The sequence below is a fragment of the Amblyomma maculatum genome, chromosome 1, assembly GCF_055883805.1.
Source record: "Amblyomma maculatum isolate TAMU_Amacu chromosome 1, ASM5588380v1, whole genome shotgun sequence".
Classification (NCBI taxonomy): domain Eukaryota; kingdom Metazoa; phylum Arthropoda; class Arachnida; order Ixodida; family Ixodidae; genus Amblyomma; species Amblyomma maculatum.
The window spans coordinates 118,438,034-118,582,212 of record NC_139344.1 but is presented as its reverse complement, the minus strand read 5'-3'; the positions used below and the strand labels follow the sequence as shown (position 1 = coordinate 118,582,212).

Here is a 144,179-nt window from a genome sequence, read left to right as displayed (position 1 = left end):
GTGACGCGTCCACCACGGGCCACCAGTTATCTCCAAGAAGTTGCAGTAGGGCCGATCCCAAACCATTCTGTGACGCGTCTGACGCTACTTTTGTTTCTTTGCTAGGGTCGAAGATTGCAGTGGCTCGGGCATTTGCAGATTTCTTGAGCGTGGTTGGGAGTCCATTCAAAAACTGCGTCATGCTTAATCAAACTGCGGCGTCTTTAGTGCCAGAGAAGGAATATATTTCGAAAGATAATTTGCCACGCCGAGTAGATGTACTCTTCTTATCTGATGGAACAGGTATTTCAGTTATGGGTTTGACGTGTGCTTGGTTAGGCGTTATAACTTTTTTCGAAGTTATGTCGCCTAAAAATTCGATTTCCTCGACTCCAACCTTGCACTTCTCTGCATTTAGTGCGAGGCCGGCCCGCCTCGATGATTCAAATATAGATTTTAAGCGTTGATCGTTCTCCTCCCTTGATGTTCCCCATACCAAAATGTCATCCACGTAAACGTGCACACCCGGCAGAGACTCGAAGATTTCGCTCAATATCTTCTGAAAGACTTCAGGCGCGGAAGAGATGCCAAATGGTAGCCTTAAAGGTCCACTGAAAGGGGTCACCAAGAAGGGTAAACAACGCCATAGCACTGATAGCTATTGAACCACCCATCATTCTCCCGCAAAAATATTCGGTCTAGCTTCTGCAACACCAGAGATATCAGCGATTAAAAATGACCCTTCCAATTTTCCCTCTGAACTCGTACGCCGAAGGGAGCCATAAAAAAATAAAGAATACAAGCAAGTTCAAAGCTCCGCCCAGACATACGTCACTTCGACGAACTTCAGTTGCCGCGCGCTCGCTCGCTGGCGTACTCGCGCCAACCAGTCCTCGCTCGCACACGCCTGAGGAGTTCGCCAGTTCGCGCAGCGACGGTTAGTGCAACCGCGAACCCGTGGTTACCCTATGTTACACGGCGGACCAAACCATGGTTACACCACTAACCGCGGTTACCGCAAACCGAGCTTGACGACCTCGGTTTGCGTCGTTAACCTAGGTTATGACGGTGTCTATTGACGGAAGCTACTCGTCGGCGCCCGAGTGCGCGAAACGTACGAGCGGGTCTGCTTCACAAAGTTATTCATTTGCCCACTGTATCACGTTTAAAGATCGATGTATAGATTATGGTGCCGCCCGACGTCTTCGATTACGGCCGACAGCGCAACGACTGCGTACTGAAGCCTTGTCGTGCCTGCAGTATCGTTTGAACGACTTGTTACTGAGCAGAACGCCAAAAAATACGCGGCCTTAGCTATGAAAGTACACGAGTTTGCAACGCTTGCAGCACGGGATGCCGCGAGCAGGCTGAGGTACGTTACACAATTACCGCGGGGGTGGGGCGCGCGAGCGCGGCGAACGACGGCGCCGTGACCGTCCCTAGTCGTCGCTAGGCCTAAATTGTTTCGCCAGTTTCGCTTCGAAGCCGCGGCGGTCGACACTTTGGAACATGATCAACGCTGTCGTAAATCGTCTACTTATGAAACTGCCTTATAGTGAATCCTATCCTGCCATAGTAAAATAATTATAGGATTAACTCTGCCGGCGCATTAATCGCAGAGCTAGTACGAGCAGATCGGATCAGCCGAAGTGCACCAGGCAGCTGGCTTGAGCAGAAACTAGCTTGTATCACGGCTATCGCTCTTACCAGCAATTTGCTGCTGGTCAGCGACCCTCACGAGGGCTTCATACTTGATATTCGGCTCAGTATTCCAGACGCCAACAAATTTTAGCACGCTTTATTTCGGACATCGGTGCTAACGATCCGCCGTGTCGTTCGCGAACGGTATACGGTAGGTAGGTAGGGGTCTTTGGGTTATTCTCGGGGGGGATACCGGACACGGGTTATGCCGGCCTTAATTCGCGGCGGTACTCTTGGTGTCCGGGGGAAGGGGAGATGGGATGTTGGGAGGGGAGGGGGAGTCATCATCGTGGAGTCGCTCTCGTCGTCGTCCTCGTCATCGGCTCCGTCGCCAACGCCGTGGCCAGCAGGTCAGCAGGCCCGGTGGTAGGCTACAGTTGTGCAGCCAGGCCGGACTCCTCCAGGAGGGGCCACAGCGGCGGTGTTTACGGCGGTCGAGGCGGTCGAGGAGGTGCTGCCATCGTGCGGTGCTTGACCGTGCTGATGACGCCTTGTCGGACGACACTCCGGTACTCCTGAAACCACGTTATATAAATAAGATATTTGTAAATGCAGCTTCGTTCTGCCGATCCCTGCGTCGCTTCGGTTGTTGCACTTAATGGGCAATGGCCACCTAACCGATAAGGGCGGCGAGCTGGGTAACAGCCCGCACAGAGTTCGAGCAGCGCACGAGCAGACGACTTTCGCAGCTACCGGAAGTGTGTCCGTGACGTCATAGTTGCAGTGGCCGCAGCGGATGGCAGCTTCTAGCAAGCCTTGCCAGTCAACTCACCCGTGACGTCACGGATTAAGGAAATAGTTCCATGCGCCAAGAGACATTCTCTCGGCCCGCGAATTTCAAAAAACGCCGTTTTTAAAAATTAACAATAAATCGCTGGCTTTGTTCCAAGGAGTTATACTTTGCGTTAATGCTCAAAAGGATGTGTTCTACACATTGAACACGTTTATCAGTGGCTTCTTGGGGGCCGTTTCCGTGGACCTTTAAGAAACGGTACCTCCCAAATGGTGTTGCGAAAGTACAAATGAGCGAAGTCTTATGGTCAAGAGGGATTTGAAGGAAGCCAGCTTTTGCGTCTAGACGGCTGAAAACTTTCGCGCCGGCCAATTCTGCTTTTATGTCTTCCCTCCGCGGCATCTCGTAGTGCCCTCTCTTTATGCACGCATTAATCTTTCTCGGATCCATGCATATCCTTAGCTTTCAGTCTTTTTAACAATGACTAAAGGGCTCACCCAGTACGTTGGCTCATTGACCTTTGTTATGATGTCAGCCTCTTCCATTCATTGCAGCTCGTGGCGCAGGGGCACCCGCAGTGCCAAGGGTACAAGCCGAGCGGTTTGAACGGAACCTTCACGGAGCACCATCTTGTATTGGCGTTGGACGCACCCGGTGCCTTGAAAAATGTCGCTGTACTCTTCAAGAAGCTGTTCTTTATCACCGAATCCACTTTTCGGGAAATCAACCCCAGCCGTTCCGCTGCCTGAAGACCAAGAAGCGCCCGACATCCTTTCTTGACCACGAAAAATTTCAAGCTGCAATTTTGTTCGCCGATAGCCACGCGTTGGTTGATAACGCCCAAGTGCTTGATTGTGCATCCACTGTAGGATCGCAGGGTGGAACTGCTTTGCTTGAGCGGTGGCGTAGGCTTGATGTTCTTGTAGACAGAGTAAGGCAATAGGTTCGCTTGCGATCCCGTGTCAACTTTCAACAAAACGGCTGCATTACCAACGTTTGCCTTAACCATCCAGTCCCGTCGACTTGCCACGCTGTCCCCGCACACGTCTAAGATGTCGAAGTCTTCATCATTGTCATCTCTCAATTCACTTACTTGTGCTGGTTTTCGGCAGCGTACGGCGAAGTGATTCTTTCCCCGGCATTTTCTACATGTCTTCCCATAAGCAGGACAGTTGAGTGGCTTGTATTCTCTGCCACACTTCGAGCACCTTACTTTGAGTCTCCTTCACAGGATCGATCTGTTTTTCTTTTTGTCCTCATGATTCGTTCTGAAGAGCTGCTGCTTCGAATGCTTTGCAGGTGTGTTCCGCTTTGGGCAACGTCAGCTGATTGTCCTGAAGAAGTTTTGCCCTGTGGGTCTCATTATTGATTCCAATTACTATCTGGTCGCGGATCATGGAATCAGTTAGCCCTTCAAAATTGCAGTGTCGTGCCTGTTTTTTCACGTCCCGTGAAAACTGCTCAAAGGTTTCTCCAGCATCCTGGAATCTTGTCCAGAACAAGTAACGTTCGTACACCTCATTCGTCTGTGCTACCCAGTAGCTGTCATACTTCTTTACGACGGTCTTATAGTCCTCTTTGCTTTCGCCGTCATTGAATAAAATTATTAAAGACCTCGATAGCGTCGTCACCGGCTAAAGTCAACAGCATCGCAGTCTTTGCTGAATCGATCAACGGACTGTCATGTGGCTTCTCTACGGTAAAGTATAGTTCCAGCTTCTGTCTAAAGAGCTGCCAATTCTTGGAAACGTCACCTATGATGCGAAGTGGGTCTGGAGGTTTCAGAAGCTCCATTCTTGCAGTCTGGCGTCGAAGTCTTATGTCTGTTCAGGGCGCTGTCGAGGAAGGGGGTCCACTTCTGACACCTTGTAAGGTTCCGTGAACGGTGAAGTGACAGGCAGACATCAGGAAGGCGAATGACCAGCCTTTATTCCGTGCTCTGTTATATAGGCCCCGGCCAGCCCGATTGGCGAGAACAATGATAAGAGGCGCGCCTTGTGCCGAGTGGCACGAGTGACGCAGCTTAGGCTGGCCCACGTCTTATCGTAACGCGATACAAGAATTAGAACCAGCAGTCCTTTAATGGGGCTGAGAGATTCCCACGCTCCTAAGTGCGCCCCCTAGCGGTAGCCCCTGGCAGAATGCCCAGTATTACTATCTATTCCACATGTTACTGGGGATGAACAAAGGGCGATTCCTAGTAGCTCCAGGACGAATGAAGCGGCTGGGCTAAAGCCGAAAGGACGCTCAGTTGTGGATGTGTCGGGAAGCGACCGGAAAGTCCGATGTTGCAAGGAGATATATCACATAGCAACATGAAATGTAAGATCCATGACGCAAGGTAAACTGGATATCGTCAAGCGAGAAATGGACAGATTGAACATTGATATTTTGGGTATCAGCGAGCTCAAGTGGACCGGAATGGGAGAATTTAACTCCGGCCACCATTATGTCTTTTATTGTGGGCACGAATCCAAGAGAAGGAATGGGGTCGCTCTCATAGTAAACAGAAGAATGGGCAAAGCAGTGCTAGGGTACAACCCCAAAAACGACCGAATGATTTCACTTCGGATCCAAGGTCACCCTTTCAACATAACAGTTATCCAAGTCTATGCACCGACCACTACTGCTGAAGAAGCTGACGTTGAGAGATTTTATGCGGACCTACAATGCCTTTTAGACCGCACCCCATCATCAGACGTCGTTTTTCTCATAGGAGATTGGAATGCTAAGGTAGGGAGTGAAGAAATATCCGGAATTAAAGGCAAGTTCGGTCTTGGTGAGCCAAATGAAGCTGGGCAGAGGCTAGTAGAGTTTTGTCAAGAAAACAACCTGACCATAGCGAATACTCATTTTCAACAGCACAAGAGGCGCCTGTACACATGGACTTCACCGGACGGTCTGTACAGGAATCAGATCGATTATATTATTTGCCGGCAGAGATGGAGAAGCGCTATACAAGCAGTAAAAACAAGGCCTGGGGCCGATTGTGGCACCGATCATCAGCTTCTTTTTGCCAAGATTAAGCTTCGATTGAGGAAAACGCAGAAAATTAGAAGGCCTTTCAGGTGTAATCTGGATCAAGTTCCATTAGAATATGCTGTGGAAGTGAGGAATCGATTTCAAGAATTAGATCTAGAAGACAAAGAGCCCGAAGAGATGTGGTCTGATGTTCGTGATATAATACAAGAAGTTGCTACTAAGGTAGTTCCAAAGCAAAAGAAATGCAAGAAAGCAAACTGGTTATCTGAAGAGGCTTTGCAAATAGCTGAGGAAAGGAGGATGGCAAAAGTTATGGAGGAAAGAGAAAGATACAAGGTTCTCAATGCGGATTTTCAGAAAATAGCAAGGAGAGATAAGAATGCCTTCCTGAACATACAGTGCCAAGCAGTTGAGGACAACAGCCAATTAAGGAACACAAGAGCTCTGTATAAGACAATCAAAGATATCAAAGGAAGCTTCTGTGCTAAGATGGGCGTGATAAAGGACAAACGAGGCAAGGACCTCACTGAAGCCGCAGAGATAAAGAAGAGGTGGCAGGAATACACAGAAGAACTGTACAAGAAGGACCCGAATGTGCAAACCCAACATAAGACGGTTGTGATAACTGATCTCGAGCCGGGCATCCTGAAGAGTGAAGTTGAATGGGCCTTAGCCAGCCTTCCTAAGAACAAAGCTAGCGGAATTGATAGCATTCCAGCTGAGTTGCTTCAAAACCTCAACCATGACGCTGTTAACATTCTGCATACATTATGTCAGAAGATTTGGACAACCCTGCAGTGGCCACAGGATTGGAGGAGGTCAGTTTACATCTCCATTCCAAAGAAAGGCAGTGCCAAGGATTGTTCCAACTACCGCACGATCGCGCTTATTTCGCATGCTAGCAAGGTGATGTTGAAAATCCTCCAAGGTAGGCTGCAGCACTATGTGGATCGGGAGCTTCCGGACGTGCAAGCTGGGTTTCGCAAGGGCAGAGGAACTAGAGACCAAGTTGCCAACCTTCGCTGGATCATGGAAAAAGCAAGAGAGTTCCAGAAACCCATCTACTTCTGCTTTATTGATTATGCGAAAGCGTTTGACTGCGTAGATCACAGCAGATTGTGGCAAGCTCTCCAAGAGATGGGAGTTCCAATTCACCTCATCTGTCTCCTCAGGAACCTGTATGAAGGGCAAGAGGCCACAGTCAGAACTGGGCATGGTCTTACTGATTGGTTTCCGATTGAGAAAGGAGTGAGACAAGGCTGCATACTGTCGCCCTGCCTATTTAACCTATATGCAGAGTGCATCATGAGGAAGGCCGGTCTGGACGAGTCTTCAGCTGGAGTGAAGATTGCTGGAAAACGTATCAACAACCTTAGATATGCGGATGATACCACTTTAATCGCAGAAAGTGAAGCGGAACTCAAGAGACTTCTGATGCGCGTACAAGAAGAGAGTGAGAAGTTTGGGCTTATACTGAACATTAAAAAGACAAAGATCATGGCGTCTTGCCCTATCAAGTCCTGGAGCATCAAGGGACAAGAAGTGGAAGCTGTGTCAGATTTTCTCTTCTTGGGCTCCAAGATTACCTCGGAAGGAGACTGCAGCCAAGAAATTAGGAGACGCCTGCTTCTGGGAAAAAGAGCAATGGTTAGCCTTGACCGCCTAGTAAAGAGCAGAGACATTTGTCTGCCAACCAAGATCCATATAACTCGTGCTATGGTCTTTCCAGTTGTGATGTATGGATGCAAGAGTTGGACTGTGAAAAAGGCTGACCGCCGAAGAATTAACGCGTTTGAATTGTGGTGCTGGCGAAGACTCTTGAGAGTTCCTTGGACTGCCAGAAGATCAAATCAATCAATATTGTCGACCATAAACCCTGACTGCTCATTGGAGGGTCAAATTCTAAAGTTAAAGCTCAGCTACTTTGGTCATCTGATGAGAAGAGAGGAGTCGCTGGAGAAAGATTTAATGTTGGGAAAGGTTGAGGGTTGCCGGAGAAGGGGTAGGCAGCGAACGCGATGGTTAGATGGCATCCTCGAGGCACTGCAGATGAAGTTATGTGATGTTAGGAAGATAGTGAGAGACCGGAAAGCGTGGCGTGACATGGTCAATAGGGTCACGAAGAGTCGGACACGACTGAACGACTGAACTGAACTGAACTATCTATTACCATGACCAGGCTGGCCAAGCTCGATTGTCATGTTAAGGGGCCGATCAATTAACTAATGCGGAGTGAGTGATCGGAGGATGGAATACAGATGTGCAGACATTCGAAAACTTCTCTGATAGTGTAGAGTGGTAGCGCAGAGTTACAGAGCGTATTTGTGAGTTGGCTGTGCAGCCACATGCCCACGCAAACTTCAACTGCAACCAAACGCGGCATCACACCGTGTTCGTTAAATAGTCAAGCTGGGTTAGTTGCAATTATGCATATAGAAAACGTGTACTGAAGTTGCTTATGAAACGGCTCCATGGTTGCGGCCTTCGGTCGACTCTAACAGCTCCATGCTTCAGTTAGTGCTGTAAGTACTGTTCTTCTTTATTTCGAAAAATTGATTTCTTGATGTCTGATTTCGAGCATTGGCTGCTACCACCGTTTGCATCAGTCAGTCGCTGCTATCCCTTCGCCGTGCAACGTTCCTATGGTCCCAAGTGCTGCCTCTCGCAACCTCCCGAAAGCTTAATTGCTATCTTCATTTCTCCGACCACAAAGCTACCTTCATGACAGTCAAGGACTGTTAGTGAAGTGTTTCTTAGGAATATGTGTGAAAAATAAAAAAAGTCTGTAATTGTACATACATGTCTTGCTCGAAATAAGGTGAAAGATAAAAAGATAAAAGGTGAAACAGATAAAAAATATAAAAGGTGAAACAGCTAATGAGCTGCGCCCAAATTTTGCATTGGGAAGTAACGTAATCATCGGCCATTTTTTTTAATATTTATTCTCCAACATCGGGGCTCTCCATGCCGACCTGCTTTGCACCGGGGTGCAAAAGCGGCTATCAATCTAAATGACGACTCAGAAGGCCGCGATTTCTTCGTGCCACCGAATGACCCTATCGAATTTAAAGGTTGAGAGCAAGCCCTTTACAGAAAAGACCGAAAACTGACTTTGAAATGCAAGGTTTGTGACCTGCACTTCGAAGAGGAAGACATACTTAAGCACTATCGTCATATAATTTAAGGCGAGAAAGTAATTTTGGATAGAGGGAAATGGATGTTGGCACCGGCTGCTCTACCAAGACTCTTCCCTTCATTGCCGGCACATATTTCAAAACCGAAGCCTACTAGACCGAAAAGAAAGTTCCCAAAGGATCGCGCTGCCCCATGTATTTCAACAGTGGTGTCGTAAGCGAACTTACAAGACTCCGTATAAAGGCAGCACAAAATAGAACAGCAGCACTGCACAAACGGACTCGGACTTCAATCTTGATCACCTGGAGTCTGTGATATTGCCAACAAATAAATGGAAATTTGAGTACTTTCGCCTGAGGAGACACATGAAAAATGCAGGCTGTGTTACACTCGTCGTCTAGTTCGAGGAAACTTGTTAGTTGAAAAGCCTTTTGTGATCGACGAGCGGTTGTCATGTGCAATAAACGCATGCAGCGGTAAAGTGCACAAAAAGTTCTTGTATAATGTGCAAAGTGTTGATGAAGTAGAAGATATTCATTCAGATATTCATGGACAATGAAATGAAATGGTACGATGGGGCCACAATTCAGAGCTTATGCGAAGAGAGAACGCATCATAAAAACTGCTGTGTGCTAACTTCGCGACAAGTTTGTCCTAATTGCTTAAGGCATGCGCAGACAAATTCAGCAAGCAAGAAAGTCCGAAAAAAAAAAAAGAAAACATCTTCAGCAACTGAAGACGCGGCGGCTAAGAAAAGCACTTCTGCGAGCTTTGACAGCAAACAAGAAAAAGAAAGAAGAAATAGCGCAGTTAAAAGAAAATATTGAAAAGAGCTCAGAAGTAGATTTTAGAGCGCTGTCTAGAGGACCTTCCGTAGTCGCAACGACTACAAATAAAAGCTAAATCGCCACCTGGGATGAGGTATGATGCCGAATGGCTTCTCAACTGCATGCTTGTGAGGGTGGCAAGTCCAAGGGCATATAAGCTTCTGAATGACCTCAAGATGCTACCGCTACCAAGTATGAGCCTCCTAACTGAAGTGCTGAAGGACATCCCCTGCAAATATGGTTTTAAGGATGTTGCTCTTGAAGCAATACGAGATCACATGCTAACAAAAGACGACGACTGGAAATTAGGCACGTTAATCTTGGAAGAAATTAAGTTAAAGCAATGCTACGGCTTCAACAAATGTGCACACTGAGTCAACTGCTTCATCGACTACGGAGGGTTCGTCAAGGAAAATGCTAGCTAGCAGGCCGACCATGCTTTGGCACTTATGCTCGTGCCAATGTTTGAAGGATGAGTGCAGCCGATCGCCAGCGTAACCAAAATCGCTGCCCCTGGTCGTGTCTTGGAAGAACTGGTGCTTGAGGCCGTGGTTCGGCTTCACAATAAGTACGGAGCAAGTGTTCTCAGCATCGTGAGCCATGGAGCTGGAAACAATAAATCCATGTGGCAGCACTTCGGTGTAAGCGGCAGCATGGTTGGCACCAGATACAAGGTGCCACATCCATGCCTACCAGATGGCAAGACCATATGCTTTGTCTGAGATGTTCCACACATCATCAAATGCGCGAGAAATAATCTTCTAAAGCATCAGTGAGCCCATGTAAGGATATCTGTGATGAACTACTTTTCGTTAGTTGCCTTGAGGAAAATGTTATGGGTGTCTTTTATATGTTTCTTTTTTTCAGGCTGGAACGGAACATATAATTTTAGTCACTATAAGGCCCTGTGCTAAAGGGAAAAGGAAAAGCACTTCAAAGTGGTCCCAAAGTTGACAGTAGCGCATGTGCAACCCAATAATTTGCAAAGAATGAACGAACGACTGTCTACATACGTAACCGCAAATTATTTGTTTGGGGCCTTCGTTCATCACATATGGTAGCATATGTCATCTAATTCAATTATTGTTGCAGTTGTTCAGCCGGAGCATGGTAATTGGACTGAAGCTCTACCGGGATGCTGGCATCGCCGAGCTCCGAAACTCCTCCGGCAGTGAAGCCAGCAGCAACTTTTAACGCGATAGCTTTAAGGGCCCCGTGTTGCAGAAAAGTCTTTGTCGTCGTCGGCGGACGCCGTCCCGCGTCGTCCGGCGTTGGCCGGGAGCGAAAAATCCCAGAAGCATTGATAAATAAAAAACGAGTAGGAAAAATCGCCGATCTGAGGAATCGACAAGGGCCTCCGGGGTGCGAGACGAGCACGCTAACCACTCCGCCACGCCAGCTAGATGGTTTGAAATGGACAAAGGCGCATCTATTGATTGCGATGTTGTCTCAGAAATGTCCCTTAGAGAAAAGTATTGTCGCGTATAATAATAATTATGAGCATGTAAATTACAGAATTACAGAACACGCAGTTAAGCGAGTGGCAAATTACTTTTCCGCTGTACTTCTTCGCTTGGTGTGCCCGTAGCGCCATCATGCGTGTGGCGCACGGAATAAGATAGAGGGCATGGCCTCCGAGATCTTCATCGCGCCGGCTCGGATCGGCAACTATGTTGCTGACGAACTGCGACTGCAACTTGAGGCCCGCGCATTTCGGCAAGGTGGCTGGCAGCGCTTCTACGTCCCGGAAGGATTAATAATTAAAAATGAGTATAGCAAGTTGCTCTATGTAGGAATTCAAAACAGAGCCTCCCTTCTCAGTGCACGCCTCAGTCAGAATCGCGTTTCAGAACAAGTAATTACCAAACAGTCATGCTTTGGGCAAGTTAACGAGTGTTGTATTATGTGAACTACGTCTTTGTGTCACTCAAAAGCGCGACAATCAAATGAGTAGACGGTGCGAACGGGGCGCGATAACGCTATCGCGTTCCATTCTTAAAGGCGAAGCTTACGCGTCCTCCAAATTTTGATGCCCTCAAAGCAAGGCACCCTGCTGAAGGCATAAGGAAAGATTCTCCTCGAATTAAGGTACGATCCTCTATTGTAATACTTAGACTTAATTTGTTCACTGCATCTTATTCTGAAGCCAGATAGAAAGAGGAATAGAAACACTGAAGGAAGAAAATAAAAAGATAGACGCTGAGCTCGCTAAGCTCGTTTTGACCTAGTCGAACCCCACCAATTTTTGTTGACGCTCTCGACGCTATTTGTCTGCGAGTGCGGCTATAGGAGAAACAATCTGGGCCAGGCGGCGCTGCGCTGCTCTAGAGTCACAGGAAATTTTTCAGAGTATCGCAAAGATGCTTGCGGGCGCCATTTTCCTTCCAGACCGCCAGACCCAGCCGCCGTCTGAACGGCGAGTGCCAGCATTCGAAGCCTTCTAGCATGTTTTTAAAGTAGCAAAACTGAAAAATTTTGACATGTTTATTCAGAACAGTACCACTAGTGATTATGTGGTGACTAACTTTATTACTTTAGTCCGCAATCGATGCGAAAAGATGAAGTGTGTGGGTGAACCGGCAAACACTTCAGGGCGCCTGCTCTTGTAAATCGCCGCCTATTTGGATCAACTCGTATTTTACGGGAAGTGCAGTGGTATTACATGCGTTACAACATTATAAAGTGACGAAGTGTGAAATAGCATGTCTGCGAAGATCGCAGGAACGTGTGCGTATATTGTTAAGAATGCCGTCCGCTGGCGCCGCTGTGCTGGGCGCGGTAAAGACACGGAGGGCGAGGTGCAGAGTTTATTGCGCTCTGACATGATGAATCGTTTTGTATAAGCAACACAAAGTGAAGCAGCAGGCTCACCGAGATAGTGTAAATAGACTAACATACAATTTAGTATCGCCGTCGTTGCTCCAAGAACGCCAAGCAGGCTTTGTTGAAGCATTTTGAGTGAACTTAATTCTTTTGCGGCGCCGTCATTAAGTGAAGAAAAAGTAACGCACTGGTCGCACCCATTTTCACCCTGAAAAAAAAAAAAAACATGGCCTACTACGTCATTGCTATCACCGCGCGGTTGTGAATATTGCACTTTTCATTGTGTAATGGTATCTCGTTATGTTGTTTCATTGGCATACGCCTCGTGCCGCCAATTTGCTAGAACATCGCTCATTAACTGCCGTCAAAAATTAAAATGACATCGCACATTGATGGCATCTCTGGATGACACACATTTGCCAAAACGTTTCACCTGGGAACACACAACTATGGTTGGTTGGTTTAGTTATGGGGTTTAACATCCCGAAGCGGCTCATACAATATGAGACACCGTAGTGGAGAGCTCCAGAAATTTCCAACACCTGGGTTTCTTTAATGTGCAACTAGAAATGAATAACTAATAAATCTGTGCATAGAGCTTTATGTACATTTGCATTAACAATAAAAATAAAAAAGGAAGAGCTGCGGCGGTCATCGATCCGATCCGCACACGAACATGCAGAGTGTATGTGATTTCGCAGAACTGAATATAGATGCATCTGATGCCGGCTGGCTGAATATTTAACTTAATTTGATGGTAGCTTTTGCAAACTTCCGCAAGTAAAATGGACGCTGCATATTGCTGCGCACGTGTGACACACGGCGTTGTAAGGTATAAACACATGTTGCCATTAGGCGAACCATGTTCACTTTGAATACTTCGTGCGCTTCTATCGCTGCTAAACGAACAAAATTTCAAACCAATGAACCAGCGTATTTCGCGGAAGGTGTTCCTTGATGGCACGAATTTTTCCTGGTCGGTTCTGTGAAGCCACTCCTACCACTGGTGCAGATCACTTTTTTCGTGCAGACACAGAGAAAACGTATTTCTGGCTCAGGCCTGGTGCCGCACCAGAGACATAGTAGAATTTCTCACGTGTACACTGCGAGAAACGATCGGAAAAAGAGAAACTCCCGCCAGCGCAAGACACGTAATTCCGCGCACGCGTTCGGAAGGGATATGGCGACGCGAAGTCACGTGACGCGGATCAGCCAGTAGGCGAGTGGCGGCGCGGGGAAAACGAATGCGGTACTTCGAAATTTTTCCAGTGATTGTAGTTGTTCTGTGCGTCAGCGCCCTCCATGGAGACCTCTGCAGAAACTCCGCGCAGCACGGCCGCGTCGTCAGCTCCGCCCTGCATTCCAGCGCGTGTGTACGCGCGCGCGCTGTTGTTGTTCTCCTCCGGCCGCGTTCTGCCCGCCGTCGCGTTCCAACAAAGGGGGCAAAAAAAAAAAAAAAAAAAAGAGACTAGAATGAAAAAAAAAAAAAAACGTCGGCGCGCTTTTACTTAAAACTTGTGTGGTGAACGGTAACGGGGTGATTGCTGGCTATTTTCTTTTTCTTTTTTTGAAGTATCTCGTACCGCTCGTATCTCGCACCTATGTCCTTGGCGGTGCCGCAGCGGCCATCGCGGAACCGAGTCGGTCTCAAACAACAGATAGTCAGTCGTTGTATCCTCATATGCGATCCTGCCTCGGGAGCTCAAAACTGCGCACTCGCTAGAGGAGATAACTGAACTAGGAATTACACAGCATAGCTGTGGAATTAACAAGACAAAGGTTTACGTAGAGAGATGTCCCCGTCTGCATGAAAAGTTGTCAGGCATTCCTTCGCTCTTCGTTTCGTGTAGAGAGGAAACTGCCGCAGGTATGGCATGTCTCGGCTCCTGGTGAATGACCCAGGTTGTTCAACCAGGGATCATTGAAGGTAGATAGGTCACTGATTTCGAACAGCAGAGCCACAGCAGCGAACTTTGCTGTGGGCAAACACCAAAAGGTTGTTTTTGTGTTGTGTGTTGTGCCATTGTAAGGAAAACGTCAAAAACGCTCCGAAGACAGGCACCGCGGCACAGGTAGCATCTTGTGTAGTCGTCACCCTGCTGAAGCGAATGTGTCATCGTAGATGGCAACGTTCAGTTTCGTTGACTTTGTCGGGGGGTCGACTAAAATGTCTGTTCCAAAACAGTTCAATGGGCCCCTTTCAAGTGAGCGTTCACAAAAGGAAAGGAAAGGAAGCTCCCCAACCGGCGGCCGGAGCACTCGTCGCTGTGTACACACGTATCAATGATTCTCCGCGAGTAGGCTGGACCCTTCATTCTCTGAACAACATGGACAGAGGCATCTGGGCTCCCGCATTACTTTCCCCCGCCGGGGTGGCGCAGTGGATTATCATCGACGACATAGAACCTTTGATGGATCTAAAGGAATTTTAGAACGACGAAGCCAGCCCCTGGCAGGCTTATTATATGAATCTCTTGTGTGTGTTTGTGTTGTCTTGCAAAAGTCAGGCAATAAAGGAAAAAAAGGGGGGTGGGCAGTGGTTACGGCGCTCGACTACTGTTCTCAAGGATGCGGGATCGAATCCCGGCCTCGGCGGCCGCTTTTCGATGGAGGCGAAAGGCAAGGTGCCCGTGCGCTGTGCGATGTCAGTGCACGTTTCCGGAGTCCTCCACTACGGCGTCTCTAATAGCCTGAGTCGTTTTGGGACGTTTAAACCCACAAACCAAACCAACCTCCCGCATTATTATTTACTCTCCCACACCTTAACAACACAAGAGGGTCGCATCGGGTCGCTTAAAATACAACAGAATGGCAAAGCGGGCGAGTTGGTGATACATAGTTTAAAAATAAAACAGCGCGAAACACACAGACGAAAGAATAGAAACAGACACCACAAGCGCTGAACACTACAGCGCTTGTGGTGTTCGCTTAAAATACCTGTCGCTCATGTTTTTTTTTTTTTTTTTATGTCTCAGAGCCTGCCAACAAGCGCTCTTTGAAAAAAATTTCGCGGCGATCGTTTTTCAGGACCTGGAGTGGCGGAATGGATATTCAATGAACATCCATAAATAGATATCCGATGTCCATATGATGTTTACAGAAGTTCATATTATGTTGACATAACATCCATTGAATGTCCATTTTGACACTTGTGGACCCCCATATAATGCCCACAGCATGTCCACACACAATATTGATGAGACATTAAATGATATTGTGTGGATATTAACCAATATATTTTTCGGTGCTGTGAGTTGTGCATTAGGAGTACCCTACTTTATAATAAGCGAGTAATTGCTCAATAATGTCCACCCAAGCACCATATGGCCCCACCTGGGTGGATATTATTGAGCAATTACTGGTTTATTATAAAGTAGGGTGAATGGGCGTAACTGTGCAGCTACTACCATCCTGCAAATATACTTCTCTTCGGGGGCAATGCCCTAAATACATTTAGAGTGCACTAAGTAATTGATTTCATATTTTGCAGCAACTGCTGAAAATCACCAAGAAAAATTATTGTTGTTGTACAGTCATGTTTATTTGGTCATTTATGTTTTATTTTGCCTCTGTGATATCAGGTCCGGGGGTCACATTGACGACCTGCAAATATACAAATGCACATATATAAATACATGACAATAGTAACGGCAGCACATTTATCACAAACATGAAAAAAGTAGAATGGTGGGTATGATGCAAATGAAGCACGTTCATTGATGCAATCTGAGCTTGGTAAAATGAACTCAGCAGCAGTCGGAATGCACTGGCAGTATATCCTAAACAAGCACACTTGTGGAGACAGCATTCTATTCTTCACAAAATATTTTGAAAATCCATGGCAAAAACTCATATTGTAAGCACACTGCAAGAAGTGGTAAAGACAGCCCTCTTAATATAAACCGGAAAAAAAAGTGAAATGGTGGGTATCCTGGAAGGAAACTGTTCATTGGTGTAATTACACCAACAATATACACATACATACAACATAAACATATGCTGGGCCTCGCAAACAGTGGAAAGGACTTTGATGCAATCTTCCAGTGTTCCCGGGGCAACATTCAGCTTAAATTAAAAAGCAACATGTGTAAGAAAAAACACACAAGACCACCAGGATCTCACTAAGTATGACAACTTAAATGAAAGGAAATTTCAAGGAATCAACACAAGAAAATTTTAGATAATGTTAAAAAATGATTAAATTCAGAAAACTGCAGCTGACTCCCAAACAAGAGCAAAAACATAGCAAATTTAAAGATAAGAACTTTAATAGCTATCAAAACCCAAGCCCTTGAATGCCTATTATATATGGCTGTGGCTAAAGGTACGTCGGACGGACCCGATCAATGGTCTTAAAGGTACGTCCGACGGACCCGGTGCGTTTTTCTTCGGGATCCGTCCGACGGATCCGGGAAATATTTTTCAGAGGTACGGCGGACGGACCCGATCGGTAGGGTTCTTCCGACGGACCCAACGCATTTTTCTCCGATATGGGCCTTGGGATCCGTCGGGAAAGCCGGATTCAGATGTGGTTGTAGCAACAACATGGTAGCCATATGTAGCCAAATCGAAGTTGGTATGAGGTATACGTGCGAGGTGTAAGAAGTATGTACTACATACTGCATGCGTGAAATGTGAAATTACAAAGAATAGTACAGTGGCAAGAATAGTGCCTAGAATGGGTGATATACTACGTGATGGCATGATGATAGGTTTACGTGAGTTGGACCGCGGCAGGGTGGCAAGCACGACCAGAGCGCAAGCGCATGTAATCGCGGTGTTGATGGCCAGCCCGCGGCCCGCACGCCCGCTCATTTGGTCCTCGTTGTTATGTGGATTAACGTCTACGACGGTCGTTATGTAATTATGTAGTTTTGATTCTTCAAAGTTTCCTCACTTCCATCTGTGATGAGATGCGTCACGTAACGCATCGCTTTCTGCTCGCATTGAGGTTTGGTGCTGCAAGTTCTACGTAGTACAAGCGGCGCTGAAAAAGCTGGGCACCGCCGGCGTGTCTCTAGCCCAAGCATCGCGTCATTCGTGTTTGTTGTACAACTGGAGGTGTGGTTTGTGCTTACCGTGAGATGCTGTGATTACGGATTACGTCCTACTAGAGTGCTGAGTGCGCCGATGTCCGGACGGACATCAGTGTGTCCGTTTATGATCGGCGATGTTGCACGTGCATGTCAGTGTTTATTAGGTGCAGTGGTAATTTATTTACACGCGCTGTGCAACAATCAGACGAAAATAAGTCATCGACAATTTGTTAGCCTGTACTACAGAGCTCAAAACTCGGAAAATGGGAATGCACGATGCAGTTTTCGCATGTTGGAGTGGACCGAAAAATAAGTGCCCAGCCCACACCGCCGGGATGCGTATTACTACAGGTGAAATGGTTCAGGTTTCTGTAAAATAGCTGCCTGGCACAGCACCTTTCTAAATGTTCAGGCTTTGTACTATTGTTGAAGGCCACTTTATCATTAATAAAGGAACGAATATGCTTTATGTGTTAATGACTAATGCTTTTTCAACATATTATCTTCATTTTTTTTTTCGTTTTTCCTTAGTTTCCTTTGTTTTTCATGCTAGACAAACACAAATAGTACACTTTTAAACTTGTCAGTCCAAAGCTGAACATGAATATCTGCCATGCATGTGACAGCTTTAATGCTAGAAAGGTTGACATGTATAGCATGTACGTACACGCTGCGACATCTTAGTGGCACGTTAGGCTACTTGCCCCAAGGTCGTGATGTTTAATACCAGTGATGGCAGTCGCACTTTGGTTCAGGTGAAATGCAAATGCTTCTGTTTTCTGCAAGATGTCAATTCAAAGTACAAAGCCCAGGCAGTCAAATTAGTCTGGAGCTCTCCACTACGGTATTCTTCATAGCTACATATGTCACTTTAGGATGTAAAACCCTACATGCCACAGGTAGGCTGCATTGTTTTTTAGATTTTGTAACCTCTCATCTATGTTTTGCAACATTTGGCTAATTTTAGTTCCCAAACAGTTGCTAAAGATGAAACCGAAGCAGTTCTTGGCATGGTTTGCTGCTTAGATTAATTTGCTAATTGCAGTTCTTTGAAACTTGCATCAATGCTGGACAGTTCAAATAGCAAGCAGTTGAATTACAGAAATGATGTGGATCATGCATTTCAGTTCTGACAAGTGGAAAGTAACGGTCCCCTCCTTGCATGCATAGGTGCCTTTAGACAAATACATACTCGGGTGTGTGATTGTGACGCATATCAAGGGTCAACAGAAGGCCATGTGGAGCCAGTGTGATATTCTTCATGAAGGCTAAAGTAAAATTGTACAACAGCTGCTGTACCATGCAGAAAAAAAATTGATCATTTAGTGTATGTTTAACTGACCATGAATAGCATCTTACTCAGAGTATGATGTGATATATATCTGGTTTAGCATCCCAAAATAACTACGGCTATGAGGAACACAATAGTTGAGGGCTCCGGTATAATTTCGACCATCTGGGGTTCTTTTACATGCACTGACACCGCACGGTGCATGACGGCCTATTGTTTCGCCTCTATTAAAATGTCCCTGCTGTGGCTGGAACCAAATCTGCATCTTTGGGTTCAGCAGCCAAGCACTCTAACTACTGAGCCAGCACAACGGGGCCAAGTATCAAAATGCATGCCATTACATTTCTTTCTAGCCTGTGGTTTTCTTCACAGAACTAATGTATACAAGGAAAAGTAAACAGCAAGAAAACACTAGTTTTATTGCACATTATATTCACATTTCAGCAAACATTCTCTAGGAAAAAATTTCTCATAATGTTTTCATGGAAACCATGAACAAAACAAAACAATGCACTTACTCCACTCGAATTATTAATGGGCAAGGTTGCATCTATGCTACTACACTGCGCTTATCACAAAACCACAAGCCCCATCTGCTTTGGCCAATCACTTGATGGAACTAACGGAGACAGATGTCGCACACCACAGACTGGGGGTCTCGCAACATATCTCTGCATATGTTGCATTTCAATTTCATGCCTTTCCACTTAGTTTCAACTGTTGCCAGCATTACTAGTCACCCATCTTTTCTGAAATTCCTTTTTACGCTGTTGGGATCAGCATCCTTGTTAACGATGGTCTCTGGCATTTTAGATGCTATCATTTTCACATCTTCCTCATCTGGAAGAACGAAGGAAATGACAAGCTTTGAGCAGACAAAAAATTAGGGAGACTCCTAATCTCCACCTGTAAGGGTATGGTGTGCCAGCGTTAATGGTTCTTGTCTGCAGATCCCACTGTGGATTCTCGTTAATTTACATGCCCTTTGCTACAAACATTACTACTAATTCCTTAATTCATGTCTCTGTTATCTCAGATATACTCATTAGCATACGGTCGTAGGCTGCCCTGTTAGGTGATAGACAACCTGGCATAGACCTCTGTAAGCCTCAACCTTTCTTAATTGGAGCTGAAACGTTGAAGCTGAAATATTTCAAATATAACTTTGTAAGCTTGGCTTAACAGCTCCTGCCATGTCGTGTGGCCTCGTGACATTTGGCTCGTGGCACTTTTGGCTTGTGCACAGGGGTCATCTGTTAAACACTGGTTAACATGCATGAAAAATACATTTTCACACAAACTGGTGGCAAATGGTCAAGTGGTGCACTGCAGATTCTGAAATGTATACCTATATTCATGCAAGGATTGCATCATCACATAACATGATCAAGAGTTCTATCAGTACCTGTAGTTACATAGCATTTCAATGCCCATTAAAGGACCACCTCAGACAATGGTTGTTGTTATCTCAAGACCTGTTCTAACAGCGTACTGACGCCATTCCACTGAGCGATGGACATGTATATGCATACCCTAGATAGCTCATGATTGTGGATCTCATTTATTTCTATGACTTCCAAGGAGTTCCTGTCGTCAGAAACTTTATGAAATCGGGACAGTAGTCTTGAAAGGTGATGAAAAGAAATAACCAGGTTACCTTGACGCAATGCTAAATTACAGAGGGTGAATATGCTGCATGAAGATACCAAGAAGCTTGTACAAAGAAAAGTGAGAGTGAAATGGCAGGATTTTTGAAACATTGAAATAAACTACAAACTATACTTGTCAAACCTGTCATTAAGGAATGGAAATCATGCAGTAATCAAAAACACAACATGGAGGACATTTTAGGTCATCTTCACAAAACACATACCCAAACCTCACACACAGCTTCATACTTATGAAAGAGGACAAACCAATATGCAAGGAGTGTGGAGATGAACTAACAATAAACCATATCTTACACATGCGCCAGAGTCGAGAAAAGAGGAAACATTTTGTACAATTTCCAACAGATCCATTTCCATCCCAGCATGATCCTAGGAGAGACGTGCATATTTCCTGCATTTTTGTTTTCCTAAAATGTTCCTAAACAAGCTACATCCTAAAGAACATTTTAGTCATTACACACAAAATAAATACATTAAACCTTGTTCTTGGTGCATGGCAGCATTAGTCGCTTAGGCACCATAAAAATCAACACAATGCTGTAAGGTATACCTTGGTTAGCTATGTTATATGAGACAAGCTTTCGGCCTGGTGTGGTCCTTATTCACGTGACAGCGCTGTCATGAGGGTCTATGTCCCAGCGATCGGAAAGTGACCTATTCCAATAATTTTACAAACTGAAGGTGATTGTACAGATTTCTAAAGACTGGAGTGCTCAACTGTTTTATCAACGTCCGCCTGCTTTGACAGCCTGGAGTGAAACTGTTGAAGAGAATACATTTTTGAACATTTAACGCGTTTCTGAAGGCGTTGCTTTCAATTACGGGGCCAACAAAAAGCAGGTGAATGTCAAACGCCGCCTAGATAGGCTTTCTAGCATGACAGCGGTGTAGCGTGGAAAATCGCTCCGCCGATCCATCGCTGGCGCCGCTGACTTGAAAGGCGAACTGTTCAAACTTATATAGCTACTGACCACACCTGAAACACTGAATTGCGCATGATCAAGGCAGAATTTCTCTAACACTGAGCACTGGTAGCTATCGATTTCGCGCCCAATATTGTGAAAATCTGTCCTCTCTTCGATCATTGATACGTCCACGGTTGAACATTTATGCGCCTCGGGGTAGGCCAGCCGTGGGAACATGGATGCGTGGTTGTAGCAACGATCGCTTGCATGGCACACTCTGCAAAATTCCAAGAGTCAGCTTCTTCAACGAAATGTGCAGCGCACATTTTCTACAGCGTACCTAAGCCCGGCGATGCATGCATATCGATCCCGATCGTTTCAAAGCTGCGCGGCCGTTCAGTCGGGTCACGCTAACCTCGAGCATGCGGGGGTTTAAACTACATGTACGCAAACTTCAACGACAAGAAAAAGATGCAGCCTAAGCACTTTAGTCTAGTAATCCCCTATATACCAAAGAACATTGCTGTTCACAGGGAATTCGGATCATTCACGCTTCCGGCTTTCCGGTTGTGCACTCTTGCGGTGCGGTGCAGTAGGTCTTCGCCTCGACGAGTCGATGTGCAGGCCTCTAGTAGATTCGGCATGTCTTCTGCCACGGCTCTGAGGTAGAATTTAAACGAAGAATTTAGCTAAAAACATCCTGTTTCCTCGGTCTGCATGTGAGGAACGAGCATAATGCCATTTCACATACATACTTTGGACTGCCGAATGTTCAGCTGCACGACGAGGTGTATGTGTGTTGTGCCGGCGCTAGATCTTCAGAGGTCGATGCAGGACCTAAGACAGCGTAAATGCTAGGAATAGCTCGCTCGCATTACGGGCAGATCGAGGTGATAGTTTAGTGCGAAGCGAAAGCTGCTCGTGAATGTGCGTATCTCGATGCCAGCTGGTGGAGCTGGTGCAGTACGTAGCATATCGCCTGCAGCTATGTGCTTGACAGCGATGTTTGCCGTAGTCAACCCTAAGTGAAGACCGTGATCTATGTTAGAACGGATGCACTCTTCGTAGCACCTCATCGAGAGTCGCGGCTAGCTGATATCATAGAGGATGAGATCCATTCACGCGTAGCAAGCGGAATAGGGCCGCGTTCGACGTGCATATAGCCATGAGCCTGTATATCGACGTCCGCCGTATCTTTACGAGAATCGAATGGATCCGTCGGACGTACCTTTAGACACTTCGATTATATATTCGAGAGTAGCAATGAATGATGGGCTCTTGGTAGTCTTTCACCATCACAAGACAAGGCCGGAACTGCCTTCTAGAGCTGCGCTAGGAAGCTGTCCACTTTACTAATAAGAGGTAATGTATATGGTAGGCGGCGGGACTGCCCTGCAGAGTGTTTTATTCAAGTTCAGGCTGTTCTAAACACCCAAAATCGCATCTGATTGCCTCTAGCTTGGCTGCCATCCCTATTGAACAAGTCCAACACGCATGCTTCTTTCTAGAGGCAAAGAAGCGGCACTGTGTATTTTGCCCACATGGACGGTTCAATCATCCCAGCTCGAACTAAACGTCGTGTATTTTTAGCAATGTATGCCTTCAACCGAAATGATAACCGACTGGTAAAGTCACTGCCACTAAAATTGCACAATACCAGAAACGAACCCTAACGCTTTGTTTGCCAAACAGTAACATCAACACTCACCATTTTAGCTGTTCTCCCGCACAGTCGTCTGGTGTTTGGCCGAATTTGGGCGCGGGACTACGTGAAGCACACAACAAAAAGGCCGCCGTTGCGAGAACAACACAAACACGCGAAAGAAAAAAAAAAAAAAGAAACAAGCGAACGAACCACCACAACAACGCAGCTAACTGAGGCGGCTGCCAGCAATGCTGGCGGTGGCGCTAGCGGCGCGGCCGGTGGCGATGACCGTGGCTACTAAGCTGCCAGCTCTGTTGTTGGTTCTCGTTTCGGAACTCTGGCGTTTGTGACTGCGCTCGTTTCGGAACTCTGACGTTTGGGAATGTGAACACAACGTGAGGAGTCTCTACCAAGTTTGGCCTTCCGAACGTGTTGGCATCCATGAAAAAAAAAAAAAAGAAATGCGCCAGTCAATAGCCTAAATAATTCCTTCAGAAAAAAAAGGACCAAACATTAAGTAAACATATCTCCCCTGTATTAGACGACACATGCGCAATATGTTTGTGCTATAACCAAGTTAAATATACATCCACTCAAAGCTTTTAAGCACTTTTCCCAGATTTCTATACACTGAAAGAACATCCACGAAATGATATCTTTAGAATATCCACTAAATGATTATTTTCATCGAATAATCCTCTCAATATCCACACAATATCGACAAGTGAATTGGACATTAGGACTATTTGTGGACATCCTCTGAATATTCATGGTTATCTGGGTCGATAAAAAACACGCTTCCAACCAGCCTCTTTGTCAGCCGGGGTACCGAAAAAAGCAAAAATGAGAAACCCCACTGGCGAAGAGCGCCGGCTTTAGCGCGTGTCTGTTCCCCCTCCACCTCATTCTCCTTCTCCTGCTGCACGTGCACGCGCGGCTGCGCCCGGCACACGCTCCCGCGCGAGCGGGCTGCGCAGACTCCACAGACCACCTTGCGGTGTGCGGCCGCGGCTGCGCGTTGGGCTGGCTTCCGAGATCATCCCCGCAAACGCGCGCGCACGGAGGTGATCTCGGAGGTCATGGCGTAGGTTTTGTCATTCCTCTCCATTCCGTCGGAAACCGAGCGCTGGCGTCGCGGAGCAAACTTCAGCTTGAGTTCCCTATTTTAAAGGCTGGCGCTAATGGCCTAATTCTGTAGGATGGGATCTTGAAACGGCAGGTGACGGCGTCCCTTAGTCTGCCTCGTGAGTTGGCCTGTCTGCGAGTGTGCGTGAATACAAAAGACGCAAGAGTGTTTTAGCCATGCACCTCGAACCTGAGAGGACCTTTGAAAAGATTGAAGGTGCACTGGCACCGCGAGTAGGAAAACTGGAGATATTTCTGAACAGGAGAAACACTTAAGCCTTACTTTCCGCCAAATGTTCGTGAGTTGAGCATTTTAAGAGTTAGGCTGATGCAATTTCTCCCTAAACTTAATTCCCTGTCGCCAACTTGCCCTTTTGAACACTGAAGTTGCCCAACAAGAACGCAAAGCCCAGTATTAGAGTCCCTAGAAGTATTTGCTAGTCTGCCGTCCGAGCGGGGTTCCCTATGGAACCGGTTGGCCGCTTCCCGGATGAAAGCGCAGGGGGCGCTGTACGCAATCGGAGCGTGGTCGCGTTGTGTACGTGGTGCTGTGGCGGTTGTGCCGTACTGCGAATCTGCGCCGCGCTGATCGGTTGGTGCCGTGACAAGGCTCGTGCACCACGGGCACTTTTTTTCGCTCGCGAGCCGGAATGCGCGCAAATTAGCTAGCATGTGTGCAAGTGTGCCTTTTTTATGGATATGTGATCGCGTCATGTCCAGAAAACGCGGTAAGCGTGATAGCACGTGTTTCTTGCCCGGGTGCAAGACCGGGTAGCGCTCGTGCAAGGTGAAATGTTCTCTCTTCAGGACACCGAAAGACGTAGGGAAGAGGCAAGAGTGGGAGCGCAACATCAAGCGCGGCTGCAAAGGCAATAACATTGTTTATTGTCTCAGCTAGGGCATAAAGGAATATGCAAAACGAAAATTAAAAGGCGCAATAAATGAAAGAAAATAGACTGGTTGTGTTCTAATAAAATTCAAGAGAGAACGATGATAAGATCCTTGCGTGCAAGCAATTTACGAAGATGGGTTGCTCGGTGAAAGGCCCACTGCCGTCAGGTGCCGATATTGTCGGCTTCAGTGGGGGGCAAACCCACAAGTGGTGAATATCTTCCTCATTATTTTGTGAGTTGCAGGCAGGAAATCCTGGACGTTGATATAAATATCGGATGATCCGGATCAGCGTTGCCCTCACATTACTGTAACACGAATAAGCTATAGTGTCGACGTTTGTGAGCGACACTTCAAACCCTGCTTTATTGAGCGAAGTTTTAATACCTAAAGGTAATTGCGATTCCCCGGGATGTTACGCAACTCACGAAGGATGCCATCTCAACACTGTTTCCTGACTTTCTAAAATACTTGTTGAAACCCCTGCCTCTCAAGAGAAAGGAGCGCAACTTGTACGAGCAAAAACAGTCAGCAGGGAGACCTACAGAGAAAGAAAAAAAGTGCACTGATCCTGAAGCATCAGTGGAGCCAGTTGAAGAATACAGCGGTGGTGGATCGTGTGACGTGAGCCTGCTCCAGGAATGCAGAAAGCTGCATGCCACCGCCACTGGGGACAAATGTCGATCTTTCGGATGTTGAACAATGAACATTCGCATAGTGCCACTCAAGCGAGGACGAATCTCCGGAGGCAATTGCCATCGGCGAGTTCTGTTCCATCGCAGAGGTGAAGCTGCCATGAATGCTGCTGTGTGCATTCGAGGAAACAAAGTCGAGGAGATTGCTGTAAAGTCGACAGAAGAGGTAATTAATCTTATTCAGGACATTGCGAAACTCAGCTTGTGTCCTGGCAGCGATTGAAGCCTATTACCAAGACCTTTCCCACCTACAATGGGCGTTGCTTAATTTGCGACGAACTGTACCATTATTTCTGATGCAACATGCATATAGCCTGCAAATACTTGCGAAAGTTAACATAGAACACCCTGTCAAGAAGAAGAAAAAATTAACAAACAGACTTCTATGTCTCGAGCAGTTTGTCGTACGAAGGACAAGGTGGCAAAGCTGGTAAAAGCTCTCGGTGAAATGAAAAATGAAAATGAATTAACACCTTCAAGGACAGAGTTTGAAATAAGTGTTAGTGCCCTTCCTCTCAACTAACAGCTGGCTGTTAAAATATGTTTTAGAGGTTGCAAAACGGAAGTCAACAAAAGTGATAGCATATTCTGATGAGTGGCTACTAGGCTTCCTAAGTAGGTACCAAAGAATGCCTATCAGCAGTTTGCCTGAAGCGCGGTGCGATTTGAAGGGCTCCGGTTCCCATTTTGCGCGCTTTAATTGTGCATGCATCCGAAAGTTTCTAGTTCTACATACGTGTTATAACTTAGCTAAACGTCCGAAGAAGTTAAGATGAAACTATAGCGTGAATGAAAACGCCGGCGACAGCGCTATGTTGCTCGCACACATGGTCCTTGGAGCCTAGAATGTGCGTCTAGTATAGTTCTCCTTGCAAGCGCAATTGTTTGCACAAGTCTTCATTACAATACGGCACGGCGGTAGCTTCAGCAGGATAATAGGGTATAAAAAGCAGCTTCGTTTCTACATCGGCTCAGGGGCATGCGCGCAAAACTTCGCTCACGAAAAAAAAAAAGTCGCATCCGTGGTTATGCCAACAACTCAGCTGCGAATTCAATATTACGACTAAACTGAAATCAAAGACTAAAGAGCGGCATCGCATGTACAAGGCACCTGACAATGAGCATGCAGCGAATGCATTTCGAAGTGCACGGGCGCGCGCGTCGTCTGCTCCGTTAGCAGTGGCGCACTCCGGTTCACCACAGCGCCACCGCGGCGATCATTCAGCGGCAGCCCCCGCCGCGGCCGGCGGACGACAGACTAGCAATATTTCTAGGGACCCTACCAGTATGCCCAACACCACCGAACTCCCCTCTTTACCCCGATGACAAAGTTCTCCTGTGGGCACTAGTCCGCACTCCTGGCCTGTGTGAGAAATTCCTTCATCACTATATTGGCCCTTACAGAGTGCTACAGCAAACTTCTCCGGTGAACTATCGCGTTGTTCCCTCTCACACTGTTGCCGAATGACGTCAACGCTCCGAAAGGTCGTCCAAGTCTCGCGCTTGAAGCCTTATGCCCGCCGTCCCTCTTCCATGTAATACGCGACCAGGGTGGCCGCTTCCTTGCCGGGGGAATTTGTCTGAGCGCAGTGTGCGAACTTTCACCTCCTTCATTTGTAGGGACCCATCATCATCATCGCTCGCCGCTGGTCGGAGCATTGCGCGCTGTGTGCCAGGTGATCCTGAAAGGACAGACGTTCGTTGAAGTGCTGTCTTGCAATGTATATTTTACTGCATTTCATCTGCAGATTAGTGTTGTTGACAATTACTGCATTTTGCTCATTTTTCTCTAGTTGCATTACAAATTGAATTTTTAACAATTTTCTCTACGAGCAATAAAATTGTGTCGTTACTCATTCCTTTTTTGTCTGGGGGGGGAGGGGGGGGATTTCTCAAGACCCCTGTCCGAATAAAATCGCAACTACCTGTGATAGCTTGCTATAGATATCTTTTTTTTTAGAGAGAGACTTGTGTTTGTTCTGTAATTTATTTTTGCTATGTTTATGTCCATTCCCGTTGAATCCTTTCTCAGTCAATTCGTTAATTAACTTCACCCATCGACGTTCTTACATAAGACAAGCAACAAAACATTTTTTTTTTACGTTGCTGTACGGAGAAATGCAAATGGATCGTTATTCTACGTTGGACTTCAAAAATAAGACATTAAGAACAGACATTCTGATTAAACGACGACGTAGGCCGTTCGCTGGCATTGAATCTTTAGAGCCATTTTTTAATCTACACCAGTTACACTAGTATAGCAAAAAACCATTGGAGGTATCGGAGATTTGCTACACTGGTGTAGCTGGTGTGGGCTAAAGAACGGCCCTTTTTGTCTAATCAGTACAGGAATACGCACAGCAAAACAGAAGTCAGTGAACAAAGCAACGAACAGCTCTGGTGAGCTAGCCGACGGCGTTGTCAGATTTGTTTCATGGCATTAAAGGGACACTAAAGAGAAAAATGAAGTGGGCTTGCATCGACAGAATGCCAATTCGTGATTACAAAAAATCCGCTCTTACTGAAAACAGAGCTGTTATAGGTAGTAAAGAGGAAGAACAGAAATACAGGTATCGCCGCCACAGCCGAAAAGGCCGAAACTCGCAACTGCAAATCACGTGACGCGCAAGGGATCCCGGAGGCTGACAAATGCGAATTACGTTGCCGGTTTGAATGCGGTAGTAGGTTTTGTATCGAATATGATACATGCTTTTATCATACGTAAACGATGGCGAAAAGACGACGTAAACGTTGCAAGTCAAATAGAAAAATAAGGCGCCACAGGCGCCCACTTCAGTTGCGGTTACGTTCCGGCTCAGGCACTTCTTGCGTGCTCGGATAGTTTCGTTTTGGACCTGCAGCGCCTGAAATACGAGCTTGGAGCAGCAGATGCGCCGGGATCGTTCACATTTGAGTATTCGGAGGCGCGAGCGAGCGAAATCCGCTGCCGTCGACACGCTCCTTCGTTCACACTTCTGAACCAACATATCGCCGCCGTCGCCGCTTCAACTGCGAGCTCCCGTTAACCCTGAGCTGACCGCTCGACTGCAGCTACGTACGCCACGAAAAGCATACAGCTATGCTAAGTGCCGAAGAAAAACGCATTATCATTCAATTGTTCACTAAATCATGGCACATCTGACCAACATACTGTGGCAACAAGAGCTTCATAGTGCTATTTGCAGGCATTGTAAACAAAACGGGCATACTTGCCGCTTATACCAAGAAGAGTGTCGATCTTATTCCAAATGTCATTGTTCCCCTATTGCATGCTGGCCTATTGCGCTGGTCGCCTGGCGAAAAAAGGGCCTCGGATAAAAAGTAAAAACTAAAAAATAACGAAGCACCACAAATACATTAAAAAAAAGGTTAAAAAAATCAATTTTGAGAAGAAAAAAAAAGCTACACTACCAGCAAGGTTCGACTTCACTCACAACTGCTTGCTCTGGGACGTTCCGCGCTAACCAGTCGGCCACGCTGAGGCATATGTAGCCGGGAAATATGCCTCTTATCACAATGTAAGGCGTATGAAACAAGAAATTGGCCGTCTAAACAATGGATTTTGACGACAAGATAATTTCATTAAGATTTTCTTAAATTAACATACGCGCAAGTGCTCGCGCGCGCGATGCGCTTGCGCTGGACGGTGGTGGTAGAAAACATTTATATAGGATACAAATACAGGAGGTTATGCGTGAGCTGACCCTGAAGGGGCCAACCCTCACAAACACTAGGTGGAGGTCCCTAGTTCGGGACCCCAGTGGCGTCTGCCGCCGCTCGGGCTCGCCCGACTAAGGCCCATTGGGCCTTCAGGTCGGAGCAGCCGAGCAGGGTCGCCTCCCAGTCCTCCCGTGTTGGGTTGGAGTGAGGGGGGATAGCCGGATTTGAGGGGCAGGCCCACACCATGTGGTAGATGTCCGAAGACACCACCCCACAGTGCGGGCAGCTCCCAGAGAAAGCAGGGTCGAAGTGTTTTAGAGCTGCCGGGCACAGCAGTGTGTTGGTATAGAGGCGGAGTAAGAGCCGCTCATCCGCCTTTGAAAGGCCTTTACATGGGCGGGGGTAAAGGCTGTGGCTAGATTGGTAGTAATTTACGATATCTTTGAATGTATAAGCCGGATTAGGATCAGCGTCCTGGTCGGAGGGGGAGGAGGAGGAAACTTCCCGGAGAGAGAGCGCGCGGGCGGCGGCGTCGGCAGCCTCGTTTCCAGCCAGCCCCTGGTGAGCAGGAGCCCAAATAATATATCGGGTAGCGGGGTCCCCAATGTAGGAGCTATGTTGAAGTATTCGGTAGGTTAGATAAGGGGTCCAGCCCTGTTCGACATTCCGACAGGCCCCTCGCGAGTCGGAAATTATATATTTCGAGTCAGAGTGGGAAGCAGCCAATGCTATGGCGACCTCCTCCGCATGAGTTATGTTTCGGGCCCTGAAGCTAAGACCGTTGACTGTTTTCGCCTCGTGGACGACTGCGGCCGTGTACCACCCCCCATGGTGCGGGCCAGAGGCGTCCACATAAAAAACGCCGGGTTTAGAACCATAATGGCGTGCCAGGGCTTCCGCCCGCGCCAGGCGTCTGCCATCATGGTCTTCGCGTGCCATTTTGGCGGGAAGAGGGCGTACGCGGAGGGCGCATCTCCACGGCGCTGGAATTCGTGCCCGTTCTTCCATAAGTGTCGTATGTTTGATGTGGAGCCGGGCAAGAAGGCGGCGGCCCGACTGTGTCTGCGACAAACGCGTATATTGATTTGTGAGGTGCGCTTCCCTCAATTCCCTGAAGGTGTTCACCATTTCCAGCGCCATGAGGCGCTGGTTTGAGGTATTCACCGCAATATCGAGGGCCCGCTTAATGAGTTTGCGGATAATGACCTCGAGGGCATCCTCATCTTGCTTCCGCAGGTGGAGATATGGAGTCGAATAAAGGATTCGACTGGTTACGAAGGCGTTTGCCAGCCGCAAGGCATCCTTGCTTCATAACCCCCCGCGTTTATTGGAAACCCGGAGGACCATGCGGCCCACCTGGTCCCCCACCTTGCGGAGTTTAGCCAATGTGGTGTCTGGCTTGCGGTGTTGGTGAATGAAGAGTCCCAGTACTCGGACTTCTTGTGTTTCTGGAATTGGACCTGATTGAAGAGTAAGTTGAATTTTAGTAGTGCATTTCGGAGAGGGGCGGATGTGCACAAATTCCGATTTCTGTGGGGAGCATTGAAGGCCGCAGCGGCTAGCATAGCGGTCTACTATAGTCGCCGCCTGCTGCAGGCTGGCCTCAATGTCTCCAAGTGAGCCCTGTGTAGCCCACAGGGTGATGTCGTCGGCGTACAGAGCATGCTGCACGCCCTCGACAGCACCCAGCTGGGCCGGCAGGCGCATCATGGCCAAATTGAATAGCAGGGGAGAAAGCACTGCGCCTTGCGGCGTTCCCCTGGTACCTAGGGGGAAGGGGCCGTGTTCGTTATCCTGAATGCGGATGTAAGATTGGCGGTCTGTGAGGAATTGGCGGATATATTGGAAGGCACGGTGGCCACAGTTGGTTTGACTTAAATGAGTGAGAATAATATCATGCGTTACATTGTCGAAAGCCCCCTTAAGATCCAGGGCGAGTACGACCCTGTCGTTATGAGGGCACTCGAGGGGGTCAAGGACTTCCCGATGTAGTTGAAGTAAGACATCCTGTGCGGATCTGTGTGGGCGAAATCCGTACATGGTGTCCGCGAAGACATGTTGTGTCTCAAGGTACTCAGACAACCGGTCCCGCACCATCGTCTCCATAAGTTTGCCCACACAAGAGGTAAGAGAGATGGGGCGAAGGTTGTCCGTGTTTATTGCTTTGCCGGCCTTTGGTATGAATGTGACCACAGCGGTTTTCCGATCAATGGGGAGTGGCGTATCTCCTCGCCATATTGCATTGACGTAGTCCAATAAAGTTGTATAAGCTGAGTCGGGAAGGTTAGCTGGTAATTTAACAGTGATTTTGTCCCGGCCAGGTGCAGTACCACGTTTCATTTTGCCCAGGGCTGCCCGTAAGTCGTGGAGCTTAAACGGCTGATCAAGCTCGGCGTTCTCAGAGCCTGCATAAGAGTACGCCTGCCCACGGGTGTCCTGTATGTTGCACACATATCGGTCCCTGAGTTTGTGCGCGAGTTGTGTAGTATTACCAGAGAAGGTGTGGATTACACGCTGAAGATGTTTTTGTGTTTCTCTACGGGTCTCAGTTGGATCAACGAGGGCGCGAAAGAGGCGCCATGTGTTTCGGCATGCTTTTTGCCCCTTGCAACTAGGCCGCCTCTGGCTCAGCCGGCTTCACCCGCTCGCATTGGCGTCCATGGGGGACCGCCACCCCAGAAATTCTATATAACCTCCTTGGTCCCAAGTGGTGGTCGTGAGCAACGTTGGTCGCAAGAACTAGCGGCGCTGCAGTCAGCTCTTGCTCCTTTCCGGGCGCGTCGCCTGCTACACGCGGCGCGAAAGCATGGGGCGGCCAGCAAACACGTAGCTTTTGCGTGCCGCCGTTGCACTTTACATGGCTGCAGTATAATTACAACTACAACGCGTTTGTGTTATGCGAAATTCACTTGTTAATGCTGTGAAACAAGTGTGAGCGCCGTCGGGTTGCTCACAAGCACTGTTTCTTGCTTGGAAAGGAAAACGTAGCAGGGGGCGGCAGAAAGTTAGGTGGGCGGATGAGGTTAAGAAGTTCGCAGGGGTCAAGTGGATACAGCTAGCACAGAACCGGGTTAAGTGGAGAAATATGGGGGAGGCCTTCGCCCTGCAGTGGGTATAATCAGGCTGATGATGATGATGATGATGATGACTGTTTCTTGCTCTACTCCATGGCTTGAGTTTTGTAGTATGTTCTTTCAGGGCATAGACCCTATCATGCAAACAAATTAGTCAAATTTGCAGTGCATAGGAGCACTCTATCCTTAGAAGGTAACACAGTGGATGTCCCGTTTACTGCTGCGCTGCGCAGACAGGCAGAAACCTGCTAGCCTTGGCAGCCTGTTCATGCAGTGCATGAAGTCTGACTACTTGCGTCAAACGATATAGTGCACACAGAATACAAATAAACGGCCTCCGTCGTCGCCTAATCAGAAACGCTTTTCTTAATATGTCTCACTTTCGAGGTATGGCGTGGAACATAGCTCATAATCGGCACTCTCGCACTCCCGTATATAGCAATGTAAAAAAAAAAAAAAAAATCCTTTGTCGTCTAAAACAATGTGATATGTAAAGAGTTATTTAATGAGTTTACTAAAAGTGGAATCAGTAAGAATGGGCGTGTGAACTGCGAAAGGAAATGAGTGAACAAGCGCATGAGCCTATTAAAAAAACTTGCATTGCGAGTAATCAAGTCGCACCCCAGAGAGATTCCCCTCCCTCTTTACACACACACACACACACACACACACACACACACACACACACACACACACACACACACACACACACACACACACACACACACACACACACACACACACACACACATACACACAAATAAAAGAAAAGAAAACGACAAGTAGGGAAATTAATATAATTTCAAACTAGCACTGGACTGTAGTTTTAAAACACGATATTCAAGGTATCTACAGTGCCGGAAAGGGCATTAGAAGTGAATTGCGTGAACCTAAGTTATTAGCGCTACAACAAAAATGAGCAAAAATGCAATATTGTCCACAACACTAATGTCGAATGCTAATGAAATGCACCAAACAACCAGAGCTTGACTTCATCAACATAGACAAACATTGGAAGGTTACAAGCAATTAAGAGGAGAACATTATACTTCTTTTGGGAAATGTTTGAGTGCGCAGCATAATCCTTTTTTTGTGTGTGTGTGTGTGTCTAGTGGAAAATGGAGCTTTAGCGTTCCTGACTTCCCCTGACCGTCTTTTTTTTTTTTTTTTTTTTTTTTGCATATGTGATTTTGTATTGCTTCAACAGCAAAAACCATATTCGCAGCGAATTCACTTTAATTCATGAAGCCCATATGTTTGGTTCGTAGCATATCTTGAGCTCATTCAGAAGCTTATAAGCTTTTGTGCTTGCCCGCCTCACGAAAACCGCGGCAGCCGTTATCATACCTGAGTCCAGGCAGACGCGCGCTTGACGTACAATATATTGCAAGTCTGGAAGGCCTAGCTTGTAGATGCCGATCTAGGTCCTCTTCTGAGCTTTTTAGATGCTTATCTTTTAACTATGAGAAACAGCTTGAAGAACCGTGAAGAAGCGACAAGCTACATTCCCATCCCTTCTAACTCCCACCCAAACAGCGGCCGAGAGTGATCTCTTCAATCAAATAAAGGCTTTATTCCCTCATTATGTTTTTTTCTTTTTCTTGTTAACTGCTGCAATCGCTGCGTTTTCTACGCCGCATGCTCAGTTATTTTGAAGATATTTCAGTTTTTGTGAACATCTTGCTCGTCGAATTTCTCAGCCGTTTTTATGATGTCTCTTCTCTTCGCATTAGCTCAGAGTTGGAAACCCCCGTGCACAATTTCGCTTCACTAACACTCTTCAGAAGAGCTGTAATCAACGCTCAATTCACATGATATAAGAACTTTATGCGCAGCTTATCATTGTCGTGACAATTAACCGCTAAATGACCAAAGTCTTCTCAACAATTGCGAATTTCCTCGCCCTCATGGCTCGTCTATTTCCTGGTCGCGAAAATACTCAAATTTCCTTCGAATTGCTGGTACTGCGACGAACTCAAAATGATCGAAATCAAAATCCGTTTTGCAGCTAGCTCAGCTGGGTCGATTTGAGCTATGTGCACTGATAGGCTCAGTTCTCTACTGGCATTGCTGTCGAAACACGCGGGCAGAGCGATTATCAGGGTACTTTCTCTTAGGCATATAATGCCTTTGCGTTCGAAATATGTGCCAGCAAGAAAATAAAGATCCTTCCTACACGAACTATAGAGTACTTGAGTATAGTTCCTTTTCTAAATGCAGATCAGAAACTCTTCACTTCGGAGTAAGTTATCTCTTATGTGCAGAGCACCTTTTAATCTCGAGGAAGTCTATCAGTGACAGGAACAAATGATGGATTTCCAAGTAATTGTTTCAATAGGTTTCATTGCTCCCGGTGCAAATTTGCATGCAGGCCAGCATAAAGAGGTCTATTGTTAAAAAAAGAAAGCTTCGTCTTAAGAGAGGGAGCGATAACGCTTTAACGCCGTCTCTTCATTCCGCCAATTTTAGGCATCTATAGAGGCTGGCACGTAGTTGGCAAAGCGTACGTCTATTTGTTTTTGATTTTAGGGTACAGACGCAGCATCTTCTCTACGCACACCCTACGCTTACAGTGAACGGCATAGAATTAGAGGCTTACATGTCGGCGGCTTGAATCCCTGTCACAAATTGGACTGAAACTGGAAAAGAAGGTAGATGCTAAAGAAGAAACGAAAAATTGCATGACAGCACGCTGAACGCTGCGCAATTACCCTAGTAGCACACTTTGTTGCCTCAATGTGGCCGCAATGTTTGCTTTCAACATTGCCTTAACGTGGCTAGTGTCCTCTTTTTGCCACGTTGATGCAACATACATAAGACAACATTGAAGCAACATTGCACCAATGTTACAACAACCTTTAGTCAATGTTTAAGCCACTTCTGAAGACGATATTAATGCAACGTAGCTGCAACATTTTCTTAATATTGGTACAACTTTTTATTTGCACACATGCAACATTCCCATGACAACGTTAGCGCAATATTGCTGCAAAGCTATTGTAATGTTTCAGAAACTTTCAGGCAGCATTCCAAGCTACTGAAATATTCCGCCGCATTGATGGCCACTAGCTATCGATGCTTGCTGTTCAATAAATATATCTTGTAAAAGGCTAAACCATGTGCAATGGTATCGTCATACCACAATGGTTATGGTAGCTTAAGGTCGCAAGAATGAGCAACTAAACATTACTCGTAGCCACACAGCAGTGCGGTGCAGAGGAGTATGAATACCTAAAAGGCTGCACTGGACAACACAGCTTTTCCCCACTTTTCAAGCTGCTTGCTCTGAATGAGACCTTAAATGTAATATTCATCAGCTCTGTACCAGTGCTCATTTAGATGCTATAAGCTGCTGTGACCTGAAAATGGCACTGAAAGTGATTATTCTGGCAATTAGAATGATTTGTATATATGCATGTGCTTTACAAATAACAATCATTTGTTTTCTAGCACTATTTTATTTGTCAAGAATTTATTCAATTAGCCTAACAGCAAGCTTGATTCCAGTATACTCATTAGCTTGACATACAGCAGCTAGTTTCACAAATGTAAGACATTTACTTCAAGACAATCGTTTTATGCAGAAACTTGTAACAATCATACATAGCACACAGCCGATTTGGCTACTCAAGAACAGGAAGCACAAATAATGTCGACAGTTACTACGCACAGCAGCATAGCTTTAAAATGTGCATGTCCCTCAACTTGAGTTTTACAAACATGACACTTTAGTAAATTATTAATTGCAGAAACTTGCAACAAAATATAAAACAGCAGTACTGCCTATTCAGAAAACGGGAGCAGATATATAACATACTGAACATTTACACAGGCACATTGGCATAGATTGAGAAATGTGCCACATGGGCCTACATTTCACAGACAAGATTTATTTTATTTAATTACTTTATGAAGTAACTTGCAACAAAGCTACAAAACAACACACCGGCTACTCAGGAACAAGAACCAGAGATAATGTTTTGAACAGTTACTGGGCACAATAGCATAGCATGAAAATGCACCCACCACCCCTCAGCTTGCATTTACAAATATAAATCACTTCAGTAAACTATTTACGCAAACACTATAGCACAGTGTAGCACTATTTTGTGCAGAAACTTGACACAAATATACAAAGTAGGAGTAGAACCTAGTTCGGTATTCAGAAACGAGCAGACGTATTATGAACAGTAGAGTCATTACGACTAGTTTAATCCTTCCTTCTTTGGACATGCGCCATTGCACTGGAAAACTACAAACAAGTATTGTCAGCATTTGACTGAACAATTTAGCATGTCTAAAAATGCTTGTGCCCTGGTAGCCTCCAGCTGGTCACGATGAGGGTCTCTTCCAACTCATGATGTTGTCACAAGTGAAGCTGCATCCCTGAAAAAAAAACAAAAAAAAAAAAAAAAACGAATTGCTCAGCTAAGCATCTTGGTGGGCACATCTCTAATTACAAAATTTTTACGCTGCTCTATGAACACAGACATGGACAGCTGTCGCGACCATTATCTGCTGTCACGACCATTATCAGGACTGACATCTGCCGAACAGTTTTCTAGTTGGTCGTTAACAGCCTCTGCTATTCTCCGTCGTTGCCGGATCGACACTTCGCTTAGCGAACACTTCACTCTCTTCATGATACAATGAATGTAGCACTTTACCAAACTATCACGAAGGGCATAGGTAACACATGCATATATGCACTACTGGCTTTGTGCCAGGCAACACGTGTCACAGCTCAACAACGTAGGTTAGAAATCACTCACCACTGATGTTATTCTCTGTGCAGGCCTCCGTCATTTCAGCTGAATTCTTATGAAGCCGCAATGCAACACAGCAGCAAGAACACGGCGACCATAAGAAAACTATGCTAGAATAAGGGAAACACACGTGAGCCATGGAAGAAGGAAAATGCTCCATGCACGTGAAGAATTTGCCGCGATCGCCGCTTACACGCGGTTTGGCAGGAATGGCTCTCGGCGAGGCCGCGATTTCGACTCGATTTGGATTCGCGATGATCTTCATGACCATTAGGCTGCGGGGCATTAGAGAAAACAGAACTAAATTTCTTCAGCAGTTACAACTTTAATCCGCATGTTTAATTGAAAGATAATGCAATCTCAGCAGTCTAAATATATTGCATATAAATATATATATTTCTATTTCAGTGTAACAAAGTTCAGTACACTTGTACTGTTCATCGCATGCACATTACACACATTACATGCAAGGTTGCACTCAAACTAAACAATAAATAAACATTGTCATGCGGGGAAGTGACAAGTTCAATGGAGTGACCTAATATCGGCTTCTCTGTTTGGGCTGCAGAAATAGAAATAGTCTGAAAGAACGACAGTTAGCCAATAAAGTAAATGTTATAGCAATGTCATCGTATGTGGTTCAACATTTATACATCATTTGACAATATTGCTGCAATGTCGAAAGACAACTTTAGAGCAACATTGCCAGCATGTTACTTGTTAACATTGCAGCAACGTTATCGAATGTTGAAAGTTTTCACATTATGTTGGATAAATGTAGTGCAATGTTATCGCAACATTGTACAACATTGGCAATGTTGCTGCAATGTTACAGAAACATATTGTGCTACTAGGGTAACGGCTACGTCATAATTTAATACGAAATGACTTGCGTGTCAGGATGTCGCGCAATAAAAAGAAATGAAACCGAAGAGCAGACAACGTTACTAGAACGTTGGTTCGGGCGAGCAAGTTGACAACGCTGTCACACTTATTTCATGGCATTAAATTTCGCATCACACAAACGGGTTATCTGAGGAAATGCATGCCTTTAGAGCCAAAACTATCATAATGTAGTCATAACTGCACTGCAGCCGTGCAGAGTGCAAAGGCAGCACGTAACAGCTACGCGTATGCCGGCTGCTCCATGTTTTCGCCGCGTGTAGCAGACGACGCGCCCGGCAAGGAGCAGGAGTAAAGCCCCGCAGGAGTCAACTGCAGCGCCGACGCGACCGTCACCGGAGACACCTCTGCGGGCGATGTGAAACAGTTTGTTCTCTGGTGTAGCTGGTGTAGGTGAAACAAATGGCCCTTGCGTCACGGCCAGGCTTTGTCATATGAATTTTCACTTCTGGGTCGTTTTTGTGGTTTGGTTTCTCCTGGCATTGCTTGCGAGCGGGCGGTTGCGACCTTTATTCTCTTGATATTTGAGCCCAATTTGCTAGGAATGTGGTGTTGTGCTTGGCTTCCAACTACGGCGCTGCGGCAACTCAACTAGAGCGCGATACAAGATGTTCCGAGTGCCGTCGAGTTGTGAACGGCGAAATGACGGGCAATGACGTTTGTTTGGTTTACAATTTTCTACTTTGATATTTTTATTTTTTTTTTGGTTCCATTGCGTCAACCGCGCCAGCGTGCAGCCAGTGCTACAGTAATTTCTAACCACTGTACCAGTGCAGCGGCAACGCGTTACAAAGGGCGCCATCACCACCGCCATCACCACCATCGCCATTGGCGCCATGGATGCATCAGTGCCATTGCCGCTTTTTTAAGCGTTGCTGTTTGAATTGCCGCACCGCATTTAAACTAACGTGTACGAAATGCGGTATTTAAAAGAATGGGCAATTAAGCCATCTGGCACTTGTGATATGCAGATCGAGGGATATTGTGAGGGAAGTGGCGAGCTGCTGACTACAGCGAACGTTGAGCGCCGCATCGGTCACCATCGTGTACTGTGCATCGATGGTACCATCTACGAGCTCGTCGGAGAGTTCGACATGATATCAGGTCTCCGAGGAAGAATTCCGTCCAGAATACTCGACCAGTTTGTCCATGGAGTACCGCCGAACTGGAAAGAAGTCGTGCGGGGCTGGTCCAGACCTGCAGAGGATACGGAGGCGGGAATCTACCACGAAGCCGGAAACAACGTGAGCCGCGTACTCAACTTTGTTCAGCCAAGCTCTTCTAATAACAAGCGCCGGGTCGTAGGGCTCAAGTCCCCGCAGCTCAGACCTCGGACTGGGCGTGTTCGGGACGAAACTGCTGGAGCAATCTCCAATTCATTGGCGGCGAATACGCAGCTGGCGATCGCAAGCGGCAAAGACCAAGCTGTTGATCTTCACGTGCCCATACGAGAGAAATCTCCTGCTCCTGTGCAAGATAGAGTTTTTGTCGAGAAAATTAGCCTGCCAAGAACTTCAGGAGTGGTCCGTGCTCTTGGAGTGACGAAGCCCAGTTGCCGTGCAGAAGGTGTCGCGTCCAGGTCGGTGGCGAAAACAAGAACGGAATCACCTGAAAATAACGTTTGCGAAACAAGATCAAGACGAGCTGCATCCCTTGAAGTAAACAACAGAATGACCACAACAAGGAAGAAGACAAAAACAGTAATGGGTATGTCACTCAGAAGTGCTTCCTGTCCTGCTCATACCAATGCTAGAATTGGTACTAAGATAGAGGCATGCCTTGAAATAATGGCCGCGCCTGCACAGTCAGTTAATGCTGGGCAGAGTTTACTGGGCAGAGAACAGGGTGCACAAAACACTTGTAAAAAGGAAGTGCAGGCTGTACCCACAGTACGCAGAAACATCTCTCCTCACAGGCTTGGTTGTGTTGTAATTACACCAACACATCAAGCCAAGCATGCTGGGCAAATCACACGACTGTGGAGACCGCAAAGTAATGACCAGGTGCTGAAAAAACATGTGAAACATAAACAGGAACCGAAACCTAAGGCTACTCGAAGGGCTTCCTACAAGAACTGCAGCTGCAGTGATCTGGAGCCAGAGAAAGCTCCCAAGGGATGCCAGCCTGGTACCGGTCTTGGTATGGAAACCAGAGCATATTATAGAAGCAGTAAAATAGAACATAAAGGCAAGTTTGCACCAAAATTATTACATGTTCTGTCAGATGAGCACAAGTTAAACCAGAGCAGTCCCCTGATCTCTTCAAGTTGCAGGAAAGAAACAGGTGCTCGATTTAGAAGCTCCATGTCTTGTGACAACTTTGTTAAAAACCAGCAAGAACCAGCCAAAGCTATGAGAACAAACAGTTCTGCCACGCTTGCAGCAGACTTTGCAGGGCAAAAATCAGGCAAGATAAAATTAATAGAGAGGAGCTTGTCAGGGCATCTAGATGGGGCTACAAGCCAGAAGAACGTTTATTCTGTGTATGAAAGACAGCCAGTGACAAGAAAACGTATTGCCTCATCGTCACCTGATACACTGCCTAGGAAGAGAAGGTCTGCATGTATTTTGGCTAATGCTAAAACAGCTGGAGGTGCAGTCAAAACCCGAAGTAGTGCTACAAGTAAAAAACAAATGCAACAGGGAAGAAGACCTCAAGATAAAGGGCATGCAAACAGTAAAAGGAAAACTACTTCTGCTGGACTTGAAGAAAGAAACGAAAAAGGTGAAAATTGGAAAGAACCTGGTATAAATCCACCAGATACAGCAAAAGGGAACGGCAGTAATATAACTGAAAAGGCTGTGCCCAGGCAAGGGGTACCAGTACGAGTCACACGGAAAAGTGTGCAGCAAAGTACTGAAGAGGAGTTCAAGACAATTGACAAGCAGACCGAGAAACCTAATTCTGAAGAGGCTGTGCCCAGTCCAGTGCTATCAGGACGAGTCACACGGAAAAGTATGCAGCAAAGCACTCAGCACGAGTTCAAGAACGATAACAAGCAGAGCGACAAGCATCAATCCGAAAAGGCTGCACCCAAGCAAGTGGTACCAGCACGAGTCGTACGGAAAAGTGTGCAGCAAACTACTGAGGGTTTCAAGAACAATGGCAAGCAGACCGAGAATCCTAAATTTGAAAAGGCAGTGCCCAGTCCAGTGCTGCCAGTACGAGTCACACGGAAAAGTGTGCAGCAAGGTACTGAGGAGGAGTTCAAGACAATTGACAAGCAGGGCGAGAAACCTAAATCTGAAAAGGTTGTGCCCAATACAGTGCTACCAGTACGAGTCACACGGCGAAGTGTTCAGCAAAGCACTGAGCAGGAGTTGAAAAACGATGACAAGCAGAGCGACAATCCTAAATCTGAAAAGGCCACGCACAGGCAAGTGGTACCAGTACGAGTCACACGGAAAAGTGTGCAGCAAAGTACTGAGGAGTTCAAGAACAATGGCAAGCAGACTGAGAAACCTAAATCTGAAAAGGCTGTGCCCAGTCCAGTGCTACCAGGACGAGTCGCACGGAAAAGTGTGCAGCCAAGCACTGAGCACGAGTTTAAGAACGATGACAAGCAGACTGACAAGCCTCAGTCCGAAAAGGCTGTGTCCAGGCAAGTGGTACCAGTACGGGTCACCCGGACAAGTGTGCAGCAAACTACTGAGGAGTTCAAGAACAATGGCAAGCAGACCGAGAAACCTAAATCTGAAAAGGCTGTGCCCAGTCCAGTGCTACCAGTACGAGTCACACGGAAAATTGTGCAGCCAAGAACTGAAAACGAGTTCAAGAACGATGACAAGCAGAGCGACAAGCCTCGGTCCGAAAAGGCTGTGCGCAGGCAAGTGGTACCAGTACGGGTCACACGGAAAAGTGTGCAGCAAAGTACTGAGGAGTTCAAGAACAATGGCAAGCAGACCGAGAAACCTAAATATGAAAAGGCTGTGCCCAGTCCAGTGCTACCAGGGCGAGTCACACGGAAAAATGTGCAGCCAAGTACTGAGCACGAGTTCAAGAACGATGACAAGCAAAGCGACAAGCCTCGGTCCGAAAAGGCTGCACCCAGGCAAGTGGTATCAGTACGAGTCACACGGAAAAGTCTACAAAGTACTGAGGAGGAGTTCAAGACAATTGAAAAGCAGGGTGAGAAACTTAAATCTGAAAAGGCTGTGCCCATTCCAGTGCTACCAGGACGAGTCACACGGAAAAGTGTGCAGCAAAGCACTGAGCACGAGTTCAAGAACAATGACAAGCAGAGTGACAAGCCTCAATCTGAAAAGGCTGTGCCCAGGCAAGTGGTACCAGTACGAGTCGCACGGAAAAGTGTGCAGCAAAGTACTGAGCAGTTCAAGAACAATGGCAAGCAGACAGAGAAACCTAATTCTGAAAAGGCTGTGCCCAGCCCAGTGCTACCAGGACGGGTCACACGGAAGAGCGTGCAGCAAAGCACTGAGCAGAAGTTTAAGAATGATGACGAGCAGAGCAAGAAGCATAAATCTCGAAATAATGAAAGGCCACCTGATAAAAAAAGCACATGTAATAGTTATGTGACTGAGAGCACTGCTGAATGCAAGCAGCTTGCAAGTCATGGTGTGTTGATCCTCAATGAATGCCGTATTGAATGCAGACGCTTAGAATTTGAGGAAGGGCTTGCAGCCGAGTCAAACACGTTGTTTGTGAGGCGCAGACTGGAGCTGGATAGTCCTTATGAGGCTGCAGCTAGGGAGCGGGAGGCAAATGGCCAATGCAGTGCCCAAACATCCCAAAATTGCACTGTTGCAAAGCGGCAGAAACCAGCCGAAACTCGACAACGGAGTACTTCTGCTGTGATCAAGAGCCTGCCTACCATCTTTGGAACAGAAGACTCACAGCAGGTGTCTGACCAACAAAATTCAGGTGAGCCAAGTTTGTCGGGATGCACACGCAAGGCATGTGCAAGCTTGGAGGACATCCATTGTGAGAACCAGAAAGTACTGAAGATCAACCGTGCTGCCACATCGTCATCTGGAACGCGGCCAAGGAAGAAGAGGGCATCACGTAACACTGCTGAAGTGAAAACTGGAGACAATGCCAGCAAAAAGAAAGGCAGTGCCACAAGTAGAAAACGAAAGAAACTAGAACAGCCTGAAGTGCACGTTCACAGTAATGCAGATAATAAAACTTCAGCTGGGGGGGCTGAAGCTTTGGACTTGACTCTCCTGAAAGAAAACAAGACAGGTAAAAGCCAGGAACCATCTAAGTTAGGACCTGCCCATGCTTGTAAAATTGGCAATCGTAAAGCAGTTGAGCCCCAACCAGAATCACAACCAAGAAAAAAGCGTGCCCGCACTGCCAAAGCTCAAAGCCAGAATCAAAAGCCAAAGCCTTTGCAGGGTTCTCCACAACTGACAAAGGCACTACTTGCAGTAACAGCCAGGAAGGGGACTCTGAAACGCAAGGCCCAGATTAGGAAACTAGCTGATGCTTTGGCAGCCAAGGATGCATGCGATGATTTTTACAAAACTCATCACCAAGCTGTGGCCATACCGCACAACCTTTTTGATGAAGACTGTTGGGATAAGTTGTCTGATATCCATATCTCTGGCATGGCAACACCTACACCTAACTCTCCACTGATGATCGACCCAAGGAGCCCTATGTCAACTTCTAGTATGTGCAGTACATCAACAATGCCGTCTCCAACAGCAGCAGATGCCATTATTCTTGGCATCCAGAAGCACAGCAAAGAAATTACCTTGCCCTTCATAACACCAAGGCCTAAATTTAAGAATCAGAGTTTGAATGCAGTGCTTAGGGACCTGAAAGAGCTGGAGAGGAAGCGGGAGAAATACCTTCTCAAGGCAAACTGTGCAGACTCTGACGAAGACGCAGAGGAGTCTGACTCTGACAGTGATAATGTGTTTGCTTAGATGCTTTTGTATTTTTCTGCCATTTAGGGGAACTGAAATAAGTTCTGTGTTCTGTAGTGGAAATGTACTAGCAGCACGTTTAGACTCTTCATTGCTTGCTGCCAGGTCAGCTGTGGCATTTGAACTGCGCTTTGGTTATGACCAGGTGACCATCTTTTGCACGGTTTAGTAATAATGCTGAAATAATTTTTTTTTTTTTCATTTGACTACGCATAAATCTACTCTAAAATTCTGTGGTGATAAGTTGGTAGCATTGTACTGTGCTTTATGTGCTGCAAGGCCAGGTGCAGCATTTGAAGTGCTAGTGGTGTTCTCCCTATGCCATGTCGTGAATGGACACCACCGTGTGTTTCACTTATGCCTGGTGACCATCTTTTGAGCAGTTTCTGTTAGTGCTGCTGACAGAGCTTTTATTTTATTTGATTGCACATAGAGAAATAAGTTCTTTATTATATGCTGAAAAGTTGATATTGTTGGATATAGCTCTAGAATGAGGTGGCCAATTCATTTGAATGGAGACTCTCTAGCCAGTAGCATTGGCTAATTCTCATAATGTTGTGGATAATCACCTTGCCCATTCTAGCACAACGCAGGATGTGGCAGATAAGAGGGGGATAACCACAATGCCGTGAAAATCGGTTAATGCCATTGGCTGGAGGATCTCTTTGAGGGAGATCCACGATTTTATTTCTTTCTTGAGCTGTATCTAACTCTTGTAGTGCTTGGACTGTGGTGTGCATGCTGCAGGGTCAGCCGCAACATTTCAAAAGTATTTCGGTTTTAACAGTGCAGCGATCTTTTTCTTACAACTTGTATTGATGCTGCCGGAAGGCCTTTTATTTTCGCTGACTGTTCTTATTTGTGTACACTTTTATATACATTTTATATTTAGAGGAAGAGGTACAAGTTTTGTATTCTGTGCTGAAGAGTTGTGAGCAGTTTCCAGACTGGTAGCAGTGCTTTGTGTGCTGCAAAGCAGCTGCAGCATTTTAATTGTGTTACTTATGACCAGGTGACTGTCTTTTCAGCAGTCTGTTATTGCTGCTGAAAGGGCTTTTATTTTCTGTGGCTGCTCATGCTTTTATACACTTTTATCTTTTTTGCAGTTTAGAGGAACAGAAATGAGCTCTGTGCAGAAAAATTGCATGCTGCATTTTCTAGTTCTAACCATGTGGCCATCCTTTAAACAATTTCCATGGACAATATTATATACGCTTGATTCTTTCAACATCAAGTTTGCAAAGTTTTTTTCCAGTTGGGAACATGCACATAGCATTGACATGGTTAAGAGCAGCACACACCATGTGCTTTGTTAAATTGGCTTGTGTTCAAGGTGATATGAGACTAAAAATGGTTTTGGAAAGTTTGCTCTAAAGCAGCTGTAATAGCAGCTATGGCTAAGAAACTTGATAGCAATCTTCTAAATAGCTGTAGCTTACATCAGAGCTAAAAACAAAACATTTTCTATTAATGTGTTTTGTTTCTTGTTATACTTTTTTTTTGTTCACTGGTGTATCATCATCATTGTAGTAAGTAGTAGCAGTAAGTGATTTTGCAGTATGTTAAAATTTTGAATGTAAATAACAACTGTTAAGCTACATGCGCTTAGTAAAGAAATTAGATTTATTGTATTCTTTTCCTGTTGCAGTTTAATAAAACTGCCACCTGTAACTTTTTTCTTTAGAACATGAAGTGCAAATGAACTTAGGCTGTTGATTCTGGTACCGGTGATGTAAAAGGCATTTGCATTTGTATAAAATTTAGTTCATTTTCAACCTATAGGTTCTCAGAAAAGTCTCTGAAACCCATCTTTCTGCTTGATATGACCACAAAAAGAAAAAAATGTCTTGAGGTTGCTAACACTCAAATGTGATGTATTTTTTAAATATTAAAAAAAAGTGCTGCATTAGCACATTGCAAAATTTGAAACAATTTTTTTACAACATGAGAAAAATGCATATTAACGACACCCAGAAAATTCTGATTAATATGCATTTCTGACATTGTGAAGGCCTAAGTGGAATATATTTTCTGAAAGCTAAAGGAATTTGCTATCAGAAGGCTGCAAAATGTGCAAATCGAATTTTTTTTTACAAAAAAGAAAGTCTCCCCACCTTAACATTGTAGTGTGCTCCAAGCTAAGCTGCTGTGTCTTAGCTATATTTCATTCTTATAACCAAGAGGCCATTTTTTTACCAACTTCCTTTGGCAAGAGCACATACTTTTGATGCTTTTTGAAGCCTTTTTTTTTTTTATTCTGTGTCAGATTACAATTTTCAGGGCTGGAAGTGCTGCTCCATTCTGCTCAAGTTGCTTTCCCTGCTCCCAACTGGCTTGCTCAATGTTTTCCAATCAAATTTACCAAAACACAGTATTGCCAATAGGCCATTGATGGTATTGCCTACAAAAAAAATGTGATCTGTTGCAATCTTTATTAGGTGACTGTGAGAAGCGCTGCAGGGCAAATGTGAGTTGCGTGTATGTGGTATGGGGGGTGCCACCGTTGTCGAAACAATGGCAGCACGTCACTGGCAGAGCTATGATGCATCTCGCGCTGAGCCTACTACATATAACATTTTCACAAACTATAAAGGCATGGAGCATGATAAATGTTTGTTCACAAGTAAATTTAAAACGAGCCACAAGCGATTGAAGGGAACTGACCACAAAAAGATGCCCCCTGTATATGATATAGCACCGCCTTTTGAATTACTGGGGGTGAGGGAAGCGAGAGCAGCGAGCAAAGCAGACACCCACAAACTACCACGACACCCACAAACTACCATGATCTTTCAAGAAACTACCATGATCTTTCAAGAAACATGTCTGGCTGCAAAGAACTATGCATGTTTTTCTAATGGTTCTTCCTGTGAAAACAAGCAGGTTCTTCACCATCAAGCCTGTCATGCCTGTGCAAGACAAAAGCATGCTTGAACTATTGTGGGGCTGACAAAACTTAGGTGCCAGTTATAAAAATTGTTCTCAAGACTGTTCGAAAGCCATACAGGATCTATTGCTAGTGTGTTGAAATTTAGGGAGCCCGAGCGTAGCTGGAGCAATGATGTGTGCAGCCACTGGCAGAAGGCTGTGAAGTAAAGAATCTGAAGGAGGAAAAGACTACCCTTCAGTACTGTCTCCCCCATGAAGGCACTACTGACCAATGCCCACATATTTATCGGCACTGGCATAAGATTAAAATGATATGCATAAGAGGGCAGAAATGTGCACATCCTCAGTGTGAACTCCGAACTAGTGGCAGTGCTTGAAAGCATCAAATTGGTAGACTCTCCATTTGAATCTAAGAGATAAAGATAGTAAAAAGCTTGTAATTAAATTGATGCTCAGTTATGACGTGTAGAAGCAAGTAGTCCATTTGCTGCTAGTCTGATCCAAATTGTTGCTGAGGTCAGTCGTATTATTTTAAGGATCTGTACATTTTGGCTGCTCGTTATGTCTTCTTAAAGATGCGTGCGTAGTCGGCAAGACATTGAATATTAAATAAAGGGTAATCAAACTGGATTTATTTTAATGTTGGGAAGTGCAAATTGCCATTATTAAAAGTGTTTGAGCATAGAAATATGGTCCAAAACATAATCAGAGTGCTCCAAAACTCATTTTATTGCTCCAAAGCAACTCCAAAATGGCTTTGATGCTGCTCTCTGAGCTGCTCCAAAATGCTTGAGCCTGCTTCCACCTCTGCATGTTGCTATTTCTTAAAAGCATCACATGGACAAGTAATACACTTGTTTGTGTTTATTTATGTAGACGGAAGTTTTTTTTCTTTAGTTGGTGGAATTGGTAAAAACAAGTACCTTACCGTAACTATACAACTGTGGTGGTTTATAACTTCTGTGCCTCCTATTCAATATGTTATAATAAATTGAAAAAAAAAAAAAAAAAAGTCATTTATTGAAAGTAAGTTTATTTGCTGAGTGGACGAGGCAGCAGCACTGGAAAGTGTTTGTTTTAAATGAGAAGACAAGGTGGAGGTCAAAATCAAGTAGAACATGTGTTATCTGAGTGGGTGATGAACAGGGGATCATGCTGACTCAGTTTTTCAAGCAAAATTTAATGTGATGCTATCTATTTTCTCAGCGCAGCAGCCAAAACTTGAGGAGACACTGCTAAGTGGTAAATGCGTCACTCCTCCAGTGCATGCCATTTGTTTGTGTAAACACGCCGACAGCCCTACACACAAAATGTTTGCTGGGCTCAAATCCGATAACCATGACATGTAGCCTGGTAATCATGTTTGGTGGGATATAATTAGAAAAAGGGGCAGTACTAGTGGCCTCTGCAAGTTGTGTACAGTGTGTGTTTCCTGACTATTTACTTTCTTCTGTTTCCGCTTACCTACCACCCTCACTATCATACCGAAAGGACCCACATCCAGTGCACTCCCTGGCTCAAGACCCTGTTGTGGCTATGACATTGACTGTTCTATTAAAAGGTCACTGAGGACAAATAAACTTTAGCCTGTGCAAGAAACAAAGAACTGAAAATAAAGGTTTTGCAAGATAGAAAAAGTAAAATACAGGCGTTGTTCAACACCAGCTAATTGTGCAAGTAAGATACACGCGTTTACAATGATTTTTGGGCTGAGATTCCAGAGGCCACATGATAGCAACCCGCCCTTTTTAGTGAAGACATCAAGAGTTTGAGCAGACACTAGGAGGAATATTTTTAAATCAATTTTCTCGCTGATAAATGTGTTCTTTACCCCCAGACGCTGACATAACCAGAAAGAGACAATTATTTTTACTCGGTACAATAACTGAATGGAGTTGTCCTTAGTGTCGACACTTGCTTTATATTCTTGGCTGCAGCAAAAATTTCTCCGCCCTAACTTTACAACTCCTTCTGCACACATACTTTCTGGTGCGTTAGTAGCATGACAAATTTTCTACTTTCTAATCACTTATCTTTCAGCCATGGCAGCGTTTCAGTGGAGGCAAAAAGCAAGGTGCCTGTGTGCTTTGCGATGTCATTAAAGAACCACAGGTGGTCAAAATTACCGAAGTCCTCCACTACGGCGTCCCTCATAGCCTGAGTCTCTTTAGGACGTTAAGTCCCACAAACCAAACCAAAATGATTACGTTATTAATTTCACACTGAACACCACCACACGTACACAAAAAAAAAATCCCCTATGCTTTTACTTTGTGTAAGTAGCTGGGGGCTGCCTTTTTATAGCATTTGATTAGTTAATTTTGTGTCATGTTTGTTTTCTACAATCACAGATTTTAGTTTCAAAATGTCGCAGCACTGATCCAATCTCAAACAGCCCAAACTCATGTACCTTATTCCTGGAAGAACACTATTGTTGCTCCTGGTGGTCCACATCACCGATGTGTTGTAAAACCATACTACCGTGCTAAGCTGCAGCCTCAGCTCACCCACATCAACCAACCCAATGCTTGGGTGCAAAATAAGAGTTTTCATTGTATCTTAACTAAAGTGGCACAAAGAAAGAGAATATAGTACATGCTTGTGTACTTGTGCACATACATCCAAGTGAACCATACTTGTTTGGCAACTGAGAGAAAGAGGAGACTAACATGCACATTTACTATGCACTCTTCCACACTGGAGGTGACAGTTTTCTTATGCACAAGTTGTCCCCATTATTGTACCTCATTAAATGCAAGAGCGATGTACGATTCTGAACAGTAAAATTCAAAGCACAAGAAGCACGAACATTGCAAAAAAACAACAAAAAAACAAGTTTTGTCACTGCAGCCAACCCAACATGGCACACCATCTGATGGCAAGAGTTTGTGGTACAGATATAAATTTGTCCTTTTTAATATCCGAGACATGCCAAAGCCACCTCCAGTAAGCACATCTTAAAGTGAGAGCAAAGTAACATAAGCAAAGCAACACAAAATTAGGAACAAGAACTATTCTAGCCAGTGCATATCTATGCCTAAATGTGGCATACCTTCTCGGCCACTTTGAAGCAAATAACAGTTCTATTTCCAGCAAACCTTAAGGGACAATTATGCTTCCCCTCCACTGTCCTCCTATTAAAGAGAAAGCACTCAACCTGACTAGTAGTGGTTCCTGTACCAAGAAGGGTAGAGCAAGCATCTTACTCAGCCCTGCAAGCAAATGCTGCATTGTGTGCATGTAGAGAGTCTCGCAAGTAAAACTTTATATGTCGGCACAGGGGCTATATGGTGCAGTCATTGGGAAGGTAAAAATAAATGCTAGGAAAACTAGTAGATGGGAAGAAGGTAGAGTACCTCTAATGAATATCAGATGAGTGTTACATGCTAAAAATGTTTAGTCCCAGTGAACTCTCAGCACCTAACTTATTAGGAGTAAGCTGCGTGAAGAACGGCATTTACTGCAGCATGCTTACATGAGTGCGAGCTGTGCTCAACTAATACGGCCAATTCTGCACTGTACTTTTATGGTGACAGTACGAGGAGGCTGATAGAGACCTTCCGATTAACTGCTACTACTAGGCAATAAAAGTGTTGCTGAAGATGGCTGCTCTTGTTCACGTGCATACTTGACATTTTATTTACTTAAAGCCTAAAGTGTCTGCCTGTTCTTGATTCTCACAGTGCCTGGACTTCTGGGCTCCGGACATATAGCAAACAGTTCCATTTTTTTTTTTTTAAAGCAGCTGAAAGTGTTTGCATGTTGAGTTCCATTTCAAATTTATAGGCAGGTAGCAATTTTAATGATTAAAAAAAAAGAACCAAGTGAGGGGGGTTAAAGGGAAGTGAGGGAGCAGGACGACGGTGGGCCCTCAGGCCGCTCTAGATGGCCGGGCACTTTTGAGCTTCGGCGACCCCTCGGGCCCAGCTCACTGTCAGAAGCTGTACCTCCGGTAGCGAGCTGCGCAGAGCAGAATCCCATCGCTCCTGATGTCTTGGCCCTTGCCACGGGGGCTTGGGTTTGTTCGGGCAGTTCAGGAAGACGTGAGTGAAGTCGGCTCTGGTGCTAGGACACAAGTGGCAGTGAGGAGAGGTTTCGCCACGGTTTATAATAGAGAGAAGGAAAGGGGTCATGACCGTGGCCGTCTGAAGTCTGCGCCAGAAAGCCTGGTCGCTTTTGGGAAGAGATTTATGCGGAGGAGGGTACAGCAGGCGGCAATTTCTATAAAATACGGTGAGGTCGTGGTAGTTAAGAAGCCGATCTCTGGCACTGCGAGACGAAGACACCAGGTCGCTCTCAGCCCGGTTGACGAGTGCTCGGGCTTGGGAGTGAGCGGCCGTGTTGCCTGGGTGTTCGCTGCGCACAGGGACCCAGAGGAGGGTGATGAGGTGATTCGGTGGAGGGGATGATGCTAGAATGTTTGCGGCTGGGGAGTGGATTTTGCGATGGGCATAATTACTAATTGCTGTTTTGGAGTCTGAGAAGATGTACTCAGCAGAGGAGTGTGTGATTGCTAGGGCAATTGTTGCTTCTTCAGCTTGCAGGGAATCCTGCAAATTTGGAATGGACGCATTGACTATCGTGTTGTGGTATCCATCCACGACGGCTAATGCGAAAGCTGGTCGGTTTGAATATTCGGCCGCGTCTACGTAAACTGCCGGAGTGCCAGGAGGGTAGTGCTTGTGCAAAGCCTTGGCTCTAGCTTTCCGTCTCTCACGATTATGCTCTGGGTGGGTATTTTTGTGAAGAGGCGGAATGTAAAGATTGTTGCTAACAGCGATGGGAGGATTGCGCGTGGCCGAGGTATGACCGGGTAGGTTTATCCCAATTCGGCGCAGAAGAATTTGGCCGGTTTCGGTATGTGAGAGTCTGTGGTACTGACTAATGAGGCGAGCTTCTACCAGCTTTCCTAAGGTGTTGTGAACCCCTAGTTGAAGTAGTTTTTCAGTAGGCGTTGATTTAAGGAGGAGGAGAGCGCTTATGTAAGCTGTGCGGATAAGTCTGTTGAGTTGCTCGGTCTCCGTGGGTGTGAGGTAGAGGTAAGGGATGGAGTACGTGATCCTGCATGGGCAAAATGCTTGAATGAGGCCACGTGTGTCTGCTTCCCTCATGCCGCGATGGCGACTGGCGATACGCTTAATTAGTGAGGCTGTATTCAAAATGGCAGCACAAATTAATTTTATGGTCTCGGCGTTGGAGCCGTTGTCAGAAATACTGAGACCTAAACTTTTGATTCTATTGACCCTGCGGATGGGGGTGTCGTTTAATGTGACTTGAATATTAGGGGGGTTCCGTTCTTTTAGGTCCATGACTATGAGCTCAGATTTAGCTGCCGAGCAGCTTAGATCAATGCTGCTTGCATGCGTAGCAACAGTGTCAGCGGCCAGCTGAAGTTTGGATTCTATTTTGCCATGGTTGCCGGTATTGACCCAGATGGTGATGTCATCCGCATACAAGGAGTGGTAGATGGAAGGAATTTTGTCAAGTTCCCTCGCTAACGGGATAATAGTAATGTTAAAAAGAAGTGGGGACAAAACTGCTCCCTGGGGCGTTCCCTTACTGCCTAGCGTGAAAGGGCAAGTTTTTACTGCGCCTAATTGTAGGCAGACGGATCGGTTGCTGAGAAAGACAGCAACATAGTCATGCGTGCGAGAGCCCACGTTTAGGTCTCTCAGTGATTGTAAAATGGAGGAGTGGGCAACATTATCAAAGGCCTTCGTCAGGTCCAATGCAAGGATAGCTCTGGTGATGTGAGGGAAAACGGGATTGAGCATACGTTCATTGAACTTCTATTTCAACTCCTCTCTTTTTCTCTTCGTGGTAAAAAATATGGAATAAATTCATCATTAATTATTAAATAAAAATGGTTTCACAAGAATGGCGCACAGAATTTTTTTTCCCTTCTTTGTAAATATTTTTATTTCTCACAAGACATACAGCACCAGCCGAAATGATGAAACAAATGAATAAGGCAGGAAGGTACACAGCACACTAGGCTAAGGGCTATTGCTAATATACACATAAAATACCTCTATTGTCTGGACGCCACTGACGTTTGCACCGTGCCAATGCGGTTGCAAACAAGCAACAACCAAGCCATAAGAAGGGAAACTGGCATGGCATCAAAATATCCTTTGTCTCCCCTCTAAAAGGAAAAGGACACAGGGCAGTCAACAGATTTGCCATTGGCACCGAGATGATCTCTATTCACTAGTTTTTTTTCTTCCTGGAAGGATGGACGTCTTTCTGCCTGAAAGGCAAGGTACACCCCCCAACAGCCACTCTGCTGCCAAATACAAATGAAAAACGCAGGCTTAATGCTGATGGACACACGGTGAAATGTTTGGTTTCAAAGGCTACACCTTCCTTCGCAGCAGTCAAGTTTGAGAGAAAAGAAAAAGTGTTGGGTATCTTCTTGTTGCTGACTATAATTTTCTAGTCTTTGTTGTACAGCCGATTCTCGAATATTTGAATCGAAGATATAACTGAAAATTTGTTTAAATTACATGGAATTAAATTTATGGGGTGATTTTGCAACATATTTGATGCTGACAGGAACAAAACATCAGCAAATAAACTGAAGTTCAAATTAAGCACATGCAAAATGAGGCTGAAAAAAAAAAAATTCAATAACTGTTGAAGGAACTTCACAAAGGAGCATAAGTGACTGATAGCACCCCCCCCCCCCCCCCCCCTTCATTCCTCATCTTTATATCTTTGTTAGACCCTGCAACTACCAATGAGATTAGGTCTGAATTCAGGAAAACCAGAAAATGACACTTGACAAAAGTACAGTCAAACACAGTTGATACAACTGTCACTAATAAGGACCACATAAAATAGCAGTTTTTCCTGGGACCAAATATATTTATACCTTGCCAATACAAAAACTTGCAGTTTGAACAATATACTGGACAAGAAAGCACAGCACCCACTGCAGCATGTGTATTTTTTCAAGTTAACATGGATACTGATGTGACCGTGACATCAACTTCCATAAGCACACATTTTCTTTCCTACATTTTGAATGTACAACACCTGCCCAAGGCGCTGCAAAAGCTCAGATGTCTCAATGATTGCCCTTCTTGCCCTTCTCTATTATGGCTTCATGCTTTACAATCAAATGTGCTCGATCAATGCATGCTTTCATATGTTGCAATGTATTGCCTGAACGCTTTTGAAGAAAGCTTTCTCAGCAGCTTTCGCAACGCTGACCGGGCAGCACTTATAGCTGGTTTCTGTTTAGGCATGTCCTAGCAGTTTGTGAGGTGTGAATAACCAGCCACAGTAACAAACATGGCATGACCTCTCTTTTAACTATGGCTTCAAGTTACCATGCAGCTTTTTTTGAAGACAATGGAAACAAGTATAATGGACTTCAGGTTGCTAAGGTTTTGTCCACTTCCCTTCTGCTCACAGCGACGCACAGTGGCGGACTTTAATCTGAAATTGTTTTTCCTAAGAAATGTTTTTCTCAATTCATTACAACAGATGACTTCAATTACGGACAATTTTGGTTCACAACCAAGCAAAGTACCCACATTAATATAAACTGCAGGTCCAATGCCACAAACAGAAAATGTGCTACTGTCCCGTGTGTTTGTGAAGCACTCTAAAGAACTGGTGCTTCAAAACAATGGCACCAAGCACACGCTTTTTCTATGGCTGACATGAAAATTCTGCCATTGTTCAATCTGGTTGTCGTAAATGCCAGGCATTGTTCTTTCTTTTTACTATGCTTTTGTAAGCCTTCAGGCAAAAAACTGTTTGCTGTTCATGGCCAGCAAAGTGGTTGTTTATATGGCAAGATAATGGGGCCCAACAGTGGTGACATTACTTCTTAAATATATGCATGGTGCTCCCATTGCAATAAAAATGAAGTGAAATGTAAGTGAATTAAATTTAAAACTTAAAGCTCTACGAAAATGCTGACACCGACATAAAGAGCTGTTTTTGCACGCACGACATAAAGAGCTGTTTTAGCACGCAATTGCACAACATTATTCTCACAGGTGCATAACACACACAGAATAGAGTACCGCTGTGCTCAGTCCAAGGCTAGCACCTAGTGCATGCTATGCTTGCTTCTTCTAGGAATTGCAACAGAGGAGCATGCCTTCTAGAATGATGTTAAAATTTGGTTCTTACTCCACTGTCACTGACCACATAAAAATCATTACTCAGTTTTCAAAGAGATCCTTCCACGACAAATCGTTGGTGCTCCACAGCATCAGCCTGCATTAGCCACATGTGTGCAGCACGTTTTAAAGTACAACTTTTCCTTTGCCATCAACCAGTCTGTAAAGTCAAAATGACTATGGCAGTGGTAAACACTATCTTGTACCACTCGACTAACAGATACAGTTCCCATTCCGACAGATACATCGCCCGTAGACTGCTTTCCTGAAATAGCGAACCCTTCTCTGCAATTAATGCCTTTTTTTTTGTGCTTACATTAAAGCATGGGCTGAAAGAAGCATTCACATTCTATGCAGCACTAAGGTTGCAGACAAAGGCGATAGTCCTGCAGTCGCAGTTGATACAAAGTCCCTTCTAATTTCATATGTAAACCTGGCTTCATCAGCTAACACACACAAAAAAAAAAATATACATGCAACCGTGCTAGAGTCTGATTGGTAAGCATAATGGTTGCAAGACACTGGTCTGAAGAAAAATCCCCGAGTTTCTTTCCCTTGAACCCATTTAAAAAAAAAAAACATTCTCTTTAACGTGCATATAAAATGGAAAGTTCACAGCATTTTTAGTCTTGTATAGTTCCCAAATGGGGCAATACGTCTGCATTGTCTCAGAGAGAATATATGCAACTATATCAGTGCTAAATCTTAGTGAAGCCTGCAGCCAATGTACCTGCAATAGAAAGCTGGCGAAACATTAACACTCATGACTAACATTCAATAGTTTTTTGTGCCAATAAAAAATAACCATTTGAATATAGCACTGAATATTAACACATTGCTCTCCAGGACCTTAATGCTAGCAAGGCATGAGCATTGTACAAAGCATGAGCATCGAGAAAAAAAAGCCTGAATTCCATACCATAGCTTTTATAGGTTGGCACGAAAAAAAACTATCTTTAACTAGAATCTTGTTGTTGTTGTGGCTGTAGGAAGAAGGAAATGGAAATGCACGGGCCTGCTACTGGCTCTGTAGCCGAGCCACCTCCGCTGACTCGTGCGGACAAATGAAAGAATAGAGAAGAAAGAAAAAGAACAAGTACGAGTATTTGCACATTAGTAGACAATAAAAGACAGACGACAAACTTAAGTGACTGAGAGCTCATGCACAATTTTTAAAGCAAGTGCTACTGTGACTTCTGAAGACCTTTAAGGCTTTTGCCAAGACAAATTGTTTTTTTTTTTCACTTTAGGAGGTGCATAGTATAAGACTTTTTACCAATGACACTTCACTCCACTGCAGGCCAAAATTCCTACTGTAGTTTTACCATGTATATGAAAACATCTATGCCATTCTTGCAGCGCTAGTAAAATATTGGCAAGAACCGTCAGTCTTGCAATCGTGCAAGTGCGATTAGCACTGTACCTGCCACATTAACACTTTCCAAGTTGTGTGCATCTACCCGTATAAGCTACAGGCTGGAGCAGTTAGATACTGAAGAATTAAGGTACCACACATCATAAGAAGTGCTGTACTTTAGCCATGAAATTTTATCAACCTTACTTCCAATAGACGAAATGAATTAGACGTCAATAATAGACATTAGTGGAGAAGTGCACAAACTATATCCAACAAGCCAGGCTGCACATATTTTTTCAGCTGATAAAAACTCCTGCAGAAATAAACTATACGATGTGTTCTTGTGCTGTAGATGCAGCTCTCTCAAATGTGTTGCAAAAGACGGCACTTGACCTCCCTGCTACGCTTTTCCGGGCTCAGCTTTTGGCAGGTTGCTTTATTGTTTACGCTGCTGGGTTTTAAAACAGCGAGAACAAAGGCACCAGCTCTCTCTACATGTGAGCAGCTTTAGCACATGTCCAGATCAATAAAACTGTAAATTTCTGCACAACACATTGGTTGTAAAGCAGGTTCTTTTCAGCTCGTTTCACACTTCTGCAGACGTAAAATGTAGAAATGCACTTCAATACTTAAATCTTGACCTTTTTTTTTTTTTAATGCCAAGAAATAACTATAACTGAAAAGCTTGCTCATCTCCAAGCTTTCTTTAACTCGTATCAGAAGACAACTCATTAAATTTAATTTATGCACACTAAGGGAATACTTAAATTATAATGCAAAACTGATGAAAACAGTTTTATTCACATGAAGCTCTTCAGCACCTCATCAATCATGGCCATGCTTTGCTGTGGCAGCCTGCATACTAGGCACTTTCTAAAGCAAACAAAATCTGAAATTCATCACCCTAAATGTTTCATAGTAAGGAGTTTTCCAAGCTTCGCAAGCAGAGATATAAAGCTGCAATGCTCAGTTTCGATGCTGAAACCTATCGCAGGCTACATTAAATGCAATTTTGATATTTCCCGGGACAAAATTTTGTGGAAGCATTACCTATTTTGAACACCACACAGAGTTAAAAAAAAATCCTAACCCACTCTGTTTAACTCACATGGCACCATATCAACAATGTGCCCCTATAGCAGGACTTTTTTTAAAGTGTCATGGAAGATTCGCCCAAGTTTGTCTGTATCTTCAAAAGAAGCTTTTAAGAGGATATTTCGGCAAGGCTGGCTGGAGGAGATTATGCACATACTGCCAACTCAGCTCTCCATGCACTCATGGACAGAAGTGGGAACCAGAACATTTCTTATGACATACACCAGCATTCTGCTAAAACAGTGGATGGCATTCATAAAATTGAGCAGGCAAAACATGCCCAGAGCTGTACATGCTGCAAATGCTTGGCTGTTGCAGCAGTTATGCATGCAGAGAAAGTGGCTTCCCTCTGAAGGCTTCTAATAAAAGGAAATAATATTTCTGAAAAACTCAATACATAAAAAAGGTGGGCCCGTTAAAATCTAAAGTCCCAAATCTTCTCTTAAAATAACTCTCCATGCAGCACTCTAGGAGACATATTTTTAAATGGAAAGTGTATATCATACTACAGGTGTTTTCTGCCACTGCTTGGCTATGATTGCACAATGGCACTGTGTGTTACTTCTAACAGGCAATGATAAAAAAAACCTTAGATAAGCCAGTAGAACGGCTTTATAAATTTGTTCAAATGTGATTTGTGTGTGTTAGCACAACAATGCAATTTAGTCTGCCGACAGCAATTGAACATAATTCATATGCGACAAAGCAAATCCTAACTGCACACTGAATGCAGAGCAAGCATGCATGGCACACATGGCAGCAGAGGATACATGCAGGCTTTCATACAAAGAAACAAGTATTTTTAATGAAACCACTTTGGAGTATATAACAGGACATGACAGACTTCACACAACTTGAAGGTCGCTTTCGTAAAACTGAACACATCAATTTATAAGATGCAATAAATCTTTCTTTTCATAGTGAAACACTTTCAAAGGCAATGCAAATATGCAGAAAGATGTGTACCAGGCAGTTTACAAAGGGTATTTTTGCTGTGGCAATGATTCACTGCGCAGTTCCACTGGCTGGCCGTGAAAGATGTATGCTTGAGAAGCTGGGCAAAGTGTCTGCTATGTGCCATAAAAACTGGGTGGTAACAGCTAGCAGGACACCTCCACCAAGATGGCGACTAGCTTCTTGCTCTGCAATGCCCCCCCCCCCCCCCCCCCCCCCGCCCCCCACCCCTTTTATACAAGAAACAGGAGCATAATACAGTCAATGTTATGCAAACTGCTAGCTTGCATAACAGCAAGTAATGACCCTGACTATATACACAACTTATGCCATAGCACACATACGACAAGCCTAACTCGTGTCTATGGCCAAAATTTCTGCTAAAATGAAAAGAATAAAAAAACAACAAATTACTAAATTACATGCTTACAACAAAAGATAAACTTCAAAGAAGAATATTCGACTAGGTAAAGGAAGCCATCGTCTTTCCTGCAATTAAACAATGTACTGGCTGTTGATCCAGACAGCTGTGCAGCTCATGGCATTTCTCATGCTTTTCTTTTTCAAAGCACATAGCACTAAGGCTCCCACAGCTGCGCGTATATATATATATATATATTCTGTGGCAGCAAACCAACAAAAAACACTGCTCGGCATGCTTATGCAAGCACCAGCATTCCACAAGGGCATCGAGAGAAGAACCTTTGTGAAGCTTGCAGCAGCATAGAGGAATGGCAAAGCACATATAAAAAATTAAGCAATCAATGTAGTAATGGTGAGAGGTTAAAAAGCTATCTTAAAAAGACTGCTATGGAAAACTATAAAATAATAAAAATACTCAGCCATTAGAATAGGTAGTGCTAAAGAAATTCAGATCCATGATAGGTACTTCCAAGATTAAGCCAATACTGAAGGTGCTATGCGACTTCCATCACCATAAATTGTCTTCAGGTGAAACCATGCATTTAATTAAAAGAACTACCTCACATGCTGCTGTGGACAATTGCCAGCTTTAGACAAAGCAAGAAAAAAAAAAGAAGAAAACATTGGCAAAATAAATTTTTGACAAGTCTTGGTGCTGAAAAATAACTGCCAGAAAAAAAAAAAAAAAAAAAGTAACAGCGCAGGTACACCACACAACACGAGCAGAAACAACTGAAGCAAGACAAACTTCAAGGAGCTGCTCAACAGGCTAACATCATGAACAGTGCACGGATTACACGAGCCGGTGCAAGCAGACTCCAGTGGTCTTCAGCAGAGATTCACGGAGCTCCTTCACATGGCGGCTTGGGCAGTCTTGGTATTCTAAAGAAGAAAAAAAAAAAAAGAACAGCACAAAGGCTATTGTGTAGCAAGGTGCTAAGCTCTGTGGCTATTTGGGTACTGACAAACTAAAGAAGTAATCGATATCACTGGGCTTGTCGATTTGTGAATACAGCAACACCCCGATACATGCCCCATACAATACCATAGGCTACATTTGACCAACAAGGCTCTTTAGATGCATCGGAATCTTATTACATAGGCTTTATTGCATTCTAAGCTGTAATGCAGCTGACTAGCTTGGAAGCCAGCTTGTGGCCCCATGATCAGTGACAAGCCTAATGGACCACCACACTATACTCTGTTTCATACATCAAGTGCAACACTGCCAAAGCTACAGCTCTTGTTTGCGCTCTCCGAATCCGCGATGAAAAATAGTGCCTGCTCTTTACGAGAGGGAATAATACTTATTTTGTCTGCAAGCTTAATACATCTTACATTTGCCATAAACTTCATCAAGAGCACCTTTTTTAGGGAGAAAGGATCAGATTCGGTGAATGTGATTGTTTTTTATGTCGTTTTCGTTCGTGTCGAGTTTTCGCTGCCCCGCAACCTTGCCAGCTGTGCCACTAGATGGCGCTGGCTGTGCCCTCCGCGCTACGCATCTCTTTTTGAGAAAATGGTTCTTTGGTGCGCATTTTTTTCTATACGATCCGCACTGCGAAGATGTCTAGGCATGCGAAGCAAATGTGTATGCTCGGAATAGAGCCCGTTTCCGCAGGAACCACTCGGCCACAAAACGAGCGCGTAGTGATACGCCTCCTTTTTTTTTTCTTGCGGACTACTTGCGTAGCTTTCGCTGCGTTGCACCTGATGTATGAAACGGAGTGTAGGTCACTGAACTACTTGCACATCAGCTACTAGATTACCATTCGCTCTTTCACTGCAAGGGTTGAAAATAATTTGTAAAGCTAAAGACCAAAAGTAAAAGGAGGAAAACTAATCGTAAATAAGAGAGTGGATGCCCCTCTTTAATGAATCGAGACTTCAGAGCCCCAGCTCTAAGAAACAATGCACACAATATTATATCCCTGTCACACGGCCTGCAAACAGCTTCTCAGAGATGCCGCCAGGGGACCACTGCGCTGTTGATTTCGTACAAACACGTAAAAAAATGTTAAAAACAATTGATATATATTTTACACCTTTTTCCTTCACTAAATTGCAATTATCTAGACATTTCATTGTAAAATAAAACATCTGCTAAAACAACAAGCATGTTTTAGTCTAAACACAGCATTTTTGTCCACTCTGCTGGACACCATGCTTCGAGTTTGCGACTCAGCGTCCCTGCTGCCGCTCTTTTCAGTCACTCTGTCCACAGTGGTTATCGACGTGTTAATGTTTCAGTGCATTTTGGTCGCAGAATGGGTAATAACCATACCCGCCGTCTCAGCCCACCATCTACACATGAGAGCTGCAAGCTTACACGTGCGTGCAACAGATCAAAACAAGTGACGCAGGGGCAGTCAAGCGAGAGTATGGTGCTGTCACAAGAATCAAACACAACTAACCGAGCTGGAATACTAATTTTATGCAATAAAAAGTAATATATCTAACAGCAAAAACTAACAGAGCTGGAATACTAATTTTATGCAATAAAAAGTAATACAGTCGTGCCTCGTTAATATGGACACTTTGGTTCCCGACCAAAACTGTCCATAAAGCGAGTCATCCATAATAACAAGTCATGAATAAAAACAAAAAGGATTTTATTTAGAAAAGAGAATTGTAATTAACGACTGCTTTTGTACATAACGGTGTGCACTGGACTCAAAATTTCACAGAACACCAGCACATTTGAGTGCATTATCCTTCTCATTGTTGTCTTCGAAAAATTGTAGTGCAGCCTGAAGCGACTCGCTTACCATGACACCCGTGATGCTGGGCTTTGTGTTGGTCGAACTTTCGAGCACGAACTCCCCACTGGGCGATGAATCAGCGTATGATTCTCTACTCACCGCCACTTTCAAAATGTGCTCTTCACTGAGCTAAGTAGCCGCTAAGTAGCTGCTTGAGATTCTCCTGAGGCGAGGAAACAGCTGAGCTGTCGATACTAGTCCCTCGCAGCTTGGATTGACTGAGATGGCTTTTGCCACTTGTATTCACAGATTTCTTCGCGCCTACGTTCAGCTCTGTTCTTTTGTGTTTAACTTCCGCCATGCCAAAAGCCAGACTCAAGTTCAGCGCTACAGGCTCCTGATGCTGTGCACTTTTTTGCGTAGTTAACCTTTCTGTCTTTCCGTTCTTCTGATTCTTTCTTTTTTTGCCTTGTACTGTTTCTGTAAGAAAGCGAAGGAGTCAAGCTGGCAAGCTGCTATGCAGAGGGCAAATCAAACATCCCATCTTCTTGGCGCCGTTTTTATGTGTTCCCATAAAACAAACACTGCAAGCTGAAGTACAGTTTAGAACGACGGCTAGCCGACTACGAAGAGCTCCGACCTTGTCAAGGCGGCATCGTTGACTCAAAGCGAAGCCGACATACGGACCGTCTAGTGTGCAAAGTTTGACAGTTCGGCAGCGCAACAGGGACGAAAACCAGGAGCATGAGAGGGAAGCGCATCCAGGACGGGACGCCCGGTCCCGGTTGCGTGTTCGTACGTCGCTTCTTTTGTCGCTGTACTTTGTGAGCGTGTCTTAACTCTCACCGAAAAGCGTTAACGGCTTCATGGAACACACATTGCGCTTTAGGAAAGAAAACTTCAGTTCCCACCGCCACTGTAGGCACTTGTCTTTCTTCCTGTCATTGCTTTTTTACGCTTTTACCGGCCACTCTGTTCACGTTCAGCAGAATTTATTGCAACCACATGTTGCTGTTTCCCCGACTGCGGCGGCACTTCCGCTGCACCCAGAAGCCTCCTGGTTCCCCCTTTCGGGGTCTTTCTTACGCTGGCCCTCGGTTTGCTGTGTACGCTCCTCTCCACTCTTGCGCGCTGGGGTTTACGTCCCAAAGCGACTCAGGCTATGAGAGATGCCGTAGTGGAGGACTCTGCAAATTTCGACCACCTGGGGTTTTTTTAACCTTACTGACATCACACTGCGCACGGGCGCCTTGCTTTTCACCTCCACTGAAAAGCGGCCGCCAAGGCTGGGATTCGATTCCGCATCCTTGGAAACAGTAGTCGAGCGCCGTAACCAGTGCACCACCTCAGCGGGGCCCACGTTTCTTCCGCAGTGGATTAGTGCGGTTATTTCTTTCATCGCATTCCACATGATGGCACCGCGCCAAGCACAGTATGACGATCGCTTAAAAAAAAAGAAGCTATTCTATAGAAGAAATTTTGCAGCAGCTCGACGGCCAGACGTTAACTAATCTACCATACTCAGGTGGTGGAACCAGCAGGAGGAGATTTTAAATGTGAGTGACTGTGAAGGCTTCTGACGACATCGTCTGGGAGGATGAGAGTGAAAAGGAAGACTTGCAGGATGCGAGTTTGGGGGAAATATTTATTTCTGTGCGTTCGGGAAAATAAGGAGAATGAAATATGCTGAATCACAAGGGGACATGCACACCTATGAGAAAAAATTTTAGACAAACTAGTGAGGAAACGAAGAAATAAATGTTTTACCACAAATCCACGTTCTGCAAACTTTTGTCCCTGAATGTACACTGCAGTGGTGTACTTTAGCTTGTAATGAATATATGGCACTTACCCAGGCAGCAGCAGAGGCAAGGTTGCGGTCCTTGCCACACACGGAGCCCACATTGACGCCTGTCAGCTGATGAACCATGCTAGTTGTTTTGGTAATGATGTCGATTACCTCACCAGTCAGCTTGCCTGCTCCAACCTCCCCTTTGCCTGAGGACACCATCACAATACGCTTGCACTGAGAGATGGGTGCCGCCACTTCTGCTGCCACCTGAAACAAGACGGAGCCTATTTCACTCAAAATAATTTCTAGCCGGGAAAGTGACAAATGTGCGAAGCAGCCTGAAGTGGCTTTGGAAACTTGAATACTGTGCACTGATGCAAGCTGCATATCCCCCGCTGTGGAGCAGCAAGTGCACACACTACTGCGGCAACAGTTGGTTTGCACATCCCACGCAATGTCTGGCATGTGGCATGAAGGTATGAGGTAAAGCAAATATGGGAGGTATAAAAGAACACAAGAATGTTCTGGAGGCAACTGTGTGCATTGCAAGCACATCCCAGTGCAGTAAGATGTAGGATACATGTACACAAAAGCATGCTTTGTATTCAGGGAATCGTTGCAGATGGTGCTGTTGATGCTTTGGAATCTATGGTGGTTCATTTTCAGCAAAGTCACAAAGTGTGATGCCACACACATTGTCTACAGTGCAAGCAGACAGCTTGGCTGTGAAAATGTTTCATTCAACTTTGTGACAACTGAACCTGCTTTGCCTTTCATACAAATATGATTCTAAACCATGCTGTGTGAAAGCGGCTGAACTGGCATGCCTGTACCTAAGAAAAGGAGTCCATCGTAGAAGGACGGCAGGGAGGAGCTCTTGACAACACAAAACGAATTGATCAAGGCTTGAGAGGGGGCCTCAGTTAATAAGTAGCCTCGTCAAAATGTTGGCTAATGAACCGAGACTCCCTCTCAAAACTTGTTCACTTCGTTTAGCTGCATCTTTTAAAGGCTACAGTAAAAATTTCTTAATTCGAACTTCAAAGGACCGAGAAAAGAGTTCAAATTATCGAATGGCCTCGAAAAAGCTGACAAGAATTATTTGCATTACGGTAAATTTATCGCATTTACTGGCATAACGAACCCACTCACATAATGAACCCACCCACCCCCGATTTTTGCCTAACAATAAAAAAAAAAAGTCAGTCAGCGTGTCTCCATTTCGTACCGTCACGGTCCACAATGCATTTCTTGGCAGTGCGCCAAAATGCTGTACAGCGCAGTGATAACATGACGATGTGTTTACCTTTTGATGTTAACTCTGGGGGGGGGGGGGGGGGGCAAACTTGGCAAAGTGCCAGTGCTTCTCCGGCAGTGCAAGCCTCGTTTTCAGTACGGTCGCTTTATCATGCCATGGGCAATTGGGGTGGGCGCAGTCTATTGCCACTGCATTATTGGAACATGCGATAGCAGCAGATGCCTCTTGAACCGAACGATAATAAAAGCTGGCGTCATGATTGCGGCTGATCGCATGCTCTTGCTGACGACCGATGGGTGGAAGAATGAATGGCTTTCGCAAAAAAAGAGAGAGAGAAAAGTCACGTGCAACTTTTAGTGCCCATCCAAATTCAGCCTTTCATGGGCTTCAGAAGGGAAAATGTTTGGGCGTGTTGGTTCATCGTCAACACAGCAAAGCGCTCAAAATCACAAAGGACGAGGAGGGGACAGGACAATAGCGCACCAACATGGTTAACCGACGGAGGAAAGCCACCAAGCAGGGGGCTCTAACGGCGGGAGGGAGGATCCTGGATCGGATACAGAAGGAAAAAGCACGAGCTTGGACCTCAGCGTTGGCAGCAAGTGAAACCAGGGAACATGAATCCAGAGAACAAAGAGTAGAAAGGCCCAAGGTACTAGAAATGCACTTCAGAAGGGAAAATGTTTGGGCGTGTTGGTTCATCGTCAACACAGCGAAGCGCTCAAAATCACAAAGGATGAGGAGGGGACAGGACAACAGCGCACCAACATGGTTAACCGACGCTGAGGTCCAAGCTCGTGCTTTTTCCTTCTGTATCCGATCCAGGATCCTCCCTCCCGCCGTTAGAGTCCTGCTTGGTGGCTTTCCTCCGTCGGTTAACCATGTTGGTGCGCTATTGTCCTGTCCCCTCCTCGTCCTTTGTGATTTTGAGCGCTTCGCTGTGTTCCCTTTCATGGCCGTTGGCTGGGACCGCGCCAACAGTGCTTATCTGTATTTCCGAATTAACAGGGCTCAAGTTTCGGAGGTTGCGCGGAAGAGAGAGCAGGCAGTCATAACCGCCAACCTCTACCCTCCGGCGCCGCTGCGCCGGTCATGACGCCATTTAGGCTTTACCCACTCTTTCACGATTTCACCTGGTTTCATCTTTTGTCCCGGTTTTAGCCGTGTGCAGCCTTTAACTTGCCGCTTTTTCATTGAGAGTGTTTTTTTTTTTTTTTTTTTTTTTTGCCACGTGCTGTGCGCCAAACTGTCCAGACGTAGCGGCGGCATGTAGTTCGAATTATCTCTTGCGGAACAGACTTCCGTTCGAATTAACAGGCTTTTTTGTACACAGATCTCTGTGGAGCTTGGCCAGACGAAGTAGTGGTTTGAATGATCCGAACATTCGAATTATTGAGGTTTGAATTAATGAGCTTTCCCTGCATTAAAGGATACAAGGAATGCTGTACTGAAACCACTTGGGGTTCTGGTATGTACACTGCATGGCATATATACTAGATTTTACAAGAACAAAAATTAAACTGTTATGGCTGCAAATGAACCTGTGAATTTGTTCTCAGCAGCCGAAAACCATAACGACTAAGCCACCATGGAAGCTATTGGAATCTATTGGCATTCTGTCATATTAAATGTACTGCCTTTGTATTTTCTTTTAATTTTGAGGTATTCAGTGTCATACTTCGATTAGCTTGCTTTTGCATCAACTCTGATGTGACTGCTCTGCCAACCTCGATCTGGTATGTCATTTTCCCACCCTGCTACAATTTTTTGATACCAGCAGCGACAAAGGCTGTGCAATCCCCCTGCATGAGTCAACAGCAAGCACTTAAGTTATGCAGTTCTGCCAAGCATACCTGCAGCCTCAAAGCTTACATGTGCATGTGTACACACTCCATGAGTTCAGCTAAAGTATTAACAAAAATGAACCCTGAAGATGCAGCTGAAAGGTTTATGACATGCAGCTCACAAGAGTCTGTTGATAGGAACAAAAAACTAGCTCAAGATTTAAGTCTGAAGTCCAGTAACCGGCAGATCTCAAATCCTTTACAAGCGTAAACAAGTACAAGAAGGGGTGCTTATCTTGGGCATTACCACTGCTGACTACTTGCGTCACTCATAGTGGGGACTAGTGGAAAAAATCTTAGCAGTCAATCTTGTAAAGCTTATGATTGCTGTAATGAGCACTGTGATGTTAGATGAGTGAAACAAAGCTAAGCTGACATTTAGTTTCTTTTTTTTTTTTTTTTCAAAAGTGCTGCGCCGATAAATTTCAGCTGCACTAATCCTCAATAAATTCAAATGCTCACTGGTCTGGGGAGCTATTGTTGTAATGTATTTAGATGGCTAGTGGCTAGCATGTTTACTCCCAACACTTCTGTGAAAACGTGTTACCTGCAGTCCATAGCACCAAGTGCTAGTGACTGCAGGTTTGATGGTTACTTTAGTTACACAAGCAACTGCATGGGTTCAGGTTTCAGTGCAAAATCAAAGGGAAAAATTGCACTGTTTCCCAAACTTGAATACAGCACAAAATTGGGCAGTGTAAAGCATGGATGTGCAAATACATGAAACTTGTAACAGTTTACGAATAATATTGTATTTACTCAATTTTAACATGCCCCTTTTTCAGTAACAATTCCTAAAGTGATGTGCACGTTAGAGTATGAAAACGAAACTACGCCAGCAGCATACCGCTGCCATCAGCCCCACTTGAAGGTAGCTTGGTATTACTCACTGAGCGCAGTAAGAAACTGTATCGCATTTCTTGTACGCCGATATTACAGATATCATTTGCCTAGCCAACCACAGTTGTGGATGCCAATAGGCACCACGAACATCTGAAGTGTCCCATCAGCAAGACGCTGGCTGACCTGCACTTGAGCCAACATGAATGCGTCTGTTAAGAAGACTCGCAGCCTAGTTAACTATGATGCAGAGTTTAGAAAAAAAAAAAGGCGCATAGAGCCTTGGCATTCTGCTGAGCTCGCCAAGCACACCCCCACACTGGAGCTCCAATTGAAAAATAAATTTGCCCCAATGCTATTAAAGTGCCACATCTAGGCACACTGCCAAGGCATGTATTGTGGACGCTGATGAGGGCATGAAACTAAAGAACTGGCGAAGAAAAGCTGTCTGTTTAAAATATGGCCATGTCGAGTGCAGACCAGAATGGCAAATGGTTGACTTCACGTGCGGTCAGTGTTTCCGAAACGTACGTGATTATGATTGGTGGATGCTACTGATTAGGCATATGGGCATAGTGTTGGTGAAATTTAAAGCTGGCAGGGTGCTTGACTATGAACCTTGTCAAAAGGCATAGATTTTTGCTTCCAAAGCAAGCAGGCATCTGCCAGAAAAGCGACTGTTGAGGCAGCGTGGCTGTTTTCATCACGACAACAGAGCAGTTGCAATAAAGGTTGGTTGTTTCAGGTGAAAAGAAGATTCATTTGTTTAACAAGCTTTGACAATCTGGTGCGTATTACAACTGAAGGCACCACACTTATTTCTGACATCTGAAAATGGGTGTGCATTAATAAAGTAAATATGGCATTTGCTATCAATTCAATTTGCACTGTAATTTCATTACTCAAACCTCCTAAACATTAAAAAATTATACATTAAGAAATTATAAATTTCCAGTTCCACCTCAACTCGTGGCAAACCACCCCAGTATTTCCAAGGAACACTTCTTTTGCACTTGCCAAATGAGCTTACTCGCTCTTTCCTTAACTAATTAACTGCCCTGCATGCGGCAAAGACCCTTGCTCAGTAATGCTAGACCTTGCATAAATTCAATGGCCTGACAGCCATTGAGAGCTGCCCCCAGCCGTTGCTGCACGGCCACTTTTGATGGCTGGCTAACAAGAATATTTGATATTCGCACATCTCTACCGTAGAGTAAACATCCAGTTGAAAGCATGACACGGCAGCAGGTGAATACCTTTGGTAGGGTGTCAAGCATCATGTCAAGGATGGCTGCCTCCTTGTACTCCCGGAAGGCATCTGCTTTCTTGATCAACTGCTCCGCTTCAGCGCGAGCCTTGCTCTCAATGGCGAAGGCCTCTGCCTCTCCTTTCAGCTGCAACAACAGAATCAACACAAGATTTGCATATTGAGTGGAAAAAGGCCACTGATATTTTCTGAATTTTAATTAGTGATATTTAGTGCCACAGAAATCTGACCACCACAAATGTTGAAATGAAAGATTTGGTGCAGATTTTTGTGGCTCCCTTCACTTAACACAAAGTCCTTTTACGTTTCCCCCACTGGAAAGAAACTATAGCTGGAAGTAAAATGCTGAATCTCTTCTCACATTCAAATGAATTACCTATTAAGCATGGAAAACATCATGTGAAAATCACATATCCACAAATCTTTAGCACATTGAAACCATGATTACACATTTCCCGAACATAATAAGTTTTTTTCACATTTTTTTCAAAGATACTTTTGCTAGAAAGACACTGTTTTAAGGGAGACACTACCCAAAAGCGAAGTTTTGTACTGCCCGCTCAATTTCACTGAGGCTTGCAGAGCTAGGTTATAACACTCCTTGGACAATCTCTGCTAAATCTCATTCCTCTAGAATAAGTATGAAGGCTGTTATGCAACCTATGCGACAAGGATGACTATAGTTGCTTAGGAAATTAATATTGAGAAAAAAATGTAGTCTTCCAAATTTTTTTTTTGTGTTATAAGGCTTTATAAATATCTGAATACACAATTGTAGAATAAAATTATTTGTTGCTATATTTTAGAGGAATGCTACTATACAGAGAATCAGACTGGTTTTTTTCCCACCACTTATTTTTTAGCAAGAAAGAAAAAAAATACTGACCTCATAGCTGTGCTTCCTCGCAAAACTTTCCTCCAGAAAGGCCACTACAGTACTAATATTATCAAGTAACGGCCGAAGGGCAGTTTTCCTAAGCTGGCAGTTTTCCTAAACTGACAGCTTACTGAAAAAGAGAAACTGAGAAAAATAGACTGGAAGAAAATCGCCCCACTCCTCAAGCTCCAGTGCTTAAGAAAACCCCCAGTCCTTCCATAGGCTGCTCAGCAGCAGCGGCTTCAAGTTGCCACTTTTTCTGGTCACCTTTTAGCTCTGGAGTGCTCCTGCTCCCACCCGTAATACACACAATTTGTTGCTCTCTGTGAGCTTGGCAGTGTGTATGCCACAAGCAATGTCCAGCTAGTCTGAGACTCCTTTCAGCTCGCTTGGTCCTTCACTGAAGTGTAGAACAGTAAGTGCTGCAGCTGTCTGTAGTTATTCCAAGAGAGGTAATCCGAGAAGTCTGCCTGTACTGCACCAGCTGCTTGCTATTGTAAAGTGGCTTCGTCAACCTAAGCCGCTGCGCGACGAATTTTGTAGCTGGCCTTCTTCCAATAAATATGTACGCTTAAAGGTCCACAGAAACGGCCCCCAAGAAACCACTGATAAACGTGTTCAGTGTGTAGAACACATCCTTTTGAGCATTAACGCAAAGTATAACTCCTTGGAACAAAGCTAGCGATTTATTATTAATGTTTAAAAACAGCGTTTTTTGAAATTCGCGGGCAGAGGGAATGTCGCTTGGCGGTGTCGCATGGAACTATTTCCTAATCCCGTGACGTCACGGGTCGGTTGACTGGCAAGGCTTGCTAGAAGCTGCCATTCGCTGCGGTCACTGCAACCATGACGTCACGAACACACTTCCGGTAGTTGCGAAAGTCGTCTGCTCGTGCGCTGCTCGAACTCTGTGCGGGCTGTTACAGCTCGCCGCCCTTATCGGTTAGGTGGCCATTGCCCATTAAGTGCAACAATCGAAGCGACGCAGGGATCGGCAGAACGAAGCTGCATTTACAAATATCTTATTTATATAACGTGGTTTCAGGAGTATCGGAGTGTCGTCCGACGAGGCGTCAACAGCACGGTCAAGCACCGCACGATGGCAGCACCTCCTTGACCGCCGTAAACATTGCCGCTGTGGCCCCTCCTCCCGCATACCGTTCGCGAACCACACGGCGGATCGTTAGCACCGATGTCCGAAATAAAGCGGGCTAAAATTTGTTGGCGTCTGGAATATTGAGCCGAATATCAAGTATGAAGCCCTCGTGAGGATCGCTGACCAGCAGCAAATTGCTGGTAAGAGCGATAGCCGTGATACAAGCTAGTTTCTGCTCAAGCCAGCTGCCGCTGGTGCATTTCGGCTGATCCGATCTGCTCGTATTAGCTCTGCGATTAATGCGTCGGCAGAGTTAATCCTATAATTATTTTACTATGGCAGGATAGGAATCACTATAAGGCAGTTTCATAAGTATACGATTTACGACAGCGTTGATCATGTTCCAAAGCGTCGACCGCCGCGGCTTCGAAGCGAAACAATAGGCCTAGCGACGACTAGGGACGGTCACGCACGGCGCCGGCGTTCGCCGCGCTCGCACGTTCCACCCCCGCGGTAATTGTGTAACGTACCTCAGCCTGCTCGCGGCATCCCGTGCTGCAAGCGTTGCAAACTCGTGTACTTTCATAGCTAAGGCCGCATATTTTTTGGCGTTCTGCTCAGCAACAAGCTGTTCAAATGATACTGTAGGCACGACAAGGCTTCAGTACGCAGTCGCTGCGCTGTCGGCCGTAATCGAAGACGTCGGGCGGCACCATAATCTATACATCGATCTTTAAACGTGATACAGTGGGCAAATGAATAACTTTGTGAAGCAGACCCGCTCGTACGTTTCGCGCACTCGGGCGCCGACGAGTAGCTTCCGTCAACAGACGCCGTCATAACCCCGGTTAACGACGCAAACCGAGCTTGACGACCTCGGTTTGCGGTAACCGCGGTTAGTGGTGCAACCATGGTTTGGTCCGCCGTGTAACATAGGATAACCACGGGTTCGCGGTTACACTAACCGTCGCTGCGCGAACTGGCGAACACCTCAGGCGTGTGCAAGCGAGGACGGGTTGGCGGAGTACGCCAGCGAGCGAGCGCGCGGCAACCGGAAGTTCGTTGAAGTGACGTATGTCTGGGCGGAGCTTCGAACTTGCTTGTATTCTTTGTTTTTTTATGGCTCCCTTCGGCGTACGAGTTGAGAGGGAAAATTGGAAGGGTCATTTTTAATCGCCGATATCTCTGGTGTTGCAGAAGCTAGATCGAAAATTTTTGCGGGAGAATGATGGGTGGTTCAATAACTATCAGTGTTATGGCGTTGTTTACCCTTCTTGGTGACCCCTTTCTGGGGACCTTTAAAGAAGCCAGAAAAGCAAGGGGGCTAGAAGTGGTGCCGAATGTGATCAAATGCGATGTGTCAAAGCGAGCCGTCACATGGCGCAAGAAGACGTTTGAAATGTTGTGTGCTGCTTTTGTGTCAATGGCATCTCAAGTTTTGGTTTTCTAGCCAATCAGGGCTTGCCGTTCTCCTATTTTCATGCTTGTTGCTCAATTTTCTGTACATCTCTCTCTACTGTCAATGGTAGCACATGTGCTTGTTGGAAAAGGGAAGGAGTGATGCTTCTGGCGAGGGTAAAAGCTGCGCGCTAGGCCGAAACACACCCCGCATGCGCAATTTGAAAATGGTACTCGCAAGCCACTTACCTGGGCCGCCGACCTTTCAATAAACAAGAATTCCTGAATTTCTAGACCATGCCCACAAATAAAATTTTGCCCAGAGATTCTTTACTGATCCAGGAATCTAAAACAATAATCCAGAAATGAACTTTTTATCCCAAACTGCAGTTTTTCTTGCACAGCGTCTCCCCTTAAAAGCAGCAATTTTTCAAGTGTATTCTCTTCCCTGACACACTTGAAGTGCCGTCAGAATGAAAATAGGATTTTATGCCATACTGCAACTCCAAAAAAAGTTTTATTCCATTTCACGACCAGAATCCAAACTGGATGATGAAACCGGGTGAACCAACATCATGTAGAAAAAACGTCAGATCTGCGGCCACCCGCATTGGAGGAATGTGTAAGCACGTCATGTGTTGCTAGGCTGTGCCATGATGACATGGAGGTAGCTACTAAAGCAACTGTGAATACACTCTTTTGTATATACACTCGTTACACTTTTTTGGACGCCTTTTTCACTTATGTAATCTGTAATTACACTTTCTTTGATAATCAACACCCTTCACATACTTTCGGATCCTTTCACTCGTTTATTCGGCTCTTTCATGTCCTAACACTTCCATTTCCTGTTTTACGATGTCACACATGTCGCATTCGATGTAGACATAACTACGTCACTATTCTGACGTCTTTTCATAGGTCAGGTGGCAGGAAGGTAAATACCACGTGGCTCCCTTTACAATGTCAAATAACCCCCCTTGACTATTTCGATATCTGATTGACATAATTTGCTCTAACTAATCAATCCACATGCACCAAATTTTTTTCCCAGCAAGATTTTTTTTATGCTTTATCCGGTGCAACCATTCATTTTCTTATCACTCATTTCGTTCTAACATAATCCTGCCGACAAACTTTGTTGAATTTTTGTTGCATGCCACTAGCTCCTGGATGGACTTCTTTTTAAACAAGATGGGGCCAGACCTGTCTTTCAGTACCCATATCACCATGTGCTGACTGAACAAAAACAGGACATAGAGTGCCACAAAGCACAGGACAAGCTGGACATCAAGAACTAGAAATTACAACGTGCTTGTAATATCTTTAAATATAAGCCAAGGAATTAGGGTGCTTGTAATATCTTTAAATATAAGCCAAGGAATTAAGGGCGGATGCGGCTTTCAGCAAGATTCAGAAGTAGGTATAAATTCAGAACCAATCATATCATATATCTGGTCTGTTTCCAAGGAAGCTGAAAAAGGAGCTCTTGAAAATGCCATTTGAAAATAAAATATGGCAATCCTGGTGAAAATATGCCATAGTGGTACCACTTCACAGCTCACTTTCATATTACTTTTCTCCAGCTCCACAACAGCAGTACTTCTAACAGCATCGGTGAGTAACAACTTCGGGGCCGAAACGTCAGATTAAAGTTTACTGTTTTTCCACAGTTAGCCCATAGGGAAAAGGAGCAGCAGGGGAAGGAGGAAGGTTCTACACTGGATAGGCCTCCTCTACCTTCTAAATTCAGTGCAGGATCTGGTCCTGAAGATCAGGCACTGGGCTGCGCAGGGCAGCCTCCCATTGCTCAATATTAAGAATATTAAGTGATTTTGGTGGTGGTGGGGTGGGGGGGGTGAGCACACCTTCCGTTAGTATGGTCAAGGTTGGCTCTGAGAGAGCAGAAATGGCAAGCTGAGGAGGGATAGATAGCCGGGTGGATGAGGTGGCGGGAGGCAGGAGTGGGAAATGTATGTCTCAAGCTGGCACCACAGAATCTCGCGATAACGAGAGGTTTTGCGGTGTGGCGGAGGACACCCAGGGCAACCGAGGCGGTAATAGTGACATATGTCATGAAAGGCAGTCTTGAACAGTAGGCGGAGCCACGTGGCCAAAGGTGGACTCTGTTGCCTGCGGCCGGACAGTAAAACCTCAGGTGCAGGCGTGAGCCACCTCGTTATCATCTAGGTCCACATGTGCGGGGGTCCAGAGAAGGGTGATAAATGGGTTAGAGGGTATTTGAGGAGGAGACACAGGGCTGGATAGGATATCCGACCAGCGCTGAATTATGGATAGCTGATTTGGAATCACTAACAATGGTGGTAATACCAGCAATGGTCAGAGTAAGAGCGAGGGCTGCTTCTTCCGCCCCCTCTGAAGAGGGTGTGTATATGCTGGCAGCAGTTTTAAGGTGGCCATTCGAGTCTACGGCTGAAAGGGCACAGGAAGGACCGGAGGAATATTCCGCCGCTTCGACATAGAGCACATCCTTGACATTAAAAAGTAGTCTTTGAAGCGCTTCCGCCCGTTTTTGACGTCGTTGCGTGTGATGAAGAGGGTGCATATTTTTAGGTAAAAGCGGAATGCGCAGGTGTCGATGAATTTGGTTGGGGATAGTGTGCTTGGATTCAATTACTGAATTAAAGTTTATGGATAGGAATTGAAGTATATGCAGACCAGTGGTGGTCCGAGCAAGCCAGGCAAACTGTGAGGTGATATGAGCTATTTCAGGGATGGTGATCAGAATGCCGGTTTGAAGACATTCGGTTGAGGCATTACAAGGAATACCAATGACGTATTTGTGAATCCGGCAAAGAAGAACATCCACAGAGACGATTTCTGCCTGGGAGAGGGGAAGGTACGGTAGTAAGTCTGGTAAGTACAAAGGCCTGCAACGAAGGAGTTCCGATTCACGGAGGCCTCCGTGCTTGTTAGACATGAGTCCTATGAGGCGGAGCGTGTGATAAACAGCAGTACAAAGGGTTTGAAGAGTATGAGTGTTCAATCGGTTGGCTTGAATGAAAAAAACCAAGTACCCGAACCTGAGGAACATGTTGAATGGCTTGATCATTAACGTGAACAGTTACAGTTAAAACCCTATATAACAAACCTTCATGTAGCGAATTTCTCGATATTACGAAGTCTTTCAATTCCCCAACGCATTTGAAAACTACATGTAATGAACATGTCGCGGCAGTTGACTTCGATATAACGAACTCGCGGCGCCGACTGTCTTTTAGCTAGTGCTGAGTTACTGGAAATTTGACACAACCCCGCAAGTTTCAGGACAACAAAACATGAATTGAAGTGAGAGGAATGCCTACTATAGCAACGAGCGACCGCAGTTGATCAGCGCTTTGCGTTTCAGCGTCGACGTCGCATCTCCCTGGCAGACGCAAGAGTCTCCGCGGCTTTTGCTGCTGGAACATGGCACTACTGTAGTTCATGGTTAAAAGCGGCTATAAATGACAGAAAAAAAGACTCGGGGCGAGCAGCGCACATCCATCGCTGCCATGCCGTTGCTCGCGGGCTCCCGCGCGTCGGTAGCGGAAAGAGCAGAGTGCTGGCGACGTGAGGCTGAATCTGTTTCCTGGGACAATGATGGTGGGCGAGCGCACGCATGGCGGCGGCGCCAACGCATATGCTCTCCCCCAGATTGATTCCTCCTCCACCTCATTTCCCTGCTCCCTTGTAGACGCGTTGCGCAAGCCACAGAGGAGGGAGGGGGGTGCCGCCGCAGTCACGCCACGCTATCAGCGCGATCGCGAAACATTTCACTGCTTCTATGACTTCGACTAATTCTGACTAACTGTAAACACTTCCAAGGTTCTTTCCCTTACATCAATTCTCAATCTGGTTTTCGTTGTACATTGTCCTTTTGGGTCTTCATGCGAAAACTGCGTGTAACGAAAACCTGGATGTAACAAAAAATCATGGACATTTTGCAATTTTGTTATAACCAGGTTTAACTCTATAGAAGGAGAGTGTCGATAACAGCGATGGGAGGGAAGCAGCAGGAGTTCACATTTTTTAGCGGCACAGTGTAGGTTTTATAGCGGCAGCGTGTTTTACTACTATGCTTGTAGCTGTATGTAAGGTGTCTTCGATGTGACCATCATAACTGCCAGTTACCAAGAGAGTAACGTCATCGGTATAGAAGGAGAAATTGAGGGAGGGGATAGAACGAAATGAAGTAGGTATAGGTAACATAGCCAAGTTCAACAGGAAAAGAGAAAGGACCGAGTTTTGGGGAGTGCGGAAATTTCCCAGGATGTAGGAGGGGGAGTGCTCAGGACCAAATACGAGGCTAGTGGTATGAGACGAGAGGAAGCTGCTGATGTAGGAGTATGCTTTGATGCCACATGAAATGTGGTTGAGGCCAGGATATATAGCGGCATGGGCCACGTTATTCAATGCGCCATGTAGGCAGAGACCTAGAATGGCTTCTGTATCCATGCTGCCATCAGGGACAAGAATGTCATGCTTAAGACTGAGCACGACATCTTGGCATGAAAGAAACTAACGGAAGCCAACCATTTGAAGGGGATAAAAGCGATTGTCCTCCTGGTGTCTGGCAAGATGCGTGAGTATAACATGCTTAAATGTTTTGCCAATGCAGGAGGCGACTGAAACAGGCCAGAAATTGTCAAGATAGATTTTTTGTTAGGTTTGAGAATGAATACCGTATACACGCGTGTAATGGCCGCACGCGTGTAATGGCCGCACCCCGAACTTTAGAAAGAAAATTGGGAAAAAAACTTAAAAAATTTCCCGAGTAAAGGCCGCACCATGAGTTTCAGGAAGTTGGGCAGTGCAGTCTACTGTGCGGTGCAAGAAATACGGAACGTTTTGTGGTTACTGCTGCCAGATGGGGCCCAAAAATCAGGTGAAAGCAAATGAAGCGTAAGGTTAGAAGTAGAATTGCCAACAAGAATTAAGAACAGAATATTTGAGGAGAAAAAAAGTCAGCATGGGGGCAGCAGCCACCACCTCCGTTACAAAGGGGGCGCTCCTAGCCGCAGCGATGCCCGCCCGTTACAAAGGGTGAGGCCAGCAAATCCAATCCAATCCAAGTCTGTTCGCTCCTCTGTTTTACAGCCATTTCCTCGATCGCCTGAAGCATATCACGTGCGAGCTCGCAATCTGAACGCATCGCTGCCCTGATTTGTTCTGCGCTCGTGAGCTGAAGATTTTTTTTTTCCTTGATGGGAAAATACGTTAGTTATACCGCTCACTTTAAGCTGAAAGTGATTCACTACGCGAAAGAAGAAGGAAAAAGAGCGGCTGGACGAAAGTTCGGCGTTGACGAAAAATGTGTACGGCGATGGTGCTCCCAAGAAGATGCCCTCAGGAAAACAAATGTTCAGAGGCGCGCTTTCCGAAGGAAGCACAGCATGTTTCCGGAAGTTGACTCGCTGAAGACTCAAGTCCCGATGAGTTCGGAGGAGGAGGAGGACGACGACGAGGAGTGATGTTGTGGACACGAGACGAGCCTGAAATCCCAATGAGTTTAACGGAGGAGGACGAGGAGTTTTTTGACAAGGCAGGTACCACCGCAAATAATTTTTTTCGCTGTCTTTTTTCTCATGTAATCGCCGCACCCCCTGATTTTCACCCCAATCTCGGAAAAAAAAGTCCGGCCATTACATGCGTGTATAGGGTATATGACCTTGGCAGTCTTACATGTGGGTGGGAGGGTTCCAATGCCGAAGCAGTGGTTGAAATATTCAGTGAGAGCCTGGACAGAGAAAATATCTAGGTTTCGGAGGATTTTATTGGTAACCTGGTCCGGGCCAGATGCTGATGTTGCTTTTAGGGTCACGAGGGCATGTCTAACTTCCGCCTCTGTTATGGGGGGCATCAAGAAGCTCGTTAGGACTGCCGGAGTAGGGAAAGATAGGAATGTGGGTAGCGGAGGGTAGGTGTTGGTTAAAGGAACACTAAAGAGAGAAATGAAGTGGGCTTGCACCGATAGAATGCCAGTTACTGGTTACAAAAAAGCCACTCTTTCTGATAACGAAGCTGTTATAAGAAAAAAAAGCTGATTGATTTATAGGAAAGGAAAGGCGCGGTAACTGTCTCACTTGTTTGCTGTGGACACCTGAACCATGCCGTAAGGGAAGAAAGGTGGGAGTGAAAGTAGACAGAGAGAAAGAGGAGCCGTAGTGGAGGGCTACGGAGTAATTTCGACCACCTGGGGATCTTTAACGTGCGCTGACATCGCACAGCACACGGATGTCTCTTCGTTTCGCCTCCATCGAAACGCAGTCGCCGAGGTTGGGTTCGAACCCGGGTACTCCGGTACAGTAGTAGAGCGTCTTACCACTGCACCAACCCGGCAGGGCAACTGTTATAAGGTAGTAAAGAGGAAGAACAGCAGTACAAGTATCATCGCCACAGCCGAAACGGCCGAGGCTCGCAATTACAAATCACGGGACGCGCAAGGGATCCCAGAGGCCGACAAAAGCGAATTACGTTGACCGTTTGAATGCGGTAGTCTGCTTTGTTTCGAATATGATAACATGCTTTCATCACATGTAAACGACAGCAAAAAGAAGAGAAGACGAATTATTAAACGATGCAACCGGTGATTGCATCGTCTGTATTGAGCTGTGGTGCTTTGCGAAGCGGTTGTTGCGTAAGTGTGTGTGTGAACAGGCAGCACTATGGCCCTTCTCAAAGCGATGAGGATATCGCGTAAGAGGGCAGCGGCGATGACTTGGAAAGAGCCGATTCAGGCCTTACTGTGACGGAAGCCGTTCAGGCATTACCTGCTATGAGAGTGTTCGCTGAGAAGATGGGCCTTATGCTCACGGTCTCGGTGATTTTGAGATGGCTGTTGTCGCCACGCGACCGCCACGGCAGCAACTGAAAATGACCGACTTCTGGTCTGCAGGACGGGAATAAAGTGCACGTACGTGTATTCACGGGAAATTTACAGTGCCTAGTTTTTTTCTTCACTTTTGGAGGGTGAGTAATGGCAAATTTGTGTACTGCCGAATAGTACATACTTTTGCCACGTCCCCGCCAATTACATATTGATGGGGTTTTACTGTACAGGATAATGCTGTGTGTGCATGGTGCATGTTAAAAAGAGTGCCCTTTCCGATGTCAATAGTAGTGCAGTTAAAACTTCACTTTCCTAAGCACCTTAAGAAACCGCAATAAAATTGTTTGCGCATATTTTAACAAAATGAGATTAAAGCATTATCAAAAAATATACCCAAACTAAATCTGCCACCTGTTACAAAAAAGGCCTCTGGTACTAGAATAATTTCTTTTGCTCACAAATGCAAGCACATCAAGAGCTTTCATGGGCACCACAGGTATTAGATACGAGGTCAGAAGCGATGCAGAGGAAAGTGTGAAAACTCACACGAATGGCTTCAGCCTCAGCTTCAGCCTCCATGATGACGCGGTTGCGGTTAGCCTCTGCCATCTTTTCGAGGCGGTACTTCTCAGCCTCAGCAGGCCTACGGACGGTAGCCTCGAGCTCTTTCTCGCGGCGCATGATCTCCTGCTCCTGCACTTGAATTTCCTGGGACCGCTCGATCACCTGCACTTGCATCTGCTCCTCTTTGATACGCTGCCGTGTCTTGGCAGCCTGCAGGCTGTATGCCAGGTCGCTGTCCGCCTTCTGCACATCACACAAAATAAGGTCCTCTGCTTAACATGATACCCCATACATAATTTTGCAGGAAAGCGGCAAAAGCACAAGCGGCTTATGATTCCACCTGCCTGCAAATTATTCACAAAAAATTTCTTGCATGGATCCCAACTAGTTTTTAGCCAGGGATCCAGATGCTGTGACACAAATGCCCTGTACTATTTTTCTCAAGTAAATTGATTGATTCATTCATTCAATCAATCAATCAATCAATCAATCAATCAATCAATCAATCAATCAATCAATCCAGCAATTTAAACAAAATAGAAGTGGCCCAGAAGCGGTCCTTGAGGCTAAAGCCAGAGACAGAAAATGAAGCTGGGCCTGTTGACAAAACAAGTTCCACTGCAGGTGCAAATGCCAAAATAAAGGACAACAGATAAACATACAAAGTGAATTGTGGTGTCTGTTCGCTTTACGGTTATTCCTTTTTTTTTTTACCTTACTGGCTACACTAATAGTAAGAGTCATGCAGCATAGTTTTTTTTTTTGCCAGTATGGACTGTTTTACCGAAAGCAAGCCTGAGAGAAGGAAAATACTCTCCAACCAGGTTCATTGCGCCGGCCCACTGTTGCCAGTACCAAGTGGGCTGTGCATTCTCACACTTTATGAATGGAAGAGCAGCCTTGCTGTTCAGTACTTTGCCGTTTAAAAGACTTAAATACCTTCATTAGTGCCATTCTTGGTGGTAACGTCATTGGGACAGCAATACGTGATAGCGAACGGCACAAATATTCAAAGAAATCGAAGACTGATTGCCGAGAGCGTATGCGGGAAGCATGCGACGACAGTCCGAGTGCGGCTTACATGCTTTTCCTTCACCGCTTTCCAGTAGATCCTCGATTAAATCAACTATGGACGTTTTCTGCAAACCGGACAGACTTTGTATCAACGACGGACTCTCGAATAATATACCCATTTCACTTCCCCACCGCCGTAGACATGTAAGCTGCGCTGGCCGTGCCTCCCGCAAGCCGCGCGTCAACAATACGGTGCACCCTGTGCGCCAGCGTCGAAAGAGCGTGCTAAAATTAGTTATTTCTTTAAATAATAAGACTACTGCTAAAAACAAATCTTACTTGATGAGTGTTGACCCGTACGATGTTGTTGAAAGGAGTGATAACTGCAATACAAGCAAGTTTTCTTTCTGCTCACAGGCAGCTGCCGCCGCCAAGACGTGGCTCGTTTGCTTTTGCGTTGGCTACGCTATACTGAATCGTCGGCGAAATTAAACATATCTTTTTTTTTATTATTACATGAGACAACAGGATTGTATGACAGACCATTTACTCTAGCCCCATCCAATGTGCCTTCGACGTGAATCAATTTAGACTTAGCGACGACTAGGGAGTAGCGCACAGCGAGAGTGTCATCCACCGCGACAGTGAGCGGCGCGCTTTGGTAAGCTCGCGGCATCCGCTGCTGTGTTTGGAACTTGTCGGTTACTTCAATAGTGCAGCTGAGACCGCACGTTTTTCGACGTTCAGTTCAATGCTGCAAAGACTGCAATGCTGCAAAGGCTGCACTGTTTCCGTGCATACTCGGAGGGTGAAGAAGAACACCATCGGGCAGTACTCTAGATACAGCTTGTTTTATGTGTGGTTCTTGAAAAATAATTTAACGTAAAAAAAAAGTAGTTGAAGCGAGCCAGCTCCATCATATGCTCTTCGCACTCTGGCTCAGGCGTGCCAGAAACACCAAAACTCGCCAAGCTTGATTTGAGATAGCAGCGGTTAGCATTGTGATCATGGTGCATGCTGCCCATGTACAGTCGAACCCGGATACAGTAAAACCTCGTTAAAACGTACCCGCTTTAACAGTAGTTTCGTTTTAAAAGTAGTAAAGTCAAGTCCTGGACTCAGTGCCTATTCAATATAATGCATTTCACATCTGCATAACAGTACCAGCTTATCGCGGACGTATCGGTCAGCACGTTCCATTTTCACTTTTCGTCGTACAAATCACGGCGGTGGTGCCGCTTTACAAAAGAATGGCTAGCGGTGTGACAAACCTCCATAAACACGACCGATGCGACAGCAAGCTACATAGCCAATGACAAATCGGAGCCAAGTTTACCAAATGCAGCTGCAATGATGATAATACAGCTAGCGCCATCTTGTGGAGATCGTGCCAATCCAAGCCATAAACTAACTGTGGCCTCCGAGCGCCGTGCCGCCGAGCCGATCACGGAGTCATCCACATACTCCGCCCTGCCCCTAGCGGGCCCTATTTTGAACCAGTCCGAGCGACCGCCCCTTCTTGCTCCGTGCCCCTTGCACGCCTAGGCCTTGGTTCACTTTCTTTCACACGTGTGACAAGGTGACTTTGAGCAGTGTGCGTCACGAGTTTATTCGTCTGCATGATGCCAAAGCTCGGACAGAAACATCGGGTGCTTATTATAAATGACAAGGTGGAGATTGTCCGTGCCATCAAGAGAGGGGCAAAAAAATCTGTGCTGGCACATGAAAGAGATTTGCCGCTAACTACTGTGTGTGGCATTTGGAATGCCAGAGAAAAGCTACTCGGCAGTGCTGCCGCGACTGCGAAGAGATGTTGAGTATGAGGATCAACATTTCCGGATGTGGAGAAGGCGCTAATGCGATGGCTGAAAACAGCTTGGTCGAAAAACCTACCAGTTAGCGGACCTCTCCTCGTTGAGAAAGCCTTGGTTTTCGCCTCGCAGCTCAACCATGACAACTTCGTGAGCAGCAATGGCTGGCTAGCCAGATTCAAAGCAAGGCACGGAATAAGCACGAAGACCGTAGCTGGAGAAGGAGCCGCGGCTGACACTGAAGGCGCAGAAGATTGGAGGAATGGCCAGCTTGAACGAATTTTGGAAGACTATGCGACTGACGACATATTTAACCTCGATGAGTGTGCGCTTTTCTTCAAGCTGCTGCTGAGTAGAACGCTTGTGTTCAAGGGAGAATTTTGCACCGGCGGCAAGCATGCCAAGGACTGCATTTCAGTTGCATTCACATGAAATATGTCTGGAAGCGAGAAGTTGCCACTTCTCGTCATTGGCAAGTCAGCCAAGAAGGTGCTTTAAAAGTGCCCCACTGCCACCAGGAGTCCTTTATAAGAATAACACCAAGGCATGGATGACTGGGAAGCTTTTTGAAGAGTATACGCGCTTCATTGACAGCCGTTTTGAGGCGGAAGGAAGAAATGCTGTTGCTATCCTTGACAACGCATCGGCGCATGTTGCGGTGGATGGCCTCAAGGTGCTGAAGCTAGTGTTTTTGCCACCAAACACCACAGTGATTGCCCAGCCCTTGGACCAGGGCATCGGGTTCGTTCACACTTGCGACTCGCAGCAGTCGCGCAACTAATTTGGCCGAAAAGCGACAGTCGCAAATGGTCGCATCAGTCGAAAAGCGACTGCCACAGGCCGTTCGGGCACTGCTTGATTTCCAGTCGCGCGACAGCTGATCGCAAGCCACTAAACCAATCAGCAGCTCAGCTGACGTGAACGTAAGTTAGCTTTACTCTATATGGTGAATAGTCAAGGAAGATACGATGTGGAAAGAAACCCGCAAGTCGCATTTGCAAGTGTGAACATCGGTTGCTCTCTGGTCGCATACGACTGCTGGTCGCGTCTCCTTCGAGAGTTGCAAGTGTGAATAGACCGAGCTGTCAAGCAGCTCTAAAGGAAGAACCTGCTGCGCAGGATGCTGCTTACACTGGAATGCGGCGAGGTGTACGCCATTGACCTGCTGGAAAACTCATGGCGGCAGGTCGAGTCTGCTACCGTGCTGAACTGTTTTAAGCACGCAGGTTTTCGCGAAGTGTGCGCGGGTGACACAGACAACGCAAGCGATATCACCGGCATCCCGGACCAAACATGTGAGAACCTGCTGACCGAAGTACTTGAGAGGGAAGGTTCTTCAGAAGGCATTACCTTCTCTGAATTCAATGACTTCGACAACGAAGTGGAAACTTGGCCAGACATGTCGGATGAAGCCATCGTTGCCTCAGTGGGTGGCGGAAGTGGCTCCAACTGACAGTGACGATGACGACACAGAAAGTGTGGAAGATGGTTAGTGGGGCTTAACGTCCCAAAGCAACTCAGGCTATGAGAGACGCCGAAGTGGAGGACTCCGGAAATTTCGACCACCTGGGGTTCTTTAACGTGCGCTAACATTGCACAGCACACGGGCGCCTTGCTTTTCACCTCCATCGAAAAGCGGCCGCCGAGGCTGGGATTCAATCCCGCGTCCGTGGGAACAGTAGTTGAGCGCCGTAACCATTGCGCCACCCCGGCGGGGTAGAAAGTGTGGATGACCTGGGCCCAACAGTGGCAGAAGCTGCGCACTGTGAGCGTCATGCGGCTGTTCGCCGAAAAAAAAAAAGGGACTGGCCGAAAAGCTGGCTCGCGGCCTGAATGAGTTTGAAGCTGCTGTTCTCGTTGCTAGAGCACCGACAAAAGATTACCGACTTTTGTAGTGAAAAATAAAGGCGAGTTTTTTATTTTCAACCTACTGCCCGTTTCCGTTTGTTTTTTGGCAGGTAAGTGGGTAATTTTACGCTACTCCTGTTAAGCCATAGTACCGTTGATTACATACTTTTTCAGAGTTCCGGCCAACAACGGCTTAACTAGGTTTTACTGTATATCGAACTCGAAGGGGATCGCAAAATAGTTCGATATATCGATATCCAGAAATCTGCTTGTGACGGTACTTACGATGCGAAAAAACGATACCACATTTGTCGTGTAATCAACCCACTCGCATAGTGAACCCACCCTTCACTTCTGCACCAGAGAATTTGAAATAAAAGAAAAAAGTGTTAAAGCCAGTTCGCTCACATGCAAGCGATTGAGCGATCTCAGCAACAAGCGGCAGTGACAGAGCGAAAAATTTCCAACTTGTTGGAACTGCGTCCCTCTCGCCGCTCGAGCCACCGCAGCAGCTCAAAACAAGGTTTCTGTGTCGCCGCGGCAGAAATCTCGAGAGTTTTCGCTTGCATGTCGATGGCGCGCGCCACTCCGTTTCGGTCGTCTCATCCACAGCTCATTTCTTGGCAGCATGCCAAGATGCTGTGCTGTGATAACGTCATGGGGCAGTTATCTTTTGACAGCTCCTCTGGTGGCGGGGAGTGAACTTGGCAGATTGCCCGTGATGGTTTGATTGCACAAGCCTGGTTCGATTTATCACGCCACGCTTGGGGCGGGCGTCATGATCGCAGCTGACCGCGTGCTTTTATTGATCATACACGCATAAATAAACGACTCCCGCAAAAAAAAAAAAAAAAAAAAAAAAAAAAAAAAAAAAAAAACCCTGCCGCTTCTTCACGTCGGCAGCCGCCATATCTCACTCTCTGCCGCATGTACAGCACAATAAGAATAAATAACTCTCAAAAAAAAGAGAGAGAGAGATCTGCCGCTTCTTAACGTCCGCAGGCGCCATAGCCACGTCAGCCACCGTGCGGGCTGAGCTGGCTTGGCACATGCGTAGCACGTGCTGAAGGAGACAGATAGCTTGGCAAAAGAATGGGCACACCCATGCACATGGCTTGCGAACGTCATGTGCTAGTGTGTGGGAAACGATAACTGCAGATGCGCGCGCCTTTGGGGAATGGGCGCGGTGCTGCCCAGACCAGCCGTCACCGAACTGTCTTCTCTCATTCCTTCCGCGCGTGGCTTGAAAACGTCACGCGGCAAACGGCCAAGGGTGATGCGATCCTCTTTGGGGAAGGCACACTTTCCAGTGCGTGGTGCGGAGTTCGATATATCGAACAACCGGTGAAATTGAGTTCGATATATGACGCGGATTTCCTATACTTTTACATGGGATTTTCAAGGGGATATTCCGTGAGTTCGATATAACCAAAATTCGATATATCCAGGTTCGATATAACCGGGTTCGACTGTACAGCAAGCCTCAAATCCTTTAATGGGATACGAAGGCAGCGTAATATCGAATAGGCACTGTCGAAGAAAGATACAAGACATGAAATTGGTCGCAGTTAGAGCGGTGATAATTGGAAAGCATCTTTTGTATGAATCCCGCGTTCAAAGCCTGTCGGTACGGTTCACTCGCTTTGCGCTTATGTCTACAGTTATTATTAGAATTGTGAAATATAACCGAAAACAGAGACATCGTCGTAGTTAAATGTGACTCTCATCATAATGAAAGTTCGGCCTACTGAAACGGAGCTCAGTCCTTCGTAGTCTCCATGGCCGCTACTGCTAGTGATAACAGCTTCCGCTATGCAAAACGGATGGTATGGTTTGCCGTAGCCTTCAAGCAAAACAAAATAGTACCACGATGCTGGACAGGTTCCATGAGCAGCATACAGTAGCCTTTGTAGACTGCCGCTACCACAGCACCAACGGCACACGCACAGCCCAAGATGGCGTCGGGTAGAATCGACACGGACTTTCCCTGTTTGGCTCATACGGGGCGCCACTATAAAATGAAAATGGCTGCGCCCAGGCATCAAAACTAAAATGGTCTATAAAGGTAGCTCTGCCCACCTATACAAATACACATTTCTAACACGTATACAGGGGCGGAAGCTGGCTGCAACATTTTGGAACAGCCCAGGGAGCAGTAATATAATGCCATTTTGGAGCAGCTTTGCAGCAATGCAGAGAGCTTTGAAAAAAATCTAATTACGTTTTAGAGCACGTTTCCTAGGCTAACTGCCTTTGATGATTGCAGTTTTCTATTCCCGATACATAACATTGCAAATCTGGTTCCTTCGCATACAAAATTAAATGCTTTTCCGACTATTCACACACTTCTGACAAAGCAAGCCAAACTGTCAAAAAATGTAAAAAAATGTGATGTTTAGAATTACACGTGACATGCTGACCTAAGGAACAATTAGAAATACACTAGCAGCAAATGGAATGCTTGCTTGTGCACTTCACAAATGAACATGCTTGATCTAAAGTTTCTGCCTATGTTGACTTCACAGATTCAAATGTGGAGTCTACCACTTAACACTCAACTGTGTCACTACATTAAAACTTACATCAATGATCAACATATTTCTGTTCTCTACCTTGTGCATATACTTTTTGATCCTATGCCTCTGTTGACAAATTCTCAAGTGCTGGTGGGTAGTGCCTTCCAAAAGGAGAGATGGCACTCAAGGGTAGCCTTTTCATTCTTCAGCTTCTTTACTTCATTTTTGAGATGCTAATCACTAGAGAAGTGAAGTACTTTGCAAGCACGTGTTCGCGTCTACGAACTTTTTTGCAAATTTTCACGGGTGAGCGGCCCCACCGTCTCGTCTTCCTTCAGAAGTTGGGTGCTGAAGAGAGACTTTCCCGTTCCTGTCGTTCATTTCTTTGCATCGCAGACACGTGACGCCATGCCCCACCCATTGGCTAACTCTGTTCTCCGTGCCAAAAATGAGTCCGTCGTTGCCTTTGCTGGGCTTCTTTAATAGATGCAGCTCGCGGTCACAGAGCTCATGGTTTCCTGTCAAGCAAGAAAACAGGTCTTGATTACGTGTGAGCAGTGCTGGCTGGAAAGCATTTGCGGCTGTTGGCGGCCAGCCGGTGCCATCAACAGCCTCCACAGTCGGGAGAAGTGAAGAGGGGCCGCACGAAAGCACGTGTAAAATCCTTTTGTGTGTGAATATGATGTCTGCTAGAGTCTTCGGCAGTGTTGTGTGCTAGGAATTAGGTGCGTTTCAGACAGGCTGCAGACTCGTGGGCAGAGCTTCGCACACTGTCAGAAAAAAAAAGTGGCGGGCTGGCATTATGGTAAGACTGGTCAGTGCAGGAAGAAGCCTAATCTGTACAGTCATTTTTTCGTTACGTGTCTGTTATTCATGTGTGCATCATATTGCGTGGTCTTGTCCCTCTGCTAGTTGCTGCTAACTTCCTAGGATGTCACTGCCAAGAGGAAGAGGATGTTTCTTTTGCTAGAAGAAAAAGCGCATTTTATCGCCGAAGGAGCCAGCAGGAAGAAGGCGAGTATTGCTGCAGATTTTGGCATCGCGCTGAGTTCGTTGTCAATGATACTGGAGAGTAAAGACATTGTGTCAGACACTTCAGCTCAGCATAAGAAGGTGACGCAGCCAACTTAAGAGAAGCTTGACAAGGCTGGTTCGTCAACACGCAAGCCAAGAACATCCCTCTTAGCGGCAGCATTGTTCAATAGAAGGCCCTCCAATTATGCATATTTGCTAGGCCTGGATGACTTAAGGTCAGCACAGGTTGGCTCAATCACTTCAAAGTGTGGGAAAACATTGTGGGAAAAGTTGTGCGGGGAAGAAACTTCCACGGACACTGACAGTGCATCAGCATGGGTGGTGGACAATGTGGCTGAAATAAGCAGCTACGTGCCATCCCATATTTATAACACAGATGAGACGAGCCACTTTTACGAGATGCTGCCAGCGAGGATGCTAGACTTTAAAGCACAGCAAGGAAAGAGTGAAGTGCTGCTGTACACAAATAAGGATGGGTCGGACAAGTGCCCCACTAACCAAAGCAAGCCTCACTAACTCTTTCCCTTCTGTGAGCAAAATGGCTGTTTTCTGTAGGTTTCAGTAGATTTTCTTTCCTGTAAAAGCTATATTGTCTAAAATTTTTGTACAATACACAAAAAGAAAGCTAAATAGATTTGCTTTTAAGGCATACAACTTTGAATAGGAAGTTGTGGGTTGTAATACACAATATAATTTCCCAAAAACCAGATTCTAGAAAAACATTGAACAAAACTTTATGAAATGTACTTCGCAACCACAAAAACTTAAAAAATGTTTCGAGATATACAAAATGCAGAGCATTATAAAGGCCACTCCCTGTGAAAAACAAAAGTGCAGTATGGAATAGTGTTCTTGAGGCATAATGAGCAACCTACAAGAGCCGCTGCAGAGTGCCATGCCGAAACGGATGCCCGGTTCTCTTCTTGGGCAGAATGCCACTCCCTGTTTTGCGGGAGGCAAGATATCGTGCCCAAATGATGTTGATACCCTGGGAATGAGATAAATGACCCCAACAGCGCAAACAAAATATCGAGAGCGGTCCCAGACGCATGCAAAGCACGCCAACAAAGTGGCCGCCGGTGTTCTGGGCTGGTTTCCATCGTCATCGGGGTCGGAACTGAATTCTGACGATAAGGCAGCATCTTCAGAGTCACTGCTGCTTGGGTAGTCGATAAAATCAGTCGTACAGAGTGCGGAATCATGAGATTTGCGACATTTCAAAGCATGCGTCGTCGATGTGGATGCAGCCATTCTCGCATGCGACTCCGACACTGCCGCATGCTCTGAGCGCGTTCAAAAATAGCCACCTCGCGGGAAAAAAATGTACAGCAATAAACCTAAGCTTCAGTTACCCGACTACATGCCAGATGGCGTAGCGTGTCCGTGAGTGATGCGGAAAGGTTTAAAATTTGATCGCGAACACATCGTTAGCAGGCCGGAGTGTGGCTGCCGGTGTTCCAGGCTGATTTCCGTCGTCAGCGGGGTCGGAACTGAATTGTGACGGTAATTGGCAGCATCTTAAGAGTCGCTTCTGCTTGGGTCATCGATAAATTCGATCGTAGACAGTGCATAGTTGTCAGATTTGCGATGTTTTGAAGTGCCGCCATTCTCGCATGCGACTGCGACTCTGCCGCGTGTTCGGAACGCACTCAAAAATACAGTTGAATCCCGCCACAACGAATACCGCCACAACGAAATTTCCGCGACAACGAATAATTTTTTATTCCCCGCGAGTATCCTATAAGAATTAATGGCCTAAATTTCTCTGCACAACGAACCATTTTTGCAGAGCATTTCCGCTTCAACGAAATTTTCGCGTTCAAAATCGAAACCGAAACTAGTTTTATTGGCGAGAAGTCCAAGTCAAATCCAAAGCCACATTAAGCATGAAATCACGTGATTGCAGTTCCGCCATTTTGGCTTTGTGTCGTGGTCGCGTTGTTCACTCGCTGCCTTTCTCTTCGACAACGACGAGTTTTCATCCGCAGGACACGATGGCAACGCAAGTGAAAAAACGCAAAACTCTTTCCCTTGAGCAAAAAGCTCAAATAATCGCCCAAGCAGAAAGCGGAAGGAAGAAAGCGGCAATTGCTGAAGACTTCGGAATTCCTGCAAGTTCGCTGTCAACGATTCTAGGCAATAAGGACAGCGTGAGAATGGCACTTGCTTCAGGCACATCCTCGAAGCACAAAAAGGTGACGCGGCCCCTCCATGAAGAGTTGGACAAAGCAGTGCATGCGTGGTTTGTGGAAGCACGAGCCAGCAACGTCCCCCTGTCCGGAAGCATCGTCCAGCAGAAAGCCTTGAACTATGCATGCCTACTTGGCATTGATGATTTTAAAGCCAGCATTGGCTGGCTAAACCGTTTCAAGGCCCGCCATAACATCGTTGGAAAAGTGTTGTGCGGCGAGTCAATGTCAGCAGACGTGGACGGAGCAGCTGCTTGGAAGGCGAGTAACATGGCCGGAATTTTAAGCAACTTCGCGCCTGCAGACATTTACAACGCCCACGAGACCGGGCTATTCTACGAGATGTTGCCGGCTAGGACGCTCGACTTCAAGGGGCAGCGCTGTCACGGCGGCAAACACAGCAAAAAACGCATCACAGTGCTGCTTTGCACAAACATGGATGGCTCGGACAAGCGTCCGCCGTTAGTCATAGGCAAAAGTGCCAAGCCGCGCTGTTTTAAGGGAACTCGTAGCCTACCTGTGCAGTACAAGGCGAACAACAAGTCATGGATGACCCGCGCTATTTTCACCGAGTGGATGATGGCATTCGACCGCGACATGAAGCGGCAGGGCCGTAAAGTTTGCTTGCTTTTGGACAATTGTTCAGCGCATCACTCCGACGAAGTCAAGCTCACTAACACGGAGCTGAGGTTTTTCCCTCCCAATTGCACGTCTGTCTTACAGCCTCTCGATCAGGGCGTGATTCTTAGCCTGAAGCGCGCTTACCGCGGGAGGTTAATTCAGCGGCTGCTTTTTAACACTGAAACCGGCCGAGACACGAAGGTGGACTTGTACGTGGCACTGCAGATTATGTCTGCTGCCTGGAGCACACTGGGGCGCTCAGTAATTGTGAACTGTTTCAGGCACGCCGGATTTGCCGAAGGTCGACCCGTACACTCTGCTGGCCTAACACCAGGCGTTACAGACGACGACGAAGAGGCGTCACCGGCTCCGGGGATCGCGGCCGCCTGGAAAACGCTGGGAGAAATAGGAACCGTGCCGCCTAATCTCCAGCTCGACGAATACATCGGCGCTGATGCTTGTGTTGTTGTTCACGAAGATGTGAGTGATGAGCAGATCATAAAAGCTGCCCGGAATGATAAGGACTCTTCCGATGAAGAAGACGACGACGTACAGGAAGCGCCGGCTGCGGCAACCGCCGTACAGGTGATGGACGCTTTTGATGTCATCAGGAATTTCGTTGCTGTCCGAGACGACGATGTTGCAATGGGTTTGCTGACCGAGTGCGAAAATCGCGTGACGGCGTTGCTCGCCGTGAAGCGTAAGCAAACCAAGCTTACAGATTTTTGGCATTAAACGCCTTTGCTGCTGCTTGGGCAATTCTTTCTGCGTTTCACGTCAAATTTTTGCGATAACGAAGTTCCGCGAGAACGAATTTTTTTTCGTGCACCGTGAATTTCGTTATAGCGGGATTCAACTGTAGCCGCTTCGCGGGAAAAATGTAAACAGCATCAAAATCGAAACTTCGGTTATCAGACTGCATACTAGATATTATAGAGTGTCCATGAGACACGCGGAAGCGTTCAAAATCGGCATGCGAAGTCATCGTTAGCGGGCTAACTATGCTCAATGGGCGCGGTAGGGCGTTGGAGTCTGGACTACAGTCGAACCCAGATATATCGAACCTGGATAATTCAAATTTTGGTTATATTGAACTCACAAAATATTCCCTTGAAAATTCCATGTAAAAGTATATGAAAACTGTGTCATATATCGAACTCAATTTCACCGGCCGTTCAATATATCGAACTCCGCACCACGCACTGGAAGGTGCGCCTTCCCCAAAGACGATTGCATCACCCTTGGCCGTTTGCCTCACGTCTTCAAGCCACGCACAGAAGGAATGAGAGAGAACTGAGCAGCGCTGCCCCTTTTCTCCAAAGGAGAGCGCAACTGCGGTGATTGTTTGCCACATGCCAGCACAACGTTTGCAAGCCATGTGTGTGAAGGAACAAGAGGGAGCGAAGCGCAAGGGGCGTGCCCACTTTTCTGCGAGTTTTATCTCTCCTTCCTTTCCTGGTCTTTGTTCCCAGCAGCATGAACTACGTATGCGCGGACAAGCCAGCTCGGACCGTGGCAGACAGAACGTCGGACGCTTTCTCGAGTGTGTGTTATGAACCCTCAGCACGCGGCAGCTGAGAGGCGATGCGCGCGCGTCTTATGTCGTCGCGCTGAACGTGCCTAAGCTAGGGCGGCTGCGAACACTAAGAAATGGCAAATTTTAAATATTTTTGTGATAGTCGTCCATCCTTGTCGTGCTGAACGTGTGGCTATGCGGATGCTTAAAAGTGGCATATTTTTTTTTTCTCTCTTTAGCGACTGTCGTCCATCTTTGTCATGCCGAATGTACGGCGTAGTAAGCAATGGCGACTGCGGACGTTAAGAAGCGGCAACTTTTTATTTTTTTTTTGCGAGAGTTGTCCGTTCTTGCATCTATGAATAAACGAAAGCACGTGGTCACCTGCGATCATGACCGGCTTTTCGCATTGTTCGCTTCAAATGGCATTTATCAAGCTTTTCAATGATTTTGTGGCAGTGGACTACGCCCGCCCAAAGTGCGGCGTGATAAATCAAACCAGGCTTGTGCAATCAAGCCATCACGGGCACTCTGCTAAGTTCGCTCCCCGCTACCGCATGAGCTATCAGAAGTAGTCAAAAGATAAACATTTTGCAATTTGTGTAGCATTTTGGTGTGCTGCCAATAAATGAGCAAGTGAAAACGCTCCAGATTTCTGCCGCAGCGACACAAAACCTGTTTTGAGCTGTTGCGTCGACTCGAGCGACACAGTTCCACAAGTTGGAAATATCTCGCTCTGCCACTTCCGCTCGTCGCCAAGTTCGCTCAATGGCATGCATGTGAACCGGCCTTAAGGGGATTTTTTTTTTCTTTTTTCCCCAGATTCTGGTACAAAGTGGAGGGGCGGGTTCATTATGTGAGTGGGTTGCGTAATGCGACAAATACGGTATCATTTTTCACGATCGCAAGTGGTGTCTCAAGCTGATTTCTTTATATCGAATTATCAATACAGTCGAACCCGGTTATATCGAACCCGGATATATCGAATTTTGGTTATATCGAACTCACGGAATATCCCCTTGAAAATCCCATATAAAAGTATAGGAAATCCGCGTCATATATCGAACTCAATTTCACCGGTCGTTCGATATATCGAACTCCGCACCACGCACTGGAAAGTGTGCCTTCCCCAAAGACGATCACATCACGCTTGGCCGTTTGCCGCGTGACGTTTTCAAGCCACGCGCGGAAGGAATGAGAGGGGACAGTTCTGGACAGCGCCGCACCCATTCCCCCAAGGCGCGCGCATCTGCAGTTATTGTCTCCCACGCGCCAACACATGACGTTTGCAAGCCATGTGCGTTGGTGTGCCCATTCTTTTGCCGAGCTATCTCTCTCCTTCAGCACACGCTACGCATGCGCCAAGCCAGCTCAGCCCGTTTTCAGACAGACGTCGGACGCTTTCTCCAGCGTGTGCTGCGAACCCTTTGCGCGCGGCGGCTGACATGGCTATGGCGCCTGCGGACGTTAAGAAGCGACAGCTCTCTCTGTTTTTTTTTTTCTTTTTTTGCGAGAGTCATCCTTTCTTATCGTTGTGCTGTACGCGCGACGTAGCGTAAGATATGGCGGCTGTGGACGTTAAGAAGTGACAGGCTTTTTTTTTTTTTGGCGGGAGCCGTTTATCTTTGCATGTATGAATCAACAGAAGCACGCGGTCTACTGCTGCGATCATGACGCCCGCTCCAAGCGCGGCGTGATAAATCGAACCAGGCTTGTGCAATCAAGCCATCACGGGCACTCTGCCAAGTTGCTCCCCGCCACTGGAGGAGCTATAAAAAGATAAACGCGCCCTGCCGTTATCGCTGCGCAGCATCTTGACACGCTGCCAAGAAAAGAGCTGTGGATGCGACAACCGAAACGGGAGTGACGCGCGCCATCCACATGCAAGCGAAAACGCTCGCGATTTCTGCCGCAGCGACACGGAAACCTTTTATTGAGCTGTCGCGGTGGCTCGAGCGGCAAGGGGGACGCAGTTCCAACAAGTTTGAAATTTTTCGCTCTGTCGCTGCCGCTCGTCGCTGAGATCGCTCAATCGCTCAATCGCTTGCATGTGAGCGAGCTGGCATTAATGCTTTTTTTCTTTTTCAAATTCTCCGTGCAAAAGTGCAGGGTGGGTTGATTACACGACAAATATGGTATCGTTTTTTGGCATCATAAGTGCCGTCACAAGCCGATTTTTGTATATCGAATTATCGATATATCGAATATATTTTGCGATCCCCTTCGAGTTCGATATATCCGGGTTCGACTGTATTTTCCTTTGCACATAATCAACTAAAACTGTCACTCACTGAAAATCGAAAGAAAATTAATTTTCTAGCGGTGCTTTTCAGGTACATAAAATTTGACATAATTTTAATTCAGAGCGAAACCTCTACTACTACATGTACAATGTTTCACCCGGCTCCCACTAAAGGACTTTGCATCGTTAATCTTGGAGTGCGTGCTTGGTTCGACCGTGATCCGATTTCATATACCATGTGCGACTATATATCGCACAGAATGCGGACGCCTTTGCATTTGGAATTTCTGTGGAGGTGAAACGCAAAGGCACCCATGTGTTGTGTTCTGAAAGACGCCGACAAATGTTCCCTCCACCCCGTATTGGAGTTTGAGTCATCGTATTTTCCAAAGAACTGTATTAGAATTAACTGTCTCCCTAGCGACTGCCATCTTGTTGTGCGTCATGGCTGCCTGTATAGGCGTGCTATATACCTTCTTGAACCACTCTGAGGCCTGATTGGTATGTCAGCCACACAATTTAAAACAAGCATGACATCATGGCTGGTTGCAATATTTCATTTGCCAGCATAGAAAGACCGAGGGAAGAGGACAGTGTCGAGGATTGTTGAAATCATCCGGTTTCGATGAAATGAGAGGGCATATAATGCAATTATTTTTTTTTTCTGGCGCTGTAGTCAACCCACTGTGCTTGGATTGGTTGGTCTATAGGCGAGGGGGACATTCAGCGATTCATCACCGCCTAGCGCAGACTGCTCTGACCTCTAGGAGCGTATGATCGCTGTTTTCGTGCACCTACTAATAGTGCCCTTGTCACGACGTGTGATGACATCCTCTAACGAACAACTGTATGCAATCAAGTTCTCTGATAAACTGAATGAGAGTCTTGCCGAGACTTATCAAATGATTCGAGTCTATGGGAAATCTGCTTTGTCCTATTCTCATAGCGCCAAATTCCTATTCTCATAGCACTGCAAACCACCGAAATTCCGGATGGCAAATCTTTAGTGCCTCAAGACAGCAACGATGAGCCAGTCGAAATTAAAACAATGCAAATGGTCTTTTTGACACCAAGGGTGTAGCTGACAACTCATTTTACCCCAAGGACAGGCAATCAAAGCTGTCTACCAAGTGGGTGTGCTAGAGAGACTGAGAAAAAGGGTCCTTCGAGCGGGAAAGGAGATCGCTGATACCTGAGAGTTTCACCACAACAACGTTATCAGCCACACTCTGTGTGTACGGGAGTTCCTGGCCAAGCACAACTTGGCGACGCTGCCCAGGCCCCTCTATAGCCCTGACCCGACTCTGCATCAAAAGCGCCCTGAAAGGAGTCCATTTTGAACACCCAAGGGATTCAAACCGCCATGACAAAGGCTTTAAGCAAGGCTCCTGTTAACACCCTCCAGGATGCGTACAATCTATGGCAGAGTTGCTGGTAAAAATGTGTAGATGCCGAAGACTACTACCTAAATGAATTTTAGACACTTGTAACGATACCTTGAATATTGTCTTTTCTACCGATAAAATTGCATTACTTTTCAGACATGCCCTGTACATTATTTGTGCTTCTAAATTTTTGTTTGTTTGTGGGGTTTATCGTCAAAAAGTGACTAAGGTCATTAGGGACGCCGTAGTGGAGGGCTCCAGAAATTTCGATCGCCTGGCGTTCTTTAACGCGCACTGGCATCGCACAGCACACGGGCACCTTCCTTTTCACCTCCATCAAAAAGCTGCCGCCGCAGCCGGGTTTTGATCCCGCATCCCTGGGCACAGCAGTCGAGCGCCCTAACAACTGCAACACCACGACGGGGCACTTTTAAATTAGATTTTTACCGCTAGTACTATACTATTGATGCTATTACTGCTACTACAACTATCTATACTACTGCTACTGTTACAGCTTCTACGAAGACTGCTACTACCATCCACACGAGTGCAGCCATATGGCTACAGAGGAGAGCTTTCCTTTGCAGGCATATAGCTGCGCTATGATGGCTGCTACTGAATAACCAATAGTATTAAAAATTGCTTTGACATGGTCGTGACTACTACACCAGTTAGATCTATATGAAGTGTGCTGTTTTCTTTAAAGCTTGGGCCTCCTCAGTAGAAACATCCCATTATTCATGCACAAATTAAATACCCCAATGGTTTCCATGTTTCCAGTAAAAGGAGTGAAATGTTGCATTTCACTTCTTTCAAAACCAGAATTGGGCCAGTTTGAGCCCCCTCCCTCTTACCCCATCAAAAGAACAAAAACAAAATAAGGCATAAGAAACCAACCTTGGTGTTGACCTCCATATCATAGGCTGCCTTCTTAAGCTCGAAGTCCCGCTGAGCTTTGGCTATCTCGGTGTCATTGAGGTAGCGTGATGCCATGCGTTCCTCCTCGGCTAGGGCCTCCTATAATATTTCAGTTAAGCAATTATTTTCTGCAAAATACAGCACCTGCACAATTTCTACACAGGCTTACGTGTGCAAAATTCCCTGCAGAGAGAAAAGAAGAAAGGACTATGAACACACAAAAGACAGTCGTAACTTATTCGTAAACTAATGCGTGCAATGCAAGCCTTGTCGCAGTTAAGCAGACGTAAAGATGGGATTCACCATTTTGCTACTTGCTTAGCATTTTCAGAAAAAGTAAGACTAGCACAAGGCACGCACCTTGATTTGAGAGTCCCTCTGTGCTTCAGCTTCTCCAATGCGGGCGTCTCGCTTGACCTCCGCCGTTCTGGCCATGCCCAGAGCTCTTAAATAGCCCTACAGAAGAGGATATGATAACAGAACTGTCATAAAATAAATCACTAAATAGTACATCTCATGGCACATTTGATACTGGCACTTGGAAACAGTTAATGCCAGAATGGAATTCAGGTCTAACCAGTAGCATAAAAGCTATGACGTAGAAGACGTGCTATTGGCAACAAAAACCAGCGCAAAATTAAGAACATCTGAAAAAGAAGGATAATAGACCCTTTTCATAAATGCTAAGTCAGCTTCACCCCAATGCGCAAAGCGTGAGGTAGAAGAGCGATTTTTTGGAACTTCATGTTATAGCCATCATTTGTCTGACCCATGCAGCAGAATATGTTCACATAATCTCCCTAGCAGCATGCACACATGTGCAGCAGTGACATGCAATATTAGAACTTTATATTTGTTTTCTTGGTGGCCAGTCACTCCATGTTTGGAATAGCACGCAATAAGAGAAAGCAGACTTAGCGAATTATGAAAGGGGTCCATAGACTTTTTTTCTAGCCACCGTCTACCCCCTTCCTTATTCTGATTCTTTGTGTTGCAAAAAAATTATTTATATTCTTAAACTGGTCCTCAAATTAAACTGTCAATAAAAATTTGGAGGACGCTTAAGCTTCGCCTTCAAGAGTGGAACGAGATAGAGTTATTACATCGCAGGGGACGCTTTCCCAGCAGAAGCGCTACGGCGCAGCGATCACGTCAGAGGCGTCCGGCATCAGACGCTGCACCTAGCAATCGCGCTGTGAGCGGGAAGAGGAGCCGCATCGCCTAAACACCACTGTTCGAGTGAAGCACGCTGGATGTTGAAAGGGGAGAGAGCGAGAAAACTTATTAAACGCAAGGGTATTGGGGCATCCTCGCACCGGTACCCGCATGGCCCGAAGGGGAGAAGCGGGTGAGCGAAGATAGTGATCTAAAGAAAGGAAAGACGCTTGGTTCTACAAACCGTGAGTGGCGCGCCACGTGTCGGGGCAGCGCCGCACATTGTGAGGAGGGGTTCTTCTGTGTTTGCCGCAAGATGGCTTTGCATGTGCGCAGAGCGCAGAAGAAATGTAGCGGAAACGTACTTCGCTACTCGTGTAACTGCGACTTCTGTAAGTAACATGCTCATAATTACCGATATACACCGCAGTATAACATTCTACGGCACGTTTCTAAGGCAACACCGCATTCACTAGAAGCGCATTTGTACCGCTTTCAAGCATCGAATTCGTGGCTGAGTGGTAGCGTCTCCATCTCACACTCCGGAGACCCTGGTTCGATTCCCACCCAGCCCATCTTGGAAGTTGCTTTTTATTTATGAAGTGCATGCCGGGATTTATCGCTCACGGCCAACGCCGCCGACGACACCGGCTTTTCTGCGACACGAGCTCCTTAACGCTACCGCGTTAAAAGTGTTAGGAGAGGTTTATAAACACCAGTTGATCGAAAACACCTGTCTGGTATAAGCTCAATTCTTATGCAGCATTGCAGCATATTTGGCGCTGCTCAGGGGCAAACATACATTCTCTACTAGAAGGTGCCTTTTTCAAGTAGACAGCAGGTTTGACCCAATTTTTCAAGAACTTTGATGGTGCAAAATCAGGTAAAACTGTGTTTTACCTGATAACAGAAGAACCTACTTCTAATACCCTATCCAACAATCGATTCAATATAAGCAGTGCAATCTGTGCATGTGGTAAATTATAATCTGCTGTAACCGAGTTAGTAACAGGCGGATACTGCTTTAAACAAACACCTCCAACAAGTGCCGTAAAAACTCATGCATAAAAATAGGTTTTTGTTTATCATGTCAGATTTCTGCCTCATACTATATGCAGATCCAAACAAATTTTAGTCCAAGTTTGCAGTGCTGGTCTGGCCACTCAGTTGCAGTGGTGGTCCACTCAGCACTATCAGCATCAGGCTTCCAGCGAGAGGAGGTGCCATCTAGTATTGGCATCGGTTGACTGCTTCGACGGCTTCAGTTTCCCCATGACGATGCCGTGTCCCTTGCGACCTCGGCATGACCATGGTGCTTGCGACGCACACGTGACCAGAAGCAGGTCGATCACACCATGCACGATGTCGGAATGGCAAAAGCAGAATTCGCCATTTTGCACAGGTCTTTTACAGGCTTCTCAAGCCATGCTGGCCATGCCCTACAGCCGAATCGTAAACACTTAACTAGCATTCTCGGGGTTGCGTTTTCGAGAAATGCGGGATAAAGACTGCGCTTAGAGGTACCCAAGATGAGTTTCCACGGAAAGATATCTCAAGCAAGGGACTCTCGGCCCATAATATTGTGGACAACAATGAAAGTGAAAACACAGTGCGCACACGAGCATACAGTAAATAAACAGTTGCAAATTGAGCCTGTCCTGTCTCTATCTGTGTGTTGTCCGTTTTGGCGCTACGTATTTTCAAGGCAAGTAAAAGGAGCTTTTTGTCTAATTGGTCGTACTCATGAATTATCACTGCAGCGAATAAACCCAATCACATAAAGAAGAAACAGACAACAGCAGTGTTCGTCCATGTGCTGTCTCTTTCTCCTCTGCGTGATATAGATTATTCGGTGTTGTGATATTTCAAAAACAGTTTAGGCAAACACAATTACTATATTAAAGTCAACAGACAGTGCAACAAGACTGATAGAAAAAGTTGTGCAGTTTACCACCTTGGTAAGAAAGTTAATGACAGTAAATATATAGCACACCTCGTCATCGCTGATGTCCTTGATGGTGTAGGACACCACCGTGATACCCATGTTGACGAGGTCTGAAGAGGCCACCTCAAACACCTGCTTGGAGAACTTTTTTCGATCCTTGTAGATTTCCTGAGAAAAAATATGAACGAAAAGGGGCACATACTTTGAAGCAACAACAAAACCTGCCATGCTACAAGCTGAAATATTAAAAGTCAATAACTTGAACTACACAACATATCAGCTTCTGCTGAGGTGGTACCTGTAGATCAAGTGCTAAACATTGTCTTTCATCGAAAGTTATGGAATTTTTTCAAAAATTTGGCAAAAGGAGGTACCGTCTGTTGCAGAAGTTTGCAGCCCAATGCGCCGGGCAGAGTAGCAGTATCGCTCCCGAGAGGCGGCGCTGCGCCAGCCGGCGCTTCCTGGTGACGCAGCTATAAAGAGTGAGGAGGCTTGTTCTCTTCCCCTCATCCCGCTGCTGAGAGCAAAGATGAGCGATATCAACCGCGAGATAAAGGGAAGAGAACAAGCCTCCTCACTCTTTATAGCTGCGTCACCAGGCAGCGCCGGCGGGCGCAGCGCCGCCTCTCGGGAGCGATACTGCTACTCTGCCCGGCGTGTTGGGCTGCAAACTTCTGCAACAGACGGTACAATATAGTGGGTCTGCATCAACATGTTAAATAGACTGTTGCAAGCCTTGCGCACTTAAGATATGACAACCTACCTAATTGTCAACAATCTATGCTTACTTTAAGAGTACCTCCAAAAAAGGCCCCGGTTATGCAGCATTACATGAGTAGGTGTTTTTTTCGGTCGCATTCTCGAAATTTTGTAAGCTGGAGTGGAGCTTCTAGTCTTTTGTAGTCTGAATGGAAACCGACAAGCGATGTGCAGTAGTATGGGCAGATGGCAAGTAAACATTTTGTTGTAGCTGATACAGACCAGCCCGGTTACAGCGAAGCCACTTACAGTGAAGTAGTGGTTATAACAACGGGATTTCTATTTCTCACTCTCACTTTCGCATTCTCAATACAATTTGGGTATGATTTTAACAAAATAAAGTGTCTTGGCAGATATTCGGCAGATAAAAGCGTTTCGGCAAATTTCTGTGCGAAAATAAGAACGAAACCTGGCTGACGACCGCATGCATGGTGCTCCCAAGAAGCGAAAGGTTGCTTCAGTGCATAGCTTGGCCCGCTTCCCCTGTTGATCCCTCATTTCTCGGCTATGTCGAGTTGAGTGAGCTGGTGACCACCACAGCGGCCGACACTTTACGGGTGTTCCTTGGGAGATCGGAGCAAAACTTGGCTTCGTTGGTGCTCGGGAAACATGTTCAGGGAACACTGGACCACTTCTTCCAGCGGCAATAGATTAATTTGCCCACAGTTGACAACCGTTTTTTCAAATTCGCTAGCGACTGCGAATATGTTCAAAAAACCAAATTGTACGAAGAAAATCACTTTACATAAATTTAATTCCGATTGGCATATAGTGCACGAAGGGGGTCAGCAGCTTTGTGGCCATTCTGATGCTTCACTGACTCACCACACAGTGTTTACACAGACGGCGGGTGCAACTAGCGTTCGATGGTTGTACTGCTGTCAACACATGGCAGGCGAACGTGCATGCTTAGACAAAGTAGAGACACGAAAGCAAACCTGCCATGGTGAATTCAGTTAATCGTGGCGTGTTTTTAGGATGCTTCACTGCGTAGTCCTTACAGTCCTTACTCAAAACACGGTGGGGCCATTTGTGAAGAGGCGCCGCAGCTACCAGTCATGGGCAGTATCGAAGATACATGCATCTTCCATACTATCTTTAGATAAATTTTGTGTATCAGTATTAGGTATCGTGTGCTGAAAATGAAAGTATCGGAGTATCTGTACCGAAAATACATTTTTAAGGTATCGTGTATTTCAAAGATACTCGATACTAAAGAATGCTTCAAGCATTGAAACCGCTGCGAGAGTTTGGGTTGACAGCGCTCGCTCAAGATGGTAGTACAGGCCCTGAGACAGCTCCGCTTGTAGTACCACGTGAGTTCCCTAGAAATGCCCCACCCCTCAGCGTCAACCACATCTCCAGATTCACTTTCTTTAAAACTGAAGGAGGCAATTGTAAGTAGGCGCTCACAAAGTGCCGTACTTTTGAGCACCGAGTGCGTACCACGAAGCTGCTAAGCCGTTAACTGACACATAGAAAGATATGAGCAAAATAGAAACGCAAGGCGAACACGCATAGGGATCACGTACACGTCTGTACCCCTAGCCGCTCCCCCCTTCATCCACCTCTGAGACATCTCATTCTTGTCAAGCAGTGTCCTCAGTGTGCTGTCGGAGACAGTTACTTACGCACGACCCTTCCCCAAACCCCTGGGCTCCACGTGCTGGCTCTACTTAGCGGCAAGAGCAAAAGCTTCTAAGGCATCAGTCCGCCATGATACAGTTGGCTAACCGCCATTCTTGCAGTTACTGCGTTTGACTAAAACAAATCCATTCCTTGTAACTGCACAGAGAAGAGGCTTCCACTAGACTTTTTTCTGGAAAAAATATTACGTCTAAAATTTTATGAAATGCACAACATAAAAGCTATGAATGCCATTTTCCAGCACAGTTCGAATAACGAATTATACGTTGTCAAACAATTTTTTTTTTTGCAAAGAACATTTGAGCAAACCTTGAATAAAATTTGTAAAGATATTTCTATCTTAAATAAAACTTTTTGAAATGTGCAAATTGATTGACACCATATTAGCCATTTTGAGATAAAAAAAAGACTTCTATCTTTTATCTACAACCAGCGTTAGTTTTCCAGCGAAGCTAGTGAACCTAGAGTTTCCAAACTACCTCCACAATGCTTGAGTCAACGCGGCTATGGTTCACTCTTACACGCTGATAAAAGGCACCTTCATCCAATACAGCACTGCAATGTGCTCGTGTATATAGTATGTAGAGAGGCTATTCTCATTTGCATCGCTTTTAGCACGCCCACATCGCGCTCTTTCTGCACTAAATAACGTTCAGCCATTTTAAATTTCTTGTTTTCATTTTAGCTTCTAACAATCTGCAGAGCTTCAACAGTTTGTTATCGCACTAATGGCAACATAACTGCTCAGTTCTCCAAACGCATGCAAGTTTCACCTTTTCGTACAAATAAATTTAGGTAGGGGTCACCGGGTCAGTAACGTGCTGTATGAAATGAAAAGCAACAGAATAAACAGAAGAAAAAATTCAGATGTATTTGTATGCGTAGCCAAGTGCTCACAGATCTGTTCGCATGAACACCCCCCCCCCCCCCCCCCCCAGCATTAGTTTAAAGAAATATTTTGCTAGGTTGCTGGTGGGAAGCAACAGCTTCATTGTAACTATGGCTTCAATTCAATGAAGTTCTGACAAGGACAGCTGCCCAAATAGAGGAGCTTCAATAACTTCGTGCCGACGTATTCGATCGTTTAAGTCCTTTCAGAAAAACTATGCTATAAAAATACTATAAAGATTCCAGTAGCACGGTTAAATTTCCTGATGTCGATAATTATAGTATTAAATTCTTTATCATGTTGAGATTTCAGTGATGTATCGAAGTATCGACAATACTGTACCATGTATCTGTATCGAAACTATTTCGATTTTGTATCTTGTATCGGCATCGAAAATGCAATTTTTTCAGGGTATCGAGTACCAGTACCGAAGATACTTTTTTGAAGTATCTTGCCCAGCCCTGGCAGCTACTGCATCACACAGTGATAAGGGCCACAGAGGCACTCATAATTTTGGAGCATTTCTTTAGAGGTGCTCATATAAGTTAGTTCTATAGATCATGTCGCGGTGCCACGAATAAGTCTGCATAATCAAGCATGTCCTAAATATTAAAGTCGGAATATTTGGCTGGCGACTTTCTTTTCAGGGTCCATATATAAATAAATAGCACATATAGCAAAGTAATCTTCGATTCCCGCTGACTTTGTTATAACCGGGCTGGACTGCATATAGTGAAGTCCTGTGAGTGGGAAAAATGACAAGGCTTGACAACTATGAATGACGAAATTTGCACAACGTCCTGAAATTTTGTGCCTAAGAACAAGAACAGGATGGATGGTCAGCTTGAGACTTCTGATACACTATCGTAGCTATAGTTCGAGAAAATAAGCTAGGCAGCTTGGTTCTGCATCTATTCACGTTTGTTAGAAATAAATGACTGATGTGGGTCCCGAATCGCAGTGAAAGCATATTCCAGCTTTGGCCCAACAAGAGTTAAAGCGGTAGCGAGTTTTGTGAGGAGGAAGCTAGTTTAAATGAGTGAATTAAGCAGCTTATTTGCGACTGAAGATATGTGATCTGACCAAGAGAGGTTGTGAGTTAATGCCCGATATTTGCATGAGAAAACTGAGAAGATAGCTAAGCCAAAAAATATTTTAGTTATGAGACATGGAACAGTGCTTTTGGTATATAGATACCAATGATGTTTTAATGATGTATGGCTTGTGTTGGTAGTTGTTAACCACCAATTAGCTAATTGCAGCACAGTTCAATATGGTGTAGATCATTCTGTAATGTGATAGTGTAGTTACTGCAATCGATAGGATGACAGATCATACAATCATCTGCAAATAGATAAGTGTTGTAAGTTAAAACAGAAGCTTGGGCATGTTGGTAATCCATTGTGTAGAACATTGTGTCGTCCCTGTCGTTTTTTTCGCGCTGTTCTACACGATGTTGTAAGTTAGCTGACAGGTCATTAATGTAAAATGGGAAAAGTAAAGGTCCGAGGGCAACACATTCAGGCACTCGGAATACCATCTACTGTCGATTAGAGAGCAAGGAACATAACCAATTCAGAACTGAGAAGTTAATATCTAAGCATGAAAGTTGTGAAAAAAAAAAAAAAAAAAAAAACTGCGAAAAACTTAATCAAATGCTTTTTCTAAGACATAATGACCGAGTCTACAGGTATCTTGACGTCAAGGGAAGAACTAGGTTGTAATAAAGCTGCTTCTGTTTTTGTTTACAAGCAGAGGTGGGCAAATGCCCTCATTTTGGCATTTCCTCCCTAGCCCTTATTTTTCAGTGTCCCTCATCCTCACCCTCTTAAAAAAATTGCTGGTCCTCACCCTCACCCTTATGTTCAGCATTCCAGTTATTTTTCATTGTTTTCGACCTATGGCAATGTTATTGAGTCGAAGTAGGCGCAAGCTTTTCTTCTCTGCAACCGCTTTCAGCGGTGTCAAGCCATGTGGATCATTTATGTTTGGCAATCTGAATTTCTCAAAGCTAACGATGTACTTAAAAAATGACGGGGGCTGCGTTAATGATGTGGCGAATCACTAGCAAGAGCCATCTTGTAATTGTTCCGACAGCTGTTGACAATGAGATATGCACTGCACAGGAAAACCAAGAGCTGTGAAAAGTGCAAAGAACAATTCTGACAGTGCCCTAAGCAGCTAATTAAAGACGAAGCTGTGAGGAGGAAGGAAAATAGCCACTGCAGTAGTCAACCAAGCAAACCTGCCCACTGGTTCATATGTTTGAAGGAGATAGAGTAATGAAATACTTCGCACCGCATGAGGGAAGAAGAGATTCTAACGACGCCACCTAAAAGCAACGGTTATTTGGGCACGGCGCCGCAGGTACCACTATTGATGTGCTCCGATCCCATCCGACTTCCTCCAGGAACATACAGAAAACGCAAAGTGAAACATGTACAGTCGAACCCGGATATATCGAATTTTGGTTATGTCGAACTCACGGAATATCCCCTTGAAAATCCCATGCAAAAGTATAAGAAAGCTGCGTCATATATCGAACTCAATTTCATCGATCGTTCGATATAACGAACTCCGCACCACGCACTGGAAAGTGTGCCTTTCCCAAAGACGATCCCAAAGCCGCGCCCATTCCCTAAAGGCGCGCGCAATTGCGGTTGTCGTTTCCCACGCGCCAGCACGTGACGTTTGCAAGCCATGTGCGTGAATGAACCAGAGAGAACCGGTGGGAACGAGAGGGGAAAAACGCGACAGAGCGAAGCGCGAGGGTGTGCCCATTCTTTTGTTGAGCTATCTCTCCTTCTTTCCCGGCCTTCGTTCGCAGTAGCACGCGCTACGCAGGTGCCAAGCCACCTTAGCCCGTTTTCAGACAGCACGTCGGACGCTTTCTCCAGCGTGTGTTGCGAACCCTCTGCGCGCGGCGGCTGACGTGGCTATGGCGCCTGGGGAAGTCTAGAAGCGACAGATCCATCTTTTTTTTTTTTGCGAGAGTAGTCTATTTTTATCGTTGTGCTGTAAGCGCGGTGTAGCGTAAGATATGGCGTTACGAAGGTTTTTTTTTTTTTTTTTTTTTGCATGTATGAATCAACGAAAGCACGCGGTCAGCTGCGATCATGACACCGGCTTTTATAATTTTTCGCTTCAAACAGCATTTGCAGCTACTGTATCACGCTTTCCAGTGATTTTGTGGCAGTGGACTATGCCCGCCCCAAGCGCGGCGTGACAAATCGAACCAGGCTTGTGCAATCAAGCCATCACTGGCAGTCTGCCAAGTTCGCTCCCCGCCACCACAGGAGCTATCAAAAGATGAACACTCGGCGACATTATCGCTGCATCGCTGCGCAGCATCTTGGCACGCTGCCAAGAAATAAGGTGTGGATGAGACGACCGAAACGGAGTGCGTCATGCAAGCGAAAACGCTGGCGATTTCTGCCGCGGCGACACAGCAACCTTGTTTTGAGCTGCAGCGGTGGCTGGAACGGCAGAGGGACGCAGTTCCAAGTTGGAAATTTTTTGCTCTGTCGCTGCTGCTCGTCGCTGAGATCACTTAATCGCTTGCATGTGAGCGAGCTGGCCTTAACGCTTTTTTTTTCTCCAAATTATTGGTTGCTAAAGTGGAGGGTGGGTTCATAATGCGAGCGAGTTGATTACGCGAGAAATACGGTATCGTTTTTTCGCATCGTAAGTGCCGTCTCAAGCCGATTTCTGTATATCGAACTGTTTCGCGACCCCCTTCGAGTTCGATATATCCGGGTTCGACTGTAACACTGTTGCGCTTCTGATTTTCACGAACGCTGCCTCAGTGCGTGGTGCAAGATTATTTTTTTTTTTCAATTCTTATTAAGATTATTTTTTTTTTTCAATTCTTATTAAAGTTACGAGACAGCCGAACAAGACAGTGCCTAACTAGAGCAGTACGACGCGTAAGGTGAGCAGGCCAGCATTTCGTGCATAAGGTTTGATTTTGCTTCCTAGAGAGCAATTTAGGTCAGGTTATAAAAAAAAAACGAAAACATAGCGCTTAGAACCGGGACTGAAAAGCAACACCTGCCCCAACTAGCTCGAATCCGTTCTCTGCATCAGTTTGCCTATGTTCACATCTTCTGCTTATTCCGGACAGTAGCAGTATATGCAAAAGGCAGAAACCGGATTGCCTGCACTGTGAAGGCAAGAGCCACAAAAGAATGAAGCTTACTTCAAACCTGTATGGCGTCGTACGTACCTTTCATTTGCACTGAACATTTCCCGAAAATATCCGAGGACACTGCCGCAATGAAAACTCCGCACACATTGTACACGGACATTCATGAGCATATAGAATTTGCAACAGTGCACCAAAGTGTTGTTTTCAACAGAAGTGTCAACATCTTGAGTGGCCCGATTGAAAGCTACACAGCATGTCACACCCCACAGTGCTTAACTGCCTTATTGATAGGGTAACGAAGAGAACCCTCAAAACAGATGTCCACTGAGAAGTTCAGCGTAGCGTGCAGTTTCCCCACTTCGGCCAAACCAGGACATGGAAGTCCACACCAGCACCATTTGTGAATGTTTGGGCCATGCACGCTTCCGGTCCCCACTGCGGGATGGCGGAACCGTGTCTTGCAGGTCTACTTTGTTTATTTGCATCACGCGGCTGACAGTGGACCCACAAGCATGATGCCTACACACATAAACTGAAGAATCTTTGCAAAGAATACAGTTTCCATCGTGCTGTTCAATGCTGGATTATACGCTGCGGAACAAAACATTGTTCCTAAGAAAATACAGACTCTGTCGCTAGCCTGGCGCAGATAACTTGTATTTTGACGTAACGTGGAGCATGTAGTCAGCTTTGCTTTTTGGCACAGTTGGGCACAATTACTGCAGTAATCACATCATTAGACCAGTAGAGAAAGGGTACTCACCTCAACACTCATGGTGCCCATGATGGCACGCTGGTGCCCTTCCAGAGTCTCACGTGCAATGTGCATCACCTCATCATCTTTTTTTCCCAAGAATTGTTCACAAGCTGCCCGCAACATCTCCACATTCTGGCCCTGGATCTTCACCTATTTCAATATCATAATTTAGATGTAACCACAAGAAATCATGAGGACAGCGTGCATGAGCAAAGTATGGTCACAACCCTCATAGCAAGCGTGCGTGTTTGTGTGCAGAAGTTGTACAGGCAAACCTATTACGATGGTACAGCAAAATCTCGGTAATTTGATCCCACGGGAGTGAAAAAAAATATTCAAATTATCCGATGTGGAATGATCGAATCAGCTACAAAAACAGCATGCGAATTTTTTTATCGCATACATTTACTTCATGAAGAAGTCAGTAATGCTTGTTTGCTTTTTTGTGGAAAGCTGGGCAGTGAGAGCCAGTTTTTGGACATGAAACAACCCTTCCAGGGTGAACATATTTCCAGGAGCATTATAGCAGAAGTCCTCTAAAAATGCGAGAGCATCCGCGACTTCTCTAGCGGTATGATGCACAGGGGACTCGTCACATGGGCCGCGTTCATCGAGAGAGCCCTCATCATCGACACCTTATTCGCCACACCGAGGGTGATTATTTCATGATCGCCTAACTGGCCAGCGACAATAATGCAGTCATCGATGAAAGTACAGTAGGCAAAGTTTACTTCGGTGAGGAGCAGGCCGACGAATGACTCACTGTCGTCGTACTCTTTCTCTGCTACTGGCGCTGCAGGCTCCAAGCTTGTGTCAGAATGCATAAATCACAGTGCCTAAAACAGCTGTCGACCACTTCTGCTCGCATGTGTGCCTACATGCGAGTCAGAATATGTATGGTGCTCAGAAGCATAAGGACGCACACCTGCTTCCGGTTCATGCAAAGAAGCCTATGCTCCAGCACTTGCTTAAGATTTTTCTTTTTTTACATATTGAATAATGCCTTGATTCATAGGTTGAAGGGCAAGGGTATTGTTAGGAGGCAGCCGGATCGCCTGCAGGTTGAAGACGTTGCAGTGCGCGATGCAGTTGTCAATCACCAAAAGCACCCTGCAGTTTTTAGCGCTGAGACGTCAGTTGAGGTCTTGCAGCCAGGCACAGATTATCTCGGACGTCATCCAAACTTTAAGATTTTCTCAGTACTCCACGGGCAGGTGCCTAACGTAAAACGATCTTCAACACTTTAAGGTGGATAACTGAGCTAGTTGGTACATAATTTCAAATTTTTGAAGAAGCAGACTCAAAAACAACGGGGACGCAGAAAGAAGCACATAGGACAAGTACAAGCTGCAGTAATTTCAAATTTTTGAAGCAGAAGAATCAAAAACAATGGAGACGCAGAAAGAAACACACAGGACTAGTACAAGCTGCAGCTTGTATTAGTCCTGTGTGTTTCTTTCTGCGTCCCCGTTGTTTTTGATTCTGCTGCTTCAAAAATTTGAAATGCTTTAAGGATCTTCACTTTCCTCACTAGATCCTTAGCCGCATACTTTGCAAGGTTTGCCAGCACCGCCATCTCGACAGAAAGCAGTAGCAATACCCGAGTCCCCTGGCACTACATATTTCCCATACGGGCATGACACAAAGCACCTCGCAGAAAATGCAACAGATGGCCACTCCGACAGCACGTTATCCAAGCTTCAGCTCTATGCAAGCTTCCAGGCTCTCATCACCTGAGAAACTAGAAACTACAGTAGTGAGCGCCACCTTTTGTATGTTAGGAGAATGCAGTTAATCATTGATAGATGATGGCTGTAGCGATGCATGCTCCCAATCCCCCCTATGATGATGATATTCAGTGTAGAGCAGCGCCGCCTTCCATACTTTTCCGAAATAACAGTTTCGGTCCTTGGGGAATGATGGCTGTAGCAATGAGTGTTCCGAAAACTCGCTTCAGCGGCAGCCCGTCTCCAGTCCGAATTAACCGGTGTGCATGCAATTTAGCGCCGAAATGAGATTGCTGCCATAGACCTATGCATATTTTTAAAGGAAGGGAGTGAGCAGGCCAAATTATCCAAATTTCTGAATTAACAAAAGGCCCAATTAACGAGGTTTTACTGTACTTCAGAGAATGATGTGTATCTCACCACTGCCACAGCTTTTAAGTGTGGCCTGTTAAAAAACGGCAACCACATTAATGACCTTGGAAAACTGATGCAAAGACAATCTGTGGTGTGAATGATCTATATGAGCAACTGAAGTTCGTTTATAATATCCTGCACGGAACAGAAGCAACAAACATTGCTAAGGCCAGCTTGTAAGTAATGTTAGTTAGAGCAGCCCTGTTTCTGGTAGTGAAAAACACATGGCACAAAGCTGAATCACACCGAACCAGCGATAAACAAAATTAGCACAGAGAAGAGTGTAGTTCCCTGTTTTCAATGTAAACAACAACTGCCGTGGTTTCAGTACCACCGCATCCCGACACGAGCATTTATGCACCATAACTTCAATGAGAATCTTCAACGAAAGCTATGCTGGTGGTGTTGCACACATCCCGACGGAGCACCACAGCCTAATGCCCTGAAAATACTTCATTTCTGGCTATCACAACAAGTTTTTGTTGTCTGTAGCTTGCAGCCTTCACAGCAACAGACAAGCAGTAGATATGTCAAGTGCACCGTGGCATACTTGAGGTATCCTCTACTGGTTCCTCTACTGGTTCCTCTACTCTCCATGCCTGCACAGCACATCAACAGTACTTTTGCAGGCTGAGTGTATGCCACCCCGCAAAACAACACACAACAAGGACTGACAGGACATTGAGCTCATCTTTTTTTGTGAGTAGTGCTTCCTGGCACACATGTTCATCACTAACTAGCCCAGAAGCAGGAACTTTCACATGCACCTGAAGCCATATAAGACCAACGTCCCAACACCAAAATGCTAAGTAAAGCAAAATTATGCCAAACATGCAAGTATAGACTGAACCACACTGCCAAGTCACCTGATGCGCTTATGCTGCTGTTTACAGTGCACTTGACGTAACCACCTCTAGCCCACAGGCCTGCTTGTTTAATACCGCATATGTGAAGGATCTTGTTCCCCACAGCAATACATGAGCAATGTAGTGGCAGCATGCAATGCCACCGTAAGTGAATAAAAAAACATTTACATGAATCCCATGCCACGCGCTAGACCTTATAACAGCAGCAAGTAGTGCAAATCTCTAGTCGCATCAAATTCTGCATGAAATGTGAGGGTGAAAAGGCCTTATATGTTTTATTGAACCAGCAGTGCTACGGGCACAAAAATAACAAGCAAGGGTTGTCTTGACCGAATGCCAGTCCACCAGATGACATAGCAAAGCAACACTTGGGCAAAGATGTGTGCTTTAGCAAATTCTGTCCCCAGTGGTACATGACAAACACTTTTGAAACAAACATCCCTATAGCTAGGACAACCAGACCATCATAGCATTAGAAACTTGCACAAATAAAAACAGATTTACAAGTCGCAAAGTTGGAACAAAGAACTACTGCCACAGGGTGTCTAGCAAACCACTATTTTCTAAACCTCAGACTTTTCAAGGTTTTCCCTGATTATTTCAGGTCAAATTCCCTGACGAGTGAAGAAGCTCAAAATTCTAGCTCCTGATGATAATGGGTATAGACGAATAACTGCCAACAAAAAGCTATTTATTAATCATATTCTGCAGTTTACAATAGTAAAAGGCTGTTATTAGTGTTAATAGCGGGACAAAACGTCGCAAGTTTAATGAAAATTAAAAGCGCATTGATGCCAGCCTCAGCAGAGCTTTTTGTTACTACCAGTTGCGAAATTTCCTTTAGACCCGATGTGCCAAAAAAAGGCGTTTTTGATTGGTCAAAATTCGGGTGTATATAGGGTGTCTTGATGCGAGGCACCCTAGGTCACGGTTGGTCTCGAGGAAGAGCGCGCTTCTCTTGGCGCGCTTTTAGCGAAAATTCTTAAAGATAACAGCCGTAGAGTTAATTAAGGAGAGACTTGAGTCTTAGAACGGTCGAAAATGGTGAAAAATCGAACTTGAGAAAAACAAATTTTTCGGAACATTTATCCTTTCGAGCACCTCCACTCCAATTATTAACGCTGAATTCGGTCAGGAAATGTGATAAAATCGGTTTTTGAAACGTCACGGCCGCCGCGTACTACTCTACGGTGGAGCCGGCGTACTGAGTGGTCGGCGTAGTCCTTTCTGTCGGGAAAGTCCCCGACCCAACGAGTTTCACCTTGGCGTTAGCGCGGAATGCGATGCCGGTACAGAGTTCGTGATTGTGGTCATGAAAGTGTTAAGCAATTTTATCGCGCACACGAAGCGCTGAACCTACGGCGAGATTGCGAAGACGTGAGCGGTCAACAGCTGGAGTGTCACAACAGACCTCAGTTGTAGCTCAGAAGATGTGAGCAGTCAACCGCTGGAGTGTCACAACGGACCTCAGTTGTAGCTCAGGTCGCCGATCGCTTTCGCGCTGGCCGCTGTCAGCGCGATTATTGCCGCTTTTTGTAACATACTACTCCCACGCAGCGATTCTGCATATTTTATTGAGTACTCAAATTATGTGCGTATTGGTTTTTCTATTGTGGCAGCTCAGCCATGCACTGGCATCAAAGTAATATATCGCGTGTCGCTTTGCGGCGCGGCCGCGCGCTCAACACACACACACACACACACACAAAAAAAAAAAACTGCATGAATAACATACTTGCTGTGTGCCAGCTTAAAATGAAAATGCACTGCAGAATATATTGTGCCATTTTCCCTGACTTGGTGAAATTCTTTATAGTTTCCCTGACATTTCCCTCATTTTTCTCGGTACATGAAATTTCCCTGACAATTCCCGGTTTTCCCGGTTGCTAGACACCCTGTGCCCCTAAAACTGTGGCAACTACTAATCTAAAGGCTTAGTGACAGTCAAAAACAAGGGGCACCAACCTGAGCTATGCCAGTGACTGATATAGGAACCCCCTGCTGTGTGTAGACCTTGGGGCTCTCAATTGTCAAAGTCATGGTGTTCAGGCTAATTCTATAGGGATAAGAAAGAACAATTTAACAGGCTGGAAGAAGAAAGGACATTGAGTAAGATGGAGTCCAAAGTCAGACTAATCCCGCACCACTAATGTATCACGGGTAAGGAGAAAGGACAGAAAGAAAAAAATATATGCTTTTTTGTTTAGCTGTCGGCTGAATTTTTGCCAAACAATGCACACACCTTAAAAAGGACAAGTTCATGCTAACACTGAGGAGCCTGATTAAAAAAAGAGAGGTGCTTCGTTAGAGAGTAGCTACTCAGTGCGACCAGAAGAGGCCGTTACCACTAGAGACAGTATGTGTTCATGGGACCACACTGTCTGCTGATTCTGTAGGTGTTCCTATGGAGCAATGGCACACATGCTGAAATTTAATGACCTCAATTAGCATTCAAACACCCAACTTTGGTATCTGCCTGTTTTTGTTAAACACTTAATCCTGAGCAGACAAACTTTCATACTACTTTCTGCGCAAGTAATTTCGTTTCCGACTGCTGAGAAACACGCTGCCTGCTTGAGTAGAAGACATGTGGCATTCGCTACTGTGCTGATAGCGCCTGTGCCGCGTCTGAAACATTGTCTGTCCGTCACGTCACTGGTCACATGTGTGTTTGCTATATAAGATGCTGTTCGTGTGAAATAAAGGGTTGTTGTTATCGTGCCGGGATCGGGGCAAGTCTCTGTTCCTTCCTGCCCGCTGCCCGGCCGCGCTCGGCGTCCGGCCAGGGACCGAACGCGACATGGTGTCAGAAGTGGGATCCTCTGGCGTTTGAGAGGCATTGCCTTAACTTCTCAACGGGCGCCATGTCAGAGGACAACACAGCCAAGCCCTCCCACGGCATGTTCGCGGTTCCAGCTCTGCCAAGGTTTGACTTCGACCGGACGTCTGAATGGCCTTCTTGGATCCAACTCTTTGATGACTACCGCTTCGCCTCGGGCCTAAATGAGCGGAATGAAGAAGCACAGGTCCGGACGCTACTTTATACGATGGGCAGGCAAGCAAGAGAAATCTTCTCTACTTTTTCATTACCCGAAGAAGAACAGAAGCAATACGAAGTCGTCAAAAAGAAGTTCGACGAGCACTTCGTCGCCGCAAGGAACTTTGTTTATGAGAGCGCGTGCTTTCACCGTCGCACTCGAGAACCTGGAGAGTCCGTCGACCAATTCGTTACCGCGTTGCACACGATGGCGGACCGGTGTGACTACAAGGAAAAGGAACGCATGATTCGCGACAGGTTCGTGGTCGGCCTCAGGGACGCTAAGCTCTCTGAGTCGCTTCGAATGGATGCGAATTTGAATCTCGCAGGCGCTTTGGCAAAAGCGCGTTTAAAGGAGACTGTCCAACGACAGCAGCTGCAACTGCGAGAAACCGGCGAAGAACCCTTGCTAACGGCGACCGGCAATCTTGACGCGGTCAGCAACCAAGGACAGCCCAGAAAGTATTCTTCAGGACAGCACTCTGACAGCTCGTCAAAGAACTATCCATCTGGAATACAAGGTCCGCGTCCCAGAGTCCAGTCCTACCGACCGGGCACCCCCGGGTCATGCCCCAACTGCGGTCAAGGAACGCACCCCAGAGCCTCGTGCCCAGCAAAAGCAGCCAAATGCAACTACTGCGGTTGTTCCGGACACTTCGCAGCTGTATGTCGAAAAAAGGCTGCACGTGATGGAAAGAAGGTACAGCTTTCTTCTCTCCATATTGACAAGGCGGCATTCTTCGTTGGCGTGGTGAACGGGGGGTACTCTAATTCTCGGTATGTACAGGTTGTCATTAACGGCACTCCGGCGTTCGCTAAAGTTGATTCCGGTGCCGAAGTTTCTGTTGTGCCCTCGACGTTTCCCAGTTTACCTACCAGGCTAGAAAAGTGCGACCTAATCCTAACAGGCTCGTCGAATGAGCCACTGAATGTTTTGGGAAAGTTTCATGCCACTATCCTGTGGAAACAAAACACTGTACAGCAAATTGTGTACGTGGTCTCACCATTACGCTCCGTACTTTTGGGTCTCCCAGCGCTTGAGGCTCTGGAAGTTATTAAATTTGCGGACTCTGTCAGTAGCGCAACAGCTGTCGAAGCTTCCTACCCGCAGCTTTTCAGTGGTCTAGGAGCGATAAAAGGAGAATACAAAATTAGACTAAAGCCGAATTCGACACCTTTTGCAATTCATGTTGCGCGTCGCATAGCCTTACCCTTGCGTGACCGAGTTAAGCAAGAGCTCGAGCGTATGGAGCGAGATGGCGTGATCCGCAAAGTAGAAGAACCAACAGAATTGTGTGCAGGAATTGTGCCAGTACTCAAACCATCTGGAGCGGTTCGTATTTGCGTTGACTTGACTCAATTAAACAAAAGTGTACTTCGCGAACGCTATGTCATGCCGACTGTGGATGATAGCTTCGGTCTTTTAGGTGGTGCGTCTGTGTTTTCGAAGCTGGACGCCAACTCTGGCTTCTTTCAGATTAAGTTGTCGCCTGAATGCCAGTTGTTAACTCAAAGACTGCCGTTTGGAATAACGTCGACACCAGAGATCTTTAAGAGGAAAATGTCGCAGATACTTGAAGGAATCCCAGGCGTGATAAACCTGATGGATGATGTGCTCATTTTTGGTAACGACAAGGCTCAACATGACGAACGCCTGCATCTAACTTTAGATCGTCTCGCCAGTGCCGGTGTTACGCTAAACAAAGAAAAGTGTTGCTTTGGGGTAACTGAGATAAAATTTCTTGGCTGTGTGCTTAGTAAAGATGGCATCAAGCCGGATCCTGAAAAAGTTCGTGCTATCAAAGAACTGGCGACGCCAGCTAATGTGTCTGACGTTCGACGGCTGCTCGGTATGGCTAATCATCTGGCAAGATGCATACCAGATTTGGCTTCGAAAACGGCGCCTTTACGTCACTTGCTTTTGAAGGGTTCCGAATGGACGTGGGGACCAGCCCAAGAGCAAGCGCTGTCGTACGTCAAAGACGTTATCTCTTCGAAGCGCGTCATGGCTAACTATGATGTAAAGTATCCTACGATTCTTTCCGCTGACGCGTCATCATTCGGTTTGGGGGCCGTATTGATACAAGTTCAACCAAACAATGAAAAAAGACCTGTTGCATTTGCGTCACGCTCGCTGACGCCTGCCGAAACCAGATACTCTCAGATTGAGAAGGAAGCGTTGGCAATGACTTGGGCGGCAGAACGATTCGAAGGGTACATCAAAGGTCTTGAAATTGTGTTTGAAACCGACCACAAACCACTTGTAACGTTGTTGGGAAAATCACCTTTAGATGTTTTGCCTCCTCGTATTCAGCGCTTTCGCATTAGACTTATGCGGTTCAGCTTTACGGTTGTGCATGTCCCGGGTCAGAGTCTCGTTACTGCAGATGTATTGTCTAGAGCCCCGATTCAGGGAAACCAAATTGATGCTCATGCACCGAGTGTTGGCGAAGTCGCGAAATTCGTTTCGGGCTGTTTGACAAATGCCGTCGAGGCTAGCCTTTTTGAACGAGTCAAAGCTGAACAAGCAGCCGATGAAGTCTGTCAAGCTCTCACAAAATTCAGCCTGGAAGGCTGGCCCAAGTTCTCATCGCTGTCAATGGTGTTGCGTCCATACTGGCAGGAAAGAGCAACGCTGACAGTCGCTGAAGGCGTGCTACTCAAAGGTGTGCGGCTAGTGATTCCACAAAAATTATGCGCAGAGGTCTTGACGCGCTTGCACGAGAGTCACCAAGGAATCGAGAAATGCAGAGCTCGAGCCAAAGAGTCCGTATGGTGGCCTGGGTTGAGTTGCCAGCTGAGAGCGTTGGTAACTGATTGCCCAGTGTGCGCGGAACACAGGCAACAAAAGTCGGAACCAATGATTCCGACAACCACTCCACAGCGTCCTTGGCAAAAGCTAGGTGCTGTATCTCTGCCATATTGAGGGAAAATGGTATTTGGTGGTAGTAGATTATTTTTCTAGATACCCAGAGGTAGCCTTGCTATCTTCGACAAAAAGTGTCACTGTCATTGTGCACCTCAAAAGTTTCTTTGCAAGACATGGCATACCAGAGGTTGTCATCTCGGATAATGGAACACAATTTGTATCTCAGGAATTCCAGTCTTTTGCTCGTGACTATGGCTTCCGCACTGTGACGACGAGCCCCAGATACCCTCAGGCAAATGGGGAAGTAGAAAGGATGGTCCAAACAATTAAACGGCTGATTATAAAAGCTAAGGACCCCTATCTTTCGCTGCCAGCGTACAGGGACACCCCAGGGCCACTGGGAAAAAGCCCTGCAGAGCTTCCGATGGGCAGGCGGCTAGGCAGCCTGAAAAAGTTCAGAGATCGCGATGTAACCAACCGACAGCGGCAGCGTAGGTACTTCAATAATTGTCATAGGGCTCTTCCGCTGCCAGTCCTCAAACCAGGAGCGGAAGTATGGGTGACAGACTGCAAAGTGAAAGCGCGAGTCTTACGTCCTGCACAACATCCGAGGTCGTATGTAGTTAGAACTTCTACGGGTGTAGTTCTAGAAAGAAACAGGAAATTCCTGGTTCACTTTGTTTCCCAGCAGAATGACTGCGAGGAAGGAGGAGGTAGCTATGAGTTTCTGCAGGCATATGATAGTCGGGTAGAAGTGGAACAGGAAACTAATCCATCTAAACCGAAGGCACCTGCCGATCCATCCGATACCCCCTTGCCACAAACTAGCCCTCCTGGATATAGAACACGATTTGGCCTTCATGTCCGACCGCCAGACCGATATGGGTTCAATGTCTGACTGTTATTTTGTTTTGAGCATTGGTTGCATCCATTAAAAAGTGTTCATCCTTTGTTGGTGGCAGTGCTAAGTTTGTTGCAAATGCCAGTGTATCTTCTCAGAGAAAAGGGGAGATGTGCTGATAGCGCCTGTGCCGCGTCTGAAACATTGCCTGTCCGTGACGTCACTGGTCATATGTGTGCTTGCTATACAAGATGCTGTTCGCGTGAAATAAAGGGTTGTTGTTATCGTGCCGGGATCGGGGCAAGTCTCTGTTCCTTCCTGCCCGCTGCCCGGCAGCGCTCGGCGTCCGGCCAGGGACCGAACGCGACAGCTACCTTGGAGTGCGTATCGCCAACGCATCCAGTGCTACGTTGCCTTGTCTGGCCAATTATAAAGCTATCGCATGATATCACGCCACCAACAATAGTCCCTGTCTATGTGATTGGCAGCTTAGCTGACAAGTGTGGAGAGGTGTAGGACCATGGCGAGTGTTTCATTTGACTGCCCCTGCGGATACTGCACTGTTTTATTTGCTGTCCTGAATATTTATTTTGCATTTGGCTACTGCAAGAACTATATAATTAGGCGGTAAGTGGGAAAGAAGTGCTTTGAATGTGGCTGCAATCGTGGTTACGTGTCCTGCAAGGAGCAGGTATCTTCACTGCTACCGACGACTAAACTAGCTAGGAAGCCCAATGAAAGGCCATTACCCGCAGCGACCATGTTCACAAGCTTATTTAAAATGTGTGCGAAATGCATCAAAGACAGTTATGTCAGTAATATCAGTTTTACAAAAAAATGCTTCAGAGCTCAATACGCAAAACACCACCACAGAAGAAATGCTCACATTGAGTTTCCATGCATTGAGCACAAAGGAAATACTATATCAGTGCATCTTCTTAATTGTTGCACTGAAAATGTTACTATTCAGCTAACAGAAAAAAATTGACAAGCAAACTGTGAAACTTGGGAAAACTCGCTAAGTTATTGTTTTTACAGTGGAGGCATGAAATGTGAAAGCCAATGTTAGTTCAAACAGCTGATTATCGAATGATCGAATGAAGGCCCATCTATCTCAATTCCTATGAGGCCTATGAGGCCTCATAGGCCTATGAGGCCAGCAGTGCACAGTAACGCAAAACCAAGTAGACAAAGAGCAACTTACCAATTGCGTGTGCTCAACTATGTAGAACAAGCTTAAATACCAAACACATACATCTGGTTGCGTTTCTGTGTTTCGCTTCTAGCCTTTTATGTTTTGTCTTAGGTATTTTAGTATACAGACTGATGCCAGTTTTCAGAAACAAGATAATCTTCTGCTTAAAATGTTTGGCATTGCACTCCTTATAATACAAAAAGGAAACAACATTTACAGAGCTTCCTTTTCTTTCTTCTTTGACCACTAAAGAGGCAGGGAAGCACTGCGGTAGATGATAATGAATAGTACACGTGATCTATTTTAGAAAGAAGACTTTCTGAAACTGAAAATGCCGCAAAGAAAACAGATTCACTCTTCCTATTTGAGACAGCAATCATTTCTTCTCTTCAGCTGTTTTATATGGGAGCTTACCTTTTTACTTTTTCCTCCACACATCTCATACCTCCCCTAAGGATGTGTATATGTCAACGTTTTTCCTTTTTTAATCAGACAAATGTAACAAAAATTAGCTGCAAATACAACTGCATATACTTGAGTAGCAGTTCAGATATTAAAACAGACTGTTCAAATTACAAGACAAAAATGCTCCCATAAACTTCAGTGATGAAAATATCTTAATGCCTATTGGGATTGACATAATTATGGGGGAAATCCTATAGCATGGGTGCAATTCATACAAATAAATTCTGATGCCACACTAAGGCTGCATAGTGCCTCGAATGAGAGCACCGAAGATGCATGCTGCATGAATAATGTAGAGTATACTACTAATTACAGCTCACTCCACCAAAAATACTTTTCACTGTAGTTACCTCTACTGACCTGTACTAGCCCAAAGGAAGTATTGAGCACCTGCTGCTTTACAAAATTCCTCTGCAAATTTCTTCCAAATTACTAAATAAAAGTGCAATAGATACCAACAGCATTTAAACACATTAAGTACATTTTATATTTTGTGCAGCAAATGGTAACACTAGGGAAGCATGAACATGTGTCACAGGAAAAGCATTTAAAGCATTCATAACTGTAGACCTTTGAGAAAAAAAACGTTATGCTAGGGCATTACAGTGGGTGCCTCCCGAAAAGCTAAAAAGTGCTCCCTACAAAAAAAAAAAAAAAAAATAAAAAAATAAAATAAAAATATAAAAGTAAAGGAAACAAAGAACAAGTTAACGAATATGAAGGCCTCCAAGCTTGACATCAGCGCACCGTCCATCCATCACTCACTTCTGCACTCTCTGGATTATGGGCCACACAAAGACCCTGCCTCCAGGAACCAACAGCGGGTGGGCATGGCAGCATCCTGTCAGGGCCAAGAACACAGCAGGTGTGACAACTTGCAATATGTTTTGTCAAAACGGTTCAGACAAAGGAGAAAAGTTGCCAAGGAACAGCAAAGCCTATTTTGTCCAAGGCTTATGAAGATTTGTTCACAATTCAAGCTAACAGATCCCTAAATTCTCTACGCTTATTGGTTACAGTGGGTATTATGTCTCTATTGTTATTACTTAGTCTTAAGGCATGATGGAAAGTGCAAGTTTTTATTTTTTATGCCAGGAGATTTGTGATAACACGCCATTCAGAAAATTCCAGCGCATACAGCAAAGACAATATTACGCACAAGTCATTATTCTAAAGAGCCACTGATCAAATGTGGGCACTGCAAAAACAAATGTTCTAGAGGTACCATTTGCTTATTTTAAGACAGTATAAAGGCATGCATGCTCTAAAAAATCAAAATTGAAACGAGTCCTCTTGCAGTTCCTCAAGACCTAGACCTATCCTTTGCAAATGATCAATTGGGCACGTACCAGCTATGTAAACGGTGTAGGTAATTTTTTTAGGTTGACCATAACTAACCTGACCAATAATCCGATTCACAGAATACATTGCTAACATTTTACATCTGTGTGGCAATAGTCATACTTTAAGTGTCATGCACAAAGCCCAACTGTGATCTGCCACACACAGGCCACCAATGTTGCCTTAATCAGGCATGATACAGACAGGGCGGAGCATGTAGACTTATTTTGTAGATCCTCTCCTCCCACTCGAGAGGATGACCAGTTGCTCAGCATAGGAGATTGCGCAGCTTAGATGAACATGGTAAAACTGCTCAACTCCATTATCTCAGAAGAAATGGGCATGGGGAGAGCAAGTAGAGCAAAGAGAGGATAACCAATGGTCGCTTAGGAAAACAAATCAGATTTCTAGGGAAGGAAAGTGCAGCAGCGCCCGGCAGAAACTTATGTAGGCTAATGAGGTGAAGAAGTCCGAAGGAGTCAGCTAGCACAGGAGCGGGTTAGTTGGAAGAATTTGGGAGAGGCCTTCACCCTGCAGTGGGTATAATCCGGCTGATGATGATGGTGATGATGTTCTTGGACAGGGGTAGAAGCAGGCGTCCGCATTTTGAAGAAGTAATAATCACGTTTTGAGGCTTGTTTTCAGAATAAAACGCTTTCAAAAATTGCAATTTTCAATTCCTAAAATGCAAAATAATCCATTTTGATATTTTTTTTCAACATTCAATGTTTTGCCGAATATAAAAACATCTCTCGCAAGACAAAATGCCAAAATATGTGTAGATGTTTAATATGACCCTAGCTGGCCTGAGCAACAATTTGGAAGAGACTAGCAACAAATGGAATGCTTGCTTAAACATTTAATAATTTGACATCAACAATTTTAACTTGATAGATTCAAACGTGGAGCCTACCCTTTTGATTCACTCAAGCACCACCAGTGGTTAGGAGTTCACATCAGTTATCTTGTAAATATCCTTTTTCATCCTCTGCTTAAGCTGATGAATGTCTAGGCACTGGTCAGTATAGCCTGTTCACGAAAGATAAGGTGGCACTGAATGGATAGCCTTTTCTTCTTTACTTCCCTATCTTCTGCCAGTGGCTCCTCACATCTTACTTCAGAGACATTTGGACTTCCTTAATTTCAAAATGTTGGTGATAGGCCCTGTGTTGCTTACCAACACTCTTGACAACATTTATAGTGATTGGCACCTTCGTAATGCCATGCCATAATGCTTCAAATATGCTTTTGTAGGCTTAACATGCTTGTTATTGGAAAACAGGCTCCATGGTGAAGTATATAACTGCTTGTTTTCACAGCAAAGACATTAAATTTTCTTTCACAAACCCTTCAATGATTCTGGCTCATTTTAGATTTATTTCCAAAGAAATAATAATTATGCTTCATGCTTAGTTAAGTAAAATTTTATATGTATTAACCCCAGCGCAATATACATCATATCTGCCAACAGTGTACCATCATTACAACTAACTAAAGTGGCCCTATAGTGCCTACACACAACTCAACAGGCCAGCAACCTGTTGTTTCTCCCGTAATCACATTGGGCTGGATCAAATTATTTTGCAGGCAATACTAATAACCCATTATGGGACAAAGCCAGTGCTCTGAGAAATTTGGTGGCAGAACTTCGAGGCAGCCAGGTGTTTGGAGCAGGACGGACAAGGGAAAGCAATTTGGAGCAAATGGAGCAACACTTCCACCCCTGCATCTGAGCCCTTGCAGAAATTTGTGGCAGCATATTTCTGGGATGATGCCTTACAACTGCTGGAGAATATTTTTAATGCAGATTGGCAGGGATCAAGTTCTTGAACTGTACAATGATGTAAGGATGTGAAAAATTTAATAACTATGCCCATGCACTAAGAGAAACTTAGCTAGCCATTACAAATTGCACCACTAGGCATCTTTTCGTAATGTGCAGCTCAAAATGCAGAACAGCAATGCTTTTAGCCTAGCATCTGCAACACTGGTAAAACAGTGTCCTCGTTGCAAAGTTGAGTAATTATGTGGTTGTGATGACAGGCACAATTAGAGACTGCAATCAGGCTAGAACTCAAATTGTACATTGGTGCAACTTGTGACCACACAAAGCAATAGAACTGGGCCTTGGCAGTCATTCAGTAAAGAATGCCCAAAGTTGGCAACAATTCCAAAATAAGGCTCTAAAAACACTGAAAGCAATCTCCAGCATCACAGAAGCATGCAGTCTGGTAACATTTAGTGTGGAAAAAGATAAAGCATTGTGCCAGTGGCAATGAATCACAGAGGACGAAGAAATGAATTTAACAAAATTTCTGGCACATGGGGGCAAGTTTTCAAGCGAAAATTTGTTGGTTAGTTCAAAAATAAAAATAAGCAAACATGCTTATTTAGTGATCAGAAAGGCACTGACAGCCTGACAAAGCTACCCACATGGTTGCTCTCTATTTAGTTTCTTGAATCTTCCTACTAAATTTATATGTAGGTCAAGTAGAATCTGCATCCTGCAATTTACACATTCTTTTATACATTATAACTCACTTAAGCCCAAGATCCGATGGGACACATGATGTTATTTACCATGAGCTTGTGGCTAAAGTTGGTATATTGAGTACATTTTATGTGTTAAGAACTAGATTTACACTTGCAACACCAAAATATTACTATATAAATGCGCCTAACTATTGTTGTAAATCACCAAGAATACATAACAAGCACCCTCTTTGGGTGCAAAGGTTAGGTTTCCCAGTATAAATGAATCAGTTCATGATAAGCAGATTAGAATAACATCCAGGCTTCCACTGTGCTTTTGGGACCGAAAGATGGTGGATATTACGACGTCAGTTTTTATCTAGTTCAATATTGCCGCGAATTTTAAGTAATTTACGCAGAAAGCATAACAGGAGGTTTAAGCATGGTATCATGAATGAAATAAATTGCAATGGCAGCAAAAGGAAGACAGGACAAAAATTATGCAATCATCTAGTTAAAACAAAAGGAATGAGGAGCTTTCATAGATACGAATTTCAATAACCAACTATTTAGGCAAATAGATACAAAAATCAATACCATACAATACATCAGTAAATAGATACAAAAATGACAACATTCCTTAGTATACACAGAGTGCATTCTAAATTAACAGGAAGGATGGCATATGACTCTCAGTCATCGTGCCATTCGTAGAAATTCGTCCTGCAGCTCTCCACTCCCCCCTTTTTTTAATTTGGAATTGTGAGGCCATATATTTTTATGGAAAACAAATTTACTTTCCACATACCGTCTCATATGCTTTTTCTTGTGTACGCGCGCGCATGCTCATGAGCAAAATTTGATAGGAAGTAAATTTATTACTCCAAATAAACAGCCGCACATTGTCAAAATACAAAACGAAAGCTGCTGCGGGGCGAATTTCCACACAGGACAGATAGTGTGGAAAACTAGTTCGAATATGAATGAGAATGACAGCAGTCCGCGTTAAGAAACGGTGATTACTTAGTCAAAAGACTGCAGTGGCAGGCCAGCTGAGACACGTAGTCGACAGTGGTGTGCGTTTAAAAGCATGCGGCATTTACACTCCACTCGGGTTTATGCCCGCAAATCTGAAGACGTGCAGGCATAAACCACTGAATGTCTAGTATGTAGAAACATTTCAAACAGTGCATTTCTGGAGCTCGGCAACGGCAGCATAAGAGAGGTTAGGAAGTTTTGAAATGCGCAGCCCAATGGGGATTTCCCCAACGTTAATCTGTGGCAATGGTTGGCCGAGCAAAAGCAAGCAGCAAACCCAGAAAAACCTATTCCCACTTTTTAAAAAGAAAAAAGAGTGAAATCAACCCTTATTTTCCGTCGGATCCAATAATAATGCACGCGCTGTAACATTCCCGCGATTCGCAATAAGCTAAACAACAGTCGCTCCCAAAGAGCAAAATTTGCGAGTAGCAACACAGCTTTATTGAAAGGAAAATGACCATGTCCTTGAGATATTGAGCTTTCTCTTCATACACTTCCTTGGGCTCAACGTTTATCGGCGATACTGAACACGCGAGATGCTAAGGAATTCACAGCTATCGCTTCCATTAAGGATGAATAGCCGTGCACAACAAACCCGGTTAAAACCCTAGGCCTATTGTTGATGTTTTGCGCGACGAGCTCGAAAAGGGGCGGGGCGTCGAAGTAGGGAAGCATCGAAAATGAACTCACCAGACACCACCAGTGCCTCATTCGGGCCACAGGCAACAAAACCTACCATTGCGACTCTCTAGTGTTTGACGTTTACCAGCGAGACAAAACCAGCGGACGACAGGGCATACCAACACTACACCCTCTTCCCTCTGCCTTGCCTCTCTACCTAAGTACTTCGCTCGCGCTTATCGCGCCGCTCGCTCAATGTGCACCCAATGCGGTGTAGCGGCCGGTTAATAATAACAATAAAAAAAAAAAAAAAAAAACAGCGGTAGACACAATGTTGCTGAGTGAAGCAGCTGTTGGCGCTGAACTCCGCTCACTTACTGGCCGCCCAGCATTAGCCAGGAGCCCTGTGGGAAGCGCAGCAAAATATTTTGCGGCGCATGACAAAACCTACAATACGCGGTGGGAGGACGTATTAACGAGTTTGTTTCTCGATAACAACCACACTGAGGTAGCGCTTGCAGGCGAAAATGCAGTTCACAGCGAGCAAAATGGATGCGCACAATAAAGGAGCGGTCTGTCGAAAGGATTTTTGCGGCAACGTAAAAATGACGTGAGCGTGAAAACAGATGTTTAGCAGCGCTAATTATGATGCCTGGATAGTATTTATAAGTAATTGTGGCGGGAAAACGGAAATATAAACGATAGAGAGGAAAGCGCTGGCGCTTGTATTAAAGGGGCGCCGTACGTGACGTTCTCCAGATCATTAACAAGGTCAATGCCACTAATTCCAGCCGGCCTCTAGGTTCTTTACACCTTCCCGATGCCATAAAGCACAATAATAACGGTGAAATCATAGCGTCTAATATTTTAATCTGCTTCAATAATTAGTTTTGGCTCCTATGTGAGCGACACATGACGGCGAAGGTCGTTAACGGACATGACGTCTTCTCGCTTAGGCGCTACTTCACTCATTGGTTGAGTATTATAATCATTATAGTCGAATGTTCAAGTTACTGTGCAAAAAACCAATAAAATGTATTTTAGTTTCACGTGTTCTTGAAGGGCTTGCAAAGATCGGAACTGTAAAATGCGGTGTTGTCAGCAAGCGGTGGAGAGTCTACCAGTCTACTTCTGTGATGATGGCTTTGCTCCTTGTAGTGGGTCTTCTGGTGTGGCCTTCTGCCTTCTGGCGCGGCGGAGCCAAAAATGTTCAATAAAAGAAGAGAAAAAAAAGAAAGAAGTCCGCCAATTCGTTGTCCAGGCTCAACGGTCACAGGCACAAAGGTCACACAGCCGTCATCAACCGCCGCAGGGCTCCCCGTTGTCACCATAATTCGAGATGCCGCTTTGTGACTTCCCCTCCCGCAGGCTCATCAAATCCCTAGACAGCTGAAAACATAGAGTTAATACAGTCTTTGTATTAACTCTATGGCTGAAAACATTTTGATCTTGGAGGTCGGCAAAATCGCTGAAGGGACTGACTCTAGCTGGACAGTCCAAAATCACGTGGATGATTGTTTCTGCCGACGCTCCACAGGTGGCACAAGTTGTGTCGGGACACTCGTGGAGCACTAGTGGCACTAGCAGCAAGTGCAGCGAGCTTCCGCCAACAGGCCACGGTTCATGGAGTTGTCATATAGCCGTTCCCGGCAGATGACCTCCTTGCTGGCCCTGTACAGGTGCAGAGTAGGCTTCGCCTTAGCTCCTGCACGCCATTTTTCCGTCTCCGCCTTTCGCACAAGTAGCGCTCGAGTGACCCGTGGCAGCAGCAGCGATGGAAGGAGGCGGAGCACCAGAACGACGACTCATATTGGCTGACCGTCGGATCTACCTCGTCGACACCCCCTCAAAGATGGTGTGGAGCAGTGTCTGGTGGGCTAGGCTAGCTTTTGGCAGACGGAGAAGCCGGTCTTCATAGCACAGCTTCACAGCGTCGTTACTATGATAATGACGTACGCTGCCAAAAAGCGCGGCTACAGTTGGACTGGCAGTCATGGTGGATGGCTTCCGATACGTCAGCAGAAAGCTGCGCTTCTGATAGGTTCCGCCCAAGTCGAGCGCTGGGCGAGCGAAATGGGAAAGGGGCTCCCTCTCACACCGGCTCAGACGCGCTGTTTTTTTTTTTTTTTTTTTTTTTTGTATTTGGAATTTTATAAACCGAATAACTCTCGTTTCCACGCGCCGATTTTTGTAATTCTTTTTGAGCTGACGCCAGCACAATGCAAATAACTCAGAGGTTGCCTAGAATTAGCAGCCTGACGAACGTCACTGTGCCCCTTTAAAGAGTTCATGAAATTAACGGTAGCCACCGAGGCTAATGCAAGTCATAATACTGATAGACATCGAATGATTCATCAATCTCGCGCAAAAATTTTATTGCGAAAGCAATACTACTCACACTTTCAAACCTTCGCGTGACCAGGCCGCAGTTATGTCTTACCCATGTGACGTGACGTCACACCCCACGTGACACACAGGCTAGCAGGAGCTGCCAACTTGGGTCTCTCGTTTCACGTGGGACGGTTATGTCAGAATCAGCCTGCTAGGACCCTGGCATTCATGTTACCCCTATAGGCCACGAAGGCACGTTCATATGGGTTGGTTAAAGCAGGGCTTTATATGTGGGCTGATGAAGAAGAAAAAGAAGAACGCTCGGTCATCGGCAGCTAATGCTTGCGCTCAATATTTGGTTCAGTAGCATTGAACCCTTGTAATTTTATTTAATCAAGCTCACATAGAACCAGAAATAGCAGCTATTAGGGACGCAGATGCTCAGTGGTAAGTAGCAGCATAGTCCTTGAATACTTTTCGAGTAGCAGTGGTTTAAAAATGGAGCAAAAATTTAGTGGTGATTGCAGCAAATAGCCGTTTACCACCGAGTTTATAGATCGGCGGGAATGAGACGCAGAGATGGTAACGAATCACGTTTAGATCGGAATTCCGTATATTGGTAGGGTTATAAAAGCACTACGAGCCGCACAACGCGGTAGGTCTAGCTCAGGTGCTTGCTTTCTCGATGTATGCAGAAAATTGCAGTGTATAAGTAATCGAAAGTGCGTTTTTGTTAGCATTTATTCAGCTGTCGCGCATTGTACCCTGACGTAGGTGCAGTTGCGGCTTCTGCCGAGAAATGGCCACGCCGCTTTGTGCTGCCGCGACAGGCCAGAAGTTGTTGCAGTCAAAGAAGAGGGCTGCATCACGCAGCACGAGCATTTTGAGAACATATGTTGTCACCCGGAAGTACTCAGGGTGATGTACTGGGAGATGAGAGCGGACGGAGTCGACGTTGAGGGGCCGAGGAAGTGCACTGGTAATCAGAAGTGCATCGCTATGCACTTCTGTTATGTTACGCACAGTTATGCTTCACCCTAAACCGTGGCTTTTTCAGGGCGTATCGGTACACGGCCTACCGGCCGTTCACACGGTGGATCTGATGGATGCTCGGGAGGGGAGAACGCGTCGTCACATCAGATATCACGTGCACATTTACAGTCAGCCTTTTGTAAAAGCCCATTTATTACTTATTGTTGACATCTCATTATCACTGTCCTACTTTTTTTGATGCCTCTGGCAGGGCTTCAGCACGCCTTGAGGATGACATCAGGGCCATATTTTTAAGCTACACCAGTGTAGCAAACCTCCTATACCTACAATGGTTTTTTGCTTCACTAGTGTAGCTGGTGCAGGTTTAAAAAGTGGTCCTATCGTCAGCAATAAGATGACATCGGCCCTGAGATATGTGTGCTTTATGCATTAAGTGTTGCATGCATGCCCTTCCAGCTTTTGCTCAGCCTCTGAAATAAAGCCATAACCTGCACAGAGTACAACCTGTACTTACTTCATTGACATTAAATGAAAATTTTATGCCATGAGGATGTGAGTATATAGCACTGGATTGTCTGCCATATTTGTATGTACAAGATGTACTGCAGGTGTCAAGTCATTTTTTATTGCGTAAACACCCACCAAGATTTTCCTTCTTTTTTGTTCTCTCCAATTCCATCAGTGTCATCCTCGATGCATAAAGGTTCCTTCGAGTTCGCTCTCCCACGAAGTTGTGATGTAATCACAGGCAACTAGCTGACAGCTCGAAATTTTGTTGATGGCTCTTATACAGGATGTTAAACAGGCACTGTGTGATAGTTGCATAGTCCTGGGCCATGTTGACTACTGAACTGAGGAGAATGCACATATTTTGGGCAGGATCTGCACTGACCAAACTGGGTCATGTGCACCATATTTATACCTTTTGAAACCTCGACGTTTTTGGACGCCGGAACGGCAAACTAACCTTCTCACATCTCTCCACTCCTTTATTGCTTAGGGTGGGTAGTGCACAATAGGTTTCTCTTGGCGCCTACGTTGGTATGGCACTACTGGTGATGCTGCTTACTAGGGGGAACGGAGTAGTAGTCCTCAAGCGTGCAACTAGACTGCCAAAAGCCTGGCCTAATATGGAATCTAATATGGAATTAGCCTTGGAAGCAAACTGGATCAGCAGGCTGTGGAATGATTCCAGTGAAAACGTCTGGACATCCGGAGACAACTGACGAATGCCGTGCAGCAGCGAAGGGGAGCCTAAAATTTCCTTCAGCTGCTGGAAGGCTTCTGAGTCTTGAAAATAATGAAATCATTTCAAGACAAATTAGCATTTCATTATTGCAGCCTAGAATGCAATATTGAATAAACACTGAAGAAACAGCGTTCAAAACCAGCTCTTACTTGGTCTCATCCAGTTTCAGTTTCAGAGAGGGCCGTACACTAATTCATTATAAGGTCCCTCATGACTGGCATGTTTGTTGCAGATGTGGTTGAGCATGCTGAGCCACATGCTCACCACCAAATCCCCATTCCCAAGGTCCATAATGGCCACCCAGTACAAGTGGTTGATAATGTTGTCGATTCACCATTCAATGCTGGGGTTCTTCCGACTGCAGGCCCGTAGTTCTTTTTCTGAGGCCTAGAAAAATTTGAAAAATGTCCTGTTTGCAAAGTCTCAAATAGCTCTCTTGCAATAATAATAACAATGGGTGCTAATTACTAACCTTTGGCAACATGGCATACGTCAAATCTGTGGCTTATTTCTGGCTTTTCTTCTCTACAGAAGCACCTGACACCAGGATGCCGATCTGAAGATGAAAAAAAGAACAAGCAAGACACCATGACTGCTCAGAAAGACGTTCTTCGGGGGAACCAGCTAAACATGAAGGCAAAGCAGTAGAGGTTTGGCTTGGTTTCTGGGGTTCAGCATCCCAAAGTTACTTGGGTTATGAGCGATGCCATAGTGGCAGACTCAGGAAATATCGACCACCTGGTGTTCTTTAACGTGCAGTGACATCGCACAGCACACGGGTGCCTTGCTTTTCGCCTTCAAAAAGCGGCCGCTGCGGCCAGGATTCCATCCTGCATCTTTGGGCACAGTAGTCGAGCACCATAACCACTGCGCCACCTCAGCTTTTTTTTTTATTGCATGGGACAACTTCCGTAAAAAAAAAGAAGCTAAACTCCACTTACTTAAACTTGTCCATGTCTGAAGTTACCGGCTGCTTAATACGAGCCTGCCATATCCCTAGCCTGATGGGGTTGTGTTTGTAAAAATGATCCCGATTAAACCTAGATCTAATGAACCTCCATGTAATGAATTCCTTTATATTCTTATGGAGATGAGTCTAGGAGAGCCAGGAAAAAGAAGAAAAAGGAAATCGAGGCGTGCACGTTTTGTTGGACCTTGTCTTGTGATGCGTGTGCTGCTGCCCGCTGGCTGTGTGAACCTGCCTGAGTGTCTTGTTACTTACAGGCGTGACAGGCACTCTCGAGACATTAAAGACTCGTAGCATAACGCCAAAATTTGGGTAGCTAGCCAGCATTCCAACTGTGGCAAGCATTGAAAATAGCTTCACGGACTTGTCACCGACAGTCCGGCAAACAGTTTGCAAGGAGCTACTGCGGTTCGAACCGTCTGCATGGTGTCCACCATCTGTGCCTACTGACGTTACGGTTCCTTTAGATGCTCCCGCCATGCTCCCTTTGATGTCTAGGATGAACTTCACTCACACCTACAGCCTAATTGCTCGTTTCTGCCGCAGTCGTCCACTGACCCACTATGATCGTCCAATCAATCGAGCTTAGCCATGTAATTTTTTCTACGGTTCTTCTTAACAATGGCCCCTATCTTCATTCGATTTTCCGCAGTAAGATGGACCATGTCATCACTCTCCTGTTTCTGACTGCAACTTCTCATCACCGTCTGCATCTTCTGCATGCTACCTTTTGTCATCACGGCCACGGCGGCGGTCTGTATCGCCTGTACCGGAAAACTAGTCAGCGTGGCCTCTGTAGACTGTGCGCTGCCTGTAGAAATTCCTTCATTTGTCATAATGGTAAAGAACTATTTCTGTGCTCATCGATGGTGTGGCAACAGTGGCTTTAGTGGAAACGGGCCATCCATTTCTATTATGAGTTTATCATTTAAGCAGCGCTTATGTCACAAAATTATGTTTACTATATGGGACAAAATTGAATTCAAGGTGTGGATGGTGAGTTGTGCCATTTGGGAATGTACAGTACTACAGTGTGCCTTGGTGGAACGATATTCACAGCAGAGTTTGCAGTGCTTTCGTAATGCACACGTGTGATTCTCGGTATTGATTTTTTGCCATGTTGCCTATCTCCCTGGTGAGTTAGTCTGGCTTTGGCGTCCAACGTGGAAGTGAGGCTTAAGCCAAAAAATGCTCCTACATATGGTTCCTACAAAATGGTTTCTACATATTCTTGGAATAAAAATAGTGAACTTACTTATTGGATTGTGCACCTCACCAAAAGTAGCCGACATTCAGCATGCACTGAGGTTACCCATGACTGAAACCTTGCCATCGTCGTCCTGATGAGTGACTTGCCTGGAGGGCTTCATCTGCGATGGCAGAAGTGTTATGGAGATCAAGAAGAATTAAGGAGAGCCAGCAAAAGGAAGAGGAAATCGAGGTGTGTGCAATCCATTGGACCTTGACTTGTGGTGCCTGTGCTGCTGTCCGCTGGTCATGGGAACCTACCCTGCCAAATCTGCTAGAAGGTCTCCATGGTCATGTTACAAGCGTGGCAACATTGCAAAGTTTCTGTAATCCCTGATATCGCCTCCATCGAAACGTATGCGTTTGCAAACTCCACGTAATGGAGTTGTTGCGGTGATCGACCTTGAAATGATGAACTTACCATCCTAACTATCCATTAACTTTTTTTCTTTATTTCCTCAATAATTTCTTGTAGTCCTGATCAGTTGAGACAGACAGTGCACTTTCTAGTTCCATTACTTCGCTGCCTGCAGTAAACTGCTATTGCTTCTGAGACTATTCAACATTACTTTAGATGTCTTCTATGATATGCTTCTTCCATACACTAGTTGCACTCTACCTGTTTGACTGCTGATCTTTCAGCTGAATTAAACGCATTATTTGTCTCGCATACTTGCTTTATTTTCTCAGCACCGTTCTTTTGCTAGTGAAAAACTGGACCTACCTGGGATTTACCCCGAAGAACATCCTGCGCGCAAGGTGGATGCTCGCCCCTCGGGCAGAGCTGTGTGATCATTGCGTTATATTCATAAGTAATAAGAACACACCTCTTTAACCACAACTTGCTCAGTGCGGACAATCTTGCCAACTTGCACGGCCAGCAGGCTGAAAGTACGGTACTTGGCGCAGTATCATGGCGAATCACAGCGACCATCACCAGTAAGGTTGAGCTGCGCTCCTTTAATTTCAATTGCCAGCGTAGGCTGCTGCTCCTGAAACAGCTGCAGGCAAGACAACAAACATTCATTAGCCTTCTTCAATTATTAAGCAGATTACTTAATTTGTTAGAAATGCATGGGAGCAATATTCTACCGAGTAAGGAATCCATATTTTAGTATTTTACAGTCGTGACTACCTCGAGTGTGCTGGTGAGTAAAGATAGAATTGTAGGTGTAAAGCATGATGCAAAGCATGGGTCTCGAATTTACTTTTATCACCCATTCATCCCAATTCAACCCTTTGGATATCGTGTAAACTTAATGAATAGCAGCACAACAAAGGGCAGGAATATGATAGCTACACATTCCCTCCAGACCTCTTCATACACCTTTGTATATGCATCTTCTATACATCAATTAGATGCTACCTCCATAACTGCTGACGCTGAAGACATGTTTTTGCAGCATCGTAAAAGTGACAGTGGCACAGCAGTGATGTCAAAATATTGTGCAGTGTCTGAACTATAATTTTATAATCTGCACTGCAACATTGTCTTCTAATGCAAACAATTGTTCACTATACTCTGCGCTCGCTGCTGTATGCAATGGAGCCATGCATCCATAAACCATTAGCTTCTGCGATGTTGTAATGTAAATAATTTTAAAAAGTAAAATTCTGCCACATTCTTGCAAGGCAACATTCACATTTGCTTGACCAAGGCAAACATTACTGTAGAGTGATCCACCAGTTTTCATGTGTTGTCTTTCCCTGATGAAACTGGTAAGAGATGCAAAGCTTTAAAGCTGTTTAGAGCATGCCCGTACAGAAGCATGCAGCCATACCTCGTTTACAGCAGGCAACAAATAGCCACGCTGGTAGTTGTAAAAGGTATGCTCGCTGATAGTCTGGATCCTTGTCAGCCTGAAGCAGTGCAGTGATGCAGCTGCTGGACACCCAGAAAACAGGATGCCCGCAGCGACTAAAAGGTTTTCAGCTGCATTTCCACCCACAAGTGGCTGGCTGTTTCATGCACGCTCATGCCCTTGTGGACATGGTATGCCAACTCTGAGCAGTGTGCCCACAACAGTGAACTCACTGTGGCATGGTTGGCAGCAGGTACGACACATGCCCACCAGCTCCCGCAGGCACCTCTCGAAAACAATGAACTTCGGTCACCTTCGAGGGATATTTCTGCACGGTCACTGAAATTAAATAGTATTCTATTGCACTCCAATTCTTACGCACTCATCTGAAATTATTGTCTTGCAAAATAAAAAGGTGGTTCTGTTACTACTTTGCTCTGTTTTTAGGATTTCACAGTTAATGAACTCTAATAATCTTCGAAATACAAACACTCATGGTTACTTGCATATTTTTGCAAATCTAACAAAGAAATAAAAAGTGAGGAGCTTGCACCATAGCACACAAATGTCTTCAGCGCTATGCCTTCACTGAAATGCAGGCACTGAGGTCAGCGTCTTATTCAGTTCAATGTCCACGTGCCAAACCATGTAACCACACAGTCACCTTAAAGACCATATTCAGATTATGCGCTATATGTAATGATACAGTTCCCAAACCTGCCAAAAGTTAATTGTGTCAAATAATGGCATGTACATGGTGTCACACTCTGCAGCTGGCTCCTCTTCACTTGCCTCCCTATCGAAGCTTTTTTCTGCTGTGTCTGGTTTAGGAGACAATGGCTGTGGTGTTGAGGCACCCTGTGCCCTAAAGCTGGGTGGTATTGGAGACAGTGGTGCAGGCAGGAGTGCAGGTAGCTCGGTCTGGGTCTTCACCACAACCAAAATTTTCATGTTTAGGTTCCCCTGCATGGCTGCCAAAATTTTCAGCATTCATTAACACATCCAGATAGCAATTCTAAATTTTAGTATCTCCTCGCATTTTTTGCATTGCCCATACTTACCAGAAGACTGATACTGATGTGTGCAGTTGGGTGCTTCAAGAAACTGTTCTGCAGTCTGCGTTGACACAGTGCACCTTGCAGCAGAGCATGTGCATAGTCGAACTGGCTCCTAGAGAAAAACAGACGTACTCATCTAAAAGCTGTGAGCTTATGGCCTGTTGAATTGTTTTGGGTACTTGAGGAAGAGCAACATAAGCTAATGCTGCTACCCTTACCTTTCATATGCATGCTCATGAATTCCTCTTACAGACAGGGCAAAGAAAAGCTCCTATAGAGAGAACTTATACCTGACATTATAAATAGCTGAGAACAAGCAATGCCATAATTTCTTGCAAGTGCTATAGCAAACTGTGGAATATGTTCTGATCATTGCATATCATGTGTCAGCCATGTGTAGGAAAGCAGGGGAATACCAGCACATATGGACATTCAAGTGTTGGACCTTGCATTATTTTCCTCGTGCCATGAATTAGCAACTATCAGTGTACAGAACGAACAAAAAGATGATTGTTTGTTTTGTGTGAAGCATATATTTTGCTATAATGCTAACAGAAACTGTGATACCTCAAGTATTGATTAAAATATATCTGTACTAATGACCTAGGACATAACATGCATGGCAAGGCAACCAATGTGTGCTGCAACTTACTGCTGTTGAGGCTTCACATATGCTTGCTACTACAGCCCGTGGTTGGGAGCGGGGCTGTAAGCAGTTGGGAAACAATTATACTGTTCACGTGTATAGCGTATTTAACAAGTTATAGGCTGCCTAATTTCTGTAACGTAGAAAAAAAATTGTCAAATAACAAAATTGAAAACATGGGCGACCAAAAACGCTTGAGAAGCGGTGGTCAAAAAACATGCGAGGATAAGAGGATACAAATGCTAAGTTTTCTTCATGCAATATTTATATTACAAAAAAAAAATTCATTTATTTCTCAAGCAGCGATGCAGGAAGCGACTGGAAGTCAACCTGCTACCGATACAATCGGCAGTGTTCATCAGTACACCACAGGCATAGGTATACGTAAAAAAATATCTTAATTTTCCATTGCGCGGTTTTGTTGCCAGAGGCGTACTGTATTACAATGCAGGCATCATCATGTAGTCACGTTATCTCCCGAGAAACCTGCACCGTTTGCGGCCGCGAAGAACAATGCGTACAGCAATACAATTACTTCAGTGGTTGGCAGAAAAAATTAACGTCGGCAGGGCTGTCGGCTTCAACCTCAGCTTCATCAATCTCGCCCCTGACCTCTGCACGAACTTGGGGTTGTAGTTGTAGTCGTGAGGCGAAAATTCCGGCCGCAGACGTGGGGTTCCGGCGTTTAATTGTCTGACTGGGGCAGTCCGATGCGCTGGAGCCAGGCAACTCGCGCCCCTTCATCTTTCGGCAGCGAGTGGCGAAGGGTAATACCTTGCCGGTCCCTGGCTTTGCAGCCGACGACACAACAAGGTGTATTGATTCCGATCGTGTTTGCGATGGACGTCGCGACAGAAATCACTTCAAAGGTAGCTCCGCCACTTCCGAGATCGACCGCGGGAAGCTCCGGATTCAACAGCGGCGCCCACGTGAGGTACAAGCAGTACAAGCAGACGACAAGACGGAAAATCAGAAGTGCTGCACTCGCATGCCCCATGCACAGTAAACCTACACGCAAATGGCTTAATTTCTTTCTTAAATGAGAAATTATTCCGAAAAAGTAAAAATGTATAGTATCTAGCGCTTTTGTTTTTGTAACTGCAGGGTGGTGACGTTGGCATGGCAAACCAATTAAAGCCCCTCAATAAACTAAAAGTAGCGCCAACATGTGAAGTTTGCCGCCCGCCTCCTCTCCTGCGCTCTCCTTCGTCGTTCGACCCTCTCATTGGCCGAGCGCCGTCACGTGCGCGCGCGCGCTTTTTTTTTTTGCTGGGCGTGCAGCTTCCTCCTTTCCAGCGGGGCGGGCGGCGCGCGCGCGGCACATATCGCCGTGTGTTTTGCTGCCACGCGGACTGCTACTAAATCGTTCCCGCTGGCTATTTAATTTTTTTTTTTTTCAAGCATGTTGCGCTCTTTGGCCGGCGGCTGATAGAAGCACGGTGGTGAAGGCGAGTTCAACCAACGCAGACATCGCGTACAAATGGTGTCACGCACTGACAGTTGAAAACGAAACCGTTTCAGCGCAAAATATAAAAAAAACTGCTACCACGCTTCTCATGTTTCATGGTAGCTTACAATTCAGTCCAACCTGCAAAGAAACCACACAGACTGCAGCTTCCGCAGCCTAGTTAATTTTTTTTTCAAGCATGTTGCGCACTTTTGTCAACGGCTGACGGACTCAAGGAGGTGAAGGCGAGTTAAATCGACGCCAAAATCGTGTACGTATGGTGACACACCATGGCAGCTGAACACGGCACCGTCTCAAATCCAAATATAAAAAAAAAAATAACTGCTACCTCCCTCCCCAAGTTTACCGGTAGCTCACAAGTGAATCAAAGCTGCAAAGACTCCACACAGACTGCAGCTTCCGCCGCCTATAGTTAATTTGATCTGCAGCTGAAGTTGAAAATACATGGAAGACAGCTGCTGCCACACTTCTCAAGTTTACCGGCAGCTCGCAATCCAGTCAACGCTGCGAAGAAACCATACACAGACTGTTCCTAAATTGTTCCTGTCCGCCGCCTAGTTACAAATTTTATAAAGAATGCCGCTGAGTGGCCAAATGTGACGAACTACGGACACACGGAGATGACGGCGAGTTGAACCAGCGCCGAAATCGCGTATATGTGGTGTATGACACTCACAGCTGAAACTATTCTGGCGGGAAATCCCTGTCAACATTCGGTCATTGTGTTTCAGCAGTGAGCAATATTTTAACCTGAACACATTGCGACGAAATGCAAGGCTCTGGTGAGACCCGGCGCACGGCCGCCTTGATCGGCGCGCGCGCGGCGCTGATCGAGACGGCTGTGAAGGGCGCCTGCTCCGCAGAGCGCGCGCTAGTCGCGCACCCCGTAGGTGGAGCCACGGTCGAAATGCGAGAGGAGGAGCGGCGCCGCCGGAGGAGGAGAGAGGAGATGGCGCTACTTTTAGTTTATTGAGGGGCTTTAAAACCAATAATAACCCTCGAGAAGGTGACGTATTATGCCAGAAATCGCGCGAAAGACCGGCGCTAAAGTCGCTAAAGTGAGCTCACCTTACCGGCGCTTCTGGTCGCCGTGAAGAGCAGGGGTGGCAATTTTTAAAAATGTATTTTAAATTATCGGCTCGTTTTTGGAGTTTTGTACGCGGCATGAATACCCAGTGGCCTACTCTACACAATGCAAGCATTATCTAACCAACCTCAGACCCCCATTTCTGGGACCCTTTAGGAATGGGGTGAAATGAACGATCCACTATCAAGAGCCGCCTCCTGAAATTTGATTGGCTGACGTTGTGTGGCGGGAGATACGTCATGCATACACATTACATAAATGACGTTTCATTACGTAAAGGATGCACTGCCATAGCTGTAAATGACCAAAGTTGGGCGCCACATTTCGGACCACTTGAGGCGGCCGCGTTACAGTGGTTATAGTTCACTATATATATACAGTGGTCTAGAAAATCAGACCACCATATCCGCTTAAAAAACATGGCGAAGTCGGCGTGGAGTATAGGCGGCTACAACTCACCGCAGTTTGGTGGACAGTTTGGTGGGTGTAAGCTGAGACATCTTGTTATAATTGCAGAAAGCACTAAAATGACGTCATAAGGGTACTTTTCAGCTGCGCAACCTTTTAGATGGTTAATAATGAAGGCGAAAATTTACGGCCGCTGGAGGGCCCTAGCTGCCCTCCCATTGCAAACGCTTTGCTCTCATAGAGAAACCATCGATCCGCGTGGTCGTTGCCAAGCGCAGCAATGGCGGCCTACTAACTGAAGTGGTTGATCTGCGCGAGACGAGGCATTTCAGAGAGCACCGCTATGCTTTCTAACTATGCGTACAATGTGAGGGGCATATATGGTACGGTGGCTGTGCAGGAACTTCGCGCGACAGCTAGACAGCGTGGGATCACCAAAGACTACCTTCAATGTCGACCCTAAACACCGCCTTTTTTGTCTAGCACTATGCACTCACTGCAATGTTAATGAGTTGAAGAGCCTTCCCACGACGGTGGTAAGGGGGGGGGGGGATGCAAGCAAAATACTGACTGCTTCTATCTTAATAAAGGAATGTATGTGTCATGTACATGGAACATGTTTACTTGCCACATGTGATGTGTTTCATTTAAATGTTGGTGCTCACCATTTGCTTGCTTAATTCTTTAGAAAAAAAAAAGTACTCCAGAGCACGTTATGACGGTACGCTCTGATCATAACATGTTGTTAGTAACATTGTGTGATGATTGTTTTTTTTTTTTTTTTGATACCGCCGGAAAACAATCTCTCTCTATTGATTTGCATTCTACCGTTTCGACTGTAGGGAATATGCGCGCGCGGCGACGCCCTAGCTTCATACCACTATTTTCTCAGTAATCTTTCGCTTTTTCCCCTTATTCTATGTTTATCCCACTTGTACGGTAGCATGGGCATTACCTAGTTAACCCTCCTGCCTATTCCGTTCTTCTGTTTCTCTGTCTTTCTCAGACATCTTTTGCGTTTCGCAAGAGCTTTTCGCATGCTAGCGCATGAAAATTTAACCGACTAGGTGTAAGGCCCAGCGTGTGCCTTCCACTCTGCCACTTTTTTGGTTGTGTGTGTGTGTGTGCACACGCTCTTTCTCTCCCTCTCTCTGCGCTGCTTTCCGCGCTCTACAGAACTCAAGCCGACACAAGATGTTAGAAACATTAGCAGACGTGCTGATCTGACGGTAGCTGGTCATAACGCGGATGCATGTCCTCGGACATGCATTCTTGCCGGCTGCGCCGGCGCCTCTTCGTCAGTGCTGGAGCTACTTCGGAAATTTGCCGATTCGTTCTGTTTACGACGAGGTCCTTAAACGTTTTAGTTCCTCATTTAAAAGCTGCTGATAAGTGATCGTGAGAGATCATCGGCGCTTATGGGAAGCAATGTTACTTTCCGCGCCCATTCTGCGCCAACCCACCGCGCATATTCCGTTGCCTTTCTTGCCCTTCAGCTAAAACTCGCACAGCCTCTCCGTGCGTAGCTGCAGTCGAATTTCCGACCGCAAGTATGTCATGGTACACTTAGACCGCAACGCCACAACATACTTCACCTTCCCTCACTAGCGGCAACCCAAGGCTTCCGAATCGCGGAATGCACCGCAGCGGCTCGGTTCCTGCAGGAGCATCGTCGTTTTTCATACTTGGCGCCAATATATAGTAGCAGACAACAGCGCTTTTTTCTATCACTTTATTTCCCTTTTCCTTCAGAATGCGTAACCCGATTGTGTGCTAACGTAACCTGGCACCATCCTACTGTACACGGCACGCGTACGTCACAATTTGAACAAAATGGCGAATTGTCAAAAATAAGGCAACAGCTCGAGGTTTCAAGACTTCGTCAGACGGTGTTGCACCTACAAAAAAAAAAAAAAAAAGGTTTCAACTTCAGGACTGTATGTAATTAAATACAGACTGTAGACAAGTCGAAGGAACGGAATATATATTATTTGGTTACTAAAAAGTAAGGCAAGATGAAGTGCAAATAGTATTAATTGTGCCTCCGTTCTTTTAAACAATTCCGGTAACTACTTCGCACAAGTGGCGCAAGCCCCTATGCATCAAACTACGAAACACACGCGAAAAACCGAATCCGAGAGTAACATTGCGGCCTTCGAGATTTGGTATTTTGAAGCGCCCCGCTCTGAGGCTGGCACGCTTCGCCGACTCCGCTGTGCCCTGGAGTGTCCTCTCTTTATATACATATCTTTCCCTATGCGGATAGCTCGGAAATTGATCAGACCGAAACTTCTTTTTACTCACGGGGTGGGTGCGTCATCGGTCCCGGTTCAACGTTGCTTGCTGCCTTTTGCAAGCGTCAGCGTGCAAAGTGGGTTATCTGCGTCAAACAGTCAGTACTTCGTTCTGTTGGTCTTGGTAGAGCTTTACTGCAAACGAAGACTGTGCGTGCTCGGTGAGAAACTAATTGCCGCTGCGTGTGCGCATTTTCGGATGATGCGACAATGCTGCGTCATCGCTCTGTGGCTCGGCCAGCTTGGCCTCCCAGGCACGTCGCAAAAGTGGCGGCTTGTACGGATACACGTCTGCACCAACGGCGTCTCGCTGCATCTATTTTAATTGAATGGTGAAGGTTGGATTTTATTGCCCTGAAGACGCGTGTCGAGATGCGCAAAACCTTCGGTCCGCTCCCTTTGCTGCGTGTTTTATTTATTTATTGTACACCTAAAATATTTTGCTTACTATGCCGCATTGCCGCACCAAAGTTCGCCGAATGTGCTTTAGTTGGTATCACAGGGAGATTAGTTCTGTCAGTGGGATCCTTCCATAGATAGGTTAAATGCTGAAGCTGCAATTTTTATTCTCACATTGACTCCTCGCAATGACGAATGAGCGCGAGTAAAAACAATGGAATTGCGAACAGGGAGAGGTAATTAGGCGTAGGGTGCGAGGCTGTATCCCCAGATAACACACCAACTCCCAGGGACGTCCCATTTAAATCCCTATCTTCCACATCCTAGCGGGGTAATCCGCAGGACGTCCCCGCGTGCTCCCTTCTGGGGTATGTTCGAACCTCCAAAGAAGGATCTCCGTGGGAATTTCCATTTACTTACCCTTTATAGGACCATGCAAATACAGTTCAGGGCAGTTGTAAGGGATCCTGCACCCTGTTGCACGAGAGCGAGTGAATGAGAGTAACACAAATTCGCTTTTATGTCATAACCGAAAGGCCTACTGGTCTTCACTGTAACTAAAAATTGGCGCCGTCCCTGCTATGAGACTCAACTGCTGCTAACTAAAATTTCAGTTGCGCTTTCCCAACCGTCTATGTTGGGGGTTGCAACTGATTGTTCGTTGTGATTTTTCAGAGCATATGAAAAGAAATGTAAGCTCATAATGGCGTTAGCTGATGCATGGAAATTAGTTTCTGTGGAAAATATGCAAAATACCACGCAACATACTGCATTACATGCAGCCTACCGTGACATGAGGGGTAAGATCCAATATGAATCACATGCTCGAAAAAAAGGCATATGTTGCAACTTGCAACACTTAAATGTGGCGCCCAACTATGGCGGCATCCAACCTTATGATGCCCTACTAGCACTTTGCGCCCAACTTCTCCGAAGAATACAAAACAGCTCTAGCTAATCGCTTTATATTTATTGTCGATAAAGCAATGAAGCGGCTTCATTTGAGAATGTTGCATGTGACCTTGATTAATTGCACTGCAAACGTATAATAAATAACTATTCAACAGGTTATTTGCCCATACCGGGACGCCCTTATAGAAGAGTATATATAGAAGTGCTTGAGAGAAGTGGGTTGAAGGAGGGGGGAAGGAGATGGCTGCTCCTGGCCCTACGGGGCTGAAACCTGTAGGTTCTCGGCGCTTACTGCGGGGGCCAGCCTACCACCGGCGGCTGTACCTGCTATAGGCCGTCATTGCAGTGGCAGCCGACGGCTGTTGCGACACACGTCTTTCTCTCTCACTTTTTTTCTTCTCTATTTTCTTTGTCCGCACGAGTAACGCCACCCGGCACGAGGCAGCAGACGTGCGCTTTTTTTCTTCCTACAGTCACAACAACGTGCTATTCTCAAAATAGTGACTCCTTTATGCTTTGCAAAATGTGAATGTGTGCATAAAAGTTTATAGTGTGTGTAAGTTTCTGCTGTGTGTGCTATTATGTAGATAATGCTCAATTACAGGCTGCAGCATGCAGTGTTCAATGCCCCCGAATATTGCTTCAGCACACGGGCTTTCACCGAGTAAGAATTTTTTAGCCAAAAATAGACATGTGTTGAAGCAGCCCATATTTCAACTAATCGAGTTCGACACTTCAAATAATTAACTATATATAATGTTGAGAATGGCCAACTCCCGCACGGTGACAACTTTTCCATTGAAATTAAACTCTGCTTCAATATTCTGCCCATACCAGCCCTTCCTTGTCCCAATACAAATTAAAGAAGGCTGGTTGAGTCTGCTCGGAAATATTGTGAGAGCTGGAAACAAACCATTTTTGGAAGACAAGATAATTGCATGCTTCTCACAACGACCTAGAATAGCAATAAGCCGAAAAAAAACCTCCTAAATACTTCCCACTAAGCTTCCAAAACACCCCAAACATGTCCCACAGCGTTTGGCACGCCTTGAGGAAGTCACTTCTTGTTACATTTGGGATGCTTTTTGGAATTTTGTGGGACTTTTCCGGACTTTCCTAATACCGGTTTCCATTGGGCGAACAGGAGCACTTTTAGCTGCACTAAAAGTGCTTTCACGAGTTTCGGCGCCTACCAGTGTCGAAAAGGAGCAGTAGCATTGTGTTCTATTGGCAGAGGGGGCGCGCGTTTGGGGTCCCGAGAGTTGCCGAGAGCAGTCCTCGGTGCTCCGTCGCCAGCGGCGGAGTACAGGGAGAACAGATGAAGTCACGTGACCTTTTTGACGTCACTTCTGGTTATTCGCCTCGAGCCCGGGCAGGACCGTCGAGAAAAATGGCGGAAGATGGCAGCGGTGGCAACCTCCTTGGCGGTGGCGTTCGGCCGGCGGATACGGGCAACGCGAGCGCGGGAAAAGTTTGATCACATGGCGCCTGACGTCATGCGCTCCCCCTCGGTACGCTAGCAGCGTGAATGTTCCGTTGGGGAGACGAGAACGCGCATCTCCAGTGCTTTCGTGTGCTGCTCTGGCTGCTCGTTGTTCTTGCTGCTGTTCGCCCAATCCCCAGGATGTCCATGGGACGCCTGTGGGTTGTCTGGGATCACAGGTATTTTCGCTTCTCAGGCGCGTCAACTTCTAAATAGCAGCAATTCCCGTGTGAACTTCTTACCTAACCTTTTATAGCTATGTGTTCTAACGCTAGGTTACAGTTATCCCTTTCGTTTTTTTTTTGTCGTTCTTTAACACTGATATGTACTTTGTTTGGTCACAAGATCTCTTAACCTTTTATAATCTTACCGCGTCTCGATTTCAGACCTATGCGCAGGTTAGTTTATTATCATGAGGATTATATGAATACCATGACAGATGATTGAAGGGTGGTCGCCTTCCTAAAGTTCAAGATTTGCATTGTCATGGTGCCTCTATGCATGTAATCGTGTGTTAATAAACCCTGGCTTTCGATGGAGTACAACTTCACTCTTTATGCCCTTTGTGAAATCCCTCGAGCCATGTGATTCTTATCCATGTGCTTGCCGAATTCACTCGAAGGCCCTTTATGCTCAGAAACGTGCCAGAAGAAATAAGCCCCAGAATGATGATGGAGCCAGAACGATGCTATGATAAGGTGGTTGAGGATGCCGTAACATTTCAGTTAACGTTATGGGGGTTACTTTCGCAAGAATGCGCCACGGGGGGTCTAGACGCTGCAGTCGCCTTCTAGCCCTGACGAGCAGCGCGGTGCGAGAAGTCGCTACTGCGGCGGATTCGAGCCAAAAGGAACAAATACCTAGTTGCGTCCTCGAACAGTTTAATGTGCTCGAATACACTGCAAGGCACAAACTTAAATACAACCGCCGTAGCCAGCGAACGTCCCGCTTGTGTACGGGGGTGAAATAACCATCTAATCGGGAAGCACACGCAAGGAGGTGAGATGGAGTTTGCTCCCCTGGCGTGGCTTCGTGGTCATGGCCCGCAGCGGTAAGTGTTTGCGGCACCGGGCAAGAAGGGTTTAGGCGGTGGGCTCCCCGACGGAAAATGCAACCGTGCGCGTGCACGCTCAACCGTCGAAAGACGCCGAGGGAGTTGCAACCACATGTTGCGACAGACGCGCTCCTCGCCTCGGATTGGGAAGAGGAGGTTTCCCGAGTAGGGCGGGAGGAGAGAAGGAAACCCGCGCGGTGTCGCTGCGGGGGTACCGGGAGGCTGTGTGTTTGTGCGTGGGGGAGGGGGTGACCAGTGCGCCCACTCCTCCACCAACCTCCCTAACAGCGCGCGCAACTCACGTGAAAATTGCGCGCAGCCGTTAATGGGGCAGGAGATTCGTGTGTATCCCCACATCCCCCCTCCTTTAAACCGGCGTATCACCTTTTCCAAAGTGGGAGTGGTAGGTTTCCTAGTCCGCCATGAAGTCCGCGAA

The 144,179-nt window shown here is 45.7% G+C and overlaps 4 protein-coding genes and 2 long non-coding RNA genes across 6 annotated transcripts; 2 read left to right on the top strand and 4 right to left on the bottom strand.

Annotated features, from left to right (window-relative positions):
• Positions 1–18,901: 18,901 nt before the first annotated feature.
• LOC146203702 (uncharacterized) lies at positions 18,902–22,318 on the bottom strand. The gene is made up of 2 exons (XR_014703909.1): positions 21,838–22,318; positions 18,902–21,742 (listed from the first exon to the last, which is right to left on the bottom strand). It is a non-coding gene; the product is annotated as an uncharacterized LOC146203702 (long non-coding RNA).
• Positions 22,319–38,448: 16,130 nt separating this feature from the next.
• On the top strand, positions 38,449–43,953 carry LOC146203701 (uncharacterized). The gene has a single exon (XM_084588862.1). It carries the CDS (start codon positions 38,759–38,761, stop codon positions 43,733–43,735), a length of 4,977 nt encoding a protein of 1,658 aa, XP_084444988.1. The 5' UTR covers positions 38,449–38,758; the 3' UTR covers positions 43,736–43,953.
• A 6,552-nt stretch (positions 43,954–50,505) lies between these two features.
• On the bottom strand, positions 50,506–52,180 carry LOC146203700 (uncharacterized). Its single transcript, XM_084603238.1, has one exon. The coding sequence runs from the start codon at positions 51,931–51,933 to the stop codon at positions 50,506–50,508; it is 1,428 nt and encodes a 475-aa protein (XP_084459364.1). The 5' UTR covers positions 51,934–52,180.
• Positions 52,181–58,680: 6,500 nt separating this feature from the next.
• Positions 58,681–124,635, bottom strand: Flo1 (flotillin-1). The gene is made up of 11 exons (XM_084588861.1): positions 124,414–124,635; positions 119,635–119,710; positions 112,428–112,518; positions 107,462–107,605; positions 99,305–99,424; positions 96,517–96,612; positions 96,136–96,255; positions 79,044–79,304; positions 68,284–68,421; positions 63,146–63,352; positions 58,681–59,473 (listed from the first exon to the last, which is right to left on the bottom strand). The coding sequence occupies exons 1-11, from the start codon at positions 124,460–124,462 to the stop codon at positions 59,444–59,446; spliced, it is 1,332 nt and encodes a 443-aa protein (XP_084444987.1). The 5' UTR covers positions 124,463–124,635; the 3' UTR covers positions 58,681–59,443.
• Positions 113,224–117,725, top strand: LOC146203699 (uncharacterized). The gene is made up of 2 exons (XM_084587532.1): positions 113,224–114,489; positions 117,698–117,725. The coding sequence occupies exons 1-2, from the start codon at positions 113,327–113,329 to the stop codon at positions 117,723–117,725; spliced, it is 1,191 nt and encodes a 396-aa protein (XP_084443658.1). The 5' UTR covers positions 113,224–113,326.
• An 8,992-nt stretch (positions 124,636–133,627) lies between the features above and the next one.
• Positions 133,628–134,700, bottom strand: LOC146203697 (uncharacterized). Its single transcript, XR_014702436.1, has 3 exons — positions 134,645–134,700; positions 133,996–134,104; positions 133,628–133,905 (listed from the first exon to the last, which is right to left on the bottom strand). It is a non-coding gene; the product is annotated as an uncharacterized LOC146203697 (long non-coding RNA).
• Between the last annotated feature and the right edge of the window lie 9,479 nt (positions 134,701–144,179).

What these genes read in the sequence shown, in the direction of transcription:
- Flo1 (XM_084588861.1), bottom strand. Translation starts at nt 124,462, where the DNA reads ATGGTAGGTTTTGTTGCCTGTGGCCCGAATGAGGCACTGGTGGTGTCT. An exon ending in TGAGGCACTGGTGGTGTCTG is followed by an intron (nt 119,711 to 124,413) that starts GTGAGTTCATTT and finishes TGGCCCTGACAG; the next exon opens with GATGCTGCCATGCCCACCCG. An exon ending in ATATGGAGGTCAACACCAAG is followed by an intron (nt 79,305 to 96,135) that starts GTTGGTTTCTTA and finishes TGTGATGTGCAG; the next exon opens with AAGGCGGACAGCGACCTGGC.
- LOC146203700 (XM_084603238.1), bottom strand. Translation starts at nt 51,933, where the DNA reads ATGGACCTAAAAGAACGGAACCCCCCTAATATTCAAGTCACATTAAAC.
- LOC146203701 (XM_084588862.1), top strand. Translation starts at nt 38,759, where the DNA reads ATGCGGTATTTAAAAGAATGGGCAATTAAGCCATCTGGCACTTGTGAT.
- LOC146203699 (XM_084587532.1), top strand. Translation starts at nt 113,327, where the DNA reads ATGTCAGAGGACAACACAGCCAAGCCCTCCCACGGCATGTTCGCGGTT. An exon ending in AACACTGTACAGCAAATTGT is followed by an intron (nt 114,490 to 117,697) that starts GTACGTGGTCTC and finishes TGTGATTGGCAG; the next exon opens with CTTAGCTGACAAGTGTGGAG.